Source organism: Mytilus californianus, unplaced genomic scaffold (genome assembly GCF_021869535.1).
Source record: "Mytilus californianus isolate M0D057914Y unplaced genomic scaffold, xbMytCali1.0.p SCAF_2, whole genome shotgun sequence".
In the NCBI taxonomy this organism is placed as follows: Eukaryota; Metazoa; Mollusca; class Bivalvia; order Mytilida; family Mytilidae; genus Mytilus; species Mytilus californianus.
This window is the reverse complement of record NW_026262668.1, coordinates 36,180,264-36,299,766: the sequence shown is the minus strand read 5'-3', so window position 1 is coordinate 36,299,766 and position 119,503 is coordinate 36,180,264. Positions and strand designations below refer to the sequence as shown.

General features: G+C 32.5%; 3 protein-coding genes and 1 non-coding gene across 8 annotated transcripts; 2 read left to right on the top strand and 2 right to left on the bottom strand.

Annotated features, from left to right (window-relative positions):
• Window positions 1-5,091: 5,091 nt before the first annotated feature.
• Window positions 5,092-47,870, bottom strand: LOC127729804 (armadillo repeat-containing protein 8-like). Its single transcript, XM_052237710.1, has 20 exons — window positions 47,787-47,870; window positions 46,499-46,572; window positions 39,878-39,949; window positions 38,419-38,561; window positions 37,890-37,987; window positions 31,049-31,141; window positions 29,132-29,212; window positions 28,231-28,306; window positions 23,859-24,010; window positions 23,187-23,393; window positions 22,672-22,758; window positions 17,614-17,778; window positions 16,514-16,618; window positions 15,225-15,317; window positions 14,077-14,226; window positions 12,024-12,119; window positions 10,623-10,718; window positions 7,183-7,255; window positions 6,106-6,199; window positions 5,092-5,300 (listed from the first exon to the last, which is right to left on the bottom strand). The coding sequence occupies exons 1-20, from the start codon at window positions 47,802-47,804 to the stop codon at window positions 5,270-5,272; spliced, it is 2,004 nt and encodes a 667-aa protein (XP_052093670.1). The 5' UTR covers window positions 47,805-47,870; the 3' UTR covers window positions 5,092-5,269.
• Window positions 47,871-51,074: 3,204 nt separating this feature from the next.
• LOC127729817 (abl interactor 2-like) lies at window positions 51,075-67,786 on the top strand. 4 transcript variants are annotated; one of them, XR_007994836.1, is made up of 10 exons: window positions 51,075-51,224; window positions 53,262-53,429; window positions 54,842-55,030; window positions 56,576-56,849; window positions 58,052-58,174; window positions 59,898-59,921; window positions 62,300-62,365; window positions 63,155-63,334; window positions 64,826-66,330; window positions 66,643-67,786. XR_007994836.1 is itself a non-coding variant. In XM_052237732.1 (9 exons), exons 1-9 carry the CDS (start codon window positions 51,108-51,110, stop codon window positions 64,987-64,989), a joined length of 1,305 nt encoding a protein of 434 aa, XP_052093692.1. In that variant the 5' UTR covers window positions 51,075-51,107; the 3' UTR covers window positions 64,990-67,786. The 4 variants fall into 4 exon arrangements, 3 of the variants coding, with proteins under 3 accessions (XP_052093692.1, XP_052093693.1, XP_052093694.1); XM_052237732.1 differs by having other exon boundaries at window positions 64,826-67,786; XM_052237733.1 differs by lacking the exon at window positions 59,898-59,921 and having other exon boundaries at window positions 64,826-67,786.
• Window positions 67,661-97,522, bottom strand: LOC127729805 (alkyldihydroxyacetonephosphate synthase, peroxisomal-like). Of its 2 annotated transcripts, none has more exons than XM_052237713.1 (19): window positions 97,455-97,522; window positions 89,043-89,132; window positions 87,882-87,972; window positions 86,627-86,747; window positions 85,051-85,125; window positions 84,267-84,338; window positions 83,745-83,824; window positions 82,777-82,857; window positions 82,290-82,415; window positions 80,540-80,648; window positions 79,406-79,533; window positions 78,360-78,551; window positions 77,425-77,474; window positions 76,380-76,449; window positions 75,886-75,947; window positions 75,074-75,163; window positions 70,235-70,334; window positions 69,542-69,599; window positions 67,661-68,371 (listed from the first exon to the last, which is right to left on the bottom strand). In XM_052237713.1, exons 3-19 carry the CDS (start codon window positions 87,948-87,950, stop codon window positions 68,226-68,228), a joined length of 1,629 nt encoding a protein of 542 aa, XP_052093673.1. In that variant the 5' UTR covers window positions 87,951-87,972; window positions 89,043-89,132; window positions 97,455-97,522; the 3' UTR covers window positions 67,661-68,225. The 2 variants fall into 2 exon arrangements, with proteins under 2 accessions (XP_052093673.1, XP_052093672.1); XM_052237712.1 differs by lacking the exon at window positions 97,455-97,522 and adding an exon at window positions 90,407-90,621.
• Window positions 97,114-97,186, top strand: Trnar-ccg (transfer RNA arginine (anticodon CCG)). The gene has a single exon. It is a non-coding gene; the product is annotated as a tRNA-Arg (tRNA).
• Window positions 97,523-119,503: the final 21,981 nt, after the last annotated feature.

Below are 119,503 nucleotides of genomic sequence, written 5' to 3'. Positions count from 1 at the left end.
TAGGCGGAGGAAGCCAGAATGCCCGGAGATAACCACCGACCTTCTGCAGTAAAATGGACAATCCTGTTGATTGGATTCGAACACACCTGCCACGTGCGGGGTTTGACAGGCTAGTGATACAGTAGAAGAACTACTTAAACTACTAGGAATAAGCCATAATATTGGTATAACCTAAAAGTACACACATTGGGTTGTGATAATTTGAATTTAAGTAAAGGTTGTTATTTTTATGAAGTTTCCTGGTGTGAAATAAATTCAGGGGAAATTGGCCCTACTTTTCTCCTGAAAGTTTGTCAGATCGCATTTTTTGTAGCAAGCCAACTATATATAATAATGGAAATAAATCTATATGGAACAATTGGAGTTCGAAGGATGCAATTCCAATTTCGGTTAATTTCCTTAATGTCTAGTAAAACAATATTACGCCCCAAACTTTGAAATGAACCGATTGAGTTTCAAAAGGATGTGATTCCATTTTTTCGTAAATTGACTGAGAGTCTCCCAGGACAATGATACTTTTGATTTAATCTGATTAAAATTCAAATCAATCGTAACTTGCGTTATATCATTATGAGGATAACGAAATCAGAGATCTACATTTTAATTAGATTACTATTCAATACAGTGAAGGAAGATCCAGCTCTTTATCTTTGGTTGAAATTCCAAAGGAACATAGCACAGACCTATGATTATTCAGGATTTCTTCGTTGGTAAGTGTCGTCGCGGTATATGTTGAGTTTCCAAGTGAATTGTCAATACCTATTTACTTGATCAAGCAGTTTGTGTAATACTAGTAGGATTTACACACAAAAACGACGTTTGGGGCTTTATTGATCCCTATATTTTCTTATATCATCATTCTTATATAATAAGAATAGTTGGTTTTTGTCACCTTGTTTTGTTTTTAAATTCATATACATCTTAAATTGTTTTTCAGAGTGTGTGTGTTCTGGGGTGGGGGTCTTATAGAGTTTGTTCATGCATTTATAACTGGAATCAAAAGCAGTACATGTATAAATGGACTTTTACTTTTGGCCTTTCTGCAAAATTATTGGGCACATACCTCCTAACCTGAAAGTGGAAAAAGTTGATATGTATGTTTGGTAAATAGATAAGGGTTATAGGGGTCAACAGATGCAGATCCAAGATATTGAAGAAGCCCCCTAAGCTGCAAAAGGGGGGGGGGGGGAGGGGCTCCCCCCTAAATCTGCCTCTGGTTAATGGGTGAATCTATTTAAAGACTTTTTAAGTATATATTCAAAATTGGGGATGTCCATAAAACCTGACAAATTTAGTATTTACTGCTTTAAAATATTCATTTTTCTCCCGACTATAGGCTTCAAAAAATATATAGTAGACATATTGTCTTTGGTCTTTGTGTTATTGTGGTTGAATTTTTTTAGGTCTTTCCACTTTTCTGTGGAAAGACCTATTGTATTTGTTCTGATTATTATGTCTTTCCACTTTTCTGTGGAAAGACCTATTGTATTTGTTCTGATTATTATTTTTTACCTCCGCCAAATTTTGTTATCGCGTAAAATTTTTGTTTCGCAAAATGTCGCTAAGATATTTCTTACAGTATCATACAGTTTATGTGCTTTTTATTTTCACTCATTCTCAGCCAAACAATTTTCTTTGTAAGAGTTATCTCCCTATTCACTGTTTATCAAGTGTGTGTATCTCCTTCGTAACAAAAAAAGATATCGACAAAATTCTTTTTCTAAATTGTTCGTTACATCCTCAGGAATTTTTGGCTAATTTGGATTGAAGCTATTCGATGAAATTTTAAAGGAGTTATCTACCTTTACCAAATAAATTTGTTGGTATGTTTTTTTAACTCATAAACCGTTAACCGTATAACCCTGGAATCTCTTTATTAGAGGTCCCTAGGTCCTAACTTAGAAAAAGGAGGTCAAGGTCAAAGGTCATGGTCAAGTTCTCAATTTTGACTTTTCCTTGTTTTTGCATTTTCTCAAACACTTTTAAAGATATATCTGAAACAACAAGTGCAAAATGTTTGCTTTATTGTAATGAAGATATGTTACATTTGGTCTGAAACAATCTAATGGCATCTTATAGGATTAAGTGTCCCTGAAATGTCCAATTATAAGGTTAATTGATTATTACTTCAACTTGGTTCATTATAAAGCCATATGACCTTTTACAAAAGGTTGGGTGACATATGACCTTGAAGAATGACAACCGTAAGTGACCTTGAGAAAACCAGTAGTAGCCATTTTTGCACTTTCTTCATGGAAAAGTACTCGGAATCCATATATTTTGTAATTTTAATACATTAACTTATCACTGAAGACTAGAAATGACTTTCGATAAACCAGAAGTGGCCAATTATCTCCTGGTTTACAAGCAAAAGTATATAGAAACTATATATTTTTGGAATTAGTGTGAAAGAAACTATTATATGAGACCGGAAGTAACATTTACTTCACCGGAAGTATCTAATTATCTCCCTTATTTCACTCAGAAGTATATAGAAACCACTTATTTATCGCATCAGTATGAAGAAACTGATAAGATGCCAATTTTAACTTGGAGTAAACACGAACTAGCTTCTTTTCAATAAATTTAAAAATTGCTGTGGAAAGACCTTCAATTGTTCTCTAAACAATTGGTTTTTAGGGAGCTACCATTTGATTTTTATGGGGGGCTAGGATGAAAAATTTTGTCCTGCCTTTTTTTTTGGTTGTGATCTCTGTCCTGCCTTTTTATTTTTCACTCTGGTCGGTCCTGCCTTTTTTTTTTATTAGTTTATCCTGACTTAATTTACATAAATTGTCATCCTGCCTATTTTTCTAACTCAAAACTCCTGTCCTGCCTTTTTTTTCAAATTTCATCCTAGCTCCCCCATAAAATTCAAATGGTAGCTCCCTTAATTGTTGTTTTGTGTCGATCTGATGAGTCAAACCTTTTTAAACTGATTTACAATTTGTTCTTCTGTTGTGCTGTTACACAACTGTCCAAAGTTAGGGGAGGGTTGAGCGCTCACAAACATGTTAACCATTCACATTCTGTATGACACTGTCCCAAGCCAGGAGCATGTAATTCAGTGCTTATTGTTGTTCATTTTTTGTTTTGTAGATAAATCAGGATGTTGGCTTCCTAGTTGAATTGTTTTAAATTTCATCATGATGGACGTTTTATAGCTTACTATAATGCATTAGGTTTGCTCATTGTTGAAAGCTGTACAGTGACCTATAGTTGCTCACATCTACCTTATTTGGTCTCTGGTGGATAGTTGTTTCATTGGCAATCATACCACATCTTCTTATTTTTACACTCAGTAATTATAACTCAGGAAATATATATTCTATTTGAACAATGATTAACAATTTTCATAGAAAGGCGAACCTCTTATTTACATCTTTTATATCTTTCATCAAATAAAAGGACATATATGGCTTTATTAATATATGTGCAAGTTATCAAAAAATATCTGTGAATTTATCTAGGGCTAGGACAAGGGGCAGTCTAGATCTTGCTGTAAGTTCAGGATCATTGTTGGATCCCTTCTGGAACGGGTCAGAACTAAAAACAATAATACTGACATAATGCCGTCCTTTTTTAACAAAGAAATAAACAGAACTTATTTAAATGATAGTGTGCTCACCATCAGGGCATAGAGTACTGGACGTTGTGGGTTTGAAGACCTTATACAGACCCAAAGAAACAGAACTTGATGGATATGTCTTAAAGGAATTTAGAGGTTATTTTGGCTTTCAACATTTTTATATAGACTTGGATTCATTCTAATAATTTTGGTGTCATAAAATTAGAGAAATTAAGAAGTGATAAATTCAAGTTGAGTTAATTATATGTAATTTAATTATTTGGGACATTCTCTTTAGCATGAGTATTATTAGTTGGAAGAATTGTAATTATGACTATTGGGCTATTTAGAGTGAATTCGTTTACTTATAACTTGTCATGATGAAATGATATACATTTGTTGTAAGAAAAAAGCAAGAACAGAGTTGGATAGTAACATAAGTAGAATTGTACTATTACATTAGAGGTCATATTGTATTGACATTAACCATTGTATGAGGCTTGGAATTAAATTAGAGAATCTTATTTTGAGTTAGGTATTAGTCCAGTGCAAATTTAGGTAACAGTAATTTACCGACATACAAATCAAGGTGACAACAAAAACTGAGGGAATCCCATGAACTCCAAAACGAGCAAGACTAGGTGCTTGATAGGTAAGCTTCTCCTGCTATAAATGCATCCTTCACCATGCAAATCCACAATCAGTCAAAATGTCACAATTGGGAATAGGACATAATCATTATGATTACAAATAAGACAGATTCCTTTCCTTGAAATTTTTGCAGTTATGTCTTCAATTTCAATTAACATTATATTTTTTTTACTTAAACCTTTTACAGCAAACAAAACTTTTAAAATATTTTATCATAAATATAGATTTATTATGGAAGAATGTTTCAACCTGCAGGACATTGGTAAAAGTAGTATCTCAGAACCAATTTTTTTATGGCTATATTATTATAAAGCTAACAAGCAAAGGAACTGTCCTTTAAATCTTTCTCTATGGTTTAATATACCTATTGCTAAAGGTTATTATAATATAGTTGTTGTTCAATCCCTGACTCTGGTATTTTATAAATTCACAAATGAATATTTTGAACCAAATCTAAAACATTCCTTTTTTGAATTGATATTCTATACAGTTTTTTTCTGGACATTGAACAAGCTGTCTTCCTGTAGTGTTTACGACAGTGTTGTTTGAAATCTTTTATGAAGTACAAAGGATGCCATGATTCTATATCAGCAGTTTATGTCCATTGAGCTCGCTTTCAGTAATTGTACACATTATTGTTTGTTGTTGTTGGGTTGAATTCTCATTGACTATACCCCACATTTCCTTTTATTCACATCAAAATATTGCCCAATTGACATTAAACATGTATTCTGTTTTTTGTGTGGTTAGGTTTCTGATGTGTACTCTACATCTTCATTTATTCATATCCATCAATCCATAATTCAGAATTATCTGTTTTATTCCCATCTGCTAGAATTCTAAATAGAGGAAGATAAAAAATGAAATTTACATCAAAATTACTACATTTTATTTCATTTCATTTTTAATCACAGATATATGAATTGCTATTGTGTCCATCTCCTGTCCCTGCTGTCTCCTTGGAATTGCTGATGGCAGATATGTGTAACACAAGAACTTTCAGCTCATATGTTGATTATTTCAGTCATTATATTTATTAATAGTATGTACTCATCCAAACTGCTTCAGTGCATCTTTTACTCTGAAATAAAATGAGTAAAGTTGTAAAAATGTCTATGTCTAATAAAACTGGAAATAAAGCAATGTGTTTGTCTTCAGACACCAGATTCTACTGATAAAACTGGAAATATTGTAATATTTTTGTTTTCAGACACCAGAAACTATATTCCAATGTTCATTAGATATAAATTTTTTCAATAGATATTTAAAACCTTTTAATGGTGTTGAAACTTAGATTGCTGAGCCAGTACTCTGGTAAAACAAACATGATGTAAATAAAATCACAGCTGTTTTGCCTGAGCACATGGTAGTTTTAGAACTAATAAATCACAAATCCCCTTTACACTGTCACATTAATACAATTCTACTTCTCAGCTAGACAAGTCATGTGAAGGATACAAGCCTTAATAGAAGATATCACTGATTGTGTCCATTGATTAAAACAAATATTCATACAACTGTACACAACCATTATTCTTCTAACTATATAAAACATTCTTGAAAAACATTACATCAATGAAAGAAATATCATTTGGTAGTTTTTAGAGAATGAGGTGACAAAATACTGTAAATTCATAAATTATTGGGAGGTTTTAATTAATGCGAATAATGTGACTGGGGGATGATCGCAATAATAAGAACTCGCATTCTGATATCTGATACATATATCTGCATAGAGATTTTCCAGAAATTGCAATAAATAATCTTGCATTTTTATCCATTCTTCAAAAATCGCAATAATAAATGATCACAATAATTTCTGAATTTATAGTAACATTAATCTCATTTGAGGTTTATTTGGGCGAATGTCTGTAAAAAAAACTTGCCTGTCAAATAAAATAGCATCACTAGAACTCAACAGCTGTTGTAATATCTTCTGTACACCCATTTCTCTCAGTTTGGCCTGTCTTTTATAGGCACCTATAATAAAATTTTAAAAAAATGATCAAGTATATCATGTATTAAGTTCCAATCTGCCTAAGAATCAGACAGTGGTGAAAACATGACAAACACAATCCTGCTCAAGTCTACATTAATTTAAGTTCAAAATGTATAATGGTGCACAAATATGCAAAATATTGGTAAAATAGTAGAATACATTGCTCTAATGATTTAAAGGAAAATATCATGTGCATTGTTCTGAATTGATATGGCAGGAAATTTCATGCTACAAAGGAGTAGGTTCGATAAGGCCCTAAAATGGCCCATAATTCTAGCTAAAATTTCAAAATTAGGATTTATCGAAAAAATTTCGAATGCACTTCATTACTCGTCTTTTTGTTAAGTTGAAACGTTTTTTATCTTTAAACTACGACCTTAATTTTCGGGGCCAAATGTGGCCCATACCAAACTTACTTCTTTAATCAACATTGGGTGTATCAAAATTTATCAAACTGGTCAGAACCTGTTTTAATGCACACAGAATTAGAGAACATATAATTTTCAACTGCATTTTCTTGTGTAATATCATCAGCAATATCTGTAAGCACCTTAATTTGCGTTTGGGGGTCAATTAGGAATCCATGGCTAGCTATCTAGTTCATAAGCGGTTCTCTATTAATTGTCTATTTTTCTTTTTCCAAAAATTAATAATTAACTGTTTACTGAAGTGTCAAATGTTTTTATTAATTACTGGACGTGTTATTTATATATACTGAGTAAAAACAATTTAGCAACAATTATTTTTAATATCATATTTCAAAATCTAATTATACTTCTAAACATAACAATGAATAAGTCATTGAAACAAAGAAATAAACCATAAGTTGCAATTCTTAATATTAAAAATCTTATTTTCGCAACTTTGTAAATTTTTATTTCAAAGGTTAAAAATTAAAATATATGTTGCTAAACTTTTTTTACTCAGTATATTTTATGGTCTCAACAACGGAAATGTATCTTACCTTCCTCTTCATTCCACACTAGATTAGATATACATGTAGTGGCAGCTATTTGTAATTTCACATTTGTATGCATCTAAAACAGATACAATTAAACAATTTTAGTCATTTGAAAAAGAATACATGAAAAAATCTGCCAGTTGAATGTTATTGCTTGGAAACAAGAGGCTTCCAAAAGCCTGAGCCGATCATCTGGTTTAAATTTGCCATTTTGATATTCACTTTAACCTTTATTGCAATCAGTTATTTTTGCTTATTTGTAAATCTCATGTGGCATTTTTGTAGATTTGTATTGATGATAATTTTTACTGTTTAAAGTTTACAACTCATCACTTATTAACTGCTGACTACATGAACAATTTCAAGTTCATTCAACATATTGAAAAGTATCTATCTGACAGTTTCGATAATGCCCCAACTGTACAATTTATCATTCTGAAGCTGCTGGCCAAGTATGAAATTTTTCTGTTCTGTAGTACTTGAGAAAAGTGTGACATATCAGAAAAGAGCTCCAATGTTACAACTCTTCATTGTCAAGCCTCTGATCAAATACAAAGTCTTTCTGTACAGTAACACCTGAGAAGAACGGGACAGAAATATTTGATGGACGAACAGAAGAACAGACAAATAAATGGACAGACAAGGTCAATGCAATAAAGCCCCCTTTTTTTATAGTTGCAGTATAATATTTAAAAGTGCACAAGTACTTAACAATATTTGTGCATGTGTCCTCATGTCAAAAATATTTGTGCAATACATGAAATGGCACTACATTTTAGAATTAGGAACAAAATCAATAGAATGCCAAGACATCCAAGACTAAACTTAATATTAACAATATTAACAAGAGTGCACACGCTGAAATGTCTCGCCTTCTTTACTAATCATTGATATTATGTTGATAGTCCTAAATATAAAGCTTTATTACAACTGTCACATAAACTTAACATTAACCAAGTAAACTAAACATTGACCAATGAACCATGAAAATGAGGTCAAGGTCAGATGAACCATGCTAGGCAGGCATGTACAGCTAACAATTCTTCCATACAACAAATATAGTTGACCTATTGCTTATAGTTTAAGAAAAACAGACGAAAACACAAAAACTTAACACTGAACAATGAACCTTGAAAATGAGGTCAAGGTCAAATAAAACCTGCGTGACTGACATATAGATCATAAAATATTTCCATACACCAAATATAGTTGAACTATTGCATATAGTATTAGAAAAAAAGACCAAAACTCAAAAACTTAACTTTGACCACTGAACCATGAAAATGAGGTCAAGGTAAGATGACACCTGCCAGCTAGACATGTACACCTTACAATCATTCCATACACCAAATATAGCTGACCTATTGCATGCAGTATTAGAAAGAAAGACCAAAACTCAAAAACTTAACTTTGACCACTGAACCATGAAAATGAGGTCAAGGTCAGATGACACCTGCCAGCTAGACATGTACACCTTACAATCATTCCATACACCAAATATAGTAGACCTATTGCATACAGTATAAGAAAAACAGACCAAAACACAAAAACTTAACTATAACCACTGAACCATGAAAATGAGGTCAAGGTCAGATGACACCTGCCAGTTGGACATGTACACCTTACAGTCCTTCCATACACCGAATATACTAGACCTATTGCTTATAGTATCTGAGATATGGACTTGACCACGAAAACTTAACCTTGTTCACTGATCCATGAAATGAGGTCGAGGTCAAGTGAAAACTGTCTGACGGGCATGAGGACCTTGCAAGGTACGCACATACCAAATATAGTTATCCTATTACTTATAATAAGAGAGAATTTAACATTACAAAAAATCTTCACTTTTTTTTCAAGTAGTCACTGAACCATGAAAATGAGGTCAAGGACATTGGACATGTGACTGACGGAAACTTCGTAACATGAGGCATCCATATACAAAGTATGAAGCATCCAGGTCTTCCATCTTCTAAAATATAAAGCTTTGAAGAAGTTAGCTAACGCCGCCGCCGCCGCCGCCGGATCGCTATCCCTATGTCGAGCTTTCTGCGACAAAAGTCGCAGGCTCGACAAAAACTGATTCTAACAGTCCTCAAACTAGCTACCTACCTTATGGAAAAAAATATAGGAAACAAAACAATATTACAGATATGTCAATACAAGGGCTTCCAAAAAATATTTAAGGGAGCTACCATTTGATTTTTATGGGGGGGCTAGGATGAAAAATTTTGTCCTGCCTTTTTATTTTTCACTCTATTCAGTCCTGCCTTTTTTTTTTAGTTTATCCTGACTTTTTTTTTACATAAATTGTCATCCTGCCTTTTTTTTTGGCAAATAATCTCATCCTGCCTGTTTTTTTACTCAAAACTCCTGTCCTGCCTATTTTTTTCAAATTTCATCCTAGCCCACCCATAAAAATCAAATGGTAGCTCCCTAAGCCAGCTGGACATTTTATGTCTGATCCCGATTTTAATCCCTTAAGACTTAGTAACAAAAGGAAACTATAGTAATCAGTGGGCCATCATATAACCAATGATTGACATTAAAAAAACCGATATTAAACTTTACTTTGATATAAATTCGATGTTCTAACGTAAACTGTTAAATTGACAGTGCATCATTCGAAGTGTGCAACATCAGCATACTAATATCTGCCTTAGACTCTTTATTTGTGCAAAATAACGTTGTCAAAAACTTTACTTTCGTTTTTAAAAAGCATATTTTCCTAATACCGGATGTTGACTTGACAATGGTAAAACATGGACCAGAGACGGATATGTAAAATCCGTGTAAGTTTACAAAGCACAATTGAGTTTAAGTAACTCTTTTCCATTTCTTCAAGAAAATACTCAAAATGAACGTTAGATAAAGGTATCAATGATAATTTTACTATTTTTGAAGAATTAGGATGCATAATTAAATTTCCCACCTGCTCACATGCTCACTGGTTCAAACAAAGTGGTACTGACGATTTTTCGTTCAAATCATATTTATAAACGTATTTCTGATAATTTCAATCTTTTTGACTAAATTAATTAGATGCAGACTGCTGAAATGTAAGAAAATAACTTTGAATAGACCGATCAATGTCCGGTACAAAAATCTGTCGCCTGAACAGGTAAATTTCAGCTGTCTGACAACTAATTAACTTTGATTAAAATGAGAAGGTATAAAAGTAGGGTTTGTTTTGATAGTACTTCTTCATCATGTCACGGAAATGTGTGGCTGTTTAAAGGCAAAAGGTCGGGTCAAAAAGATCCCATAAACTTTTTAAATTATATTAAAATGTATTGACCGTCTCTTAAGAAAGCATTGAAAACTAAAAGTAGATGTCTGTTTCATGCTTTTCCCAGACAGACAATGTCCGGTAAATTTATAAATGTCCGGAATATATGACCGTTTTGGAAGCCATGGTCAATACACCAATATTCATTACTCACCATGTATGTCATTAATTTTTTCAACACATCTTCATTTTCCATTATATAACCTTTAGAATCATCACCATCAGCAACATTGGTCAATATACACAATGTCTACAAGTATAAAGATTACCATTATAAACAATTGTCATCTCTAACAAGAGTGGATACACAGGCAGAAATATTGAATTAGTGTAACTGATTATGACTAAATTTTATAGGTCACAGGTCAAAATACATTTCATCAAAATTGAATTGTTGGTTTGCAATCTAACTTCAATTCATTTCAAATCTCTTTTTATTCACATCTATAATCATATAACAGATAACTCTAATCAAATAGTAGATCTTAAAGGGAAATTTATAAACTTACATTTTGCAATAAATGAACCACAGAGATGCGTCAAGGTTAAGTTATCTCCTCTAGATTGGCATGTACCCAATATGATGGGAGGGGGCACTTGTATCTATTTATGGTAAGAGTGACCAGCTACAATACCAGGTACCCCACATTAGTCCTTTATTTCATTAAAATGTAAACCTTATTATATACTTTTTGATAAACACAGACTTATCATATCATACCTAGAAGAGGACATAATTGGAAGAACTAAACAGATAAATAAATTTGACAAATATCAAATAAAGTATTGTTGTCTGACATGTTTACTGCATAAAAAAGATGATTATAGATTTTCAATGGTTTCAAATAGCAGAGAAACATCCTAAGAGTTTTGAAGACCATTGATAATCTGTTTTTTGCTGTTTTCATAGGCAACATCAATGACGTAGGCTCATGACTTCATACATTCTCTTTCTACACGACTGAGAAATTCCCATATCACTCAAGTAGCTAATTTGAAAAATTATCACAAAAAAAGATCAAATTAAATTTTTTGAAAATAGCAATAACAGGAATTACTTAAAATATTGGATAGTACAACAGATCACTCAAACTACCAACACACTACTCTTTCATAAAATATTTGAAAGATGTACAAACAAAGACAAATAACAATAAAACACACACAGTCAAGATAGCATGACCAGGTAAAGGTACAAAATGAAGTGGGCTAAACCAGTTTTAAGTACCAGTAAGGTCAAAAGGTATCAAGATCTGATTCTTTATGAATACTTATATGTGTATTGTAGTAAAGTAAATACTATAAACTTGTCGTATATCAAATAAGACTCATCAGTTATGCTTGAATCAAATCAGTAGGTAAGTCAACAACATAGTTAAGAGCATTGAAATCAAAAAAAATCCAAAACATAGTGCTAAATATTAAAAGGAGGAGGTATAATACTTGACTAGAAAGCAAGATGTTCAGCCTTTTACTTGCTAGTTTTCACATTATTTCTATAAATATTTGAAGAAATGGTTGTTATACTGTAAGGTCTGCCACCGTTAATACTCACTTGTTCTTTAATATCAGATGAATGATCTCCTTCCAATATAAAGACGACTGCCTGCATTATCTGTGTACCATACACACTCATTATACTGTCTATATGCTGTAGGTACAAAGTGGTTTATGTTTTATTGGATATAACAAGATATCTTGTATTATGTATTGGTGGATTCAACGTGATATCTTGATAGTATGAAAATAAAAAGATTAATTGATAGATTGTTGGTTGTTTAATGTCCTGTGGCAAATAAAATAAGAAGATGTGGTATGATTGCCAATGAGACAATTATCCACCACAGACCAAATGATGTAGACTTAAATTTAAATGAGCTGAGCATGTTCAGTTTCAACACAATAGTGTACATTTGTGGTCAGCACCTTAAGTAAAATATCTAGATTACTGTGGATTCATTTATTTTCGTGGATAACAATTTTCGTGGATTAAGGAAAACTTGCATGTTTGTGGATGTTTAATTCGTAGTTTTGCGAAAGTCTGCATACATGCCTATAGGAAATTGTCATTCGTTGAACATTTAATTTCGTGGTTCACCTTTACCCACGAAATCCACGAAAATTGGTATCCAATGAATAATAATGAATCCACAGTATGAGAAACAAGACCAAAACCAGGTCTGGATCTGTGTCCCTATATATAACTGACAGGGATCACCACAACCTATTTAAGCGTGGGGGTGCGCCACGCTAAAATTTCCAGCGCCACGTTTAAATTCCCAGCGCCATGCTTATTTTATTGTCCGCCACACTTGAAATTCAATAAATTGAAATTAAATTTCAAATATCCCTAATCCAATTATCATGGGAGTGGCAATTAAGAAATTTAATTATTGTTAATTGTTGTGAACATTGCCTCAAGGGATGTACACTGACAGCTGATTACGAGTATATTATTTACATGGTCTCACGTAGTTGAACAAGGTAACAACCAATGAACAATCATGACCCAGTTTCTTCAACTTGAAAAGTAAAAATTGTTTGCAAACTACAGGTATTTTATAAATGCATATGTTTGACTGTACCTTAAATGAAATGTTTATATTCTAACTACATTGATCAAAGCATTAATCCAGAAAACAAATGAATTCCCTGACCACATGGTCCTTTTGATGACAACCATGTCACATGATCTTTTTGGCGGGAAAATACTGGGGAAACCCTAAATAACAGACAAACAGTGTCTGAATATTTTTAGACAGTTCTATCTGGGATAGGAGTTTCATTATCTTAAAACTCATTTAAAGTAAGAAAAGAGTAAAACTGGATATATAATTCCTTTACATAATTGTACTGGAAAAGTAGGGAGTTAATTCAATAAAATTTTACAAAACAAATATGAATTTACAAACTGCTAGATAGGCTTAATTTGGTTGAAATGACTTTGAAATTCTGTGACTGAATTTATTTTTATAATAAATTCTTTATCTTTTTTACCATGTGGTTTTCCATAGGACAATTTAAATAAAATTTGTCAGAATATTCCTGCAATCTGGGAAATCACATCAGGTGTTTACTCTCCCTGTTTAATATGTTCCTACAAGCAGTACAAGTGTGGTGACCACTAATGATGTATGGGAGACCCCTTTCCACAATAGCTATATATATGACAAATACATGTAAGGCATATAATTAATAATTTATGCATAAGGAATCGATTCAACAACGCACCACAAAATCTCTGATTTGATGAACTTTCTCCCCCCACCCTTGATTTTCATTCTGTGGTGAACCCTGATTGATTGAGGTTGCATGTATACTGAAGCATAACTGATTATTCCCTTTCACTGAAGGCAAGAAAACTTTGACAAGAATTTTCCTTGTACAATGTTAGGTGTAAAATTTCAAACTACTCACTACAACTCAACATTATCAAGCTACAGGCCAAATATTAAATCATTCCCTCTCATAGAAGCCTTAGAAAAAATGGATAATTATTCTTGCACTTATCCATCCTATTCAAGAACTACTGCCAACTTATAGTTTTATCAAAATTTAATAGGGTACTTCAAATTCATGCAGGACAAAACAAGCAAAAAATGACTTACTGGTTTGCCTGATAATAGATTACGAATCAGACCTAATGTCTTCATCAGAATGTTTGGATCTGGATCTGACAAGAGCTTGAATAACTGTTCTGTTCCAATGGCCTCAATAATTTGTGACTTGACTTTTAATTCTGATTGAAAAGCCATATTCTACAAAAAAAAGTCCTAGAGTATTACTTTTATATTATTCTTGAATTTGTGTGCATTATTGGATTTGATTGGTTGGCTAATATTTTGTGTAAAATATCTAAATCAACTTGTACCATTATCTTGTAAATATTTGCTGTACATGATATATTTAATTGCATGTTTTCATATTGTGATAGATTTGTTTCGATTTTATCAAAATATGAACTTCCTTCATTTAAAATATTTTTCGATAAAAAAAAGATAAAGCATATTAGTATGATTTTTTTTTAAACTGGGGAATATACATATTATCAGAGATGTAAAATTTCATAATTATATAAGAATGGTTATACTATATTTAAGATGGTTCAATAAAATGAAAATTAGTATTGCTATAATGACAGAACATAACATATCCACCAATTTAGGATCCATGCCACTAGTGGAGCAGGAACTGCCTACCCTTCCAGAGCACCTGAGATCATCTCCAGTTTTTGATGGTGTACCTGTTGCTTCGTCTTTAGTTTTCTATGTTGTATTTGGTGTACTGTTGTTTGTCTTTTCAAGATTTTTGTTTTTTAAAATGGCATTGTTAGTTTGTCTTTGACTTTTGAGTTTAAAAATATCCCTTTGGTATCTTTCACATGTCTTCCACATTAACATTGGTACACTTGATGAATCCACAGTAACATTGGTACACTTGATGAATCCACAGTAACATTGGTACACTTGATGAATCCACAGTAACATTGGTACACTTGATGAATCCACAGTTACATTGGTACACTTGATGAATCCACAGTTACATTGGTACACTTGATGAATCCACAGTTACATTGGTACACTTAATGAATCCACAGTTACATTGGTACACTTGATGAATCCACAGTTACATTGGTACACTTAATGAATCCACAGTTACATTGGTACACTTGATGAATCCACAGTAATAAAATTAGAATAAACAAATTTCATGAAAAACATATAATCATGAGGAGATATGAATTTAAACACTTTACCATCAACCCCCAAATTCCATTTAGTCTAAGTTCAGATTCATTTCTTCCTGTCAGCGTTACCAGGATGCCAATTGCTCCAGTATCCAATATTGCCTAGAAAATAAACAGACAATTTCAATAACTTAAATGTCTCATTATCAAAATCAAACACAAATTAATTTGGCTTGATTTAAACATATTTCTTAATGCTGTATACGGTCTTAGTATATGTGCTGATCCATGTTTTTACCACTTTATAACAAGCAATTTTAGGGTCAATTGGGGATCATTTGAGATAGATAAAGTAGATGTACACCAACACACATCTTTATTTCTAATATCTAGTTTAGAAAAACTGTAGCACATTTGTCAATATTTTATGAACCATTTATCTTTATCTGTACCTTCAGGAAGTATTTTTCACTATCATATATATTCTTCTTATTTCAGGGATAAAAATCTACGATTCAATGTTTTCTTGCCAGAAATGATCACAATCACAGATTTTTTTGAATTTCTGTTGCAATAGAGTGTACTTTTCATTTACATCATTAAAAATTTGTCTTTATACAATAAAGCAATGACATCAAATCAAAAACAAGTTCAATATCCCTAATGCACCTCAAACTGAGGAACTCAGCTATAATTTGAAATAAAAAAAAAATCCTGTATGCAATGATATTGGACTTGATGCTATTGGTTGAGCTTAACCATTTGTGCTTTTTTGAAGATAGAAGACTATACAATAAAGATGTAAAAACTTGGGAGTTATTAAATGTTTGTAAAGAACTGAATATCCAGAAAATTTAACGGTGTAAATATGGGGACTTTTTACTTGCTGAAGCCACATCACATGGGTGTTTTCTGGGTTTTCCAATTTGCGAAAAATTTAATTTCACTTTGTACCCCTAAAATTTAACCACATCTGAGAAAATGTCTCCGCTTGGTAATGAGCCATCATACATATCCAAGTTTATGATATGGACAGAGGAATGGAATAAAAGGCTACCGTTGTCACCTTCCTGAAATGAATTGTGCATCTTGACCCAACTGGTCAACAGATCACAGTAAATTAATTTAACTTGACATTAAAGAAAGAAAATGTCCTGTGCCGGAATTATTTAAATCAAACAAGATTGATACACTATGGCCAAATATGAAAAAAAAATGATGAAGATATGTTAAAGGACCACTGCTACTCAAAAATGATAAACTAAAAATAGTGGATATGTTTGATGTAACACCATGACCATACATCTTACCAAATATGAATCAAAAACAAAATTACTATTATCATGAAAATAAATCACCTTTCTAGGGGTATTCACTTCTCTCCCTGGAGAAAATTCCAACAAAAGATTACACAATGTTGAGGATGTAATAACTAATAAATCTTCTGGTCCATTCTGTATCATCTGTAAAAAAAGTAGAAGCATAAAAGTATTTTCAGTTGTGAGTAGACTTACATCATGGTAGATTAACTTCAGAAGAATGGTTATAATCTAAAATATTTGAACATGTAAAAAAAAATGCATGGTCTTTTTGTCTCTGATTTCAAGCAGATTTCAATTTCTATTTTTGTCCTTCTACACAATTATATAATCTGAAATATTACATCACTAAATATCAAGGTGGTAAATAACACTACAGGGAGATAACTCTAAAAATCAGCTGAACGTTTTAATCACGTTCTATTGTTAAGGAAGTATTAAGCTTCTCAATGATAAAAATTAGTGTTTGTCAAACTGCTATATATCCAGTGAAATTTTTCAAATAAAGTGTTTGGTTCAAGTTTTTGGAAATTTTTATATTTTTGTCAAAGGGTCAAAATAAATATTTTGTCAAAATCTAATGAACATTAAACGAGCCAAATTAATTTTAGTCAAGGTGTTTGGTACCACCTTAAATCAGCATATCTCATAGTTTTTTTTCCAGCTGATATCGTCTAAAATAGATTATTTTGAAATTTTACAAGTGTATATGGATGATCTACCTTAAGATTAAAGTGAATTAATAATTTTAAATCACCTAAAACATTCTCAGTCTTTACTCACAATCTTATTAGACTTAAAGACCCTAAAAAAGGAGAAATATTTGTTATTCCTCACTGTATAGTATGTATATAATTACCACTGATCAAAGAAATTCAATAGTATCAGATGTAATCATTCATTTCTGAACATAATATGGTTTTGTGGGTGGGAAAAAGGATGTAGGTTATGCAGGACAATATTCCCAAGATATCCTGCCAAATAAACATAATTAAAAAAAAGGGTCTTTCTAGCACTGTTCATCCTGAGAGTTGATGCAGTGTATTAAACAATGAGCTAAAAAATTACACAATACAGCAACACCTGTCTTTATGACAGCCCCAGCGACTGAAATATATTCACTGCTAAGCACTACCTACATTCATTAATGGCTTCCAAACAACATGATCTTGGAAGGTTGTCCTTAGTTGTTGTACAGATCTAGAGAGACTATGGAGACATCTGACGGCTGCTGCTTTTACTTTGATATCCTCACTGTTCATTCCTGATATAATGTGATCCATCAAATTCTCTGTTTCAATTATCTATAAAACCAAAAACAATTCACATTGAATCTTCCAACTTAAAGGCTAAATAGGTAATAATATGAAAGAATCATTTCACTTTTCAGGGGTCACCACACCTAGGAAAGTGAGATATTATGACCCAAGGATTACTGACTTCGCTCTAAAAAAGCTTCAAGGAGAACTTTATGCCACCCTCAATTTTCAGTAAACTTTTAAAATGGCGCCTCATGATTTTTGAAATTTTTTCAATCCATACTTCATGACAACTATTAGCCAGAATCTATAGTGTGTAGTTATTGTTGAGAATCTTTAACAATTGACAATAATACGATAATAAAGACAACAACATCCATCAACAGTGTTCCAGCTTGTATCTCAGGGCAAAAGGGTACTAGTTGTCTGAAAGGGCACTTTAGTGCAATAACCCAGATGGTAAAGGCACTGTTGGACAGTGTATAAATTACCTTGAATATTGCTAGGCTCAACTGGAGGACATTTATTAAGTTGTATTTCAAGCACATTTAGAAATAATTGTGTTCTTAATATTGATTCCAGTAAGATTTTTTTTTTTATCAAATTTTCATACCATGATGCAAAGCATATCATTTTGATTTTCATCTAAACAAACTTGTACATTTGGTAAGGAAAATAATCATCAGAAATTTCAATGTTTTATTACTGCTACCAGTCTATAAAAATAAAGAAGAAGTTTAGAAAGATGGAGGTATACATGCAAACAAGATTTTCTAATGCATAAAATTATGTAAATTCAAATTACTTGTTCAAACTTAAAGTATATGTTATTGAAAGTTACTTTTTCTCATTTAAATTGTTACAAAAAAGTATTTTTTAAGTGCACACCAAAGTGCTCCTAAGTAAGGAGTTTTATAAATATAACAGGTGAGACAGGATATGATAATATTTTATTACTGCGTACATTGCAGAAAGTATTAACAGTTACTTTTTTTCTCCATAATTGTTATGAATAAAAGCATTTGTTAAGTGTTCCTATGTGAGGAGGATTATAAATACAAGAAGAAAAACAGGAAGTTGTGCAATTTTGTTTTTGTTCAAAATAGGAATTTCTTTTTAATTTCATACTCGGGGTTATGAAACAGTTCAGTTCAGTTCAGTTTCTTGTTTATTCCTCCATTAATTGTGGAGCACTACCCATAGGGTATAATTGTAGCAACTATGTACACCTTAGAACATAAGGAAGCATTTAATTATGTACAGATGACTGAATTTAGGCAATAATAATTACTAAAAATTAATATTATAACTAATTCATAGGATTGTCATCATGAATTTTTAAAAATAATATTCATAATGTGCTGAAGTGTAAGAATAAGTTAAGTAAGAACTGGATATATTTACAAATAAGAATTTAGAATTTAAGTGGTCTTAAATTAAACTTTCTTATAATTGTTAGTTAAAGGTGCTATACGTACATCAGAATTTATAATGAGAAGGTTATTTTATAGGACTTGTGTAAAAGGGTTGGGGTTTAGAACAATTCTTTCAAAACTTTCTTTAACCAATTTAGTCAAAGCTATGTATGCCTTTAAAATTGTTCAACATTTTAATTTTATTTAATGCCTACTTTTAAAAATAAAGTTTTGATGTTGTACATCCTGTACATAAACATTACAAATGGATAACATGTGGACATTTTCATTCTGCAATAAATATACCTAGTATTGTTCAATTATCTTAAATCACCTGATTAGTAGTAAACAATCATTCACAGAGGTGATAAAACTGCCAAAGGCAAGGTATTTAACTTATGCCATTGTCAGTTAATTAAAGTGTTACATTCAGGTAACAATTTTACTGGAAACGCCGTAGGGCATGTAATTTGGAAATTTTGTTTTTTGAAAAGGCAGAAGAGGGCATTTTTTGGCTTTGGAGGGCAGAAGGGCAGGGGTAAGGGCACCAAGTGTGGGCCGCCCTTCTATTTTGGGCAGACGGGGAACACTGATCAATTACCACCACTGGTCGACATGTATCGCCATCAAGTGTGGCGTCTTCAGGACAATATTACATATGAAATCAAACAGTGAAGTACAAATTTGGTGGTTCATGAGGTTCACTGGAAGTAATGTCAGTTCTGCCAACTTTTAATAATGCAAATGCGTGATATTTGGCCAAAATCGTAAAGATCAAAGAGAAATAAAATGCTCCGCCGGGCGCAGCTTGATACGACCGCAGAGGTCGAACCCTGAACAGTTGGGGCAAGTATGGACACAACATTCAAGCTTGATACAGCTCTGAATTTAGATTGTAATTAAATATTTGACACAGCATAGGTTTCTGACACAGAATGAATGTGGTCTAAGAAATTAAAATTTTTTAATTTACCTATTATGGTCCAATATCCAAAATCTAAATACATGGTTAGATTCAGCATATCAAAGAATCCAAAGTATTCAATTTTTGATGAAATCAAACAAAGTTTAATTTTGACTCTTTTGACCTCAATGTGGACCAATTTGATAACGGGGCCCAAAAATCAAAATACATGGTTAGATTCAGCATATCAAAGAACCCCATATATTCATTTTTTGTTGAAATCAAACAAAGTTTAATTTTGGACCCCAACTTGGACCAACTTGAAAACTGGACCCATAATCAAAAATCTAAACACATGTTTAGATTCAGCATATCAAAGAACCCCAAGAATTCAATTTTTGTTAAAATCAAACTAAGTTTAATTTTGGACCCTTTGGACCTTAATGTAGACCAATTTAAAAAACGGGACCCAAAATTAAAAATCTAAATACACGGTTAGATTTGGCATATCAAAGAACCCAAATAATTCAATTTTTGATGAAATAAAACTAAGTTTAATTTTGGACCCTTTTGACCTCAATATGAACCAATTTGATAGCGGGGCCCACAAATAAAAAATCTAAATACATGGTTAGATTCAGCATATCAAAGAACCCCATATATTCAATTTTTGTTGAAATCAAACAAAGTTTAATTTTGGACTCCAATTTGGACCAACTTGAAAACTGGGCCCGAAATCAAAAATCTAAATACATGTTTAGATTCAGCATATCAAAGAACCCCATATATTCAATTTTTGTTAAAATCAAACTAATTTTAATTTTGGACCCTTTGGACCTAAATGTAGACCAATTTGAAAACTGGACCCAAAATTAAAAATCTAAATATACGGTCAGATTTGGCATAACAAATAAATAAATATTGTCAAAGATTTTACAAATCTAATGCGCCATACTGTGCAATTAAAGATTACTTCTTGAAATTTGAAAAAAAAAAAAATATTTGAAGAATAATTCTTTTTAATTTCTGAAATCTGAAATGAGAAAAAATTGACCTCCCACAATTTCTTTTTACCCCCCCCTCAATTCTTTCCCTCGAGATATGGTCATAATCTCAATTCAAATTTCCAATGGAATTTGCAACCATAATTACCCATTTAAATTTACCATAGTACTAACTTAATTTATTTTATAATAGAATTTAAAATATGGTGTCAAATCTTTCATATGGATTTTTTTGTAAAAAAGATGCAACATTTGCAGATATTTTTACTGGTCTTCCTTTAAAAATATGCATTTCTTTAAACATAATTTAAAAGCAGTGTAAGGGAAGTAATCAAAGTGTTGTATGTGGATTACCTCCCTTACACTGTTTTAAATTGTCTTAATTGTTCATTAACCATTACTTTATACATAGTTTAAAAGCAGTGTAAGGGAGGTAATTTAAATGATGTATTTGATTTATCTCCCTTACACTGCTTTAAATTATGTTTTGTACTAAAGTATTTGTCCATATAAAAATGCTTGTTTTTTGCCCCTTTTATGGCCCCTAATTCCTAAAATTTTGAGGCAATTACCCCCAAAATCAATCCCAGCATTCCCTTTGTGATATGGAACCTTGTGGTACAATGTCAGAGAGATCCATACAATAACACGCAAGTTATGTCTGGAAGTTACAAAAATGCTTATTTTTGGCCCCTAATTCCTTAACTGTTGGTACCATAACCCCCAAAATCAATCCCAACCTTCCTTTTGTGGTATTGAACCTTATGTTAAAATTTCATAGAGATCCATTCACTTAAACTAAAGTTAGAGTGCGAAAACCAGTGTGTTTTCGGACGACGACGCCGGACGATGACGACGACGCCAACGTCATACCAATATACGATCGCAAAAATTTTTTTGCGGTCGTATAAAAACAATAGATCAAAGGAAAATGCCCCCAAATAAGCATGAAAATGCGTGAGACTTGGCAGCCCTGTAATGTTACAATAATGGTTGTTATGACGACGTTATAAACATAATAGAAAGTGAAAGTGAAATAAGAATTTAGTTTAGTTAAAAGTGAAAGTTTGTTAATAATGTTATTAACAATGTGGTTAGCTGCTATTCACACACATCTCAAGGATGTTTCTAGTTGTATTGTTGTAGAAATGATGAAAGTAGATAATAAAATGTCAGTTCATTTCCAAATCAGATAACACCTCACTGGTCATCCCGTACCAATTCAACTGGCTTTGCCCCGAGGGAGGTATCCACCCACTATTACCCAACCACACGATTACCACTTCAGGTGTTGGTTTACCATATATAAATTCAAATTTACAATAATGTAAGATTATCTAATGTGTCTCCTTGTTCATGTTGTAATATAACACTAATTTCAAAATTTATAGATCTATTAATCATAAATCTCTTTTAATGTATCAAAATTAGTAAAACCAATAATTATCATTATTACAGATTTTTATTGAAATTATAATTATGCCAATATTCACAATGAAAAGATGCTTAAAAAATGTGAGTTTAAGTAATTGTTATTGTCATCCTTTCCTTCTGCATTTCACAATATATTTTTATAAACAATAATTATCAATAAAATTATCTAATCCAGACAAACCTTTTTCCTGATATCCTCATCATTAGCTCCAAGGGAGGCAAATGCCCTGAAAGCTGCTTGCTTCAATTCATTGCTCCAATTAATGTCCTAAAATTTAAGATTTTAATGCATATAAAATTACATTATACTAGACCGTAGCCGTATTATATTAAGCTACATATTGCAATATTTCCTGAAATATTCAATACATAATGTGGTACATATAATTGCGAACTATTTTTTAATGTCCACCACTTTGATTGTTATTGAAATTACTTTTTCTTAAAAAAATAAAACATTGAAAACTGACAGTAATGTCTTTCTAATGCAAAATCATATTTAAATATCATTTTTATTGTTACCTGCTAAGTCAAGAATAGATCATATCATTTTACTAATGTTAAACTACTATTCCTATAAACTTTTAAAATATTTTCTTTTTTTTCCATTCAGCAAGGAGGTCTGATAATCTTTGGATACCACGTAGTTATTTCTCCACATTCATTGAATGAATTAAAATAAAAAATCTTGCATACCTTTTTGTGTGTAGTTCTAGAATTAATTTGTTGTACATCCGTATATCTAAGATATTCTGCCAGTGTTTTGATAATGTGGTCTGAGATTGCTGCTATGCCTTGTAGTTCTGGATCTTCTTCGATAAGATAGGCTAATGTTTCTGCTCCTTCTACATTCTCTTCTAATGTTCTGTCCTTTTTACACATCCTTATTACAGTTGGTAATGCCTAAAAAAAGATCCAAAAATGCTAGACATTATCTTTATTTAAGATTCTGTCACATTTTACTTAAGATTTTGCATAATTCAAATATTGAAGTCATACAACAATTATTTTTGCTTTGAGGCGTCATACATTTTTTTCCTCTGACATAAATTTTTTTTGAGAATATCTGTGAGGTCCAGTAATGAGGGACAAAGACTGCTATGGTGTGTTGTGAACCCATAAACTACTTTCAAATTCCACAAATTTTAAAAGCAATTTCATCACATGAAAGAAAAGAAAGACAAATACCATTTCATAGTATTCTTACATTTCTTCCAGTGTGAAAAATAAAATTTTCAGATGCAAAAAAACAAATCCATAGGAAATCATTCTTTCCGTCCAGCAAGTTACGGAAAAGCTAATACCAAATATATTGGATGAATATTTTATAAAATTCATACAAGAAGTCTTAAAGATATCTTGAATTACCTTAAACATAATAACATTACTAGATGGTTGTAATGCCCCTCCTCTACATAAGTATGTCAGACACCTTGCTGCTGCCATCTGCATTTCTGAAGTTTTATCTCTAGCCAATAACTTTACAAGTAATGATGGAATAGATTCCCCATTGTAGGTTGCTACAAAACAATCAAAGTCGATATACAATACACATAGATACCAAAATGATGATGGATACATTGATACTGAAAATCCATGGAAAAACTTGATGACAAATTAATATCATTAGGAAATACTGCTGTATAAAACTGACACCTTTAGTGAGCTTTTTGTATACTTGGAGTGGTATTAACTTAATCACACACTTACATTTAAGAATATAGTTAAAAAAAATAAATGTAATACATGCATGTTTGACTAAAAACGTCATAAAGGTTAGATTTTATTTTTTTTGGGAATTTGTAATTAGCTTCAATTTGTATTGTAACAGGGACTTTCTATACTAACAGGACTCGTCTCTATTGATTTTAATTAAATAACTACGCCTCCCATGTAAAGCTACCACCCAACAAAAAACTTAGTTTCGTATCTCTGATATACGAAGCTAGTAGTTATTTGCGTATTTCAAAGTACATTGTAATTTAATAATTTTTAATATAAAATCTGATTAATAGCCATTTATCATGACAAAAAAATATAAGATTTTAAAAGAATGTTAAATTATTAAACTGAGACATATCGTTTTGAAGAACACTCCAGTTGTGCAAAAGGGGTTACATATTGAACAAGATGGCGGCCACTCGAAATTTACTAACAAAATACCTCAAAGTTCAAAGGTCTACATTTTAAAAACTCTCCGAAAAATCTTTTCAAAAACAGCATTTTGCAATGACAAAATGTATAAAATTTCATAAAAATGTTACTTCATTAAACTTGAACTTATAGTTATGAAGAACACTTCGTAAATGTGAAATGATTTGCCATGAAGTCATGTGACATCCGAGACGGCACAGTTCTGTCTGCAAATTTGTATAAACTTTGTTATAAGTGACCAGTCCCGTTAGTATAGACTGTCCCTGATTGTATTAACTTTTCTGAATACATATTGGAAAAAATAGTTTTGGTCTATTCCAATTGATTAGGCCCAGCATATCTCATTACATTTTTCTCACTGCGATTGGTCAAGGTTGCCCATTTCATAATAATCTTATGGAATGGATTTACACTTTTTGAGATATTGACACAATTATAATTTTAATAAATTGCTTTGCCAAGCACAGCTGGATACGAGTGCAGAGGTCCTACCCTGAACAGTTTGGGCAAAAGTGGACACAATATTCGCGCTTGATACAGGTCTGAATTTGGATTGTAATTAAATATTTGACACATAATAGGTTTCTGACACAGAATAACTGTAGTCAAAGAACTTAGAATTGGTTATATGATTTGAATTTATATTCAAATTTTTGCTTTTGTGCAATACACTATGCTGTTGCAAATTGACCCCCCCCCCAAAAAAAAAATTAATTTACCCCCCCCCCCCCCCTTTATTTTAAAAAAAAATATTTGAAGAAATTTTCTTTTTAATTTCTGAAATCTGAAATGAGAAAAAATTGACCCCCCCTCACAATTTCTTTTTTACCATGTTTACCCCCTCCCCAATTTTTTTTCACCTTTCCCCCCCCTTTTCCAAAAAAAATTCTTTCCCTCAAGATATGGTCATAATCTCAATTCAAATTTCCAATGGAGTTTGCAACCATAATTACCCATTTAAATACATCATAAAAGTTTTAAAATGGAAAATGACATACATAATCATGGCTAAAATTAATATATTAAATATTCCTTAATCAGCATTTTTAAATAGTAACTTCTAAAAATCAAAGCACTGTAAGCGCTGTAGGCAGTTAACTAAAAACCAAGGCAAACGTAATTATGAAAACTGTGGCAGTGTTGCTTCAATTTTTTTTTAAGATTTGAAAGAACAAACATTAAACATTCGTATATTGTACATTTATGTTCATTAAATGAATTGATTATTAAGGCAAATTAATTAATGTTTCATCAAAAGCAACTCATATATCAATATAAATAACCCCCCATCTTCACCCCCATATGCATGATGTTACTCCATACCAAGTTTGGAATAAAATGACAGGTGATTATAAAACAGTTGGTCAAACATTCTCGGGCTTTACACTGCTTGAAAGATTTATATGTTTTCTTTAAAATGAGCCATAAATGAAAATTATTATAGGCCCAGAAATAATTTAATAAATAATTAAAGTAAATTCAATTAACCTACACTTATTTTTTGCATCAATAAAATTTTATAATAAACAAGAAATAATTGTAACAGGATGCCGTTACGAAGTCTCCCAAAAAAAGCCACCATAATTCGTCATTCCCATGGTCTCCTGACATTGGGCAAAGTCCAGTTCATATTGGTTTGGTCTAGTAAAGTTATATGCACATGTGACACCTAGGAGTTTAACCCTGTATGTCATTCAAATCTTTTTGAAATGATGAACAGGAATAAATATGGTTTAGGGGTGGTGATCTCGACCGTTTACAAGATAAAAGCACATTCTCATATTGAAGGGGGGGTGTGATCCCCAGGGGACTTGCCCTTTATTTCATATGATTTGTTTTTTTGTCCCATACAAGAATATATATGGTTTAGGGGTGGGGATCTCGACCGTTTACAAGTTCTTAAACAGGTGGGGGGTGGTGGTGACCCCAGGGGACTCGCCTTTTATTTCATTTGATTTGTTTTATTGTCCCATACAAGAATATATATGGTTTAGGGGTGGGGATCTTGACCGTTTACAAGTTTTCAAAAAGAAGGGGGGTGGGGGTTACCCCAGGGGATTTCCCTCAAATTTCATTTGATTTGTTTTATTGTCCCATACAAGAATATATATGGTTTAGGGGTGGGGATCGCGACCATTTACAAGATAAAAGTACATTTACAAATTGAAGGGGGTTGGGATGACCCCCAGGGACTCATCCTATATTTTGGTTGATTTTTTTTATTGTCCTGTTCTCATCACTGAAGACTGCATGTGTCTATCACTTACTGTTTTCGAAAAAAGTCATTTGAAAATTTAAAAAATAAAATCCCATAGGGTTCTATAGTAAACCCCTCCCTTCTTCAGGCCCCTCCAAATACCCCTAAATAGACCCCAATGCACAAACAAAAGATTAATGGCTCCGCTAGACATGTTAGACAAATATTTTATGAAACCCTAAGTAAATCTGACAAACGGTCAAAGTTGTCTTCTTAGACAGTTTGAGTGGATTCAGTCTGACTTGTCTCGGGGACGAGTTGTCCACATTACTTAAAACATCCCATCAACGTCGATTTCCGCATCTGTTTCATGACCTCGTTTCATTCATAAAATAACAACAACCTTATTTGGCAAGATAAGTTAAAAATTACCGCCCACTTATATAACTTTATTTCCTCTATCATAGAGATTTGTTGTACATGAACAATATTCCTGCGCATTTTGCCATTTGGTAAATATAAACGACTTGTAATTACCAATTTTCGGCGATGAAATATTTCATACAATTGTTCTTTGACATCGTAGCCAAAAGCACAGGGGATAATAAACTACGTACGGATTTCTATTGAGCACTACTTCCTATGTGCAACTTCAAAAGTTTTGGGTAGTACGACGATCATTTAAGGTTTTTCTGGTCATATTTTTTGTATTCCAGAAATAAAAGTATTAAAAAAATGTCCAATTAGTTATAAATATCATAATAGCCAGCTAGATAATAACAATGGCACGTATTTCAGCATTTATTGGGTAGAACACAAACCTAGGGTGCTCATATAAGGCAGCTTAACTGCCTAATAAATTGACAGCTAATCACCTCAAGACAATACAACATTACTTTATACATAATTTAAAAGCAGTGTAAGGGAGGTAATCCAAACTAAACATTGTACTTTTTTTTAATTGTCCATTAACCAGGAAACCCTTGTTTCTCTCCCTTTTTTGCCCCTAACTCCTAAACGGTTTGAGCCATAACACCCCAAAGCCAATCCTAACCATCCCTTTGTGGTATGAAAACTTGTGGTATAATTTCAGAGAGATCCATACACCGTTCCACAAGTTATTGTCTGCAAACTAGAAAAATGCTTATTTGGGCCCCTTTTTGGCCCCTAATTCCTTAACTGTTAGGACTATAACCCCTAAAATCAATCCCAACCTTCCTTTTGTGGTTATAAATCTTGTGTTTAAATTTCATAGATTTCTATTTATATTTACTAAAGTATCTGGAAACCAAATGTCTCCGGACGACGCTGATAACGATGACGACATGATTCCAATATACGACCACAACATTTTTTGCGGTCGTAAAAAAACTGATCTGACTTCAATACCTGTAGCAGTTGCCTTGGCAACATCTTCATTCTGGTAACATAACACAGCTATTGACTTAAGTGTTGGCATTTGTACCTGTTAAATATCCAATTCAAAATTAAACATTTGTTAATACATATAGCCAACTATTAAATTTAGTTTGCTGTTATATGAGGTCAAATAATCAAAACTGGGCCCACCACAAAAAATATCAGAAATCTTGAAATTTGAAAATTATCAAAGATACTCATCTTCTGAGTTAATACAAACAATTTATACTTTAAACTTGTAAAAGCCAAGTAAAAAAAGTCATTTTACATACGAAAGATGTGCCTTTTGCATTTTACTGTTAAACCTAGCTTGTATTTTCAAAAACCTTTCAACTTTATAACATAGAGATAACCTTGAAATTATTCAGCTATTAGAAGGTACAGTACATTTGCATAGATTTTTGGAAATTTATTAAGTTCTTTTGTTGTTGTGTGTTAATAAACAAAAAATTGCATCCCCAAAAATTATCAGCCATACAGTAATATGTACATGTATCCTGGTGTAGTATTAATGGTTGATTGCATAACTTACCGGTATGACATTTTAAGTGAATGGTAGATTTTTAGTCAATCTACGGAAATTTTTGTAATTTTAGATTGAAATATAGATGATTAGGTGATTTTATAAGCAGAGGTGCATTGAAAGACAAATAAAATATTCACAGGCATCAGGCATTATATTTTAAATCAATTCAATATAATAAATTTTTAGAAGAACAAGAGAATAAATGGTAATAATGTCTTATATAAAACAAATGAGTATTTTTTTTTAAACCAGACTATCTATCAAATGAAGTGTTCATCAATACAATTTCTGTGCAATGAAAAAAAAATAGATTAGCTTTGTTATAAACCTCCATTTTCAACTTACTTTATAAATGGTTGAGGTAAGTAGAGGAGCAAGAGTAGCTAAAGCTCCATTCATACATAACTTCTCTTGATGTTCTTTTGTCTGAAAATAAAAGATAAACATGGTGGAGGACCTGCTGACTTTGAATTTATTGAAATGTCAAAAAATCATACCATCTATTTGTTCATCTGTGATCAGTGATGCTTAATACAAAAATTTATGATAAAAGAGATGATTTTTCATTTCCTATTGTTAATTATCCATTTTTAGATGGTGACGTTCCCTTGTCACCATCTTACGGTGTTTATATATCTCAACTTGTACGATTCGCTCGTGTATGTAACAACGTATTAGATTTTAGCGAGAGAAATTTATGTATTACTGAAAAATTATTACACCAGGGTTTTCGATATCATAAACTAGTCAAAACATTTACTAAATTTTATCATCGGTATAAGGACATCATTCGTAAATATAACTCAACATGCAGACATCTTATACGTTCAGGTATTTCACATCCAATCTTTTATGGTAATTTTCTTTACAAAGCACAAAAATGTCAGTATTCACCTCGAAAGCTAACAAAACCTTTAAACAGACTTATTAAGAAGGGATATAGTTATGATACTGTTGTCAGGTCATTAAAGATTGCATATTTTGGCTTTAATATTGATTCACTTATAGGGTCTTTGCATCGGAATTAAACATACTTATTCTAAAACCAGTTGTTGGCATGACACGGGTTATGTTCTTCTCATATATTTTATGATGGTATAATACTAAACCCCTAACAGGAGGGATTGTGCCTGATATTCATATGATAAAGACATAATCTTTCAATCAGTTTAAGTGAGGTCTGGAGCTGGCATGTCAGTAACTGCTAGTAGTCTGTTGTTATTTATGTATTATTGTCATTTTGTTTATTTTCTTTTGTTTCCTTTTCTGACATCGGACTCAGACTTCTCTTAAACTGAGTTTTACTGTGCGTACTGTTGTGCGTTTGTTTTTTCTTCATTGGCTAGAGGTATAGGGGGAGGGTTGAGATCTCAAAAAACATGTTTAACCCCACCCCGTGTATAATTTGGAGTTTAGTATGGCGTCCATTATCACTGAACTAGTATACATATTTATTAAGGGGCCAGCTGAAGGACGCCTCCGGGTGCGGTAGTTTCTCGCTGCATTGAAGACCCATTGGTGGCCTTCGGCTGTTGTCTGCTCTATGGTTGGGTTGTTGTCTCTTTGACACATTCCCCATTTCCATTCTCAATTTTATTGACAATTTTGATGACTTTTGTAATTCTAAAACTGCATATACATAAAAACAAGACTTATAAAAGACTGAAGTTAGTAGAAAATCTCACAAATCAGTGAAAATACAACAGTACACAATAGATAGGTTTCGATTGACACAATTTGAGCAAGAGTTACTACCAGTTTGTTGCCAAGTTGGAGGTCTAAGTGTACAAATTCCTTCATAAATCAGCCAAATTCAACATGTTATAATGACCACTGTACTTTAGAAAAAGGGTTTCTCTGAACAATTTTTCATTTCTTTTAGCCTTGCTTAATTCATCACTATGATCTAGTAAAAGTCTCTTATCAGGCATGTGTGTATTGCATGCTTCAATTCTGTTAGTAAAATAAGAAAATCAACCCTTAAAAATGGAAGCCAAGGTAAATAACTTAAACTCTAATTACGTCATTTGAAAACCTATGTATAGCATATGTTATCTTCAAATAAACACATTTCTATATAAATCAATTCTTGACCATAATTTTCAGATGTAATAACAGAAACTTAAATATATATCTTAGCTTTAATATTTGATACATGTATGCATTTTCAATAAGTAAAAGAAAACTTTTGACAAATAGAATTGTCTTCCCTTTTAAGCACTTTTGAGTTCGGAAGTGGGGATCTAAATGTGATATACTTACATTACAACATCTAGAGAACAATGTAGTTATACATTCCTGTGTACATAGTGACTTTGATATTATGTTGATCATGTGTGGAATTACTGTTTTATTCTGAAAAAAACCCAAAGATTATATTTCACTGTATTCTTTTGATCAATTGGAAAAGGCATACCAGTACTATGTACCCCCCCAAAAAAAAATAAGTATTGTGTATAAGTCTCATAACATTTGGTTGTGGCTAACTTAAGTTAAAGAACAGAAACTAAAAATTCAGCAATTTTTCCATTTGTAAACAGGCATAACTCTAGAACAGTATAGGTGACACCACCAAAATTTAAACTTGATCTGTATTTTGTGGTAATAAGCATTGTGTAAAAGTTTCATAACATTTGGTTGAGACAAACTAAAGTTAGAGAATGGAAACGAAAAATTCAGAAATTTTTATGTTTATAAAGGGACATAACTCAAGAAAGATAAACGTGACGCCACCCAATTTCGAACTTGATCTGTATTATGTGGTAATAAGCATTGTGTATAAGTTTCATAACATTTGGTTGAGGCAAGCTAAAGTTACAGAATGGAAACGAAAAATTCAGCAATTTTTATGTTTATAAAGGGGCATAACTCAAGAACGGTTAAAGTGACACCACTCAATTTCATACTTGATCTGTATTATGTGGTAATAAGCATTGTGTATAAGTTTCATAACATTTGGTTGAGGCAAACTAATGTTAGAGAACGGAAATGAAAAATTCAGCAATTTTTCCATTTGTAAAGGGGCATAACTCTAGAATGGTTACAGTGACGCCACCAAAATTCAAACTTGATCTGTGTTTTGTGGTAATAAACTGTTAACACAGAGATATGTCTCGCCTATTTGTTATTTTGATAATGCAAATGTTGAAATTAAAATAGCAATACTTTAACATGTAAGTTATGCAAATATTCAAAGTCAATGAACCATGACTGAAGGTACCGGGCTAAACAATCTCCATGGAAATGAGATGTGCCAATGCTAATACAACTGCAAACCAAATACCATTGACTTTTCATAAGTCGTTCCCTTTAAACAAACCTAAACACAAACATTAACTTGTAAACTATGTAAAAGTTTCAAAGTCAATGAACCATAATTAGGGGTGGGGTTATATAATCTCCATGGAAATGAAACTTGCAAATGCTTATACATTTTCATACCGAATATCATTGACTTAACATTAGTGGTTCATCTTGAACTGACCTAATCACAAACCAATACATGTAAACTAAGCAAAAGTTTCAAAGTCAATAGACCATGACTGAGGGGTAAGGACCAAATATTTTCCATGGAAATGAGATGTGCTAATGCTTATACAACTGCATACCAATTATCATTGACCTACCACTAACAGTTACCCTTAAACTTACCTAATCACAAACTAATACATGAAAACTAAGCAAAAGTTTCAAAGTCAATAGACCATGTATGAGGGGGCAGGGCCAAATAATCTCCATGGAAATGAGATATGCCAATGCTTATACAACTACATACCAAATATCATTGACCTATCACTAGTGGTTCCCCATAAACTGACCTAATCACAAACTAATACATGTAAACTAAGCAAAGTTTCAAAGTCAATAGACCTTGACTGAGGGGGCAGGGCTAAATAATCTCCATGGTAATGAGATGTGCCAATGTTAATACAATTGCATACCAAATATCATTGACCTACCACTAGTGGTTCCCCATAAACTGACCTAATCACAAACTAATACATGTAAACTAAGAAAAGTTTCAAAGTCAATAGACCTTGACTGAGGGGGCGGGGCCAAATAATCTCCATGGTAATGATATTTTCCAATGCTAATACAACTGCATACGAAATATCATTGACCTACCACTAGTGGTTCACCATGAACTAGACCTAATCACAAACTAATACATTGTTGACGCCGCCGCCGTCGCCGGAAACAGCATACCTATGTCTCTCTTTTTGACTCCGTCAAGGCGAGACAAAAACATTGTGTATAAGTTTCATAACATTTGGTTGAGGCAAGCTAAAGTTACAGAATGGAAACGAAAAATTCAGCAATTTTTATGTTTATAAAGGGGCATAACTCAAGAACGGTTAAAGTGACACCACTCAATTTCATACTTGATCTGTATTATGTGGTAATAAGCATTGTGTATAAGTTTCATAACATTTGGTTGAGGCAAACTAATGTTAGAGAACGGAAATGAAAAATTCAGCAATTTTTCCATTTGTAAAGGGGCATAACTCTAGAATGGTTACAGTGACACCACCAAAATTCAAACTTGATCTGTGTTTTGTGGTAATAAACTGTTAACACAGAGATATGTCTCGCCTATTTGTTATTTTGATAATGCAAATGTTGAAATTAAAATAGCAATACTTTAACATGTAAGTTATGCAAATATTCAAAGTCAATGAACCATGACTGAAGGTACCGGGCTAAACAATCTCCATGGAAATGAGATGTGCCAATGCTAATACAACTGCAAACCAAATACCATTGACTTTTCATAAGTCGTTCCCTTTAAACAAACCTAAACACAAACATTAACTTGTAAACTATGTAAAAGTTTCAAAGTCAATGAACCATAATTAGGGGTGGGGTTATATAATCTCCATGGAAATGAAACTTGCAAATGCTAATACATTTTCATACCGAATATCATTGACTTAACATTAGTGGTTCATCTTGAACTGACCTAATCACAAACCAATACATGTAAACTAAGCAAAAGTTTCAAAGTCAATAGACCATGACTGAGGGGTAAGGACCAAATATTTTCCATGGAAATGAGATGTGCTAATGCTTATACAACTGCATACCAATTATCATTGACCTACCACTAACAGTTACCCTTAAACTTACCTAATCACAAACTAATACATGAAAACTAAGCAAAAGTTTCAAAGTCAATAGACCATGTATGAGGGGGCAGGGCCAAATAATCTCCATGGAAATGAGATATGCCAATGCTTATACAACTACATACCAAATATCATTGACCTATCACTAGTGGTTCCCCATAAACTGACCTAATCACAAACTAATACATGTAAACTAAGCAAAGTTTCAAAGTCAATAGACCTTGACTGAGGGGGCAGGGCTAAATAATCTCCATGGTAATGAGATGTGCCAATGTTAATACAATTGCATACCAAATATCATTGACCTACCACTAGTGGTTCCCCATAAACTGACCTAATCACAAACTAATACATGTAAACTAAGAAAAGTTTCAAAGTCAATAGACCTTGACTGAGGGGGCGGGGCCAAATAATCTCCATGGTAATGATATTTTCCAATGCTAATACAACTGCATACGAAATATCATTGACCTACCACTAGTGGTTCACCATGAACTAGACCTAATCACAAACTAATACATTGTTGACGCCGCCGCCGTCGCCGGAAACAGCATACCTATGTCTCTCTTTTTGACTCCGTCAAGGCGAGACAAAAACATTGTGTATAAGTTTCATAACATTTGGTTGAGGCAAGCTAAAGTTACAGAATGGAAACGAAAAATTCAGCAATTTTTATGTTTATAAAGGGGCATAACTCAAGAACGGTTAAAGTGACACCACTCAATTTCATACTTGATCTGTATTATGTGGTAATAAGCATTGTGTATAAGTTTCATAACATTTGGTTGAGGCAAACTAATGTTAGAGAACGGAAATGAAAAATTCAGCAGTTTTTCCATTTGTAAAGGGGCATAACTCTAGAATGGTTACAGTGACACCACCAAAATTCAAACTTGATCTGTGTTTTGTGGTAATAAACTGTTAACACAGAGATATGTCTCGCCTATTTGTTATTTTGATAATGCAAATGTTGAAATTAAAATAGCAATACTTTAACATGTAAGTTATGCAAATATTCAAAGTCAATGAACCATGACTGAAGGTACCGGGCTAAACAATCTCCATGGAAATGAGATGTGCCAATGCTAATACAACTGCAAACCAAATACCATTGACTTTTCATAAGTCGTTCCCTTTAAACAAACCTAAACACAAACATTAACTTGTAAACTATGTAAAAGTTTCAAAGTCAATGAACCATAATTAGGGGTGGGGTTATATAATCTCCATGGAAATGAAACTTGCAAATGCTAATACATTTTCATACCGAATATCATTGACTTAACATTAGTGGTTCATCTTGAACTGACCTAATCACAAACCAATACATGTAAACTAAGCAAAAGTTTCAAAGTCAATAGACCATGACTGAGGGGTAAGGACCAAATATTTTCCATGGAAATGAGATGTGCTAATGCTTATACAACTGCATACCAATTATCATTGACCTACCACTAACAGTTACCCTTAAACTTACCTAATCACAAACTAATACATGAAAACTAAGCAAAAGTTTCAAAGTCAATAGACCATGTATGAGGGGGCAGGGCCAAATAATCTCCATGGAAATGAGATATGCCAATGCTTATACAACTACATACCAAATATCATTGACCTATCACTAGTGGTTCCCCATAAACTGACCTAATCACAAACTAATACATGTAAACTAAGCAAAGTTTCAAAGTCAATAGACCTTGACTGAGGGGGCAGGGCTAAATAATCTCCATGGTAATGAGATGTGCCAATGTTAATACAATTGCATACCAAATATCATTGACCTACCACTAGTGGTTCCCCATAAACTGACCTAATCACAAACTAATACATGTAAACTAAGAAAAGTTTCAAAGTCAATAGACCTTGACTGAGGGGGCGGGGCCAAATAATCTCCATGGTAATGATATTTTCCAATGCTAATACAACTGCATACGAAATATCATTGACCTACCACTAGTGGTTCACCATGAACTAGACCTAATCACAAACTAATACATTGTTGACGCCGCCGCCGTCGCCGGAAACAGCATACCTATGTCTCTCTTTTTGACTCCGTCAAGGCGAGACAAAAACATTGTGTATAAGTTTCATAACATTTGGTTGAGGCAAAATAAAGTTAGAGAACGGAAACCAACTTTGGGACGTACGGACGGACGTACGTACAGATGGACAAGGGTAAAACTTAATGCCCCTTCCGCTACGGCGGGGGCATAAAAAACAAAACAACAGCAAACAAAATTTGCTTCATCATACAACATTTTGTAGATTACCTTCACCAAAGGTGCTGAGTTTTTATTTTCTCCTCTTACTTCTGCATTACATTAGATGTACACCCATTCCTGTACTGGTGTATAAAGGTCACCCTCGGGATCAAAGAATAGTGGCCTTATAAGAGAGATGACCTTTGAATTGAGATTCAAAATGCACATCTATTACCACAGCGGGACAAAAAGAGTGTGATCTGACAAGACAGGGTTTTGTTAAATAGAGGTGACTATTTTGCAAGTTTGACTGTACACATTTTTTATTAGAAAATAATCCGGTAACATGACAGGTGACATTTTTTTTTACATGATGATAATCTACAATAAAATGCTCCGCTGGGCGCAGCTTGATTCGACCGCAGAGGTCGAACCCTGAACAGTTGGGGCAAGTATGGACACAACATTCAAGCTTGATACAGTACTGAATTTGGATTGTGATTAAATATTTGACACAGCATAGGTTTCTGACACAGAATGAATGTGGTCTAAGAACTTAAAATTTTTTAATTTACCTATTCAAACCATATCATTATTATTTGCTTTTATATATAAATCAGAAATAACCAATTGAAAATGGAAAATTTTAAAGAAAACAAAAGGAAAAAAAAATCCCTCCCCCAAATTTTATGAACCCCCTTATGATTCATCACCCCCAAACTCAATCCCAGCCTTCCCTTCGTGGTATGGTACCTTGCAGTACAATTTCAGAGAGATCCATACACTTGAACACAAGTTATTGTCTGGAAACTAGAAAAATGCTTGTTTTTGGCCCCTTTTTGGCCCCAAATTCCTAAACATTTAGGGCAAATACCCCCAAACTCAAACACAGCTTTCCCTTTGTGATATGGAACCTTGTAGTACAATTTCATAAAGATCCATACACTTACACACAAGTTACTGTCCTGAAACTAGAAAAATGCTTGTTTTTTGCCTCTTTTTTTGCCCCTAAATCCTAAAATTTTGAGGCAATTACTCCCAAAATCAATCCCAGCCTTCCCTTTATGGTATGGTACCTTGCAGTACAATTTCAGAGAGATCCATACACTTGAACACAAGTTATTGACTGGAAACTAGAAAAATGCTTATTTTTGGCCCCTTATTCCTAAACGTTTTGGGCAATTACCCCAAAACTCAAACCCAGCTTTCCCTTTGTGATATGGAACCTTGAAGTGCAATTTCAGAATGATCCATACACTAACACACAAGTTATTATAATGAAACTAGAAAAATGCTTGTTTTTGGCCCCTTTTTAGGCCCCTAATTCCTAAAATTTTGAGGCAATTATCCCCAAAATCAATCCCAGCATTCCCTTTGTGATATGGAACCTTGTGGTACAATGTCAGAGAGATCCATACACTAACACACAAGTTATGTCTGGAAGTTACAAAAATGCTTATTTTGGGCCCCTTTTTGGCCCCTAATTCCTTAACTGTTGGTACCATAACCCCCAAAATCAATCCCAACCTTCCTTTTGTGGTATTGAACCTTATGGTAAAATTTCATAGAGATCCATTCACTTAAACTAAAGTTAGAGAGCGAAAAACCCATATGTCTTCGGACGACGGAGATGCCAACGCCAACAACGTCATACCAATATACGACCGCAAATTTTTTAGCGGTCGTATAAAAACCATCCAAAGAACAACCAAAAATTTATGTTTCCATGTCATTAATTTAAAAATGTAAAATCTGAGAAGATCCAAACATACTTACCTCATAAATAAGATGGACTGGTGGATCATTCATCAAAAATAAGGTTTTCAAACATCTCAAACAAGCTTCAACAAATTTAATATTATTGTTGGTAATACCTGTCAAATAGATAAATACAATCAGACAAAACATACAATTAATTATGGCTGTAATGTTGATAAAACATGACCACTCATAACTGGTTTTTTTTAATTTTAAGGTCTGTAATCAAATAGGACATAGTTCTTTGCACACATTACAACAAAAGTTACTGATAATGGATCTGTTATCACCTATCTCAAAATTATTTCATTCCAAAAATTACTAAAAAGGCCAGTATTGTCTGTGTTTTCGAATAATTAAAAAGAAAAGAGCCAAGGACCAGCACTTTACTGCTGCTTCCCTTCTCTAAGTCACAATGAGGCCTTTAAAACGGAACAAAAGTTCACAACACAACTAAGTCTTTTTTATCCTTTGTCAATAAGATCACACATACTTGATCTTAATTATTTTTTTTTTCACTTGGAACACAACATACACATTTTCTTACCCATTAACAATACATTAACAGATCCTGCATTGACTAAAGTTTGTAGTTCCTCTTCTGACCCTTTGGCTAGACTTCCTAACACTATGGCTGCTTCTGTTCTAAGTTCTATGGGAATACCATCATCTATCATCCATTGTAGTAACCTGATAATATGTCATGATATTTATTCCTCTTTTTGTCAGTATGAGATAAGCGTTAAAACAGCTGGTAAAGCAATTTTAATACTATACATTACTGTCTTTTGATGAGGTAAATGTGTGGTTTTATTGACTTTTGAAAAACTGATATTCACTGAGGCCAACGGCCGAAGTGAATGTCACTAAGTTTTATTCCATGTTCCGAGCGAGAAAAATATGTATAAAATAACAGTTATTTACCAAAACCAACTAAACGTCAAACATTGTATCGTTATTATACACGTAAAAGCACACGACGTTTTGCGCGGTGAATATACTTTTTCCGCAGGTGAATATGCTTATTTATTCAAAATCCCATTCATATAGAAAAACCTACTAAAGTTCTATCAATATGGAATAATTTAATTCATTTTTATAATATTTTTTTTAACCGGTATTTCATTTCGTTTTGGGAATTTTTATTTGTTTTTAATATTTCCTATTTTGATACTTGAATTATTTGTAAGAGTTAGCATTCAAAATTATGGGACACAAAGGAAAGGGATTTTATTTATATTATATTTGAGGTTTCTAAGTGGCTAATCAATAGATTAATTTCAAGTCAAAGTGAATTTTATGTTAAAAGTCTTTAAGATAAAGGTTTTATTACAGGTATCACATTAGCTTAACATTATCATTAATCCATGAAAATGAGGTCTTGGTCAAATAAACCAAACCAGATGGACAAGTTTACCTTACAATCATTCCATATACCAAATATAGTTGACATATTGCCTATAGTACCTGAAAAAAAAACCCAAACCTAATCAAGAAAACTTAGCATTGACAAATGAACCAGGAAAATGAGGGCATATGGACATGTTCACCTTACAATCATTCCATACACCATATAACAGTTGAACTTTGCATACAATACATGTATCTCATTCTGAGCTTTTATCACAAAAAACTAAACGTTGACCACTGAACCATGAGAATGAGGTCAAAGTCAAATATTGTTTATCTTACAATATTGTACTTGTTAAAAAACCAAGAAGCGTTGTTACAATTCCTTGCATGATCAACATTTATATATTTAGTAGACCATATGCTTATCGTTCATGAAAAAGCAGCCCTTATCATCCCTATATAAAAATATTCTTCTTCATTCTTCAAAGGCGAGACAACAATGTACATGATGTATTTTGCTTACATACACACAATCTGAGAAATATTGAAATGGTCTTTGTTACCTTTGTAGTAGAAACATTTACTTTTTAGTTCGTCATTCACAATTATTCAAGTGTCTAAAAATGAAAGCCATCAACTGAAATATCACATACCTAGGTATAATTCCTTGTTGGACAGCTAAATTCTTGTGTTTATTGTTGCCAATCACAGAATTCTTCACATTTCTGTTGAAAAAAATAAACAAATCTGATAAAATACATGTAGGAGAATTCTTGCAGTTGTTCCTACCTGATTAAGAGATTGTTAAAAATCTTTTTACCCCCTCCCCCTATAAAAATATCTTGGCTTTTTCACATACACCAGGTAATTTTAAATTTCTTAAGGATCAGATCTTGAAAGGCTGAATTAACACATTGACATATAAAGTCCTATTTTGTGGCCATTATCAGTGCATAAATTACCCCCGGTATAAATCATTTCCACAAAAGGTATTTAAATTTTCATCAGGAAACTTAAACACTGTTTAAGATAATCTAATATAACCCCAGGAATAGATTACCTTAGCTGTATTTGGCAAAACCTTTCAAATTTTGGATCTTCAATGCTCTTCAACTTCGTATTTTATATGGCCTTTTTTTAGATTCTGATTCGAGTGTCACTGATGAGTCTTTTGTAGACGAATTGCTTGTCGTGTACAAATTTTTTATCCTGGTATCTTTGATGAGATGTGAAGATAAAGGGCTATAACTCCTGTTGTCTAAATAATTAGTCATGTTTGTTGTAGATGATACATGTAACTCTGTAAAATTTTAAGCATCTCTTTAAGAAGAGGGGGAAGATACAAAAGGGAAAATCAAAAGTCGAAGACAGGCGTACAAATTCATGGCAAATACATGTAATGTAAAATACGAAAAGACAATCCAGTCTACAAAACACCACATAAGAAACTAAAGACTGAGCTAAGCATTACTGAACATACTTATTTGAAACCTAATATATATATGTTCAATTCATATTATCAATTGAGAAAACTCCATGACAAAAAATTTCAAATTGGCCATAAACTTCCTCAAAATAATAAAATTAAGGAGATGTAGTATGATTACCAATTAGACAACAATCCACCACAAGCAGAACCAATACCCTAAAGTCAGTTATAAAAGCCCTAACATGAAAAAATTTGAACAATGCAAAAAGAAACATCAATGGCCTTATTTATAACAAAACTAAAGGCTCTCAAGAGCCTGTGTCGCTCACCTGACTCTACTTTGGTTTTAGAAATCATGTAAAGATAGATAAAAATCATAACAGATACCCAAATAATGATTGAGGCCAAATTTGGATTAATATTGGTCCCGTTATTTAATAAAATATCCTGGTGGCCATCTTGAACAGTAAATCAGCAACAAAGTAGCAACACTTGGTCAGCACCTCATAAGGAACATTCATGCCATGTTTGTTTTCATTCCATTCAGTGGTACTCTAAAAGAAGACATTTGTATGTATTTCCCATAGGGTCCTATGTTAAACTAAGTCCCCCCCCTAGCGGCCATCTTGGATGATAGATCAGATGCAAAGTAACAACACTTGGTTAGCACCTCATAAGGAACATTCATGCCATGTTTGGTTCCATTCCATTCAGTGGTTTTCTAAAAGAAGACATTTGTATGTATTTCCCATATGGTCCTATGTTAAACTAAGTCCTCCGCTGTCGGCCATCTTACATGATGGACCGACTGCAAAGTAACAACACTTGGTCAGCACCTCATAAGGAACATTCATGCCATGTTTGGTTTCATTCCATTCAATGGTTCTCTAAAAGAAGACATTTGTATGTATTTCCCATAGGGTCCTATGTTAAACTAAGTCCCCCGCTGGCGGCCATCTTGGATGATGGGTCGGCTGCAAAGAAACAACACTTGGTCAACACCTCATAAGGAACATTCATGCCATGTTTGGTTCCATTCCATTCAGTGGTTCTCTAAAAGAAGACATTTGTATGTATTTCCCATAGGGTCCCATGTTAAACTAAGTCCCCTGCTGGCGGCCATCTTGGATGATGGATCAGCTACAAAGTAACAACACTTGGTCAGCACCTCATAAGGAACATTCATGCCATGTTTGGTTTCATTCCATTCAGTGGTTCTCTAAAAGAAGACATTTGTATGTATTTCCCATAGGGTCCTATGTTAAACTAAGTCCCCTGCTGTCAGCCATCTTGGATGATGGACTGACTGCAAAGTAACAACACTTGGTCAGCACCTCATAAGGAACATTCATGCCATGTTTGGTTTCATTCCATTCAGTGGTTCTCAGAAAGAAGACATTTGTATGTATTTCCCATACGGCCTAGCCACAATCAGAAGTACATTTCATATTAGGTCTATGTTATAGGCTTCTATAGACAAGAAGATGAACTTAATTTAAGTATTACATCTTTAAACTGAAGGAAAGAATATAGGGCTTCACAATGCATATCAAATATCATGTATATGTGTGACCATTTTGAAAAAAAAACACTAAATACACGCTAAAAATGGGCAAAATTTCACGTTATGTTGTTTCATTTAAAAATACACAGTTTTTATCAATTGATAGTTAATAAGTGAACCTAATTTGAACTACATTATTGGTTCACTGTTATAGACAATTTATTCATCTTTCTTTTGCTGGTTGTTGCAACGAAAAATCTTCAGTGGTTACAAAGTTATGATAAAAAGTGGAATACTATGCGTTCGTTATGCAATTTTGTATTTTTGTTTTTACCTTGTATAGTGTAGTAATAAAAGAGAAAAATAAATGAAATTTATGCTATTATGTGTTTTGTTTTCTCTTCTTGTATATGAATTATCAAAAACTACCTCATATATCTATATTGCAGTACCCTAGCTGGAGATATATGCCATCTAAAATGGATATACAAATAAAGTGAAAAAGTTCCTGCACTTTTGTAGATATGAAAACACTACAAACATTAATTTCTACCATCTTTTAAAAGAGGAAGAATTTGAAAAAAATGTCAGAATGTCTTGTCCGTAGACACATGACTTGTCCGTAGACATGTCTTTATATCAATATTGCTAAGCTTTATGGATCTAAATTGTTCCTATGTGTTGTTTAAACTTAGAAATATATTATATTTGATTAATTAATGGTTATTTAACTGTTCTCATTTTTTGTAAAAAGTGGCAAATTGTCAGTCATAAAAAGCATACCTTATTTTACTTCAATATTATTATTCCAGTTTCTTCATAACTTAAAAGATAAACTTAATCAAATGAAGAAATAGTATTTCTCTCTCTCTGACTTTATCTTTTGCATTTTAGGATTACCAGCAGATGAGGATGTGTCTACGGACAAGACACTTGTACATAACAAGTATTAAATTCAATTATTTGTCTACTTTGGAACTTAAATCTAATTTATAGGTGATCAAAGTTCTTTCAACACATTAAAACTCAGTATTTTCACCATAAATATGATCACAATTATTTCTAACAGATTGTTTATTCAACTGAAATTGTCTTGTCCGTAGACATTACCACAATCTATTTGTTTCCAATTTCCTTGAGTTCAGCCTCATTTGATAGATAAAATGTATGTTATTTTTTCAAGAGAACCTATTGATTCAACTATGTCAAAATTGAGTTTTAATAAAAGTTTAATTGTTAAACAGTCAGACTTATGGATTTCAGTTGAAAGAATGTGTCTTTATTTTTGCTTAATCAATAAAATTTTGAGATATGTAAAGAATCATGGGAACATTTTTATATTTTCCAAAAATTAAAAAACACAGCTTAAAATTAAATGGGTAACTTAATCTTAATTTTAACAATTATCTTTTTAATGCATTGAATTAAATATCAATAAAATGTCTTGTCCGTAGACATTATCACAATGTATTTGTTTCCAATTTCCTCGAGATTCAGCATCATTTGATAGATAAACATGATAAAATGTATGTTATTTTGTCAAGAGAACATATTCAACTATGTCAAAATTAAGTTTTAATAATGCATTTAATTAAATATCAATAAAATGTCTTGTCCGTAGACAAAACATATAAATTGTATTGCTAACTTTGATTGTTTATTGTTAGAATATGCATCAAGTTATTTTAATGTACTATACACCAAAAGAAAGGTTTTTTTTTGAAGTTTTGTTATTAATAGATAATTTTAGAAATAGTTTGATCAGATCAGAGTAATGATAAAAGAAAGCTACTATTGTTTGAAATAATTGTGAGTTAAACATGTTCTTGTCATTTTTTTTTTCAATTAAAATGTTTGATATTCAATAATTCTAAACATATTTTGTTGTCTTTGTGATTGGCCAAAAATATGATACTGGTGACCATGTCTTGAAGGCAACCATTAAAGAAAATTAGACAGTTTTAAAACACCATTTATTAAATAAAAATATTAAATATTTCTTCCCAAAACTGCATGTAATTATATAAATGCTTCAAGTGTTAGCCTTATGACGGCCATTTTTCATAATTTAAACCATTTCTGTACCAAAATATCAAAAGGGTTTTTGTCTGATGTGATCTTCATTTTTGACTTCATGTGAAACACAAAATGTACATCTGATTGTGGCTAAGCCGATAGGGTCCTATGTTAAACTAAGTCCCCCGCTGGCGGCCATCTTGGATGATGGATCGGCTACAAAGTAACAACACTTGGTCAGCACCTCATGAGGAACATTCATGCCATGTTTGGTTTCATTCCATTCAGTGGTTATCTAAAAGAAGACATTTGTATGTATTTCCCATAGGGTCCTATGTTAAACTAAGTCCCCCCCCCCCCCCCCCCCCCCTAGCAGCCATCTTGGATGATGGACCGACTGCAAAGTAACAACACTTGGTCAGCATCTCATAAGGCACATTCATGCCATGTTTGGTTCCATTCCAATAATTGGTTCTCTAAAAGAAGACATTTTTATGTATTTCCCATAGGGTCCTATGTTAAACTAAGTCCCCCGCTGGCGGCCATCTTGGATGATGGATCGGCTACAAAGTAACAAAACTTGGTCAGCATCTCATAAGGAACATTCATGCCATGTTTGGTTCCATTCCAATTATTGGTTCTCTAAAAGAAGACATTTTTATGTATTTCCCATAGGGTCCTATGTTGAAATAAGTCCCCCGCTGGCGGCCATCTTGGATGATGGATCGGCTGCAAAGAAACAACACTTGGTCAACACCTCATAAGGAACATTCATGCCATGTTTGGTTTCATTCCATTCAGTGGTTCTCTAAAAGAAGACATTTGTATGTATTTCCCATAGGGTCCTTAAACTAAGTTCCCCGCTGGCGGCCATCTTGGATGATGGATCGGCTGCAAAGAAACAACACTTGGTCAACACCTCATAAGGAACATTCATGCCATGTTTGGTTTCATTCCATTCAGTGGTTCTCTAAAAGAAGACATTTGTATGTATTTCCCATAGGGTCCTATGTTAAACTAAGTCCCCCGCTGTCAGCCATCTTGGATGATGGACTGACTGCAAAGTAACAACACTTGGTCAGCACCTCATAAGGAACATTCATGCCATGTTTGGTTTCATTCCATTCAGTGGTTCTCTAAAAGAAGACATTTGTATGTATTTCCCATAGGGTCCTATGTTAAACTAAGTCCCCCGCTGGCGGCCATCTTGGATGATGGATCGGCTACAAAGTAACAACACTTGGTAAGCACCTCATGAGGAACATTCATGCCATGTTTGGTTTCATTCCATTCAGTGGTTCTCTAAAAGAAGACATTTGTATGTATTTCCCATAGGGTCCTATGTTAAACTAAGTCCCCCGCTGGCAGCCATCTTGGATGATGGACCGACTGCAAAGTAACAACACTTGGTCAGCATCTCATAAGGAACATTCATGCCATGTTTGGTTTCATTCCATTCAGTGGTTCTCTAAAAGAAGACATTTGTATGTATTTCCCATAGGGTCCTTAAACTAAGTTCCCCGCTGGCGGCCATCTTGGATGATGGATCGGCTACAAAGTAACAACACATGGTCAGCACTTCATAAGGAACATTCATGCCATGTTTGGTTTCATTCCATTCAGTGGTTCTCTAAAAGAAGTCATTTGTATGCATTTCCCATAGGGTCCTATGTTAAACTAAGTCCCCCGCTGGCGGCCATCTTGGATGATGGATTGGCTACAAAGTAACAACACTTAGTCAGCACCTCATAAGGAACATTCATGCCATGTTTGGTTTCATTCCATTCAGTGGTTCTCTAGAAGAAGTTCAAAATGTAAAAAGTTAACGACGACGGAAGACGCTGGACGACGGACGCCAAGTGATGAGAAAAGCTCACTTGGCCCTTTGGGCCAGGTGAGCTAACAATTAACAAACATCAATTACAAACCAATTGCAAGGTGTAACGAAGACAGAGTCATACTTTCAAAAACAATTATTTGATTTTCTAGTTAACAAATAATCATGTGTATGATGAGGATCTAATATTCTCTGACTACTGCTACACAGCAGTATAATAAACTGATCCTTCAATGAAACAAACTAATTCTTGCATTTGGCATCCTGACATGCTTAATCCTTACATTTATAACATAACCCTTTTCTTGATTTATAAAATTAAAGTGGTACAATGTCAATGTACAAAATCTCATTTATTTAGAATTTATATGTTATCATAATTCCTACAAACATTTCTGAGCTCCCTTTTCAATGGGTCACTGTGTTCAAGTGTGTACATTTATTTGGATTAGTTGTAAATAAACACACAATTATTACATCATACTCACACAATTGATTCCATCCATTTATCTTGTTCATCTGCCAGTATATTATTCACACACTCCCACCCAGAATCTACTTCCTACAACATGTACAATACACAATTATTTTATTTCTTGAAATAATATAAAATCAGAAATCATTTCAAACTTTTTAATGTGCTATCAGTTTCCTCATAGTTTATCTTTATTTCTCAATAAACCATTAACATTGGAATGGCACAGAGAACAGTCATAATATTAATAACAAATCAACAAATCAACATGTATGAGAGAGATGTCAGCCCGGATCACACAACCCTTTATTAACAATTTTAATAAATTTGCATCTTAGTTGAAGCTAGTATAGTGACCTATACATTTATGTAGTTGATAATTAACATCTGTGCTATTAGGACTCTAGTATATATTCACCTTATTGGCAATCATACCACATCTGCTTATTTCTATTTAAGGTCATGGGGAGAACACTGTGATCATACCGATGTTCTTGTTTAACACCCTAGCTCATTAAGCTTATCCAGTTAACCTTCAAATGGCTAAATCACATTTGAATAAAAACAACATTTATTTATATGAAGGATCAAATTTGTTTCGATAGTCTTTCTCATTTTCAAATCTAAATAATTAGCAGAAATGACCTCGTGATCAATAATAATAAATGTGTCATGTGAAGCGTAATTTTAACTGGTGACTGATTTTGGGTAATTATCTGTTATATTAACCTTTTTGAGATATTACATCCCAAATCAGATATATGAATTGTGTAAGACTTATGATCAATTTTAATCATATGATTTTTTGTGAAACTCATTCCAGTCTTGGGGATACATCATGTGCATTTGTTTGGGTGATTAAACTTGCTGAAAAGTAAACATCAGTATGTTGATGGTTTCCTGTAACTGAAGAACCTGCCCTTATTATTTGAGCATTATAATAGACCTTATAGCTATTTGGGAATCTGCAACATTTGACCAGAGAATCTGTTACACTTGAACTATTGACTTCATACAATCACTTTTCCTTTGTGGCGTCTGACATTTTCTATTGTGAGAATATATTTCAGTTTTTCTTTTAAAGTGGACTGCAGTAAGACTTATGTAGGGTTTCATATTGTTTTCCCCCAGACACTTTGTATCGGACTTATAAAAAAAATCAACAACTTCATTGTTTAATTTTTCAGAAAACGAGATATATTTTAGTACACTCATTTGATTTTGAAAAATCGGTGAATAATCTGTTTAATTTCTCATTGTTTCTACATTTTTATAAATAAATAAAGGTGATTAAATTATACCATAGCCGTTTGAATCATTTTTTAGTTTTCTGCAATCAGTTTAGTTGTGATCGGCTGAACTCGATTGATTGTGACAGGCGAGATCTTTCGTAAGTAATAGGGTAGTTTCGCCCCTAAATATAAAACTCCAAGAATGTCTGTAGTATATTCGAAAATTCACCTATACCTCATACATATACATTATATTGATAAAATTAATCGGATGATGCGTAAATTTACCACATTACAACCTGGGACTATTATACTAACATATAACAGTATAGTAGTCCAGTTACAACACAGAATATTACTAAATGTTTAGGATTTTTCTACAGGTTATAGTATGACAAAAGCAAAGTTTTCTTTCCTCATATACATTGTTATGTTTACACAATAATAAACCGGCCTTTTTTTAATTATGATTATCTTCGAATGACATTTACTACATTAGTTTCGATTTATATTTGGGCAGTGGCTAGTGCTTTCAAATCTATCCGGCCCAAGTCGATCCGTCCCAAGTCGTTTCGTCCCAAGTCGATCCGGCTCCATATTTAGAGTCGAGCCGGCCCAAATATAGAAAATATTTATAAGGAATAAATATATATATATGTATATATGAATTGTAATACATAAATGTTTATGAATTTTATAATAATATAAAAGGTGGACGGTAAAAAAGTGTGCTATTAAAGTTTTTGCTTAAAAGTGCTCTAGTTTTCAAAATTTTATAGTCCTTGAATCACGTTTCCACAGTTGTATATGGTTGTCCTTTTCAAAGTGCTCAAAAACCTGCTTTAGCTCTTCATATGAGTCGAACTTGGCGTTTAGTTCAAGTTTTTTGACAATGAAGTGTCGTCTTTCATTTTCGAACGTCAATGTTCAACAGAAATTAACGTTTCTAATATGACGTTCTTCTTTCGTTTTGGAAACAAAGCCATGTTCTAATTCCAATAAAACATGGGCTGCACGTGATTGACGTCACAATTGAAATAGCAACGTCAGCTGTGTTTTGAACAACGCCGGAAATCAAAATGGACATTTGTTTTGGTGTTACTAGCTAGGAAATTAAATAAAATCATTCTAAAAGCAAGTTTACATGTATCTTTTCATTTGCTTATCGTGAAACGTCTATAACGTTTTGGCTTCTTCAAATCAAAATGGATTCCTTTGGAACGCAAACTATAGGTCCGCTTCGAAGTAGAAAAGTTCTAAATTTTCCTATTAGAATCGAAATAATTCTATCATGCCATGCTCTATGCTAATTTTAACATGGGTAGGCATTATATTTGTCAACATTTTACACCTCGCTAACGCTCGGTATAAAGATATTGACAAATATAATGCCTACCCATGTTAAAATGAGCATAGAGCATGGCATGAAAGAATTATTTCTTAAATTATGCTGCTACATGCACATGTATGTAATTTCATGAGTGAAGTTTACCAAAAGAGAAGGCAAAGCCAGGACTGAAAGGTAATGGAATCTAGCCATACATACTATTTGTCCATAAATAATTCCAATAAAAAATCATTTCATATAGTCTGAAAAAAAAATGGAATTAGACCGGCGAAATATCAAAACCCTATATATAGATATTGCCGGAGCCTGCAAAATAGCGCTAATGAAGCTATTTTGCCGGGTCCGGTTAAATAGCATCTAATATTTGAGGTTGTCAAAGATTTTGAAATACTGTTAATATCATATGTGCATAACATGATCTTATTTTCAAAAAAAGAACACTCAAGAAAAAAATAAATGTCATCTTCAACTTCAATCGGTTGCATCATTTAAAGATTGTATTCACGACTCGAAGCCCTGTATGTCTAATTCTTTCTATGTCTGATCTATGTGCACTGATTCTGAACTTAGTGAGAAGTCGGTTTTCATCTTCATTTAAGATTGTCTATGGAAATATTGCCCTTTAATAACATGTAAGCTCTTAATTTATTACCACCCAGTTTGTCATTACTAGTTCTGATTTCCAAACATAAGATTAAAAAAAAAATCGGTAATTACTTACTTTAAACTGGGACTATTATACTACCGTTAGTATACTAGTCCCAGCTATAAATCCATCTTTGATTTTTATGCCCCGCCTACGATAGTAGTAGGGACATTATGTTTTCTGGTCTGTGCGTCCGTTTGTCCGTTCGTCCGTCCGTCCGTCTGTCCCGCTTCAGGTTAAAGTTTTTGGTCAAGGTAGTTTTTTGATGAAGTTGAAGTCCAACATGTATGTTCCCTATGATATGATCTTTCAAATTCTAATGCCAAATTAGAGTTTTGACCCCAATTTCACGGTCCACTGAACATAGAAAATCGGATAGTGCGAGTGGGGCATCCGTGTACTATGGACACATTCTTGTTATATAGAATATTTCTCATTTTCCTCTCTCTTTTTATCATTTATTTTCCTCTGTTTCTTTCTTTTCTTTTCCATTTTCATATTTAAAGAATCTGATTGCAAATTGATGAGTGAATATAGTCATATTCTCAATATGTTGATTAAATAAAAGAAAAAACTATTGACTGTCACACAAACAGTCTACTAAAACTACATAGAAACCCGAAAATCAGGTGTGCAGAAGGGTAAGTTCTTTCTTCTCCATTTAGGGAACCCACTCTGAAATTATGACTTTGATAAGTAATAGATACTGTTTGGGTCATTACAATCGAACTATCTGTTTTCATCCGCTGTCCTGAGATACTGAACTACAGTACAACTTTAGTATCATTTACTGAATTTTGCATTAAACTTTGAAACATTGTAAAGTAAAAGGAAAATCTTTTGCATTTGTGATTAACGTTTTTAAAGTCATGATTTGCTCTATAGTCTTATACAATAATGTAAGAGACATCCATTAGTTTAACAACAACAATAATTATCAAATCGGAAAGTAAGTTTGTTATTATGATCTATTATTGCAATTAAAATTTTTTATTTCAGATTTCATTGAAAAAGTAACAAAATTCTTGGTTGATATTTTGCATATAAAATCATACACCTAACTGCACAACTGTCTTAGAATTCATCTTTTTTCAAAGCACAGTTCAGTCCACCATCTGGCGTATTATCATTATATTGGCGATATCTTCTACAGTATAATTATTAACTCTCGTTTTGATGTTGCCTGTCTCAATACATCTACTCTTATTCTTTTTTTTTCATATTCTCAATTTTGTAATCTTTAAAATGTCATCAGACACACAGGGGACGAGCATTTTATGTGACGAATCTGTCTCTTACTAACACGCCGGTAAATAATGTATTGGCGCACGCCAAAGTATATTGAAACAAAATAACCTTTAAATAATAAATAGGAAGTAGAAGGCCCGTAGTAGAAATGGCAGAAGTAACGCAGCTTCTTGACCAAGAAATTCCAGAAGGTCGCCAACATCTACAAGAAAGTTATATCAATCTCGATAAAGTTGCACAGTATTGTCGGGACAATTATTTAAAGGTAGTCCTTTCTTTTTGCGAAAACGCCAGTTGGCAGCGAAGATCGCAGCTTCCTATATTCTCACTGACACTGGCTCCATAATTTATTAACTCTAGATGTTGTTACTATAACAAGGAAGAGAGTGATAATCAAACAAGCCAAAAAAGAACACCAACAGTGCATTTTCTAAATTGACATTACACTTGGCATTTACTCATGTAATCCCTAAATGAAATATTTACATCTTCACCTACAAAAACGTTACTTTTGTCCGATTTTAATCTGTATTGTTACATTGAAGATACCAATTCTGGCTTTTATTTCGTCAGAGAGTACCTATAATCCATTCTAAAGCATTCACAAAGTTTGTCTGATGTTCATATGTAAAGGTGGAACAGTGATTTTGCTAGCGCTTTTTATTTAAGATACGATTTTCAAAATGACGCAAGTATTAAACAAAAAATAGTACTAAATTTTACCTGGTGACATGCATATGATGATGATGACAAGTTTACGACCCCTAGCAAATTAACAGTTACAACAGGTGTGATAATTTATTGTGACAGAAAAAAATTCATCAAAGATACATCCTGTACGAACTGCGACGCCCGTATATGACACGGAAACCAGGCGTCAAAATCATACTTTTTCCGGGCGTCATTGCAGTGTTTAAGGAATGCATGTCCAGGCGGAAACCAGGCGGAAACCAAGCGTAACTGAGGCGGAAACCAGGCGTAAAATTAGGCGTAATATTTAAATGAGTACGCCTGGTCCAGAGAAAACCAGGCGTAATATGCAAATGAGTACGCCTGGTCAATAAATAAACCAGGCGTAATATCCTTACATAATACTACACTTATTTCAAATCAGTGTATTACCCTAGCTGTGTACTTTTGTGTATTTAATACAAACTTCTGTACTGTTGCTTTAATTTCTCATTGTTTGACATAAAACTGGAAATATTAACCATTGAAGAAGCTAATATATTAATAAATACATTTTAGACAGACACTGGCTCAAATAAGTTTAAAGTTTAAATAAGAATTATGACAATTAATTTTTCTTGAAATAAAACTTAAGCATTTTGATTAACTAAGTTTTTTATAAATTAATGTCCTTTAAAATATAAATGATAATACTGCAATGTAACTTCATGTAAAAGATTTTAATGTTATTATCCAAGGATAAAGGTTTTGGGATTGCAAAATTACTGTTAGAACTTAAAACTTAATAACTTAGATTATACTCACATAATTATTATTTACCATGTTTTACTTTCCATTTTTTTCACAATTTTTATTAATCAATTTGATTCCATATTTCCAATTTCAAATTCTTCCAAAAAGCACAAAACAAGCTAATTATCCCTGAACATATGAAGCTGCCATAAGTCCAACTCTTGCAAACTAAAACCAAAGAGCCAAATTTTGAAAAAAATTCCCATGATCCTTTAAACAAAGCATTATGGGTATAATGATTTACGCCATACCAACAGTTTTACGCCCGTAAGAAAATTTACGCCTTGCTTATTTCAATTTACGCCAGGTTTACCACTTTTTTCTACGCCCGTAAGGACTACAAATTTACGTTTCCTGCTCCCTTACGCCTGGATCTAGACACGTAACTACCACTTACGCCTGGTTTACGCCTTATTTCCAGGCGTAATACGCCTTATAATTTCATACGGGATATACCACTTACCAGGCTTATAAATTTATACACAAGACATGCATTTCGTCTACAAACAACTCATCAGTGATGCTCGAACTAAATGATTTAAAAGGCCAAATAAAAAGCATTGACAAAAAAAATTCTTCTACATGTATGATCATGATTGACACAAAAAAAGATCTATAAAAAATAAATTTAATATAAATTCATCAGATGGGAATTCAGAGATCAAATCCTGGATAGGTGCCTGGATATTTGGAAAAGCTAAAAAAAAATGATATGGAATGTTATTAAGAGATAGGAAAAAAAAGAGAAGAAAAGTAACAGAAAAATTTTGAATTGTTAAAAACTAAATTTGACTGAATATTGATTTTGTAAATGTTTTAGTCACCAGACAAGAAAGCAGCATTAGAAGAAACAAAGAATTACACAACACATTCTCTAGCCAGTGTTGCCTACCAGATCAATAGTTTAGCTACAAACTTTCTTAAGTTATTAGATCTGCAGCAAAATGTTGTCTCTGAGATGGAGTCCAGTGTGAACTACTTATCACAGGTATTAAAAAGTTCCCTGTAAGGACAAGCTTTTTGAATAACTTTATTTACCATTTGACCCTCGAAATAACAAAAGTACTGTAAATTCAGAAATTATTGCGTACATATATTATTGCTTAGTCTGCTTTTGTTTGACAACACAAATGCTTTTTTTAGTTATTGCAAATTTATGAAATGCTACGTACAAATATTATTATCAAAGTTACTGAAATGTTCATTAATTGCAAGAAGTTTAAAGCCCTTAAACATGTTAAACAAATAAATACAACACAGTTCTAAAAATATTGATATCTGACAAACTTATGATTTGTGAAGGATGTGACATGCATCTGATAGTTTAATAATACCGTTTGATTTTTGAATTTAAGTGGCCTTGTCATTCTCAGTATTCACAACTTTTCTAGAATGATTTAGAGCTTGACATCATTTAAACAACATCTCTGTTTATTAATTCCTCAATTATTTGAACAAGACCTTTGTACATGGTTTGCATCAAGTTTAAATGAATAAAATTTACTGGCCCAAGTGATAATTTAAAATTTGGTGTGAGTGTTTTTTTGGGGGGGTTTCCATTACTGAGGCACAAAATTAACCAAACTTGTATCAGTTTATTAATCTGCAACTCCCTGGAAACTTCTGGACAGAGTTCAGCCAAAATAGCAGATTTTTCTGCAGGACATGAATTTTTGCATCTGCTGTTTTGATATTGGACTTAACCATTATTTATGAAATTGTGCTGAACATAATGGAAAATGTGGATGATTTGATGTTGGTTTGTTTTATTAGAATTTTTATTTTTCTGTGGTTTGTGGATAATTAAAACCAATTCAATTTATTATATGAAGGAGAAACATTAAACATGTTAAATAAAATTGTTAAATGTTTTTTAGCTTAGGAAATTAAATTTTTATGCCCCCGCCGTAGCGGTGGCGGCATTAAGTTTTACCCTTGTATGTCTGTATGTACGTACGTACGTACATACGTCCCAAAATTGGTTTCCGTTCTCTAACTTGAGTTTGCCTCAACCAAATGTTATGAAACGTATACACAATGTTTATTACCACAAAACACAAATCAAGTTTGAATTTTGGTGGCGTCACTTTAACTGTTCTAGAGTTATGCCCCTTTATAAATGGAGAAATTGCAAAATTTTTATTTTCCATTCTCTAACTTAAGTTTGCCTCAACCAAATGTTATGAAACTTATATACAATGCTTATTACCACAAAACACAGATCAAGTTTGAATTTTGGTGGTGTCATCTGTGTCCACATGTGGACACTATCCACATTTATTTCTAGGTAACATTATCTTTATCATGGATTCTGTTAAATTCATGAAATCTACTGCTCCTAATTAAATTAAATTCATATATGCCACCATTATCATCATTAGTATCTTCTTTCCTTTGCAGACAGTAAATATACACAAAGAAAAAGTTGCCAGGAGAGAAATTGGTGTTCTGACTACTAACAAATCATCTACGAGGCCCTTGGGTGTGAAAAATGGAATAATTTTTCCTGAACAAGCAGAGAAACCAACAAAATATCAACGGAAAGCAATCGACTTTTCAGTGTATGATGAAATAGGTCATGGGGTCAAGGTAAGCTCATTATTATATATATCATGTATATAGTCCCACTGTAATAATCAACGTTCTATGACATTTTTTTTTCATCTATTTTTTTTAAGAAGAATTATGTAAATAAATTTAAGCCTGCAAAGAAAGATAAAATGACACAGCTTGCCACACTTCAGAAGTCAGAAGAAACTTCTTTGCCATTTTGGACTTAGTTTAAACATATTTTATTTACTCAAAGTAAAATAGATTGGACATCAAGTAAACCATTCTTATGGGGAAGATGCTCATTAATGGGTACTATCCCTATTTAAGGGTATTATACCCAAAATCGGTTATCAATTCACAGTGATTAAAAATTTGAATTTTGTATTTCATCACAATGGCTGTTATCATGGTTATGGCGCAGATATTCATATAAATGGCATTATTTTCTCTTTTAAGACCATAGTTCAACTGAGAACTGAATATAAAGATAATGGCCTCCAAAAATCCTCCTTTTTCAAGGCTATTAATTTTTAATTCAGATGATATTTAATTTCAATCATGGTGTCTTTTGGCAAAATGCTGTCATTTACCTGAATGTTTGAGCCATGACAACAAATATCTTGAAATCTAAAGTTTATATTTTTATCACTGAAAATTGATACCTGTTTTGGGTATAATACCCATACATGGGGATAATACCTACATGTATTTATGAGATCTTCCCTAATCTGTGACAATTGAACAGTTAAAGTGATGGGATACCAAGGAAGACTATAAATGCATGTGTGATCACCCATTCAGCAACTCCTACAATACCAACAGGTTCATTTAAATGTCTAGATCTCAATTGTATTGTCAATTTTACAATCTGGATGCACAATAGGTATCTGTAAAGGACAATACCTATAGTCAAGTCACAATAAAGGAGATAAAATTAAAAAGATGAGGAAGTCATATATGGGATTTCTATTTAAATTACACAATATTAAAGGGATGATGGAGGTATTTATACAACTTTTAACTTTTGTAAATTTCAGATAAATGAATAAAATGAAATGGTGAAAATACGAAAACAAATAATACTTTTACTGCAATATGATTATTACTTCAAAAGAATTGAATGACATATTTTATTGGAATAGACCAGATTTTTCTTCCTGTACTAAACAAGTTTGTTCCTAGACACAGCCATTGTGGATAATTATTGGAGTCAGAGAAAAAAATTGAAACATTTTAAGACTATAGCTACTGTGATAGTATTTTTATTCATTATGTTCGTACATATGGGATACTTAGTTTATGTTATTCATTGGTCTGTAACTTATATTTAAAAAAAGGGAACCTAAACTGTAAAACATAAATTAAAGAAGACATCCATGAATAAATGTACCTGAACAGTGCTTTATGTGCGACTTTGTCCAGCAAAAACAGTTCTAACGGTTGTTCTTCTTCAGGCATATTGCATGAATGGGATCTAAGATGGTTAACCAGATTCAAAGTGTGCCCCAGTTTCTTACTATTTTATAAGCTTTCAATTAAATATTATGTCTATAGAACATCTGTATTTTAATCTCTTTTTAGACTGGAGGTGTACCTAGACAGCAGCCAAGTCGTACTCCATCAGTAAGTAGTACACATCAGCATCATGCTCCTCCTCCTCCTTCAGCACGGCCACCAACTCCACCCCAGACAGCTGCTCCGTCTGTGAAGGGTCAGGCTCAGGGTCATTACAGGACACCTGCACCACCTGTGGCGCCACCTTCCATACCAATGGCTGGTGGTCCTGGACCATTTAACAGTGTTGTTGCTAGCAATTATTCCATGGGACAGATAACAGCCTTACCTGGACAGCATAGTGAGTAAAATATATTCAGTGAAACTATGTTTATCAATGCAGGAAATGTATTCATATTTTAATCAAGAAAGTGTTTAGTATGTGACAGGGGAATGGGAAATACATTTCTGATGAACAAGAAACCAGTACATAAGAAATACTGTCAAATCAATTTATTTCATGGACACAAATTATGTGAAATTATATTTTCATGGATACTTGATTTCCTGATTTTGACAAATTCTGCATTTTCATGGATACTTGATTTCCTGATTTTGACAAATTCTGCATAGGAGCCATAAGGAAATTTGTTTTTCATTGAAGACCTGAAATTGTGGTTCACCTATACTACACATGCAATCAACAAAAAATAGTTCTCTACAAAAATAATGATTCCACTGTAAAGACTTTCTATATAAAAATAAGAAGATGTGGTATGATTGCCAATGAGATGAGTATCTAGCAAAGACCAAATGAAGTAGAAGTAACCATACAGCCTTCAACAACGAGCAAAACCCATACTGTATAGTGAGCCATAAAAGACCTTGACATGACATAAAGTAAACAATTCAATAGAGAAAACCAACAGTCTGATTTATGTATAAAACAATAAACAAATAACAAATATGATAGACAGCAAGCAACCACAGCCACTGAATAACAGGCTCCTGACTTTGTACAGGCACAAACAGAATGTGACATGGTTAAACATGTTTGGAATTGCTTTACCGTTACATAACCTGGGACAGTGATGTAACAGCACAACATATAATCATACTGTAAAAATTAGTTAAAAATTTTTTTGACTCTTTTAATTGACACAAAGCTAACAAAAAAAAAACTTACAAAAAGACTAGACACAAGGTATCTAGTACAATGTATATCTAAAAACATTGTTTTTTTTAAAAATATCCAGTGTACTTAAGAAATATTGATTGATGAACAGAAAGATAGATCTGGAAAATAACAAGTTAAACTTGTATAAATGCACTTTGGCCGTTATGCATAAAAGTTTAAGAGAATGTTAAATTACTGTATATCAAATTACAAAAAAAAAACATTGAAAACATAGGCTATCACATTAAAACCTATTACATAGGACTACAAACGTTGTTTACCGTCTAGTCTACTGTTGGCATGAACAAAAAATACAATTAACTTTGTAATGTACTTTAAGATTGCATCCTTTTATTTACCATTTTACATACAAGTATAATTTACAGCACAACACCAAGAAGGTCAGAGAAGAGCAAGTGCAACAAGATATAGCCAACAGGGACAACCTCCTGTAGGAATGGCACATCCTCAGACCAGACCCTCTCAAGTTATATCACAAACTTCTATAGGTAAGTCATTTTACAGATCAAATATAGATGTTAGGGCTCAGAGTACTTATTATGCACTATTTTAGTGGTAATGAAGGCATGATATCTGGAACTACAATAATGTCTTTCCCTTCTTTAGGCAGTCCATATTTTATTTAAGAATAGCTGATGTCAACTGTATCAGTGTGAGTCCTTTGCTGCTTTTATCTGAACTGCCTTTGACTTTGACAGACTGTAAACATGAATTAAAGGAGATTTGAGGTGTATGTCAATGAGACAGCAACCCTACAACACAAGTAACCAAAAAACATCTAGAGAGTAACAAACATTCAAGAACAATATACTTGTGTCTATAAATACTAAATATTAAGCTCTTAATAGGTGCAAATGAATTAAGCATCAACTCCAAATTCTTTAAAAATTTAAGATATGACACAAGACACCCACTGCTGAGGTTGCTGACTTTGGACAGACAACAAGAATATTTGTGGGGTTTGAAGGCTTTCTTATGAGAACTTTGTAGGACTGCTCTGTTTAGATAAATGAATAAAAACAGTTCAGAAGTGATGAAAATTGGTCACTAATTATATAGTAACCAACAACTAAAATAATTCAGGATGACTGTTTGTAATGCAGGGTTTCCCCTGGGTCAATTTTCTTTTTTACCACCTCTTTCGCCAAAATAATGAATTTTTTTTTCGCCACTTCCAATTTTTTGGGGCTGACTAACATAAACATATTTTTCATTCAAAATTTTCCATCTTTCCAACAAAAAAAAACAGTTTGTCACATTGTTGTCTATTGTAATGAATAAACACTCAACATGCTCAATAATAACAAACATTTACTTTTTAAAAGATACTATAAAATTGCAATATATATCATGCCAGCGGAAACCCTGTAATGAATTGTTGTTAGTAACAATTGCCTACAACTGTCTTGGGACAGAAATGTCTGCCATTGGGATGGACAGTAATTTTGATTAGTAGAATATCTTATTGACGCTAGTGAATTTGCCTTATTTAATTTAGGGTATAAACACCATACACAACACAATAAAGCATGTCATAACAGTATTCCTTTGGTTTTGTGAATCTTGGTAAAGATATTTTTTTCAGAAATTGATGCTGATGTGGCTGGTAATATTGAATTGTAAAAACATAACATTGACATAATTTTTGACAGAATTTATAACAGGTTGATTGATTAGTTGAAAATTAATCAGTAAAATTGCTTATAAATATATTTTCTTCTAAATATGAATTTTCTACTCTGTTATTTGAAAAATTAAAACAAATCTCTTTTGTTTTGAATATTTACTGCTGAAATTCAAAATTTACCACATTTTCATGACATCACTTCATGACATTGATGATATGTAATACATCAAAATGGAAGAAAAAGAAAGACATGTTTGCTGGAAAAAAATTTCAATACATAGCTAAGGTAAAAGGAGAGGGGTTACGAAAGATTAAGCTAAAATTACAGGAAGCAAATATTCTTTACAACATATTAAGCTTAAATTACCGGAAAAGGAAGGAAGCAAACATTTATAATAACAATTTAGGCTTAAATTACAGGAAGCAAACATTACTTACAAAAAATTATGCTAAAATTACAGGAAGCAAACACTCTTCCCAACATATTAAGCTAAAATTGCAGGAAGCAAACATTCTTTTAACTACAAAATAAATTAAAATTCATATAGAACATCATGTATACAAGTAAGAGTTTTGTGTTGTAGGATCCAGGCGAAGAAATGCAAGAGGTAGAGCCTCTAAACATCTACATATTCTTCAATGCAAATGTTTTACTTAAATTTTTCCAATAAAAGAATAACACAGCTATTATCGAAAAATATTTCAGACATGATACTTTTTATGCATGTTTTGTACATTTATTTTTGCATGTTTGTTTGGTTTGTGTCTTAGTGTCATTTTACTTTCCTTGGTATGGTTATATTGTCAAATTTTTTGTCAGTGTTTAATTTTAAGACAACATTTCTAAAAAGCCACATTGCTGTAAATAATCAAATAAAACCATACTGGATTTATCTGTTCTACAAAGGGCTGTTCCATGATTGATCATTTGGGACAGGGGACTTGAATTAAAAAAAAAATAAAAAGTTGTTTAATTTTAGACACTAGCTCTATGAATTATATAAAAGTATAAAAATGTTATATAGTGGTTGGCATGGGTTATAAAAAAAGTGCCCGCCAAGCCTTAATTCTGGAGCAGCCCAAGGCCATATTTTTATGGTTCTGTGTTTGATTTATCTCTTGTAAAGTGAACTTTACTACAACTCTTGTCTAACATTTACCTGATATAAACTAAAGGTATTGCCTAAAAAGTCAGCTCGGCAGTTGTTGCAATCTAAAACTTGTCTAAAAGCTAACTTCCCCCTTATAAACTATAGGTATTGCATAAAAAGTGAGCTCAGCAGTTGTTGCAATCTAAAACTTGCCTAAAAGCTAACTTCCCCCTTATAAACTATAGGCATAGTCTAAAACGTTAGCTCAACAGTTTTTGTAATCTAAAACTTGTCTAAAAGCTAACTTCCCCCTTTGTTGTTTTTGTTTAGTTATAGAATACATTTAAGAAGGCCTTAATTTAAACATCGTCATTTTAGAGTTTTCATGCCTCACCTAGGGGCATTATGTTTTTCGGTCTGTGTGTCAGTTCGTTCGTCTGTCCCGCTTCAGGTTAAAGTTTTTGGTCAAGGTAGTTTTTGATGAAGTTGGAAGTCCAATCAACTTGAAACCTAGTACACATGTTCCCTATGATATCATCTTTCTAATTTTAATGCCAAATTAAAGTTTTGACCCCAATTTCACAGTCCACTGAACATAGAAAATGATAGTGCGAGTGGGGCATGCGTGTACTATGGACACATTCTTGTTATTTGTCAAACACAGAAAGAAAAAAAAATTCAATTGGACCAATGTTGAAAATTTTGTCAGAAATCAACTTTTAATGTTTGAATCAGAGTTTACATTGAACAGATTGAAAATATATTATTGATATTGAATAAATACATCACATGCAGTTTTTTGAGTTGATACATATGTATTTTCATTTATTTGGAAGATAATTTTTTCTCAGGTAAATTAATCAATGACTCTGAGTGAGTGATAAATTACTTGCAAAAGAAATTTAAAGATCCCAGCTGTGAATAAACTACATAGATCTTGATCAAGAGGAGAAGACTCTGTGGAAAAGTTTCATTTGGTTCGCAATAATATATATATCAATAATGTCACTTTAAAAAAAAAATCAAAATGCTAGATCTAATGTTTAATTTTTAGTTATGTACATTGCTTACATGTGCTTATTCATTGTCGAGGCCTTGCTTTCAGTTGCTGAGGTTATTTTATCATTGTGTATAAAAAAGATTAACCTTTATTGGAAAAACTTATGGGTGTCAATTTTTTTGTGTTTTGACAAAATTAGTGACTATTTTAAGGTATTCCATTTCAGGTATTGGCATCTGCCATTTAAAAAGGAACAAACTACTGAAAATTTCCCATAAAATTCCTTAACTTAACAACAAACAAATCACCACAAATTTTGTGAATAAAAGCAGTGTGTACTTAAGGTGCATGCCTTTCCTCTTTTTTTAAAAGACAGGAAATATTCTGTAGTAATATTTGAGATAATATTTTTAAATGTATTTATTAAAAGTGCTAGAATAACAACTTGAAATCACAATAATTTATCTCACATTTGCAGTAATTTCTGAATTTTCAGTTTTTGATTTTTTTTGTCAAACAAGCAATAAAGTTCAATTTAAAGACAAACCAGAACATCAAATGTTCTTGTTAGACAGACTAAGGTCATTTACATTGAAAAGTCCACTTTATCATAATTTCCATAAAACTTTTAAAATGTCTTAAGCTCTTATTTTTTTGGTGAGCTTCATGGAAACCCAAAGGTTTGCACAGAAAATTAGGAGAAAAAAAAATCTTTAAAAACAAGATCTTGAATATCTCTCAATTTCAGAATAAGTGGAAATTTTGCACTCGAGTAAAATATCTTGTGAAAATAAGAAATTTTTTGTTTGTATGTACAGTAGAATGTATATGTTGCATTAATTGAATGGCTTCATTACCGGTAGTAATGCATGAATGTTTGATGTTGTATTTTCAGATGCTTTACCACCACCGCCGTCTCCGGGGATACCTGGTAACACCAGGACCAGCGATATACTGGAAGGTGTGCATGTGATTTTAATTATTATTTACATCTTTTGGTGAAGTTAAAGTTGACTTTTCATTTTAGTTTTACTTACTTGAGTTTACCTGGTGATAGGTGACCTCGTTAGCTCATATTGTGATCTCTTATCGCATTTGATGCGAAGATGCCTTGTTACTCCTGTATATTATCAAAATGGATGAAGCTGTCAACAAAGTATCATTTTCATTCTGTTTGTAGGTTTTTTTTTGTGAACAATGCAAAAATGAATACTCTAGATATAGGTACATATGTACATGTACATCTGTTAAATAATATATCCCTAAAAGGAACTGTTACATAAATTGTAATGTTAGTGTAATATTACTGTTCCCTCAAGATGGAATCAATACAACACAGGACTTTATTTGTACAAGAACAAGTACAAATAAAGTAAACATTTATTTGTACACCTGTTATTTGTATATATACTATAGTTGGCTGATAGCAGAATAAATTGTTCTCTTTCCAAAATCTTTTGAAAGCTTAAGGTATACTGGTCAATATAAATCAAGTGCAACTAGTTACAGGATATATTGTCTTGTGTGGCAACTTTGCAAAATTTCAATGCAGCCTTTTAACAAATATATTCCTGTACATTGAACTAAATGTTGTAGTTTATTCATCGAAAAATTAAACTGAAAGTTGTAGTTTAAATTCCTTTTTCTTTTAAAAGAGTTGCAGGTTTATACATTTGTTATATATTTCTTTAAAACCATTGATATGTTAACTCATATTACCCAGAATGCAACAGATGATTGTATATTGCAGCTTCTCCGCCATTGCCACCCCCTCCATCAACAGACCCAAATTTTGACTACCCAGCAGCGCCACCTCCACCCCCACAATTTACAGATGTTGATGATAACCCACCAGAGGACCCATATGCACCAACTGGACCTCTTAATTTGCTGACACAAGATTGGGTACCTAACCAGTATCTGGAGAAAGGTATGCATATAACAGTCAAGGACTGAATGTTTTAAGTCGACACATGTGAAGTATAAACACTATTCCAGCTTCTCTCTGTATTGTTGAAATGATATTTGATCTAAATGAATCATTTTTCACCGGGCATAAAGCAAACAATCAATCAATCAATCCAAATGAATCATGTTTTTATTATTGTTAAAAAGACATCAACCACTGAATTAAAGGCTCCTGACTTGAGACAGGCACATAAAGAATGCAACTGGATGATGTATGTTTACAATGGGATACATTTATTGACATTTACACATTTGACTTTTTCTCTGTCATATTGTGATGATGGTACAATAGTTCTCAAATGTCGTTTTGTACAGCTAGTTTGTGTTCAAATTTCTCTATAACTGTTGCTCAGATAGCTTCATAATTAGTAAGATGATGTACACGTAGATATCCCACCGTTTTGATTCAAGGATTTTTGCCATTGTGGCCTTACTGTTTGACATTTCTGTACACATAATAATTACTTGTGAACACTTCTGAGATCTTTGATTCAATAAGTCTCATAATGGCATCAAGAACTTAAAAGAAATCAATACATCTTCTCTATTGTACATGTTGTTTTGACTTGCTTATTTTTTACTGGAGTTATAGCTCTCAACACTTTATTTTAAGTTAATACTGTGGGCTCACTTATTTTCGTGGATACCAATTTTCGTAGATTGAGGAAAAATTGTATTTTTTTGGAGATTTGATTTCATGGTTTTTCAAAGTTTTTATATAAGCCTACTTTGTTGAACATTTATATTCATGGTTTGCCTTATCCCATGAACATTGATATCCCACGAATAATAATGAATCCACAGTATCCATAAAAAAAACATTTTATAGAGCAGCTCCTTGGTATTTTGTTTAATAACTTCTTATAATGTTTATCTTAGAATCACCAGTAAATATGTGAAATCTTGTTTCTCTGTTATTTGTTCCTTCAAAGAAACATATAAGGGTTTGATTAGAGGCTAGGAATATTCATGGCCTGCTTTAAGATGTGGGAAATAAGACAAGGAATTGCAATAAAATGTGTTCCTTGGATATTTTTATGCCCCACTTTGGGGCATTATGTTTTTCGGTCTGTGCGTCCGTTCGTTCGTTCCGTCCGTCTGTCCATCCATCCCGCTTCAGGTTAAAGTTTTTGGTCAAGGTAGTTTTTGCTGAAGTTGAAGTCCAATCAACTTGAAACTTAGTACACATGTTCCCTATGATATAATCTTTCTAATTTTAATGCCAAATTAGGGTTTTGACACCAATTTCACGGTCCACTGAACATAGAAAATGATAGTGCGAGTGGGGCATCCGTGTACTATGGACACATTGTTGTTGTTATTTTGTTACTATTTAAACATTGAATGTATTTAAACATTGAATGTTTAGTCTTATTATTTGGGGATAATACAGAATATCTTAAAAACTTTAATAAACTAAAAAAAACTTCTTTCTACATGTATTTCATTACAGTTATTGCTATTTATGACTACGATGCTGACAAACCAGATGAACTTTCCTTCAGTGAGAACTCAGTCGTCTATGTTTTAAAGAAGAATGATGATGGATGGTACGAGGGTGTATGTAATGGCGTTACAGGACTTTTCCCAGGAAACTATGTTGAACCTTGCATGTGAAAAGTGTCTGTGAAAAATAATTAGATTTTTTAACCAAAAGGAGATCACTAAAAAGTGCTTACAAGACACAATATACATGGATTTAAAAATACTTTGTTGGAAATTTCATTGTTTTACTGAACTAAAAGAGTATTTGTTTTATAATAAATATAGCCTTTTTGTGTGATTTAAAATCATGTCATATTTCACATTTTGTAAAAGCATTATTTTTATATATCAAGTATTCCAAATTGTTGTGGTAAAGATTGCACCTTGTGCAATCAAAACCCCATGTCACTGGCTTGATAGCTTTATTTAGCTAAATTTCAGGCCTCGTCTCTACTTTTGAGAGTACACACAACATAGTGCAGTGTGATAAAACATTCTTTAGATCTTATCCATGCCAATGTCAACCAATTTATTTATAATCTTAGATATTCAAGTTACAAAATGATGTGTACAGTATGTATGTATTTAACATTAGTTGTCAAGAAAATTTTTCTATTAAATATTACTTAAGTTGCAGAAAGTAGTGCATGGAGTATGAAGATAAGTCTAACTCAAATACTGCCTAAATATGTTCCATTGCTTAGTACAATGCAAATTTTTAATTTTAAGTTCATAATGCAACAAAGAGACAATTTTTTCCAGAAGCCACTTTAACTGACTTTCATATACTTTTGATTCCTATAGTTTCATGGGTACCAATTTTAATGGATTGAAAAATTTGTTTCCTGTGGAAACTTGATTTTGTGTTTTAAAAAAAATCAGCACACAGGCTTGTAGGAAACTTGTATTATGTTAATTGATAACTTTTATGATCATATATTACTAAACTTAGAATCTCAGTAGTATAAATTTTCATGTCATGTTGAAACACCTTTTCTATTATGACATCACCAATAAAATATTGAGCCTTTTTTATACGACCGCAAACAAATTTTGTGGTCGTATATTGGTATGATGTTGGTGTCGTCGTCCGAAGACACATTGGTTTTCGCACTCTAACTTTAGTTTAAAAGAATGGATCTCTATGAAATTTTACCATAAGGTTCAATACCACAAAAGGAAGGTTGGGATTGATTTTGGGAGTTATGTTACCAACAGTTAAGGAATAAGGGGCCAAAAATAAGTATTTTTGTAACTTCCAGACATAACTTGTGTGTTAGTGTATGGATCTCTCTGACATTGTACCACAAGGTTCCATATCACAAAGGGAATGTTTGGATTGATTTTGGGGGTAATTGCCTCAAAATTTTAGGAATTAGGGGCTAAAAAAGGGGCAAAAAACAAGCATTTTTCTAGTTTCATGACAATAACTTGTGTGTAAGTCTATGGATCTTTCTGAAATTGTACTAAAAGGTTCCATATCACAGAGGGAAAGCTGGAATTGAGTTTGGGGGTAATTGCCCAAAACATTTAGGAATTAGGGGCCAAAAAGGGGCCAAAAAATAAGCATTTTTCTAGTTTCCAGACAATAACTTGTGTTCAAGTGTATGGATCTCTCTGAAATTGTACTGCAAGGTTCCATATCACAAAGGGAATGTTTGGATTGATTTTGGGGGTAATTGCCTCAAAATTTTAGGAATTAGGGGCAAAAAACAAGCATTTTTCTAGTTTCATGACAATAACTTGTGTGTAAGTCTATGGATCTTTCTGAAATTGTACTACAAGGTTCCATATCACAAAGGGAAAGCTGGAATTGAGTTTGGGGGTAATTGCCCAAAACGTTTAGGAATAAGGGGCCAAAAATAAGCATTTTTCTAGTTTCCAGACAATAACTTGTGTTCCAAGTGTATGGATCTCTCTGAAATTATACTGCAAGGTACCATACCACAAAGGGAAGGCTGGGATTGATTTTGGGGGTAATTGCCTCAAAAATTTTAGGAATTAGGGGCCAAAAAGGGGAAAAAACAAGCATTTTTCTAGTTTCCAGACAATAACTTGTGTTCAAGTGTATGGATCTCTCTGAAATTGTACTGCAAGGTACCATACCACAAAGGGAAGGCTGTGATTGAGTTTGGGGGTGATGAATCATAAGGGGGTTCAAAAAATTTGGGGGGGGGGATTTTTTTTTCCTTTTTTTTTTTTTTTTTAAATTTTCCATTTTAAATTGGTTATTTCTGATTTATATATAAAAGCAAATAATAATGATATGGTTTGAATAAGTAAATTAAAAAATTTTAAGTTCTTAGACCACATTCATTCTGTGTCAGAAACCTATGCTGTGTCAAATATTTAATCACAATCCAAATTCAGTGCTGTATCAAGCTTGAATGTTGTGTCCATACTTGCCCCAACTGTTCAGGGTTCGACCTCTGCGGTAGTATCAAGCTGTGCCCAGCGAAGCATTTTATTGTAGAATACCGAAATGTATGTATTTCATGTTTGTTTCACAAAGTACTTCCTATTGTCATAGTCTTGACTTTACCAAGATCATAAATATAGGTTCATCTACCAATTTGAACTAATTATCAACCCATTAGAAATAGTATTGCATCATGGGAAGGTTCTGGATTTGCTTATATGCATGCTTATATATAATCATCAGGATGCTGAGATTAGAATGTAATATATATAGATTTCCCTTGCATCTCACAGTAAAACTTAAATCTTATATCCTTTCCCCCCTGTAACTTCCAGGCTTGAAATATTAGTTCAACTGCCAAATAAATAGAATAAAAACAATATGTTTGAATTAATTTTTATTAATTTTCTAGATCTACATAATTATGAAGTACATGATATAAATATTAATTATACTGTATTATTATATTACCATTTAGTGCAATACCAATCAATAAAAATTATTTGTAAATCTTGTTTATTTATTATGAATGCTGCAAGTTTGTTCAAGTCTAATGCTGTTATCAGATTCTCAAGTTGTAATAGTTCTTTCTGAAGGGATTAAAGATGTATGAGGTTCCTGATGTTACCTTCTTATAAAAGGGTCCCACTGATGTGTACTATTTTTTGCGACTTTCTCGCAACCAACAAAAAATATGCTGATAATAAAAGACACATAATTTTGTAAATTGCAGCTATGAAAATTAACATGTCTACAAACTTTTACACATATGTTACATTTGTTGGTGTATTTCAAAATATTTTACATCATGGAACAAAAATAATTTGTGAAATTTGCTTTTATCTAGCATAAGCGATTAAGAATGGCATGATATCATGTTCGACATGTAAAAAAATAGAAATATGAAGAGTGATATCACAGATAGTTTACAAATTAAATAGCCCAGCGTCTACAGTTTAGAAGAAAGGTCTCCAATCATTAAATTATCATTTCCAAATATGTTATCAGGGTCAATGTAGTTCTTTATGGCTTTCATTGTTCCTACTCCAATATCACCAACTGTCTGTTTTAAGAACTGTTTTCTGATCTTTCCAACTGAAACACAAGATGATTATGTATAAATATAAAATGTTAATCATTTAGTCAAATACATCAGTAACTCAAGATTTTTAACAAAAACAGCCATTTGATCTGAACTGATCTTAAAAAGACTGTACAATAATAAATAAGTCATGATCAGTCGTTTTGTATTTTGGAAATATCAACAGTAGTATTAAAATCGATATTTGAGCAGAAATTTTCTGTTATTAGGTATAAAATATATAGTTGATGTGGAAAGAAACTTAAATGTATTCTTTCTTTATTTTTTACCCAACTATATACTAAAACTAACACAATTTTCAGATGCTTATGACAGCAATATTTCTGGTAGTTTCATGCATATGAGCTGAAAATTCTTGTTTGACTGCAAAATACCTAAAAATATTAAATAAGTGTTCTGCAATGTATAATCTTATATTCTGATATGAAATTTTACATCTTCAATTTCAATCCAATAGATTCTAGTATTAAATAAATTGCTTCGCCGAGCGCAGCTGGATACGACTGCAGAGGTCCAACCCTGAACAGTTGGGGCAAAAATGGACGCAATATTCACGCTTGATACAGGTCTGAATTTGGATTGTTATTTTAATTTATATTCAATTTTTTGCTTTTGTGCAATACACTTTGCTGTTGCGAATTGGCCCCCCTCCCCCCCACGAAAAATAAATATTTACCCCCCCCCCCCCCCCCTTTTTTTTTGCTTTAGTGCAATACACTATGCTGTTGCATATTAACCACATAACCCCCCCAAGCAAATCCTAACCATCCCTTTGTGGTATGGAAACTTGTGATATAATTTCAGAGAGATCCATACACCGTTCCACAAATTATTGTCTGGAAACTAGAAAAATGCTTATTTTTGGCCCACAATTCCTTAACTGTTGGTACCATAACCCCCAAAATCAATCCCAACCTTCCTTTTGTGGTATTGAACCTTATGGTAAAATTTCATAGAGATCCGTTCACTTAAACTAAAGTGATTGTGCGAAAACCAATGTGTCTTCAACTGACAACGACGCCAACATCATACCAATATATCGTATAAAAATATATTTAACTTTCTCGATACTAACAGCCATATATATATTGAATTATAGATCAAACCAATATTTTTTCCAATAATTCTGTTGATTTATAAAAATTGACAAATTATACACCTACTTCCATGGTGATGTGAAACACTTCCTCCATTTGCTAAGATCTCTTCTCTCGCTAAATTCTGTAAAAAAAAAAATATAAAAGTTTGTATCCCTGTATTTATTGTTGTCTCTAGGCATAACTTGCTAAAACATCTTTACAATCTCTTTATTAAGCCCAATTTGCCGAAGTTGTTGGTCTGCCATAATTAATGTCATTTTAATCAACACCTTAATCAATAGAACTTTGTATGCCTGCATTTGTTACTTTAATTCAGGGTTATATGAATATGGAGCAGGTTTTTCAATTACATTTAGTCGGACAGATAAGACAAGAATTTCAAAATTCTAGTTCTAAGAAGAATCTATGCAAGCTTGGTTGAATTCTGTAAAGTGGCTTTCAAGGGGTTGTTGATAAATAAAGTCAGCTGTGCATAACAACACAAAACAACAGAAGTGAATACTATTTGTTGCTACAGCTTCACTGCAGGTACCAGTTGAGTAATATTAAATAAAATCATATCAAAGCTTGCAGTTACTGAAAGCAAGCTGAAAGTACTTAAATTTACTGCTACAAACATATTGTCTTCTTACCCTCTTCTATTTGCAGCTATACTTTCAACTACATTTCATACAGCATGTATGTCTGTCTGTATTGTTTTTGTCATAAGATTTGTTTACATAAAACAGACATTATTGATAACACATAATAACATACCTCTATTGCCTCATATACTTGAACTGGATTAGAAATGCCTCTATAATTAAAGCCAAAATAAAAATAAACACAAGCACCTGCATCATATGTCTGTGTAACCCTATAAATAGAAACAAGATATATCATTTTAGTATAACAATGTTCCAGGCTAATATAAATATGTAAATGTTATATGAATATATCCTGCTTTGTACTACACTGACATGCTGAGTTGGATTTTTAATCTGTAAGTTTACAAGGCAAGTCCACAGGAAAATATGTTTCCCAACTCTGAGCCAATCAGTTTTTGTCGAGCCTGCGACTTTTGTTGCAGAAAGCTCGACATGGGGATAGTGATCCAGCGGCAGCGACGGCGTTAGCTAACTTCATAAAAACTTTATATTTTTAGAAGCTAGAAGACCTGCATACTTTGTATATAGATGCCTTATGTGACGAAGTTTCCGTCTGTCATATGTCCATTGTCCTTGACCTCATTTTCATGGTTCAGTGACTACTTGAAAAAAAAGTCAACATTTTTTGTAATGTTAATATCTTTTTTATTATTAGTAAAAGGATAACTATATTTAGTATGTGCGTGCCTTGCAAGGTCCTCATGCCTGTCAGACAATTTTCATTTGACCTCGACCTCATTTCATGGATCAGTGAACAAGGTTAAGTTCCGTGGTCAAGTCCATATATCAGATACTTTAAGCAGTAGGTCTACTATATTTGGTATATGGAATGATTGTAAGGTGTACATGTCCAACTGGTAGGTGTCATCTGACCTTGACCTCATTTTCATGGTTCAGTGGTCAAAGTTAAGTTTTTGAGTTTTGGTCTTTTTTTCTAATACTATATGCAATAGGTCAACTGTATTTAGTGTATGGAAATATTTTATGATGTACATGTCAGTCTCGGAGGTTTTATTTGACATTGACCTCATTTTCACGGTTCATTTCTCAGTGTTAAGTTTTTGTTTTTTGGTCTGTTTTTCTTCAACTATAAGCAATAGATCAACTATATTTGTTGTATGGAAGGATTGTAAGGTGTATATGTCTGTCTGGCAGGTATCATCTGACCTTGATCTCATTTTCATGGTTCATTGGTCAATGTCAAGTTTTCATGGTTAACTCATTGCCTCCTGAATCTATTTTTAGATAACTGCACTATATTCCTGATTAGATTTTCAACAGCAGCATCTCTCTCCCTGAAGGAAAATGGCTGCCATAGATTGTAAACATAGGTGTATTTTAAAAAAATAATTAAAAATATTTATCAAACAGATATAATTGTTGTGTTTTGTTTTTTGTTTCAATAATATGTTATATTTTATAAATAAAGTAAAATAAAAATTAATACATTCTAACTTTTATTTTTATTTCCTTGTTTATTGCACTATATTGTAGTTTTGTAATAATTTTCCATATATTTATCCATTATTTCTTGTGAAATTCTCTGAAACAGCTGAGACAAAGAAAGACATCACATCCACTACATTTGATTTTAACATCTTTTCTCACTTTGTTAGAAAAACATTGTTTGCAACGTCCCCTTTTGTCATTTTCACAAGGCCAATGTTCAACTTCCTGAGGATCAATATTTGATAAACGTTTTCTTTTTCTGTTGCCCCTGAAATTTCCTGTGAGTTGCTTTGCTAAGTTCATTCTGAAGCTAAGCAATGATCTTACTTTGTTCTTTCCAGTATTTGTCATTAAATTATGGTTTGGAGACTCTTTCATTAAAATAAAGGAGTTTGCAATTGAGAGGTCTAGAAGAAAATAAAAAATGTATGTCCACCACCTTTTGCACATTCGATAAGTTGGATATTCTGTTCTAGTTTGGTCTGCTTTATCCACACCATTCATTTTGACATTGTAGTTTTGTACGACAGATGGACTGGCAACCATTTTTTGAGTACCATCTTTCTGTCTACGCTGAACTTGAAGGTTGTCTAAAGTTGGATCATCAGCTGAGGACAAGAAAAAAATCACTTTCTTGTCTTTCCAAGCATAAGCTGTGATCCTCCCTCTTTGAACTACCTTTTTCTCCCCTGGATTCTTCACACATTTAGCATGTAGAGCTTTAGGAAAATTTTTCCTATTGGATCTTGCAGTCCCTCTAGCATAAATCTTCTTTCCCTTTAAAATTTTGAACAGGTCAAAACTTGTGAAATAATTATCAATATTTACGATGTGATTCTTGTTCTCTAGTCTACGAGTCAAGTTAACTACCACCCTAGAGGTAAGACCAAGCTCATGGTTTTGGGTATCTCCAGTTTTCCCTGTATAAATGTCAAATTCATTGCAATATCCATTCTCTGAGTCAGCACGCATCCAAACTTTGATGCCGTATTTAGTTGGTTTAGCTGGTAAATATTGTCTAAAACCAAGTCTGCCACGGAATGCAATCATTGCCTCATCAACACTAGTATTCTGATGAGGCTTGTAGTTATCAATACAGTTCTTATTGACAATTTCTAATATTGTTCTGACATGATGCAAACGGTCATGTCCTGGGATTCCTCTGGGAGGATTGGTAGTTTTATCATTCGCATGAAAGTACTGACATAGTTTATCAAACCGGTCTCTGGGCATAATATTAGGAACAAACAAATTTCCAAACATAAAATCTTTAGACCAGTACATTTCCATTGTTGGAAGTTGAAGGATGCTCATGTAGAGTCTTATTCCTATATATGCCTTCATTTCTACCACTGTGGTATCCGACCACTGAGTGTCAGGTTTGCCTGCTTTTTCTTGTAGCTGCTTGGCATATAAGTTAGTTTGTGCGACTAGAATTTCAAAGATCACTGTTGGAAACATTAAATTCAGGAAATCTAGTTCATTTCTGTCAGCTGTCATTGCAGTTGTTGGTCCCACAGATTCAGTAAATACAGGCAAATCAATCTGTGACAAGGCATCAGTCCATTCATCTTCGCTGTCGTCACTTCCACTTTCACTTTGACTTTCGTCTTCGTCATCTTCGTCAAAACTAATGTCAGACAGTTCATCCTCATTGATCTGGTGCAACTGTGCACCCTTCTCTATTGATTGAATTACATCTTCTGGCGTAAATCCTTCAAATTCACCCTCATCTGAGCTAGTATCAAAGTGAAAGTCGATTTCGCCGGCCATTGTTTACGTTTCACAGATCGATGACTTTGTAGTAAAATTCCGATGTGTATTTTATGAATGAAAACTGTGCCACGTGTTAAATCTCATAAATATTCATTAGAGAATCATCTGACTCTAAGGCCATCCTTCTACTAGGAACCAATCAGAAGAGGTTTAACAAAAACGGGACCCAACCAAAATGACGCTTATATGCGTCTTTCGGGAAATACAAAATGGCGGATTCAGACGCACATATGCGTCACCAGGGAGCAAAACGAAAGTAAAAATGACGCATATCCGTGTCTACAGGGGCCAATGAGTTAAGTTTGTTTCTTAGATACTATAAGCAATAGGTCAACTATATTTAATGCATAAATTGATTGTAAGGTGTACATGTCTGTCTGGCATGGTTCATCTGACCTTGACCTCATTTTCATGGTTCATTGGTCAATGTTAAGTTTTTTTTGGTTAAGACTGTTTCTTAGAAACTATAAGCAATAGGTCAACTATGTTTGGTTTACTGAATGATTGTAAGGTGTACATATATTTCTCGTTTGGTTTATCTGACCTTGACCTCATTTTCTTGGATCATGTTAAGTTTATGTGTTACTTAGTAAAGCTTTATATTTAGGACTATCAACATAAAATCAATGGTTAGTAAAGAAGGCGAGACATTTCAGCGTATGCACTCTTGTTGTTTTACTCTTGTGACGTATGCTTGGCATAAAAACTGTGAATACCAATTTTTGAAGTGTTTAGATCAATTTGACTGAAAATTGAACCCATTACCTACCATTCACAGTACCACAAGACAGTTGTTGCAAGTTTCATGAAAAATAGGATGTATGGAGGGGAGAGTTCAATTAAAATTATATTTCTTTCGGGAATTCAATTTTCATGGAAGGCAAAATATTTGCTTCAAGTTTCAAGTATTCATTTTTGCATTGTTCACATAAAAACCCTACAAACAGAATGAAAATGATACTTTGTTGACAGCTTCATCCATTTTGATAATATTCAAGAGTAACAAGGCATCTTCGTATCAAATGCAAAAAGAGATCGTGAAATGAGCTAATGAGGTCACCTATCACCAGGTAAACTCAAATAAGTAAAACTAAAAAGAAAAGTCAACTTTAACTTCACCAAAAAACAATAGGAGTTATCTGCACATTATTCTGCTTACTCTTCCAGAGCATCCGAGAATACCCCACGTTTATGGTAGGTTTGTGTTGCTCAGTCTTTACTCTTAGTTTTTTATGTTGTGTTTTATGTACTGTTGTTGGTCTTTTCGTTGTTTTTCATTTTTTTGCCATGGCTTGTCAGTTTGTTTTCAACAATGAATATCCCTTTTAGTAGCATTTAAAACAATGTTGATAAAAATAACTATAACATACACAAATTAGAGAATTCTGCAGTAATGATGGTGAAGTTGGGAAGAGTTCATCATTACTTCCTGATTGTGTACTTAAGTACGGTTTTCTGTGGGTTTTTTTCCCGATAGAGTACTGAAACATGCATATGTGGATCTCATTTAATTTATGCAACAATCCCTAAAGTGTTGTTGCTTTAAAGAGTCTTTACATTTCATGTGTTTTATCATAACAAACCTACATAACCAATGTTTCCACTTTTGGGATTCTACTGTATTAAAGATTTACCAGACGTTGGTTCACTCTTATCTACATAAAAAAATAACTTTAATTCAGTTGTTTTTTAGTTTACTTACTGTATAGTTACTTATTCTTACCTACAAGTGATATATGGTGGAAATTGAATACCATGTTCTTTACATTCTCTATAAAGTCTATCCTTTACATTATTGCACAGGTCCAAGCATCTGTAAAATGTATTATACATATGATAATGAATGAACGAGGTTCGTCACCATTTGTGGCATATGTAACAAACAACACATTAAAATCCAAAGACATTTAGAGGTCAACATGTGTTCTTCATCTAATGGAAGTCCTTGTTTTCTGTGGATTTTAATCACATGCCTCATATTTATGTAAAGATTATAGAAGAGTTACAAAAGCCCCAAATTTGCCCAGATTTCAGTCTTCCAAAATTTGCCCAGATTTCAGTCTTCCAAAATTTTGCCCAGATTTCAGTCTTCCAAAATTTTGCCCAAATTTCAGTTTATCAAAAACTGCTGAAACCTTGTCCTTTGACCTGAATACAAATAGAGGTATTAAACCCTAGTTTGGTAAAAATATTGTTTATGGTTCAAAAGTTTTTGAGGAAACAATTTTTACAGTTTAAGAAATACAAAGAAAAGTCGCTTTTTCGATAGTACTTCATTTGATGATTTTGACATGTGCTTCTTTTGATGCAAAAGAAATCATCATCTAACATGAAAGAAATTTTCATTTTAAGTCTATCATGACACAATTTTGTAGTTTTAAATGTATGTACAAGCTAAAACGAAAAATCAAAAAGATGCAATTATTTATCAAATAGACACTTTAATGCATTTCATATAGTAACTTTTTCATACATACATACAAACATATAAAATGTCAAGAAAATTAAATTTAAGCTTGCTATGACAAAACTAACCTGTCCCATGGTACAGATGTCTCAAAAGATTCAGCTACAATATAATATTCAAATCCTAAATCCTGCAAACAGATAAAAGATTCTGCAACTATATTTTATTCAAATTTCAAGTCTAATAAAGGAATGAAAATTTTATCTACTAATTAATATTCATCATTATTTATCCCAAACAAAAAAAAGAAATTAACTGTTCATATTCATTATAAATCACAGGAGTACAAAGATATAAGGTACATGTAAAAAATTTAAATTCAAGTCCTTCGAAGAAATATTTCTTCTCATCTTGTTGTTGGTTAACTAACACATGGTTGCTATGGACTATGATTTTCCTGTCTCCCCAAACAATGAAAACTGTTTAATTCTATGAAATTCACATAAGGTCACTGAAGGTCAAGGTATATCTATCAATACTTATTTTTAAATATTGTTCCTGAATAAAGATTCTGATCCCATTTAAATTTCAGTACTAATTTATTCAAATTATATATAATTACCCTAAGATATGCAATTACAAATGTTAACATATAGCCTCTCTCTCCATTCTCAGCACCAGCAGGCAAACCTCTGTAAAATTAATATTATACAGTAAATTCAAACTTTCAATTAAGCTTTTAATATTATAACGTTATATTTTTTCATAAAAAAGCTATGAGATAAAAAATAAATTAAAATATGATTTGTTTTTGGTTCAATCATTTATGAAAGTGAAATAGTGAATAAATAATTGGCTTTTAGAAGCCAGTTTGGTTCAATTTTGTCAAAATAAGCTAAGAGGAACATCGCTGATGAATTATTCACTTGCAAGTGAATAATTCGACCTCATTGAATCCATATTCATGTGACCTTCAATTTAACCCCTTAGCTAGAGATGGGTTACACATTAAATAGTCGTGTTCAGCTATTAAAAGGAAAAGAATGTCAACATTGAAAGTGAAACAAGGGTAAACCATTTGGTTGACTGATTCGATCCACAAAAACTCATTCTTATACAGGTAAAAACGATGATTAACATATTTTTTTAACCTTTAATATGAAATCAAACAGACTTAGAAAAGTCCAATTGCACGTGTTTGCTATCTATTTATATCTATATTTATGTTTATATCGGCTTTTATAAACGTCGGCAGTCTTTGGAGATCACCTCAATAGTTAATTTATAGATGGTGTCTAGATTAAAATACACACGAAATGCTGATATATATTATTGAGTCCATGCATTGAAAATTGTTCATTTTAGACTTTTTATAATTTGAATATACGTTTTAGTATGTTATAAATCAAATATGAGAATTTGAGCCAAATCGGTGAACATGAATTTGACAGCTAATGCCACTTTAATATTAATATTTTTGTTTTAAATCATAGATTTAGGAAAAAGTACTACTTATGGATAAGCAGATATTTCAAAAGTTTGCTTAGCATTAAAAAAAAATTTGCAGACAAAAATGTATTGCAGTATCTCCACAAATTTTTTATTTTAAAAAAATCTATAGGGGAAAAAATGAAAAGGCTTTAGTTTACATTGTGTATATTACTTACCCAAATTGTGCAGCAATTTCATATACTCTTTTTTCTTGTGCAGCAACTTCCTGTAATGGGACAAAGAACTATAGTTTAACAGGTGCACTTCTTAAAATGTCAAACAATAACATATAAAAAGAGCTGTGTCGGATAGAAATCGACCTTATGCAAGTGGATGTATACATGTACATGTATAAGACTTTGATTGATTTTGAAACATTCAAATACGAAATATTTTATAATGGTCTGTTTTGTAGGGTTCTTAACTCAATTTTCAAACAATTTCAGACTTTGCCTAGAGATTTTTTCAACCCGAAATAGGTTAACATGGTTAGTAGATGTAGTCGTATTCATTTGCATAAGGTCGATTTCTATCTCAAATGCAATTCACCACTTCGCATTTATCAAACCTTGCATTCAACGGATATTGTGTATTAAGAACTCTATAAGTCATTGATCAAGATGAAAAGTGTTTAAAATTGATGCATAAATATGTAAGAAGTTTAAACAGAATAATTTTTGTTGAGGTTCTCTTAAATAGTGTTACGTTAACAGTTTGTTATACCTGTAACAGGCCATTATATAAGCAAGATTCTATGAACATTTCATTGAAATAAGGTCGTTGTTTTAGTTGTGGATACACGATGTCTGCCCCTTATATAGATGTGGCAAAGCCCATGTTTTGCTATGGGAATTCAAAATATTCATTTGAATAAATAAATAAAATAGGAAATATATGCAAAATGCAATTAGATACTGGTTTCTTTAGAAAGTTTCATAAAAATGCAGGGTTTCGAATTAGACCTGCCAACTTTTCTGATTTATGGCTTATTTAAGCAAATTTGTACTCCTTCAAAGCCATAGTATATATAATAGATTAAAACACATATGACATGTACAAATTGGCACCCTAGTCAATTATATACATGTGTTTGTCAATAGTTTCCTCTCACCTCATTTGTACCTTCAAACAATAAAGTAGCCACTGCTAACTTATGTGGATCAAATCCTTTAAGTTTTGTAACATAAAACTTTTTGATTCCCTCAATAAAACTTTGAAGGAGTGATTTACTCTCTGGTTTTAAAGCACTACCAAATTGGAACTGTTGATTGTCCATTAATCTAATGGATGCTGGAGCACACCTCTGAAATAAAAAACAGTATAAATAACTCACTTCTATAAGTTTAAACTAGCAATATTTCCATGAATCAGAAGCTATGGCAGCCATCATTGATGGACAAGGATCAAAGATCATCATAATTTTTATTACAAGAGATTATCACAAGTACTACTGTTGATTCATATATTTAGTGGGTACTAATTTTCGTGGAATCAGGGAAATTTGTATTCTCGTGGATATTTGATTTCGTGGTTTTGCCAAAGTCAGCATACAAGCCTATAAAAAATGTATACTTCCTTAATCATTTTTAATTCGTGGTTCACAAATCTCCTTAGATTGGTATCCCACAAATAATGAGGAATCTACAGTATTTGTTTCAACACCTTCAAGTTTTTATTTATACACCAAAACAGTTCTAGCCATTAAGTAGACATACATAATATTCAACTTTTTATGTTTTCATAATGATAGCTAAAATGTTCAGTTCTGTAAACATGTTTATAAAAAGTGTTTTAGATCATCATTGTCTCTTATTTCAGTATTATATAAAACTGTCAAAGTATACGTACGTAAAATCATGAATTTTGATTAGTTGATTGTTAATTTTGTTGTGTTCCCCTTTGAAGGGAAAGAATTAACTGTCCTTTTTGATAGAATTCTTAGAAAAGTATAAGGCTTTGTTTTGATTTATATCAGTCTTGTCTTAACAAAATACATTGCATCTTCAAACAGTTGGTTTCACAACACCTAACAGGAAAGTTTTTACATATATTTAAATTGAAAGAGTTATTCAAGGTTTAAGCAAATTTTTTTTATTCAATTTCGAGTTTTTGAATGCAAAATGTTTATAATCTTATCATAAATATACATCAACTTACCTGTCTGGCTACTTCTCTCATACAATTAACTCCATTCTCAAACTGTGGAAACACAATAGAACCATACTTTCTACATGTAGGTATAGGTCGGATCTTTAATGTTACTTCCGTAACTACACCTAAGGTACCTACAAATATTAAATGGCTTTACATAGAACAGGGTCTTTTTTAATGTATCTCAGAATCTCATGTTTATTTTTTTGTTCATCTAATGTCATAAATGTAGTGTATATACCATAATCTTCAATTTGCATGCCCAGGAATAAAAAATATTGTTCCCTGGCTTCAGCATATGACTGTTGAATCGTCTTGTCAAAGTCGTAAAGAACAGGTTTTGTCTATTGGTATGCACTGTACTTGTGAATTCATGTGGAAATAATTGTTTTAGGTTATTCTTGGTAGATTCTTATATAAAATTTTTCTTTAGACAGATTTTTTGTTTACCCAGGGTTTAGTAAAGACAGTTTTCAGTGTCAATAAAATATTTATTTATTTCACAGTTGACTGCATTTTTGGAATTCATATTTTAATTGACATGTACAATCTATAATCATAACCCATTTAATATCAAATATAACAATTCTTCCTTATTTTGAGAAATTAAATGTTTAATATGCAGTAGTTTACAAAATTGTTTTATGTTTAACTAGAATAAATTCATATGATAAAGTCTAACCCAGCAAGATTGATATCATATCAAAGTCCTTACCAAAAATATGAATAAATATGTGGGGTATATTTTAGTGAGACAGCAACCCATAAAAAAAAATAGTCAAAAGACATCTGGACGTCATCCATTTTCCATTTGTTTCATCAATATACCATAAACCAAATAATTTTCATAGATACTTAATTTCACATTTAGCCCTTTCTAACCGACTTTTTAACTATTTATCATTGATTCCTTGATGTATTTATATAAGCAAGACCTTTTTTTACATATTAGTGACAACTTATATTCACATTATTTTTTTCTACTTGTGAAAGTCGTGAAAATTAGTTGGTTTACAGTATATGCTTTTTCCTTTTTTTTTCTATATGAGATATTAAACCAGTTTTTGTGGAAATAATTCTCCAGTAACAAATTGTTATTTCTTTTACTTATATCATTGTGAAAATAGTTTTCTGACTGACCTTCTGAACCCATTATGAAATGATGGATATCCAACCCAGATGACATTCTGGGGACTTGACAACTCTTTTCCATTACACCCTTAGGTGTTACAAACTTAATATGGACTACCTGAAAAAAATAAAAAAGAGAATCTGTGTAATCATATGAAATTAAACATATATTATCCTTCATTCAGTCAAGTCAGCCGATTTCATCCTCTAATAAGTTTGTACATTTTATAAAATCAATGTTAAATGCCGTGATTTACAAGCCTGGTGACCTTATGAGGTAGCACTGTGTGACTCCATGATCTCATTGTAAAGTTATTAAATTTTTGTGTAACAGTCACTTGAAACTACATTATCATTAACCCTTAGACTGCTGCATTCATTTCTATTGTACTTTTGTGTATTGCTGAATAAAATTTTAATCACTGATGAAATAAACATGTTTACTTACAATTGCAATATCTTTGTAAATATTGAATATTCATCAATAAAAGTTATATAAAAAAGTATTGTTATATTCTGTATTTTTTATTTTATTTTATTTTTGTGTGAGTCTCTGGTCATTTATTACCTGTACAGGTGCAAATAGAGGTAAACAAAGGTAAATTTTTTTTTTTCATGTTTTATTAACGCAAATCCATTAATGTAAAAACTTTTCAAAGGTATCCATGACTTCAGAATTGAACCAATATTGTTAAAAATCTCTTTTAAGAACTAGTTCCATTGCGATTATCAAAAGAAAAAAGTTTCTTCTCGGACCAACGTTTTTTTTTATGCAACTATTTTCCGGTATTTTCCTTCCGACTTTCGACTTTTACTTCCATGTACAAATATGTTTTAACAACAAGTTCATTGATATAACTTTCGTCAATAAATAATCTTGACAAACATAATGTTTGAATCTATCAATGTCAGTGATCAATATTGATTCACAGTTGAAAGGCACAATGATAAACATCGCAAATCCTGTTTCATGTCATCCATTTCGAACATCGTCTGGGGAATCCCTGTGGTTCCCGCTTTAAAAGTTTTCTGCTCGCAGTCTTGTTAGAATGTTTCTATTTCCATCTATTATATCTTCTGTTCCCGTCCAAATCATTTAAATTGGCCGCCGCTGTTACATCGTTATCATTGAAATACTTCTGAACGTGTTGGCCATCACTCCAAACAATTTCTGCCATTTTGTTACTTTTTTCATCTAAATTTTTCACTTTCGGTTTCATCGCTTATACCTGATTTAAAGTCAAGAGAAACTCGAAAGTACGCCATTCAGAATCCATACAAGTCTAAACTGCCGCAATCTCATAAATATTGACTCCTCCCATTCCATGGTAACTGTGTAAACAAATGAGATACAGAAACGACAATAGTTGCGCATAGCAGTAGCGGACTGCTTTATCGGAATGACAATAGTCGCGCGTAGCAGTCTAAGGGTTAATAGAAATATATTGCAATGTTATGAAATCACAATATAAACCTACAAATATGCTGTGATAATCCAAATTAGGAAATACCCCCCCCTCCACACCAACCAAAAAAAAATATAAATAAATAGTTAATCTGTTTACAGTACCTATATAGAATAGATATCAATCGATATCAATACATGTTATTTCATATTTATTCTAAAATATAAAGATATTTCATGAAAACTTGAACAGATTCAATACATAACTGATAATATCAATAAGCATAAATAATAAAAAAAATGAGAGTAACTCCCAAGTTTAAATTTTTTTCTAATCTTCCATAAAAATCTTACTAGATCTTCTATATTGCCATAGATATTCTTTTTCATGCCTGATGCTCTGGTAGCTACCCATCCACCTAGTGAACTGAACTCCATAGAATCTGGTTCATGCCCTGTACAAAATCCTTTTTCAGATAACTAAAAATAAAAAAATAATTTACAAAATTGAAAGCTATCAAAATATGCTAATTCTATTAGTTACAGCCAATTTCCTATTCTGAATAAAATTTCAACATGACAAACAGAATAATTGTTGGTTTATCTGGATAATAAAATATTTAAAAAAAATTCATGAACTCTTGATGATCTCCAAAATTACCGTATGTAAAAAAATATACTGGTGCATTGGAGAAAATTTCATAAAAAAATAAGAAAATAAGAAAATTGTCTGAAAAATATTTATTCAAATTTCACTTTTGACTTGTTCAAAATAATAGTCGCATTATTGAAATGAGAGTGATTTTGCAAATTTAAATCAAAACCAGAATCCATGACTTACCCGTCGTTCTAGATCTTGACCTATTATGCCAGCTTCACAACATGCTGTTAAATTCTTTTCATCAACCCACAGTATTTTGTTCTGAAAAAAAGGTAAAAGGCATAAGATTCATGAGCTTTGTCTATATTTGATATTGCAATCATTCTTTATGGGCAGTCAAAATGGGTTGACTGTACATTTTTATGTCATATACAGTCAGTGACTGTATAGTGCCTAAAGCCACCCAATCCGACCTAAATTTTCACAATCAAAAGTACACATTTAAAATAATTTAGTCACAATTCTCCCACAAAAGTTAAACTTGTAAACATTATTGTTCTTGTTTTTTATTTGTTGATAACATTATATAAATTATTTCTTTCATTTCTTATTGTTGATATTCTATTCTGGAATCAGTCGCACTCATTCACAGACATTTTGAAACTTAACAATTTTACTCCACAAAAGAAAGAGCTCTTTTATTGGGTGAATTTTTAAAAGCAGTTTTTTAAATATTTAAAAAAATAATATAAACCATTCAACTAAATCTAATCCCCAATTGAGGAAAATTGGGCAAAAAGATTCAACAAGTAAAACAGCAGATGTCTGCTGTAAAATGCATGAAATCACAAAGGCTGTTAAAACATTCTTGTGACTTTCAAGAGTTAGCTCCCTTAAGTATCTTGCAGCCATGAATTGTATTTCAACCCCAGTACATTTATTACAATAAGGAGCTACATGCATTGTTAATGAAGCATACACCCATTTGTTATTCATTGCATCGGCAAACAGGTAGCAGATGTATGAAAGATCTTAAAAGTGCTTACATGTTATAACTTATAACTCATCACATGAAGCTGACTACCAAATATGAAGTCATTCTGTTTTTTGTTCCAGAGAAAAGTATGTCTAAATATTTGTTTGACAACAGACAATCGTTTGCAATATAGCCCCACTCCTAATGTGAGGGTATAATAAAACACACAAACCATTTGTGATGTGTCAAGGGAGACAATCATTCTTTTCTCTTCTGATGGACATTCTAAAGCAGACGATACACTTGTTCCACCTACAAAATAGTTTTGACAAAAATGATAAATGTTGGTGAATTCAAATTACCTTTTGAAATATTTATATGAAAAATAATAAGAAATGTTCAAGAAAAGAAATTATTACTAAGTGAACTAGACTATTAAAATTTTTTCTAAACTTTTTTTTTTTAATTAAGACTTTTTTCATGATTTTGGAAATATTATACACAACTGCGTACTATACACAGCAAAATATGGTAAACACAAACTCAAAAATTTAAAGTCTGAAATTAACATACTTTTTTCTTTCAAATATATATCTGCTTTTCATGGAACATGAGGAAGCTTCATTTCAAATCATAACTTTCTTTTGAAATGAAGCAAAGCGTTAAAATTTAAGATGGGAAAGGCAGAATTAAAAGTGGCAAACCTGTCCAAAGAAAAAGTTTGTCAAAATTCAAACTGATTTTGTTATCTTACCTCCAAAAGGTATCAACACAACATTATGTTTACAACAAAGTTCAACAATCTTTACAACTTCGTTATGACTGGCTGAAAAAAAAAAGAGTTACATCTTAAGATACAAATTTATGTGTACAAAAAGCTCAATGATTTACTCTAATTTAAGACATGAATGTGAACCTTCAAATATAAAAATAACGTTTTTACTTCATTTGCAAATTTTCATTCTGAGATGATCAAGGATTCAAACTATTATTTAACAATGTTGATATTCTTTAATGTTTGTATTGTGATGAATGGCAAGTTTTAACGAATGAAAACTTTTTAAAACAAGAATTAAGGTGCGCATTTCCAATTTACTCTGAGTATAGACAAACCAGTGCAACTGGAAAAATTTTAAGACCTGGCAGCACCTAGATATATAAAAGCTACATGCATTTTGAGTCTCAGAAAAAAATAAAATCTTTTTATGATTTTCAGAATAATTTTTTCTCATCACTGCAGAAGATGGTTAAAAAAAGTAAATATTGGTAATTTATTTGATACTGTCCACTCATTTGCACTGTTTATATCATATATTGTTGTGCATATATCTATCGTCCCTTTATTGTCCATTACAATCAATACAATTGTTATCTGTGGGGGAAATCTCTAAGTTCAACCCAACTATTTTTACACCTTCTGCAACAAACAAAATACTTTTCATGATTTTTTTTAATTATAAGTATAAAATAATTGTCACTTGAGGAAATTTTTACATATATGTAAAGCAAACACTAAAAAAAATTAGTTGTGTACTTACTTGGCCACACCACAAGATCTGGAATTCTCTTAAATTTCCCTTCTCGCAAAAGAAACACTTCATGTAAGGTATGACCTTCAAAACATATAAATGACTCAATATGAAATTCATGTATAAAAAGTGTGAGCTTGCCACTTATTTTGAATCTAAATCAACTTTAATTCTTTATTCTAAACCAAGCGACTACAAGTGTATTATCCATAAGGGCTGTTCCATCAAAAATACATGGGACCAAGGGAAGGCACTGTAAAATTCTCATCTATTGGTGGGTGTCAATAACTTTTTTTTTGCAGTGAAAATGAAAGTGGAATTATAATTGCCTCTAAAGATTGGTACCCTGTTTTGAAAGACCTTTCCCTCCTTTGTTACCATGCAAGTTTTAAGGGAAAAGCCCTGAGACTTATTCATAAAGAGATCAATTTTGTGTGATATATTTTATAGTTTGTTTGTTTTATTCACACATTGTTGTCAATATGATGGAATTTTATGCGACTGCCATACAAGTGAGAGGTTTAGCTAGGTATAAAACCAGGTTTAATCCATCATTTTCTACATGAGGAAATGCCTGTACCAAGTCAGGAATATGAAAGTTGTTTTCCATTCGTTTGATATATGTTTGAGCTTTTGATTTTGCCATTTGATAAGGGACTTTCCGATTTGAATTTTCCTTGGAGTTATTTTACTTTTTTATAGCAGATATAGGGATGTTTCCATTACAGAAAGGACCTGGTGATAAAAGGGCCTTATTTTCACTGAAATTTCATATTTTTATCTAAGATTTTTTTAGAAATTCCCATTTTCCTAAAAAAATACATAAATTTTGGTGGTTTTTCATATTTTTTTGGGAACAGAAAATATAAAGTGCATGCTAGAATAAACAACCGGTAAGTAATATACCAGTGTGGGGTCTTTATGTACAAAACATAAATAATGCCTTGGTTCTTTCACACATTCAAAATTTCCCACTAACTGAGTAACAGATACATGTATGTGTCAAATATTTGGATTTTTTATTTAAAAATTAGAACTATATATATGCTAACTTTTGACCTTCAAATCTTGTTAAATGTTCATAATATATTGAAGACTTCAAAGTTTATTTTTGCAAATACCCGTAAATCAATTTTACACTAAAAACACATGATTTTGTGGTGCTTTCGTTTTACACGAATTAAAACTTTTTTTCCCTAAAAATGAAACACCTCAAAATTATTTATCTTATATTGACTGCCATTCATGAGTATATAAATTATAATAATTCACGATCATAAAGTTAAGCTATCAACCATCCATCAGACTGACAATCCACAAATAAAAAAGACCATTATGAAGACTTAATTTTGTGTATGAAGTACAAGGGATTCATTTCTTTTCATTGGTACCAATTTTCGTGGATTGAGACAAAAATGTTTTTTTTGTGGATATTTAATTTCGTAGTTTTGCCAAAATCTGCAAACAACCCCATAGATAATTTGTACTTCGTTAAACATTCAAATTGGTGGTTCAGCTATACCCACAAAATCCATGAAAATTTATATCCCATTAATAATAATGAATCCACAGTAAATAATCTTACCGTGAGCTCGGAAAAGTCTGTCTTGGCAGTCGTCTGTATTACTTATTCCTGTACGTCTCAGGTCTGACATAAAATCTTCACGTTTGATAGGTGCCTGTATATCTTTAGCAGTTAATTCAGGCTAAAATGAAATACAAATTTCATAATTTGCCCAGCTACATTTGTTATCAAGGATACATAAATATTAAGGTGTAACAAATATAATGACAGTGTTGTATTTTTATTTTATAACTCATATTTAAAGGAATGATAAAAATTCAATTGTTTACAGCTTTCTATTCAGTATATGGTTTTCCCTTATTATTGAAGGCTGTAAAGTGCCCTATAGTTGTTTACATATTCATCCTTTGGTCTGGTGAGGAGTTGTCCAATTGGCAATCATACCACATCTCCTTACTGTCATACTACCAGTAATAGCACCGACCAGTATGAATTACAGTATATTTAAGTTAAAAGGATGGTAATTTATCAGATTATTTGGATAAGCATTAATATTGCATCATGGCCTTTTTAGACTTCTTGTTCTTGTCTATAAAAAATCAAAATAACCATGCTTTTCTTTTGTCATTTAAAAACTTCGTGGCCTTTGTAATACTCTCCACTGATACTTATTAGAATCAAACACAGATTAGTACTTAATCGAAGTGTTATCACATAAATTAAGCAGCAAACACACCATCAAGAATGACTTTCTAATAAATCCCCTTAAGAGCGCTAGGCCCGAGAACACAGTTATTTCGTAGTGCATTTTTAGACAAAAAACGCAAATTAAAAAAATCACACCTGCTCTATCCAAAAAAGATTTTTTACAGTGTAGTGTACTACTTTTGGGACATTTCATATCAAAATTACAGCAAAGTCTATCGGGTCTAACTCAAAATATGGACAATTTAAGTTAAGGGGGTCTGTAATTCAGTTTGACAGCTTCAGACATACTAATTTATGACCTTTTCAAACTGGACCAAATCACTACTTTACCTTAAAATTCATGCCCCAAATTATTGTAAACATGTAATTTTATCCCCCTTCTTACTATTTTTTGCATAAAATATAAAGAAATAAATTTGGAAGGTGTATGAAAAAAATTTGCAAGTTACATTGTCGACACTAGGGACTATTTGTAGACAACGAAAATTAAAGGACGATAACTGTGTCCCCGGACCACTAGTTGAAAAATCTGAGAATCATTTTAAAAGTTGTTGCCCATACAACTACAACTATTGCAGTTGTGGTATATATTATTGACAAACTGTACCTGTGCAGGTGTTTTATGATCTAGACTTATTCCAACTGTAGCCATCATCCATTCTTTTAACATAGGCATGGTCTGTCCACTAAGTTTGTATCTGAAATATACAATGAATACACTAGATGGTACCATATGACCAAATAAACAATTATTTCTTGTTTTTTTAAATTTTTTTAGGATGATGAAATTTCAAATGAAAGAAGATTGTATAAAATGTTATTGGATGTTAAGTATAACATGTATAATGTAGAGTATAATGTATACAAGCCGAAGCCCCGCCTATCTATTCATTGCAGATGTCAATCTTAATTACAATGCTTGAGCAAACATTTATACAAAGAAAGCAAGCAAGGCAATAAACCTTTAAACTACAAGCATTAGGAAAATAGCTCTAACTGGAACAAATGGTTAATACACATCTGGAATCTTCTGAATAACTTTAAGAGATAAGTCAGGTAACTTTGGTTTAAGCCGACACTCAAAGAATTCAAATACAGTATAGGAACATCCATTTTTCAGGTGTGTGGGAAATTTTATAGATTGTGCTTTTTAATTTTTTGTGATTTCATTTATAACAGGTTAAAAGGGAAAATTGCAATGGAAAAGTATTATAGTTTTTGGTTTTTTTTTTGTGAAAGTTTAATATACCAAAAAAAACATAAATAGTTAATACCCAATGACCCTTAGTAGTAATAGTACAATTCAAAGTTTGATTTGATTACCATTTCTTGACTATTAGTTTGTAGTTGTAACATTTGGACTTCTACCACAATGATAATAACAGTGAAACATGTTTACACCAAACCTACAACTGAGTATATATTTTTGTTTCTTTAGAATGGAATTTGGTTTTGTACAAGTACATCCTCCCCATATTCTTTACTCCCAATTAGACTTCAAACAAAATGATTAAGTTAAAAATCACTCTCTTTTGTTTTTAGTGAATCACAGTGAAACTGGGTGATTGCTATTGATTGAAATTGTTAACACTCTGTCATACTTTACCTATGGAATATTTGACAAAGACTTTATGCAAAGGCATATATAAGACTAAATCACTCATAATCACTAGAATTCACTTTAAAAAATGCTTACCAAAAGTAATTTTAACTAAATCACCATTAATGTTCAGCATATGTACATGATGTACATCTAAATTATGTTTACCTTTCTCCTGTGAACTCTACTTGTCCATCCTTGTTGACCTTGAACTTTGAATCTTTGTATCCCCAACCATTCCATTTTAACACTTCTTGTCTGAAAGAAAGTTAATTAGTTTAATGTTTAAAATTTAATATGTTTTTAAATCCAGTTCTTGCAAACCTTACTATAAATACTGCACAAGCATTTTAAAATATCTTAACAATTAAGACTTTTTAGTTTGAATTCAAATTTTATATGAACACCTTTTAGGAACATTCAAGTAACAGTTCCTCAGCTAACATGAACATACACTTCTCCCAATTGCACTGTTTATCATGTTTATAATCATGGTTTGATTTTTTAGTGTTCTTTGTTTATCTGTCTCCATGTCCTGAATTTACTGGTTTAAAAAGAAGTGTTAACAAGAAAATTTAGTGAGGGGAAAAAACATTTCAATTTTCATACGAGAATAATTTCTTGGAAAAAAAGAAGATAGACCCTTAAACCACGCTAAGGACTTATATTTTCCTTGTCTGTAAACTGTGGTTGAGAAAAATATCCCTCCATAGTCTAGCTGTGGAACCATAGCTCTTAGGTCCTTATGATATTTTCTTACTATTTGCGGACCCGCAATGAGTAAAAAAATATCATAAGGACCTAAGAGCTATATGGTTCCGCAGCTATCCATAGTCATGATAGTCATTCGTTAACAAGAAAAAATTTCCAAACAATCCAAGGAATATAATAAAAAAAACTTAAAAGTACTTGAATACTAATAATATCATTTATTTTAAGATCCTTTGAATTCAAACTTATTAGGGCATAACATAATAATGACAGATATGAAATCAGCAATTGCAGTTTATCATGTTTATTACAGCACTGGGTCGATACTGCTGGTGGTGGACTATCAGTCCCTGATGGTATCATCAGGTCAGTAGTCCATACTTTATTACTGAAATGATTTAAAACAACCTTTCTAAATTTGTCTGTTTATAAATTTAGAAATTATGGAGACATTAAGGTTTCAACTCCCTCAGCCTGAGCCTTTGGCATGAAATTTGTGGTTTTCTGTAATTTTTTCCTCGACATAAATGAAAAATACAGCATGCAACACGACGTTTATTCTAAAAACTTTGCGGTTAAAGTGTAAAAGGAATACTTCAAAGAAGTTTTTCATCAACATTTACTACATTTTGTAAAATTTTTTTTTAACAGAAATAATAAAATAACTATTACTGTTTTGCATAATAATTGATGGCACATTTAGGAACTCATATCATTAATAACACATTATTTGAGTCATTGGAAAAGTGCAAAAATGCATTCTCATTATAAATTAACAAGCGCAGAACACTAGTTGTCCATGCTTGTGTTATATCACGTACCGGCGTTTTGGCATTGACGGGGCTTCATTTTGTGCTGCAACATTGTTTTTCTCTGTACCATTGCATTGAGTCAAGCTGTAACTATGGCTTGAATTTTCACAAATGTGTTTATTCACAATAGTATGCCTGTCCTTCGACATGTTCTTATATAAACAGTGATAAACAGTAACTGGACCGATCAGGCGTTGGTTCAAAGGTTTGTATAATGAAAAACGTAGAGACATCCGAACATCGTTAAAGACAAACTTGGCCCTTATCTTTCGTCACTATAACGATAACCTGTTGAACAAAATGTATATATCTGTTCTGGCTTATTTCCCCCGGACTAAATGGAATCCCATATTCATCTGATGAAGTTGTGCACATTTAAGTAGTTTCCAATCAATTTATTTATTACGGGTGTTTTGTGTTGGTTCCTTTGAAATGTCTTAATTTCTTATATTATATCGCCGGATCGTTTTAATAAAAGACTCACTTATATTTCAACTTCATTACATGGGCATTTTCAACTTCTGATGCCAAGGGCTTTTTTCAATGAAATTAAGAGGATCTCCTTTTTAATTGCGTTTTTTCTTCTAATTGAAAGTTTATACAATCCACATACTACATATTTCACTGTATAACTATATTTAAAGCTGACATTGATATACCTATTGAATGAAATAAATAATTCGACAAATTCATATGCACTTGTTTGACAAAATGCATGGCAGGAGTTTTTATAAAACACATAATTTTCATGATGCAGAGCAGAAGCGGACCAAGAGCTTCAAGCGTTGGGTTTGTGTTACCCCATGGAACTTTCCCCAAATATGCCTTCCATGGTCGCCCCGACATTTACCCCACATCACCTTTCGTTCATTTTTTCACCTTCTTTCCTTTGTTGGATGCTTACAATTGATCAAAAGTACATTAAACATGTAGATAAAAAAATGCTTCACAATATGATAATTATGATGGATTGGAGCTTAACGTCCAGTTGCAAATATATGACGAATATAAGGACGAGGACATATTTATCAATGTAATATGAATATGAACCATGCTATGTACTATACCAACTTGCCGAAGTGGATTTTCTCCGTGCACAAGGGAATATTCCGCAAATAAACATGCTAACCTACCGGAAACATTATTCTGACTCCAAGCCGACTAGTATTTGCTCTTACTCCTAAATCATGCCTCGCGCTTAGTAGAAAAGATGAAAATACTAATTTTCAAGTTTTTGGTCGAACTCAAGACCATCCACAATCAAGACGAGCACACTTCTACAAGACCACTGACCGAGGCGGTTTACTTTATTAGAAAAACATGTTCAAACTTAGGTCATAATGGAAAATAATTCACATAAAGCTTAAGACAACATGCACATCTCAATTGCTCTCAATTGCAAACGAGAGGCAAAAGGTACAAAAGGGACATTCAAACTCATAAGTTGAAAATATACTGACAACGCCATGACAAACAGACAAACAATAGTACATAGAACACAACATACAAAACTAAAGACTTAGCACTTTGAACACGAACCCCACCAAATTAGCTATAGCCCATTGCATTGCATATAAATCATATATTGTAGCACTAGGTACTGATGTTTATATAATGATAAAACAAGGAGATGTGGTATGATTGCCAATGAGACAAAGTTCAAATGAAGTTGATGTATTCAATTAAAGGCAATCGTACGGCCTTCCACCATGCCGAGAAAATCCATACCGTATAGTCGGCTATACAACTGTCAAGGCCCTGACATGAAAAATATGAAACAATTCAATTTAGAAAACTAACGGCCTAATTTATGACAAAGCAATTTATAAAAAAACAAATATGACGGACATGAACCAACGAAAACCACTGAACTATAGGCTCCTGACTTGAGACAGGCACATAAAGAATGTGGCGGGGTTAAACATGTAAAGTTAGCAATACTAGCTGTATGATGCACCAACCTTGAGATGTTAAGAGTGCGGTTTAAAGAGAATCCGTAGTTGCTAGTGCTGATGCATCCTTTTGTCTAAAAATATTAAAATACTTTTAATTTATATAATAATTTAAGGTGAGAGGTAGCTTTTTCTCATCCGGGTAACAGACAAGTAAACGTAGTTTTTATTTCAGTTTTTTGTGTATTTTTTGTCGTTGTAAAAACAATCTTTCATCAAAATCATACGTTGAACAGCCCGGCGAAACCAGAATATTATCCATTGTCACATTGGAACATCTGGTTGGTTATAAAATGGGTTTACCCCAATTTCAATGTGATTTTTGCATGTGTATTTTTAACGATCTCTAACGACAACATATTACCCAGTGTTTTGCATTTGCGCCAAAAAAATCTTTCATTTCATTTTGCTACACAATCCATATTTTCATTTGCGCCAAACTTTGATAAGATATTTAATTTGGTTAATAGTATGAATAATAGTAATACATTTTGTACTAATAACTTTAATTTAATTCTTTATTTATTTAAAGATGATAGCCAACAGCGTGTGTGTCTCCTCAACATAACTATATACAGAACAAAGTGTTTTTACAAACATTTTTAACACAAGACATGACAATATGTACAGGACAAGACATAAAGATGTAAACTTCACACCCATTCAGCCACTCACTCATTCTTACTCAGACGCACACGACTTACAAACATGTTGAAATCAGTAATGTAAATTAATACGTTTATATAAAATGCTTATATTAATCTCTTCTGCGTTCGCCAGTGTTACATGTTACCCCTCGTCACCATAGGGAGGTTGTTGTAGAATATGGAACTACATAAGTCCCCAAAAAAGTTTAAATAAAGTAAGGTAAAACACATTATTTCTTATGCAGCATAAATACTGCAATCTGATTGGTTAATTGTAAATAACACCCCACCCTTGTTCACCCCGAGATAAATAAAATTTTGCCAAAAAATTTAAAAAAATAAAATTTTTGCCAAAATAAAGAAAAAAAAATGTCAATAAAAAAAAATTAAATGTAAAAAAAAAAATAATAAATAAAAAATGAATAAATTTGAGGACAAAAATTTGTAAAATTTTTTTCCCGAAAATTCGAAAGAACACAAAAGAATTCAGAATTTCCCCAAAATAAAGAAAAAAAGTATTTAACAATGTGCAGCAACATCGACGTTGAAAAAATGTTATTTCTTATGCAGCAAAAATACTGCAATCTGATTGGTTCATTACCCTGGTGTAAATAACACCCCACCATTGTTCACCCCGGGGTAAATAAAATTTTGCCAAAATAAAGAAAAAATAAATAAAATGTCAATAAAAAATTTAAAAAATAAATAAAATGTCAAAAAAAAAAAAAATAAAAATAAAAAATAAATAAATTTGAGGACAAAAATTCAAAAGAACACAAAAATTTTCTGAATTTCCCAAAAAATAAAGAAAAAAAGTATTTGACAATGCGCAGCAACATTGACGTTGAAAAAATGTCACACTGGAAATTTTTCATTTCCATTTTTCAATTTTCATCCTGGTTTAAAAATGAATAAAGGAATTGTTCATAAGAAATAAATTCGTTATCTTGGAGTAATCAGGGGTGTACGGAATTTTACTCAGTCTATTGCCACACGGATTCTTCTTTGTACCTTTAAGACTTGTTTCTGGTCTTCAAAAACTCAGGATAATCTGTATGTGTTGTCATAAAAAAATACGGACTTATTTCCTCTGTTTGTAATAGACTGAATTATGTCCATCTTGTCACCTTGAAAATGGGAATTTTATACATAAGTTACTTTCAGTAATGTTTGAGAAATGAGTATGAACTATAAATACCTAGGGATTACTCTACAAAATTTCTTCTACGAGCCTCTTATTTGAAACAAAATCTAAACGTCATTTGTCTTACCTGGAAAGTGATGATTTTTTTTGTTGGCACAAATGAAAATAACCTTGTTGCGCAAATGAAATCGACTTCATTTTTAAAAATACCATTACTACTTTTTTTGAAAAAAAGAATGACAAACAAGAATGAGGTATTTTATTTTTTTTGCAAGGAAACATTTATCATAGAGACATATATAGTATGGTGTAATAATTGACAAAAAAAATATTAGTATAAGTGTAACCTAGAAAAATTCGGTACCATATCATAATAGAGGATGAGACTCATTTTCTGTTTTCCTTTCCTGAGTGTCCTCTCTGTGTCCGTATGAGTGTAATGCAGGAAAATATGGAAGGATCGCTGCTGTATCGAGTTGTCTCCCCTTTCCCTCCAAAACGTTAATGCTACTAAACTAAATAACGGGGGACGGACATCTTTCGCTTGGGGTCTTTTCACGTCTTCGTTCATTTGGGGATTCTAGCTTCTTTCGGAGTATCTGGGGAATACTAGCATCTATTCGGGTATCTGGGGGAATCTAGCTCACTCATTTCTGGTCTATGTAAAACCTTCTGTGGGTGTGTCCCTCATCTCGGACACTTGTTCTTTCGAGGCCTGGCGCTGGTGATTAAAATACAATGATGTTTTTATGATTTATTCCAAACAGCAATCTTATTTGAAGTGTGATATGTGATGTTGGCGGTCTTCCCTTTTTAAACCCACCATCACGTGCTGATAGGAACTATTTTATTCACCAATGAAATTTCAGCGTCAATTTTGAATTTTCTAAAGTTACTTTTTATTGGTCAATTCTTCTTTTTTTATGTAAAAGATTTATATGATTGAAAGGGGTGGTACAACAAATGTTATTAATAATGAACTATTACTCAAAATTATATTAGACTGCTCAGCACTAGACATAATGAGTAATCAACCAATAGACAAGTTGCTAGATATAGAAAGGAAGACACAAGATTTATGCTACCATTTACACATGAAGCGTACACAACTTTTATGTGATATCAAGTGACATTAAAATATAACATTAATATTAAATATAGTCTGAACAGTCTGCATGGGATGCCAAGCTAACTGGTTCAGTCTATAAATATCAGCATAAAAGATGCTATATAATTTTAACATTTGCCTTGGCAGGGCACCTATTGACTAGAAATCGTTAGGTTGTAAAATTTTTATTTATTCATATTGGTGAATCAAAGTGCCGTAATTTGTAACGTGTGAATAATATTTTTTTTTTTTGTATTACTATCTTTTAAAATATCATCAAAGACATTATAAACTTTTATTTTATTCACTTTAACTAACTAATTTTATTTTAAAATTATATATTTTTCATATCGTAAATATAAAAATATCCGCTTTTTCGGTTAAGTATTTAAAATTTTAATACTCATTCGATAAGTGGAGTGCTCCGATAAAACGGAGGAATATACCAGAACAGAACAGAACAGAACAGATTGACATATATTTTATTTAGTTATGTAAAAGCAATTAACGGATTATCAAAATCTTAACTTAATTTACAGGATTAGTTTAGTGGACAATAGAAACACTTTAGGATTATTTTCCTACGGCAAATTACATTCATTTTTATTCTTTTAAAAGTTGACAGTTTATATAATTTATAATAGTTGTATTTATTTTTGTCAAGTTTCTCTCGATGAAACATGAAACATTGAAACATGAAACATTTTATTTCACTAAAGGCCTCACATGAGGCATGATAGTACAACAATATAACAAATAAGAAATAATGCATGAACAAACATATTTACAAATGCATGAATAAATGGGAAGGTAAATATCATTTGTAAACTGACATTACAATTTTACAGAACTTAGCTAAGCCAACAAGAACGAATTTATCTTTGCCGTTCATTAAATCAGAGAAACTCATAGTATACTTCACTTTACAAATATCTGCTTGTAAAAATTTCAGCCGTTCAGCATTAAAGAAAGTACAATCATATATGTAATGCAATTCATCTCCTAGCACATTTCTGTTACATAAATCACATATTCTTTCTGATCTATCAATGCTATAAAATCTACCACATTCAATAGGTAACCTATGACTACTGCACCTATATTTACACAAATTAATTCTTAAATCAAAAGGCAATGTAGTTAAATAATCTTCAAAACCAAACTCAGACTTGTACATTCTATAATTTAAACATTTTGATGTATTAAATATCTGAGCCTTCCAATCATTTACAAACAAATTGTGGTAATACTGTTTCACATTTTTAGACAACTGACAGTTTGTATCTATATATTGATTATTCCAGGCATTAATAAAACCACATTCAGATAATATATCTTTTACACAATTCAACCACTTAGAGGGATATATATCACCGATACATGTAGAAATATTACCACAAATTAAAGTTATCTCTCTTTATACAGGTTAGTAAGTGTAATGAATTTTTCCTGGAGTTTAGTATTTTTGTTATTTTACTTTTATATATAAATGTCTAAGTAATGTAAAGGTTTGCAAGTGTGCGCGAATCAGATTCATTTTCTCTGCATACGTAGCAACGAGCCCTTTTTTTTGTGTCAATTAAAGTTTATAAATAATAAAAAAACAAAAAACAATTAGTGTCGAAGACTTCTTTGGGTACGAGTTAATGTATTAAAATTACTTTCGGACTTTTCGGGATTTTTTATTGTAAGTGCGCTATTTCATATCAATTAGTGGAATGGTCAATACATGCATATAATTTATAATTTGACTTATTACCAGCTATTCAACAGCGGAAAACTCTTCCCGTGCAATAGAACATCCTAGTTTAATATGTCGTGACCAGTTGACATTCTTATAAATAATATCCTCCTGAATATGCGATGACCCTGTGGCCTAATGGATAAGGCGTCGGCCTCCGGAGCCGAAGATTGTGGGTTCGAGTCCCATCAGGGTCGAACTTTTCATTTTCTTTGCCTTTTTTTGTCCACAACACTTAGGTCAAATCAAATATGTAACAAAATGTTCCCATTTTGTAGAATTAAATGTTGGACCTACTTTGAAAATATATCGAAAATTTTGTTTAAAGTCATATGAAAGTAAAATGTCCAAGCGTTTCTATTTGTTAATTAACTTTGTCATACAATGCAGTTGTTAAATGATTTGGTGTCTAAAGATTATTCTTTCAGAATCAATCAACACTATCTACATTCCACGCGTGTTTACCTTTTATTTCACCACGTGTTCCCTCGCACCTGCACTGTGCGGTTGCCGAAGTTCTAATGCGAGGTGTCATGTTTTTTTTTATATTTCCATGCGTTTCTATTTATAATTAAACTTTGTCATGCCATGTAGTTGTTAAATGATTTGGTGTTATAAAATCTTTCTTTCATAATCAATTTGCACTATATGCACTCCACGTGAGTTTATACCTTTTATTTCACCACGGGGTTTTCCTCGCATTCGCACTATGCGTTTAAGGTCAATGCTTACGGAAAAGCTTTGGCGAATTAGAGTACGGGAAGATAACAATTCAATAGCAGTACATTTCTGAAGATTTGGACAAGACAAAGAATTTTCTTTTAAAAGATAGTCTATGTACACGTGTTTTATGGTAATACTTAATATATTTATCGAGGGCTGCGATGGTGCAGTAGAATCCGTGCAGTCTCCCTACAAGGATTAAAGAAGATGCCCACGGTGTCACTCACTTATATACAACCCACCACCACTGACAATATCAAACCCAACACCAAGGCAGTGTGAGGAAATCGGGAAGTCTGTTATTATGGTGGAGAAAGCAGAGGTACTCAGAGAGAACCACCGGGCTCCTGAACGGAAACACACAAACCGAAGAGACATCTGCAGATTGATCTCCAGGTCAAAGCCTTGGGCTAATTTGACCATTCGAGCCTCCAAAGTACCCATTCTAGTTAAAATCAGAGATGTGTGTTGGAGGGTGAAAATCACCCTTGTATTAATGCACTGAAATTTCCAGCGCACCCATACAAGGCGTGGCTCAGCGGTTAAGACCGTAGGGTACACTACTGATCAATCCTGATTTGGGGCGCTGGAAATTTCAGATTTGACCTGGAGATCAATCTGCAGATATCTCTTTTGTTTGTCTGTTTCCGCTGAGGAGCCCGGTGGTTCTCTCCGTGTATTTCGGCATCCTCCGCCATAATAACAGACATCCCGGTGTCCTTACACTCACCTGGTGTTGGATTAGAGATTGTCCGTGGTGGTTGGTTGTATATAAGTTAGTGACACATCTCCGTTAATCCTTATAGAAAGTGTACCCTCGCAGCCCTACATACAAGGCATCCATGATGCAAATTATTGAACATATATTTTTTTCTGTAACCAACATAAATAATTTTTTTCATCTTGATTTTTTGAATGCATATTTTGTTTTTATGAATACATTTTTTATGTGCCTGATATTCATATGATGAAGACATAATCTTTCAATCAGTTTAATTGAGGTCTGGAGCTGGCATGTCAGTAACTGCTAGTAGTCTGTTGTTATTTATGTATTATTGTCATTTTGTTTATTTTCTTTTGTTTCCTATTCTGACATCGGACTCGGACTTCTCTTAAACTGAGTTTTACTGTGCGTACTGTTGTACGTTTGTTTTTTCTACATTGGCTAGAGGTATAGGGGGAGGGTTGAGATCTCAAAAAACATGTTATACCCCGCCGCATTTTTGTCCCAAGTCTCTGGCCTTTGTTAGTCTTGTATCATTTTTAATTTTAGTTTCTTGTGTATAATTTGGAGTTTAGTATGACGTCCATTATCACTGAACTAGTATACATATTTGTTTAGGGGCCAGCTGAAGGACGCCTCCGGGTGCGGGAGTTTCTCGCTGCATTGAAGACCAATTGGTGACCTTCGGCTGTTGTCTGCTCTATGGTCGGGTTGTTGTCTCTTTGACACATTCCCCATTTCCTTTCTCAATTTTATATTTAATTATTTTTTCTGAACATATATTTATTTTTTTGCATATATATTTAATTATATGAACTTGTATTTATTTTCATGCATATATATATTTTATTTTATGAACTCATTTTTTTTATAGATTTTTTGAATATATATTTTGTTTTTGGAATCATATATTCAATATTTATGAACAATTATTTATTTTCATTTTGTTTTTGTGAAAATTGCAACGTTTAACACGTCACGAAGAACATCATTTTGCTAATTTATTTGAGGCAAGACAAAACATATTTTTTTCTTTTTTATAGGCGCATTCGAATCATGTGTAGATATGTTCTCGGCATTGCACATTAAAGATCGTATCTTTCTGTACCATTTATGGTGTTGATAAAATCTACTCACAAGCACAGTAACCCATATTAAACGAATGACGGTATTAGTTCATATCAGCAGGTTTTGTACCTGATCTTGATTTCAGTGATTGTAAAAATATTTTTTTATCCGGTATATTATATATTATCATAAAAATAAGATGTGATGTGATTGCCAAAAGACAACTATTCACCAAAGACCAATGGACAAGGACGTAGCCAACTACAGGTCACCGTAGAGCGTTCACGAATCAATCTTCTTTTTTTTTTTTTAAACATAAACGTGTTTATGTACTCGCATGTTCTCAACTGAGAACGGTGGTATTTAGGCTAATATTTACATTTTTAACTTCTATCATTATGCCCCAAAGGTGACTGTGGAATAGAAATATTGTAACTTAGGTCTTCTTCCAGGGGCGTAGCTAGGTATCCAATAAACTGTAGCCACAAATTGCAGCAGGGGGTCTGGGGGCCGCTCAAGGTAACGGTTGTCAGTATTTTAGTTGCAAAATTTTGTGTACAAAAAAAACCCTAAAATTTACTGGTCATTTTATCATGATAATATACGACATGAAGAAAAGTTTGAAATATCATACATAATTTTACAATAACATCTGACTGATGAATTAATCGGCAGTACAATCGGAAATAAATAAAAAAAAAATTACAATATGCATTGCCCAGCGTAGATCAGCGTTGCCCTTTAATTAAGCAATACATCCTGTTTAGTATTTTCATATCTACTCCTTTCTAATTGAGGATAATTGATATATTTATATATACGTAAATTGATTGTACATTTTGAGGATCCTTCATTAAACAAATAGGCACGTAAACACTGAGACTACTATATAATAATACTATCCTTTGAACTACGCATCGACCATTCATCTTTTGATTCTTAAAACCTTCACCCTCCCCCATCCACACATACAGTCGATACCTCATGCAGAAGTTCTATTCTGTTCACACTATCTAACAAAATTCCTGAAATTCATATTTTCTGATATCCTGTACTGTAAAATCCCTACCTGCTTAAGAATTTGAATAATTATGGTCATTACACGTAGATCTGAGAGTACTCAAAGTTACTGAAAGCTAGCTGATTGCTTGATTGCTAAACGTCCAGTGGCAAATGGTTCATGCATGTTCAGGACAAAAACAAATTTACAATAGATACAACAGGTAGCTAGATCCTGTAATAGGGGTCGTCCAGGATGAAGGTCGGGAAATTTGAAAATGCCATGCATTGGAAAATGAGGGTTTATTGGATAGAAACAGAAAGTTTGACTTTCAGCAGACCACCTACGAACCAATACTCCATTCACTAAGGATGATAGACTAGTGTACAAATGACATTTGATCATTAAAGAGTTTTGACGACTTCACGTGCATCTACAGATAACGTTGTTTATTATTTAAAAAAAAAAAATATTTGTGAAAAAATTATGTGTAGGCACGTGCCTAAAAGAGGGACGAAAGATACCAGAGGGACAGTCAAACTCATAGATCGAAAACAAACTGACAACGCCATGGCCAAAAATAAAAAGACAAACAGACAAATAATAGTAGAGATGAAACAACATAGAAAACTAAAGACTAAGCAACACGAATCCCACCAAAAACTGGGGGTGATCTCAGGTGCTCCGGAAGGGTAAGCAGATCCTGCTCCACATGTGGCACCCGTCGTGTTGCTTATGTTATTACAAATCCGGTAAATAGTCTAATTCGGTAGGTCACATTCGTGAAAAGGGAAGGGTATTGTAGTTACGACATAAGGAACATATCCGATATCATCTGTGAAACGGTTATTCTATAACGGTCAACCAACTCGTGATGGCGTCCGTAAAATTTACGAAGGGATGATTTCAACTTCACCATTTGGAACTTTTGGTTTAATAGCTTCCTTGTGAGCAGCAATCCTCTATCAAGGAAATCATGATAGGAAAGTGCCCAACGGCAGCTACGACCCTGTCTTCCGACGACAGTAAAACCCTTTCTAAAGTGTCGCGTCTGTTTGGCTATGCGAGTTGTACAAGTACGAAGCCACGTCCAATCATAATGGAGACGCCACATCCGATTACTCTTGTAAAGAGAGTGCCTCGCTCTTTGCACGTTGAGAACCCTTACAACAAGTCTTTGAGGGGACCGTAAGTAGGTAAACAAAATGTATGTCCCTATACAATATACCCTCATTTTCCAGTGGCAGTCCAAATTTTCCCGAGCTGCATCCCGGACGGCCTCAAGTAAAGGACATACCTATTGGATTTATTGTTAATTTGTTCTCGTCCTGAACATGCACGAATTATTTGCCACTGGCCTTTAAGCAACAAACAATCAATAAATGTATTTTTATAGTGAGAATACTGTTAAATATTAATAAACAAATACGAGTAACCATTTGTAGCGTCCGAAAACAACAAAGTTCATAATAACAATAATAATAATAAAGATAAAAAAAACACGGATTCACTCAAAAAATAGTTTAATCGGGTTTTCTACTGACAAATAAAACACTTAATGATAAGAGTAAAGTGATATATCAGATGACATTTTCCAAACTGTTAAAACTGTTAATGAGACACAAAAACAAACAAACAGAAAACAATATTAATAAATATCAGTTTACAGTTGAGAAGAAAATAAACAGGGATTCAAGTATAGTTATGAATGAAACTGTGAACGGGTCACAAAAAAAAAACAGTAAGTAATAAATATCAGTAAACAGTAAAGAAGAAGGTAAACAGAGAAACAAATATAGTCACTGCATTCGTTTGCACGTGTCCTAAGTCAGGAACCTGTTTCAGTGGTTGTCGTTTGTTGATGTGGTTCTTAAGTGTAACAGGTTTCTCGTTTCTCGTTTTTTATATAGATTAGACCGTTGGTTTTCCTGTTTGAATTGTTTTACACTAGTCATTTTGGGGCCCTTTATAGCTTGCTGTTCTGTGTGAGCCAAGGCTCCGTGTTGAAGGCCGTACTTTGACCTATAATTGTTTACTTTTTACACATTGTGACTTGGATGGAGAGTTGTCTCATTGGCACTCATACCACATCTTCTTATTTCTATGAATGAAACTGTAAATGGGACACAAAAACACAATAAAAACAGTTAGTGATAAATATTAGTTTCAGATAAGAAGATAAACAGGGATACAAATATAGTCATGAATGAAACGCTGAATGGGACACACAAAGTAGAAAACAGCAAAAGTAATAAAAATCAGTTTACAGATGTGAAGAAGCTAAACTGGGATAAAAACTCTGTCGTGAATGAAACTATGAATGGGGAAACTGTGAATGGGACACAAACAAAGTAGAAAACAGCAAGCGTAATAAAATTTCATTTTACAGGTGAGTAGAAGGTAAACGGGGATAACAACTCTGTCATAATGAAATTGTGAATGGGACACAGATCAAAAAAGAAAACAGCAAAAGTAATAAAAATCAGTTTACAGGTGAGAAAAAGCGAAACAGGGATAACAACTCTGTCGTGAATGAAACTGTGAAAGTGACACAGAACAAAAAAGAAACAGCAAGAGTAATAAAAATCAGTTTACAGGTGAGAAGAAGCTAAACAGGGATAAAAACTCTGTCATGAGTGAAACTGTGAATGGAGAAACTGTGAATCGGACACAACAACAAAATAGAAAACAGCAAGTATAATAAATATCAATTTACAGACGAGAAGAAAGTAAACAGGGATACATGCAAAGTCGTTAATAAAACTGTGAGTAGGGATACTGTGAATGGGACACACAAATAAAAAGTAGAAAACAGTGAATAATAAATAAATATCAGTTTACAGATTAAAAGAAAGTAAAGCAAGATAAAACTGTGAATAGGACACAAAGCAAAATAAAAAAAAACCCAGCAAGTGTAATAAACATAAATTTATAGTTGAGAAGAAGGAAAACGGGGTTACAAACTATGTCATGAATGAAACTGTGAATGGGGAAACTGTGAATGGACAAATAACAAAATAGAAAACAGTAAATAACAAATACCAGTTTACAGATTAGAAGAAGGTAAAGCAAGATACAACTATGAATGAAACTGCGAATGGGACACAAAGCAAAATAGAAAACAGCAAGATAAGATAAGATATTTTTTATTCCAATTATAGGGCCCATGAAGAGCACATTTAAGTAATTTATTACAATGATTTTGATAATCATATATAAATATGCATATGTGTCTTTTTATGTTGTAATGTCACACTACTGTCTCAGGTTAGGGTGAAGGTTGGCGCCTGTTAAAACGTTAAAACTCGCTGCATTTTTATGCACCTGTCTTAAGTCAGGAGTCTGTTGTACAGTGGTTGTCGTTTGTTGGTGTGGTTCATAGGTGTTTCTCGTTTTTTTATATAGATTAGACCGTTGGTTTTCCTGTTTGAATTGTTTTACACTAGTCATTTTGGGACTCTTTATAGCTTGCTGTTCGGTGTGAGCCAAGGCTCCGTGTTGAAGGCCGTACTTTGACCTATAATTGTTAACTTTTTATACATTGTGACTTGGATGGAGAGTTGTCTCATTGGCACTCATACCACATCTTCTTATTCATATATAATCATCTCAATTCTAAGATCTTAACCCACAGCCGGACCAGAGCCATAAGCATACAAGTAAACATGGTAAACAAGCATAACAGTTATATATAATATTATCAGGCAAATATTCTTAATGGATTATATATAAAAATATCTGTACTATATTGATAGTTTTCTGAGTTCAAAACATTTATTTATATAAATTGCAATAATTTTCAATACCTCTAGGATTTTTCTTTAATAAATAGCCAATGAAACTTTAAACTTGCAATGAACATTTTGAAATTCTTACAACTTATCAACATGTTATCATATAGCTGTTTTCTCAAGTGATTATAAAGGGGACATTGACATATAAATCGTTTTTTCAATTTTAATTTATAGACGAGAAGAAGGTAAATAGGGATACAAATATAGTCATGAATGGAACTGTAAATGAGACCCAAAAATGAAAACAAGAACAAAACATAAAAAAAAAGAAAAAAAAACTTAAAAAAAAAAGGTAACAAAATATCGCCTCGGTTGTCTCGTGGTAGCAACGTCGCATCGAATCGACAGTCGTTAGTTTGATCCCTGACTGACTTGAAAATTATATTTGCTGATTTTCTGCTAAGCATAATATTAAGAAGTAGGGGCAAAGACCGTTCGACTCCGAGTTAGAATATTTGGTTCGGGTAGGGTAATATTTCTTCCTGCTGACTGTTACCAAGAGTATTATCAGCTCAGTAGTCAATACTTCGGTACGGACATGAATTAGAACAACACTTCCTTAAATTGTCCGTTTATAAATTTATAAATGATTAAGAAGTAAAGGTTTCAATTCCCTCAAGCAAAGACGACTTTAGATGGATTTGGTTATTATTTTATGTCGTTTTTTTTGGTCATACAGCTCTTCAGCTGTTTCGGTTTTTATGAAGATGAAGATAAATCCAGAACAACGCTTGGGACGCATGATTTATAAAGTGTGGTTTTCATTTTTTAACTAACATGTTAAAAATCCTGCATTTAGTGTTGGACAAAGCAAGGTTCGTATTGATGTAATAGAATATAAGTATATAGGTGGGTTTTTTTTCAGAGACAGGCGCCTGTGGGGTAAGACCATTTCTACGTCCATCCCCTTTTTGTCTATCTAGACCGTGTGTCGTAAAAGTAAAACACACTGCATAGAATAGCTACCAACAGTATGACCACTAATATGAAGAGTACATACTTTGGAAAAAGGGCACAACATGTGGTGGGCTTCGATCTGTTTTACGTGCGCACAAACCCAACCCCTTGTAAAGCTAGACCGTATGTAGTAAAAGTTAAAACACACAATTAAAATTCTACACATAATAGCTACCAACAGGATGACCACTAACTTAAACAACGAAAAAATTAAAGACCGGGCATAATTTGGAAAAGACGAAATAAGAAGTGGAAAAAACCTTAAAATATATATAACAGAGAATGTAGTAGGTATGTGTTGAGAGAATTAGAGTACGGGAAGACAATACTCAATAGTACATTTATGAAAATTTTGATAAAATAAAGGATTTAAAAAAAAGAAAATCAATGTACAAGTATTTCATAGTAAAACTAGTCATTTAAGTATATAAAATTTTGATGAATTTTAAGTATCATAGGACTTTGAGAATTGCCAGTCTGGATTTAGGGAAAATCACAGAACAGCTGAAATCTTTAAATAGCAGATAAAGCCATAAAGAAAAGAGAAAGAATGTATGTGTGCTGTATATATCTGGAAAACTCTGTACGGAGATTTCCTCTTCCCTATGAATTATGTAATATGTGGGTTAGAAAGTCTTCCTACATAATCTTAAACAAACCATATTTAGACACTAATTCCGCATAAAATACAAAAGTCACATTTCACAAGATTCGATATTTCATGATGATAAGCGCTCTTGTAGTTTTATTTTTGGGGAAGAAAAACGTCTTCTATTTATTGCTAGAACAGAAACAGGAAGACTTCCAATTGAATAATATCACTCGTCTAAACTCGGCCGATTCCGTTCCACTCAGAGTAGCGGATTCACCCGAAGATTGCCGATTGTGAATAATATATATACAAATGCAAAGTATTTTATATTTTATCTTGATCAGATTGTTTACTACACAATTGAATCCATTAATAAAATAATCTGTTTTATTAGACCAGTTTTGAGACTGGTTTAGACTTATTCATGTGACACAAATGCCAAAATAAATACAAAAAAATTACAGGAACTGAAAAAAAAACCATATTGGGTAGTACAACTGACCATCAACACCCGATTCACCGAAAAATAGATGTACAAAGAAAGATAGTAACGAAAAAAACCAACAACACATGGTCCCGAAAGTCTGACTTTGTACAAGTAGTACTACATGTAGTCACTGACTTTGTAAACCTACTGTGAACAAGTAGTACTAGTCACTGACTTTCTACACCTACAACAAGTAGAACTAGTCACTGATATTACACATACAACTAGTACTAGTTACTGACTTTACACCTACAACATATAGTACTAGTCACTGACTTTGTAAACCTACAACATGTAGTACTAGTCACTGACTTTACACCTACAACAAGAAGTACTAGTCACTGATTTTGTACACCTACAACAAGTAGTACTAGTCACTGACTTTGTACACCTACAACAAGTAGTATTAGTCACTGACTTTGTACACCTACAACAAGTAGTACTAGTCACTGACTTTACACCTACAACAAGAAGTACTAGTCACTGATTTTGTACACCTACAACATGTAGTACTAGTCACTGATTTTGTACACCTACAACATGTAGTACTAGTCACTGACTTTGTACACCTACAACAAGTAGTACTAGTCACTGACTTTGTACACCTACAACAAGTAGTATTAGTCACTGACTTTGTACACCTACAACAAGTAGTACTAGTCACTGACATTACACCTACAACACGTAGTACTAGTCACTGATTTTGTACACCTACAACAAGAAGTACTAGTCACTGACATGTCACCTACAACAAGTAGTACTAGTCACTCACATTACACCTACAACAAGTAGTACTAGTCACTGATTTTGTACACCTACAACAAGTAGTACTAGTCACTGACTTTACACCTACAACAAGTAGTACTAGTCACTGACTTTGTACACATACAACAAGTACTAGTTATTGACTTTACACCTACAACAAGTAGTACAAGTCACTGACTTTACACCTACAACAAGTAGTACTAGTCACTGACTTTGTACACCTACAACAAGAAGTACTAGTCACTGACTTTGTAAACCTACAACAATTAGTACTAGTCACTGACTTTGTACACCTACAACAAGTACTAGTTATTGACTTTACACCTACAACAAGTAGTACAAGTCACTGACTTTACACCTACAACAAGTAGTACTAGTCACTGACTTTACACCTACAACAAGTAGTACTAGTCACTGACTTTGTACACTTACAACAAGTAGTACTAGTAGTCACTGACATTACACCTACAACAAGTAGTACTAGTCACTGACTTTGTACACCTACAACAAGTAGTATTAGTCACTGACTTTGTACACCTACAACAAGTAGTTTTAGTCACTGACTTTGTAAACCTACAACATGTAGTACTAGTCACTGACTTTACACCTACAACAAGAAGTACTAGTCACTGATTTTGTACACCTACACCATGTAGTACTAGTCACTGACTTTGTACACCTACAACAAGAAGTACTAGTCACTGATTTTGTACACCTACAACAAGTAGTACTAGTCACTGACTTTACACCTACAACAAGTAGTACTAGCCACTGACTTTGTACACCTACAACAAGTACTAGTTATTGACTTTACACCTACAACAAGTAGTACTAGTCACTGACTTTACACCTACAACAAATAGTACTAGTCACTGACTTTGTACACCTACAACAAGTACTAGTTATTGACTTTACACCTACAACAAGTAGTACAAGTCACTGACTTTACACATACAACAAGTAGTACTAGTCACTGACTTTGTACACCTACAACAAGTACTAGCTATTGACTTTACACCTACAACAAGTAGTACTAGTCACTGACTTTACACCTACAACAAATAGTACTAGTCACTGACTTTGTACACCTACAACAAGTACTAGTTATTGACTTTACACCTACAACCAGTAGTACAAGTCACTGACTTTACACCTACAACAAGTAGTACTAGTCATTGACTTTACACCTACAACAAGTAGTACTAGTCACTGACTTTGTACACTTACAACAAGTAGTACTAGTAGTCACTGACATTACACCTACAACAAGTAGTACTAGTCACTGACTTTGTACACCTACAACAAGTAGTACTAGCCACTGACTTTGTACACCTACAACAAGTAGTATTAGTCACTGACTTTGTACACCTACAACAAGAAGTACTAGTCACTGACTTTGTACACCTACAACTAGTAGTAATAGTCACTGACATTACACCTACAACATGTAGTACTAGTCACTGACTTTGTACACCTACAAAAAGTAGTACTAGTCACTGACTTTACACCTACAACATGTAGTACTAGTCACTGACTTTGTACACCTACAACAAGTAGTACTAGTCACTGACATTACACCTACAACATGTAGTACTAGTTACTGACTTTGTACACCTACAAAAAGTAGTACTTGTCACTGGATTAAATCAGATTAACGTGCGTGCAAACTCTCTTTGTCTCCATAAGAACAGATGTCGTAAAAGTTAAACACTAAATAAAAACCTGTATATTGCAGCTACCAACAGAATGCGGAAATAAAAATTGTTATATCATAAGTATTATGCCGATGGATAAACCAATTTAGAGAGACTCCGTAATTGAAAAGATTTGAAACACTTACAAAATATAAAATCACAGCTGATCTCTGGTTATAAAAGTCAGCCAAATTTATATAAAAATCCGTTACTAATGTTATCCATAGCATCATATCATTCTGATTCACAACTAAGACAACTTAAATCTAGATTAGTAATCCTTGTTTATCGAAAACGGGAGATATTTTAAAAACCTTCCTAAAATGTCAAGCTCTTAAAAATGACACAACAGTTTTACTTTATTGGCCATATAAAACAGATTAAATAAAAAAGTTTTTTCATTTAAAAAAAAAGTCCAGACAGGGGACCCTTAAATGTATGCTTGATATTACATCACATGGAGATTTATTTTCTTAGTTTGCTTTTTTATGGGAATGTCATTCACTGTATATTCTAAGGACAATAAACTATTCAAACTGATATAAGTCTCTTAAAATTCACATGAAACGAGTTTCTCTAAATTATAATGTTAAGAAAATTATTGAACCAATGCCTGTGTTTATACTTTACTCTAGTCCACTATGCTGGATTTTTGTTACATTTATTACGAATCCATAACATATAATTGACAAAAATATTTCATTCAGTTAACAGTTTGTCTGGTAATTCACTTTCGTGTATTATTTCCGAAGCAACATAGAATCATGGAACCCGTTAAATATCAGTGAGATGATATTCATGAAACAGAGCATATTTGAAAAATATTTTCCTTGCGTTTCTATTTATTAAATAAAATTTGTTATACCATTTTTTAAATGCAATAGCGTATAATTTTTTTCTTTCAAGTATATAAAACATATCCAATGTTTTTTTTCAAATTTGAAGTATCTTATGAATTTAAACATTTAAATGAAATGGTGGTTTTATCTAATACTCTTACAAAACTTTTACCTACTATTATTAATATACAAAAGTTGAAGGATCACGTTATTATTTGTCATTGTTTTAAATGTTTAAGTGTTAGACCTCACAAAAAGAGCAACGTTCCATTTTATGAAAATCATGTGCTAAAACAAAAGATATTTATCCGGGTTGCTGTGTTACCATGTTATTCCGCTCCGATTCGCTGCGTGAATATTCTAAAAAAAAAATTATTCGAGAAAGAGGTCAACAAAAAACTAAATACCAGGAAATTAAAGCTGCTTATTTTTTTTTCATAGACAGTTTGGCAAGTGCACACGTAATAAACCATGGATTTATCCTTTCTTGCCTTAGAGCGTTTTTTTGGCAAAGAGCCACAGAAGATAGTACGAATATTCATTCTCCGTATGTGGGTTGGTTATTGTTTTGATGCGGGAGAAGTTGCCTTTCTCTGGATATATATTGGCATTTCTTATATCAGCGACATCTGGCGATACGTGTTTTATGGATATTGCGGCTTTCTAGGCTTATTAGCCCTTTTACTGACGTTTATAATGATACAATGTATAATAGGAACGGATTTAAGAAGATACAAAGCAGTTCCATATGTAATGGCATACTTTAAACTATCATCAGCGGTAAATGCGGGCTTTGTATTTTTCCAGCTTTGGAATTCAGGGAACCGCGATGTTGTTGTAATAGTTTTAATGGTATTCACTGGAATAGATATGGGATTCGATCTGATTGAAATGGGACTTGGCTTTGCTGGATTAAGTTCAGAAAAAATTGGGAAAAGACAGGTACAGATCGATCCAACACCCATAGTTGATTTTATACCACCACGAAAGAAATATTAAAATACCGTTTTGGTAGCCAGTGCATGTCGAGTTCAAAAACACAAATTAAAAATATATAGAATAGACCATTGACATGTTCTCGTTCTGTATGACATTTTGATAATATTTATTACATATATGCCAGTAAAATATATATATATATATATATATATATATACATGTATATAGACATTGCCGCTGATCAAAGGATAAATTTTCATCATAGACCGTTTCATCTTGATGTACATTATTATTTTATAAATAAAAATTATCACACTGCTTAATAAAATGATCAAAACTGGATTAAATGTGTATATAATTTAAATATTGTCACTTTGGAGATTACACGTTGCAGCATTCTTTTTAAGTAGATATAAGAAGATGTGGTATGAGTACCAATGAGACAACTCTCCATCCAAGTCACAATTTGTAAAAGTAAATCATTGTAGGTCAAAGTACGGCTTTCAACACGGAGCCTTGGCTCACACCGAACATCAAGCTATAAAGGACCCCAAAAAAATGACTAATGTAAAACCATTCAAACAGGAAAACCAACGGTCTAATCTATATAAAAAAAAGAGAAACGAGAAACACTTATGAACCACATCAACAAACGACAACCACTGAACATCAGGTTCCTGACTTAGGAGGACAGGTGCAAACAAATACAGCGGGTTTAAACGTTTTAATAGGCGCCAACCTTCACCCTAACCTGAAACAATAGTGTAACGGTCTATTTTGGTCATATAGGTTCTCACATATTCAAGTACTTATACATCATTGGCTTCCATTTTTTTTTGGATTTGAGCGTTTTTGATGATAGCAAATCCAGAAAGTGATTCGGATGCAACAAATTTATTAAGTGTTATTTTTATTTTTTTAAGCTGATATTTTTTTTTAATGAATTTCAATATGGATTCGTTAGAAAATATGCATGTAATTAATTATTTATTAGATTTCAATTTAAAGATATTGTTAGTGTTATGGTCTGTTGATTATCTATAAGAATAATAATTTCGACTCCTTTGATTGTTCTTGTTCAACAGAATATATACACATTAAAACATTTAAACCCGCTGCATTTGTTTGCACCTGTCCTAAGTCAGGAATCTGATGTTCAGTAGTTGTCGTTTGTTGATGTGGTTCTTAAGTGTTTCTCGTTTCTCGTTTTTTATATAGATTAGACCGTTGGTTTTCCCGTTTGAATGGTTTTACACTAGTAATTTTTTGGGGCCCTTTATAGCTTACTGTTCGGTGTGAGCCAAGGCTCCGTGTTGAAGACCGTACTGTGACCTTTAATGGTTTACTTTTATAAATTTTGACTTGGATGGAGAGTTGTCTCATTGGCACTCATACCACATCTTCTTATATCTACATATTGATTCCTCGAACCTTTATTCTAAAATTGAAGACAGATTGGCATATTTAGCCCAACTTTGTTTTTGTGAGTGTAAGAATGGGTAATGCAGATACAAATATCATGTAAAAGTGACATTTACTTTGTAAATACTTCTCTCTTGACAACCTATTTGTTACCTTTGGTGGTTGTATTTACTTTAGATAGTCGGCATTCCTATAGACACCAACATCTCGCCAATTTGTTCCTTTATTCGTATGGACCATACATAATGTAAGGGCTTTCGCATCGAACTTGAACTAAATGACACACGTCACTGTTCGTATAAAAATGATGAGATGTGGTTTGATTGCCAATGTTGCAACTATCCACCAGAGTCCAACTATAGGGCACTGTACGGTCTTCAATAATGAACAAAATCCGTAGCGTATAGTTAGCCTTCAAGGCTCCGATATGACAAAATCTAAAACAATTCAAACAAGAAAACCAATGGCCTGATTTATGACAAAACAATTAACGAACGGTCTGATTTATATTTTTCTTTACATGTGCAAATTGACAGACGGAATCGGCTTAGAGCTTAACTCTACGACAAAAGAGATGATTTCAACTTTCCCACATGTGTGTAGCAAGATTCCAGCAGAACCTATACTTATGGAGTATATTGAATTTCTGTTTCCAGATGACCACTTATATATTATCGCCTGTCAAATGAAAATCCGTCCCTCCTTTCCTTACTAGCGTCATCACATGATATTTTATACAAGCAATATGATGGGCGCCAATCTAAAAAGCTTGAGAGAATATGCTAACAAAATGTATCATTGAAGTTTCTATGCAGATACCAAGTCCACAACGGTAGCAGTAGATCCATGGTAGTAAAAACGTAAAACGTACTTACAACACGAAGGTCTGCATTTTAAAAAATCATCCATTTATGCACTGTGTATATTAACAAAAAGCTATATATTAACTATATCGGATCCGGAAATTACAGAAATAATAGCATTAACTTTGCAAAGAAAGCTTCATGTAGTAAAAATAACGATGATTGAAATGGTCATATGGTTGCAATAATAGTTTTTGCAGCAAAATTCGTGTTATGAAAATCTGTATTACTACATCATGTATTAAAATTATTTTCACGTTTGCTGCAGGTTCTAAATTGAAATATACATTTCTCGGCAACAACCGAATGATACGAATTCAATAAATTATTGTAAAAGATAAGTCCACGTGTATCAAGGAAAAACAGCAACTCTTCACACGGCGGATTATTCTATGAACCAGGTTAATCCGAATCAGATAATTGTTACTATAGATTAGGCTTGAAGTTAAAATACATTGTTTCTTTTGCTATTATATATTATATAAAGATATGTCCAAGTGTATCGCGAAAAAACAGAAACTCTTCGACATGGCTGAATACTACATAACAAGTAAAGTTTATATAAAAGTTCAATTATGGTCACAAGTTCACAAGTTAAGTACATTTGTTGTTTGGAAAAGAACATATATTCAAGTTCGATTATGTCCACATATCTATAATGACTCAGATATTACTAGACAATGTCAAAGACTTTTGTGCTTTCCGAATCGTGTCCTTGGCATACAATCAGTAAAGGTAGAGAATACACCTGCTCTAAGAGAATTGCAAATTCTTCCAAGTACCTGAAAAGTAATAGGAAGGCGTGGTTTTTGATTATGCTCTCTTTGTATACGTTTGACAGCGCTCATTATCATATTGAGAATGAGTCTATGGAGTGTCGATTCATTTGTATAGTCAAACGGATGTAAGTAGTAAATCATATTTCAATCAATCAAACCAAGATACATAAATACCTACAAAACGCGATACGTGAACACGATCCGTGATTGACATCATGCAATATCACTCAGACCGATGCTAGCGCACGTCTCAATTTGAAGAAGTTTTCTCCATGTTGGAGTAGTCACTTGGACTTTGAGATGAAGAAGGACCACAATAAAAGGATGTTGTGATATTGTTTCATGATTTGAAATATCATATCCTTTCTAACTCATTTGTTTGTAATCGATATCGGTTTTTTTTATGATAAGACGTTGTTTAGTTTGAATGACTTGTTTGTCCTTGTTTTGTTTCGCAAACTATAAATACATTATCTAATAAAATTGTGCCTGTACTCTGATGATTTCAAGCTTATTTCTTCAGTGATTCTCGTTGCAGTTGTAAACATTCAACATTAAGCTGGTATATATAAACATGATATTCGGATAACATCGAAAAAAAACAAACAAACAAAAAACAACTAATACTTGTCTGAAATTGAAAACTGACTAAAAGCCCGACTATTCCTATTCTCTCAATATAAGATAATAGTTTTAGATAAGATGTACATATACATTAAAATCGACAAATATCCTTTAGGGACACCTGAAACTTACTTAAGCATTTGGAACCGAAACATAAAAAATTAAGGGGGAGAAGCCGATAACCGAAAAGCATCAAACGAAAAATCGAAATAAAAACTTATAGTAAACCTTACATTAATTCGTTAATATCCAATGCTAAAACTAATGTAGGTGATCTGTTAAAATTGAGAAAGAACGACTGGCAACTGAACATATCGCTATCGTCTTCGAATAGCCATTTCGTGCGGACATAAAATGAAAAATGGCCAGAAAATCAATCAATATTGATTTATTTAATTCAAAACAATCATCATAGAATATATACTATTACAATTACAGTTGTAAAGGTTGGCATGATCAAGATAACTTTTAAACATGGGTTTGCTTTTTGCGTTTATTTGCGAGGTTTCTATGTCTGCCATACCTTTGATATGTTTATAAGGCTAGTACATAGGGGGCATTGACACTTTGTGTCTAGTCACAGTAAGCATGAACTGTGAGGAAGGGACAGATGGATTGACCAAGGAGATACTTTTTATTTTTTAGATATTTATGACGAGTACTTTTTTTCCGTGAATAAATCCAAGTTACTGACACGACATATGCTATCAACATGATCAAGCTAAAGTATATCCATTTTATTGAAATTTGATCAAGACTTCAGTCTATTATTTAACCGGGAAGGTAAGCGTTTTAAACAATAAATTTTTATTTTATAAGCATGAATACATGTTTTGTCTGATTATAATATAATTCGTATGTACATATTTTTAACTTGCGATTAAGAAAGTATCTAATGATCCATTTGATGAACACGTTTATTAAATTAAACAATGTGTATCTATACATACCGGTAAATAAAAAACATAACATTTGTTAAAATTCGTGTAAAAAATTCTGCATATTCACAAGAAAAATATAGCCAAAACACCATGGATCTCTCTACAATTATAGGAGAGAAATTATTAGGATTTACTCCGAGAAAAGCCGTTAGATTTTTCCTGGCTCGAATGTGGGTTGGTTATGCTTTCGATGCTGGAGAATTTGCTTTTTTGTGGATACACGTTGGAATGTTATGGATTTCAGACTTGTGGAGAATAATGTTTCACGCTTACGCGGGATTTCTCGGTTTTGTGGCACTTCTAATTACACTTTTAATGATATGTCTGGTATTAAGTGGTCCTGGAACCGATGGTAGGTTAAATAGATTCAAGAAAATACCTTATATAATGGGATATTTCAAGTTAACTGCCGCAGTGAATGCAGGGATAGTATTTTTCATGTTATTCTTTTCAACAAAGAAGGATGAGCCTGTAGTTCTAGCTCTAGAGATAGTGACAGGGATTGATATGGGGATAAATCTAATACAGATGGCTTTTGGATTTGCTGGTTTTAATCTACAGAGATTGTGTGCAAAGGAACAAATTCATTCTCTACAAGATACTCCAGACCCTATCCCACCTATAAGTACATCCCGGAAGAACAGAAAGAAATAATCAATTATTTTGACAGTAATATAATTATTTTGTAAACAGTCAAAAGACTTAACTGTGTTTTAAGACTTGTACAAACAAATATATATAGACTATTATTTCGAGACGAATTTACTTGTAGAAAAAAATACTCTCGGATTTCGATGCAAAAATATAATGTGACAATGGGAGTTGAATAAATCATTAGATATGTAATCATGCATTGGAAATCCAGAAGGCAAATATTTTAATTTAAAATAAGAATGTGCAAAATGCTGTCTTTTAACAATTAAATGTATTTGTAGTTGTACATATTTTATGAAAAAGTTATCTACTGAAAACAATTTATTGTATTCTGTATCAGAAATAAGCAATAAACTAATTTTGAAAAGACGAATACAAGAGTCGTAGACTATACGTATTTTACGCATTAAGTTCCACCTTTTTTATACAGAACAAATGAACATTATAAAAACTATCAAGTTTGCGTCAAAAACGTTTTGGACATATTTTAATATTTGATGTAATAAAATGTTTGAGACATAATTAATTTTTAATTATCATTGAAAAATCTCAAATGAAGTTAGGGTTACTGAAAAGATTTAGCCAATACGGCGGCCTTCTTGGTAATTTGAATTGAAGAATGATTAGAATATGAATGATTGAAACCAAAGTTGACCTTTTAATTGTATATATAGTACTTATGAGTTTAATAAATCTTCAAAATTATTATTATCAAGAATTCAAATTTCATAGCTGAATTTGCATCTCATATTTTTCTTATTGTTATTCGAACTAGTAACCAATTTTGCCATATTTTTTGCTTTGATTAATGAATAAGATAGTTGCTCATTTGGTCTATAGTTAATGTAAATATGTATTTAACAATCAAATTAAAGATTGAGATACACGTTATGACAACAACAGCCATTCAATTGTCGCTTACAGTTCCGTTCACTCAAGAACACATGAAAGATTCTCGAAAAAGATGATTTCGTTCGATATTTTGATTATGTTTTATAGATTTATGAATCATATAGAACACCTGACCATTTACTGCCAGGGTCAGTTCATTCACCTTTTACCATGTTAATAAAATTTTAACATAGGAGCATGCAAATGGACAACTTAAATTACACGTACTAAAGAAAAATTGGAAATTTAATGTAAAAAATCGTTGTGCGCTACAAAGATAAATATTTACTGTAAAATAAGCAACTTTTTTTAATCTAATTTTTTATCAATCCATTTAAGAAAATTCATAAGATTCAAATGAACTATACATATATTTTTTTTCTATTCAAAAGTATTGTGGGTAGTGTGATATTTGCGTCAAAACTGATAAATAAAAAAAATTTAAAAAGTGAAATCACAAAAAATAAAATAAAATTACTGATTGGAACATTTTTTCTGTGCTCATGCATCCACAATTATATGTTAAAATGTCCACGAAATTTTGAATTTGAAATTGAATTGTTGAACATTAAAGAATGTGTATTACATCAAATGCATCTTTCTGTAACAAATTCCACCCGACAGACTTTATTATATTGGATGAGACAAAGTTCAAATATAAGCCTTCTAGGTTCTGCTCTTTAAGCAGACAGAATTACAGATCTTCATCAACAATACAATCTATACAGGTCAGATTGGAATAGGTACGTTGTTTGAGGAGAGTGCTACACTCTTTGAACGTTAAAAAACAATTCTTTAAAAGGTTCAAGGGAAGCCACGGGAAAGATAAAGTTTCTTCCTCCATCAATCTATCGACGATATTCCTTTTCTAGTGGTAATTAAAATTTTCTGAATAGTGCTAATGATTTTTAAGGGGCTAAGAACACCTGGAGTAATCCCTTTGTCTACGGAAGTGCTAGAAATACATAATGATTTTTAACAAACATTTGTAAACTCAGGGACTTAGAATGTTAAAAAATGAAGAAAGCAGAATTATACACACGTACACAGGGGCGGATCCAGAACCTCGATGTCTGCGGGGGGGGGGGGGGGCACCATGAAACCAAAATTAAACATTTGTTTAGATATGTATATATGCAAATGTGTGTGGTGGTGGTGGTGGTGGTAGCGTGTGTTGGGGATGGTGGGTTTTTTTTTTTTGGGGGGGGGGGGGGGAGTCGGGTTTTCAGTTCTATATCTTTTCATTTTGTTGGACCATTTCTTTTCATTTTCTGCCAATTGTTCTCTATTCTTTATATTTCATCACACCTTTAATCTGTTTTTCTTTTGTATTTTTAGGGTTCATTTTTTTATTATCTTTACTTGTTGACCATTGTTCTCTAATATGTAAGCCCCATTCATATACCCTCACTCACGGTAACTCATTCATACCCTCATACATGGTAATTGAAACAAGAAAAAAATATATATATCACTGTTTATGTTAAAAAGTAGGTCTTCTAAAAATACAATAGCATTTTTTTAATGATCATATAAGGCACTGCATGACCATTCATGATTTGTGGAGGGGAAGGTTTTTTTAAAACTAATTGTTGGTTTCCATTAATTAAAAATAAGGGGAAAAAAACTCGACATTCAGTTTAAAAAAAATGTTCCTGTCTGTTATTAAAAGGTCAGAAATATATATTCCCCAGAAACTGTATACAATGTGAATGTTTGTTAATAAAGACGTATCTCTTATCGGTACTAACATTCTTGACACTAAACATCTATTCGTACCTATTCTTTAAAGACCGATTTTTGTTGGTAATTTTTTACTAAAAGATTTCACTTGTTAATCTTAATCCTGTAATATTGTATTAGAAACCAATAAAAATATTCGTATTCCAATCAGCATGTACATGTAATTTACATAAAATGCATTTGGATATAGATATTACACATATGTGTCAATATTTACACATCCATCGATAAGTTGTCATAAATCACGCATGTTGAAGCTGGGGTTAATTAACAGCCAGTTTAGGAAGTCAAATCAAGCTGTGACTTTATTTTTGATCCAGATAAACCGATTCAGTAGCAATAACATTATGTTAGAAAAATTTTTGTGAACCCGACTGTGGGGTGGGGGGCACGTGCCCTCTGTGCCCCAGTCAATCCGCCACTGCGTTCATGTTAAAGAAGAAATTTTATCATTTGATCTTTTTGTGTTGGTCATTTCTCTGAACTATACATACTTAAAAAAACAGCTATTTTACTATTACAGCAAAATGACTTGAGTGTGTAGGTAAAGGTAATATCTTTGGCTAGCTTGCTTGCTTGCTAGCTGAACCATGAAATCATTATTAGGTTAGGTATACTACCCTCTTTTCGGTGTAGTCTAGTCCTACTTACAGATAGATTGGTTATCTGTCGGACTAGTCTACTCTTAAATAATTATTTCACGGTTCAGCTAGCAAGCATTTAGCCAAAGATATTACCTTTACCTACACACTCAAGTCATTTTGCTATAACTTATTTCTGATCAAATTAGAATATGAATAAATAGAAAAGTGGGATATATTCCAATGAGACAGCAAATAAACGACAAAAACCGAAAAGACATCTAGAGATTCACAGACTGCCAAAATGAATTTGATCAATGTCCTTAGTTCACATGCAAGACTTGTACAATGAAAACATGAATTTAAGGATAGTGCCATTTGTCACTTATCATTTTACACAAGAGCCGTTTCCAAAAATCTTATCCGTACTAAAA

Coding starts and splice junctions, on each gene's coding strand:
- LOC127729804 (XM_052237710.1), bottom strand. Junction 17,779..22,671: donor ATGAGGATATCAGGAAAAAG/GTTTGTCTGGAT, acceptor TTGGTTTTATAG/ATAATTGAAACAGAGAATTT. Junction 16,619..17,613: donor TTTGGAAGCCATTAATGAAT/GTAGGTAGTGCT, acceptor CTTTTTTTACAG/ATGATACAGAATGGACCAGA.
- LOC127729817 (XM_052237732.1), top strand. CDS start 51,108: ATGGCAGAAGTAACGCAGCTTCTTGACCAAGAAATTCCAGAAGGTCGC. Junction 53,430..54,841: donor GTGTGAACTACTTATCACAG/GTATTAAAAAGT, acceptor TTTCCTTTGCAG/ACAGTAAATATACACAAAGA. Junction 63,335..64,825: donor TAACCAGTATCTGGAGAAAG/GTATGCATATAA, acceptor ATTTCATTACAG/TTATTGCTATTTATGACTAC.
- LOC127729805 (XM_052237712.1), bottom strand. CDS start 90,546: ATGTCGAAGGACAGGCATACTATTGTGAATAAACACATTTGTGAAAAT. Junction 83,825..84,266: donor TGTGTTGATACCTTTTGGAG/GTAAGATAACAA, acceptor ACTATTTTGTAG/GTGGAACAAGTGTATCGTCT. Junction 79,534..80,539: donor TTTCATAATGGGTTCAGAAG/GTCAGTCAGAAA, acceptor TAATATTTGTAG/GTACCTTAGGTGTAGTTACG.